Source organism: Vipera ursinii (genome assembly GCF_947247035.1).
Source record: "Vipera ursinii genome assembly, chromosome: 4".
Lineage (NCBI taxonomy): Eukaryota > Metazoa > Chordata > Lepidosauria > Squamata > Viperidae > Vipera > Vipera ursinii.
This window is the reverse complement of record NC_139514.1, coordinates 118,933,431-119,077,609: the sequence shown is the minus strand read 5'-3', so window position 1 is coordinate 119,077,609 and position 144,179 is coordinate 118,933,431. Positions and strand designations below refer to the sequence as shown.

General features: G+C 43.8%; 3 protein-coding genes across 4 annotated transcripts in view; 1 reads left to right on the top strand and 2 right to left on the bottom strand.

The window, feature by feature from the left end:
* Positions 1-22,547, bottom strand: part of UVSSA (UV stimulated scaffold protein A) — a 47,790-nt gene extending 25,243 nt beyond the window's left edge. The window contains exons 1-8 of the mRNA XM_083362324.1: positions 22,452-22,547; positions 21,086-21,185; positions 19,064-19,394; positions 17,148-17,268; positions 15,930-16,343; positions 15,144-15,253; positions 13,331-13,456; positions 954-1,053 (exon numbers count right to left, since the gene is read on the bottom strand). Of these exons, the coding sequence (XP_083218450.1) occupies positions 954-1,053; positions 13,331-13,456; positions 15,144-15,253; positions 15,930-16,343; positions 17,148-17,268; positions 19,064-19,394; positions 21,086-21,185; positions 22,452-22,470 (1,321 nt within the window). The 5' untranslated portion in view covers positions 22,471-22,547. The remainder of the gene's footprint in view (positions 1-953; positions 1,054-13,330; positions 13,457-15,143; positions 15,254-15,929; positions 16,344-17,147; positions 17,269-19,063; positions 19,395-21,085; positions 21,186-22,451) is intronic.
* Positions 22,548-24,849: 2,302 nt separating this feature from the next.
* On the bottom strand, positions 24,850-50,771 carry MAEA (macrophage erythroblast attacher, E3 ubiquitin ligase). Its single transcript, XM_083362345.1, has 9 exons — positions 50,578-50,771; positions 42,888-43,070; positions 40,393-40,596; positions 37,704-37,826; positions 35,798-35,874; positions 31,083-31,191; positions 29,153-29,286; positions 28,403-28,598; positions 24,850-26,305 (listed from the first exon to the last, which is right to left on the bottom strand). Exons 1-9 carry the CDS (start codon positions 50,644-50,646, stop codon positions 26,210-26,212), a joined length of 1,191 nt encoding a protein of 396 aa, XP_083218471.1. The 5' UTR covers positions 50,647-50,771; the 3' UTR covers positions 24,850-26,209.
* Positions 50,772-80,421: 29,650 nt separating this feature from the next.
* CTBP1 (C-terminal binding protein 1) lies at positions 80,422-137,669 on the top strand. 2 transcript variants are annotated; one of them, XM_083362340.1, is made up of 9 exons: positions 80,422-80,604; positions 108,803-108,957; positions 123,782-123,926; positions 124,852-125,058; positions 126,509-126,723; positions 130,790-130,920; positions 133,521-133,648; positions 135,591-135,708; positions 136,495-137,669. In XM_083362340.1, exons 1-9 carry the CDS (start codon positions 80,565-80,567, stop codon positions 136,676-136,678), a joined length of 1,323 nt encoding a protein of 440 aa, XP_083218466.1. In that variant the 5' UTR covers positions 80,422-80,564; the 3' UTR covers positions 136,679-137,669. The 2 variants fall into 2 exon arrangements, with proteins under 2 accessions (XP_083218466.1, XP_083218465.1); XM_083362339.1 differs by having other exon boundaries at positions 136,492-137,669.
* Positions 137,670-144,179: the final 6,510 nt, after the last annotated feature.

Below are 144,179 nucleotides of genomic sequence, written 5' to 3'. Positions count from 1 at the left end.
AGCACAATTCTCCTTTCTGCGTTTTCAAGGCAAAAGTCCAGGCAGTTAACACTGCTCAAGGAAGACCAGAGTCACTACAAACACAGGTAGCGCTCAACTTACAACAGTTCATTTAGGGACCATCCAAAGTTACAACAGCACCGTAAACAGTGACTTATGACCGTTTTTTCAGTTACGACCTTTGCAGCATTCCCAGGATCACGTGATCGAAACTCAGACGCCTGGCAACTGGCATGTACTTGTGACAGTTGCAGTGTCCCGGGTGTTATGATCCCCTTTTGCGACCTTCTGTCAATCAAAGTCCATGGGGAAGCCAGATTATCACTTAAGAACCATGTTACTAATTTAAGAACTGCAGTGAGTCCCTTAACAATTGTGGCAAGAAAGGTTGAAAAATGGAGCCGAACGGACTTAGCAAATGTTTCACTTAACAACAGAAATTTGCGGTGATAAGTCCAGGACTACCTGTAGTTTTATTAAATTTATCCACAGTATTGTATCTTCAAAGTAATTTTGAATTTGGGGTATGGTATCTAAGAACACCAGCCTTACCTTCTAACAAAGGAGCTTTCCTTCAACGCATCCTAGTTTTTCCTGCTGAGAAAAAGAGACATTTCTCTCTCTCTCTGGGAATCTCTGAATTATAGGCCAGCTGGCACTTTGAAATGGGTCTATCTATCTAAGTGTGGGTTGAAAATTGGACAGACAGAAGACGCTGAGATCTTTTAGAGCGGACAACCTCACACGAAGGCAACAACGCCTTAAAAAAAAATCTCTAGAATTGTTAGAGATAAAAGTATTTCCCGAGTTTGACCTGCCAACAATACTTGGTACGTTTGTCAAAGGAGGCCACGCTAAATACAGGGAAAAAATATTAATAATAATAACTCTCATTCTGCATCTGCAAGGATTCAGCAAGCAGGGGTGACGCCTTCACAGCTGGATAAACTCACCGTATTCTTCGCGAAGGTGGTCTGGGATCCGCGGCTCAAAGCCCTCCTTCTCGGGCACCTCCACAAACTCCTCTTCCTCTTCCTCCTCTTCACTTTTCATCTATGACAAAAGAGTTAAAAAAGATTTCAAGCCGACGTGGGGGGGGGAATAAAAACATCCTAGCTGTCCATTCTAGCAGAAGCTACCGATGTAACACTGGAGGTTTTTAAGAAGAGACTGGACAGCCACTTGTCTGAAATGGTGTAGTAGGGTTTCCTGCCTGAGTGGGGGTTGGACTAGATGACCTCCAAGGTCCCTTCCAACTTTATTGTTGTTGTTGTTATTGCTTGTATCTTGTGAGTCTATTGAAGGAGGATCTGTTGTCTCATTTCACTTCAGCTCCCATATTACAGGTGGTCCTCAATTTATTACAACAGTTCACTTAGCGATGGTTCCAACTTACAACGGCACTTCTCGCTATGCACATGTATACGTAACCCGAACTAGACTGTTGCTTCTGCGTGTCATATATCGAGAGTGAGAGGGACGGCACATAAATTTAAAAATAATGTTTGCTGTTAAAACCCTTTTTGCCAAGTGTGTCCAGACAAAGCGCGATAGTTCTTCCCTCACTCCAGTCTCACTAAGTGTTGTATCTTATGATTATGTATCTGATGATTATGATCACGATTTATCACTTGTTGCTTGTGTGTACACCAAGAGCTTGTGCATTGGAGACAAATCCCTTGTGTGTCCAATCATCTTGGCCAATAAAGAATATTCTATCTATTTTAAACTCTTAATTTTTGGAGGAAACGCAGCAAAACTTCTGCTTTTCTCTATGAGAAACAATACTGGATCCTGGAAGAACAAAAAAAACAAAACAAATTTTTATACGATGATGTTTTATGCAATTTCCGTGTGGCAGCCGTGTTAAAAAGAATTACAGCCAATATCCTATTTCCCCAGACCCTAATAATACCTTTGGACTCAAGAAATGCCTGAAATTACAAGAGGCTTACCGTAAATAGATAAAATAAATTGCACATCAAAAGTTAACTGATTCATAAATTTTATACTCATTATTGCTTTATGAACTACCAAATCTCTTAGCATAGTTACATTCTGGGGGGGGGGGAAGCTCTTCCAGGATAGGGGGGAAAAACGGCATATTTATAACAGCTAAAACTATACTGTCCCTTAACATACAGGTAGTCCTCGAATTATGATTATCGAGTCCAACATTTCTGTTGCTAAGGGAGAACATTTGTTAAGTGAGTTTTGCCCCATTTTGTGACCACAGTTGTTAAGTGAATCACTGCAATTGATAAAGTTAGTAACCTGGTTGTTAAGCGGACCCGGCTTCCCCCATTGAATCTGCTTGTCACAAAAGGGGATCACGTGATCCCAGGACACTGCGACCGTCATAAATACGAGTCAGTTGCCAAGCGTTCAAATTTTGATTCTGTGATCACAAGGATGCTGCAACGGTCGTAAGTGTGAAAAACGGTCAAAATCACTTTTTCAGTGGCATTTTAACTCAGCATGGTCATTAAATGAAGTGAAGGACTACCTATACATGCCTAGGAATTACCCTTTTTTCTAAAAAAAAAAGTCCATTTAACTTTTCTTTAAGAAGTCCAGTATCTGGACTCTGCACTTTTCAATCTGATCTTATGGAAACTCCCTTGCAAATTCTTTTAAGCAATGCAATGCGGCAGTGACTCCTTAGTTGGCAGGCTGTTTTTTTGTTTGTAAAGTGCACTTAAAACTTTCTCCCTCTCTCTCTCTCTTTTTTTTTTAAGAGAAAGCATATTGATTCTGTCACTTACGCTTCTATTTTCTAAAACGTTGAACCGAATCCAATAAGCCTTCAGCAGAAATTCACTGTTAGCTTGAAAAAGGTGGAGAGGCCTCTTTAACTTGGCAAACTGGAAGAAAGCAGTTCAACTTGCTTATGTACGGGCCTTTCTGTCATTGTCAGCCAAGGCCTATTTTCGACAGAGGAGGAAAAAAAAAACCAGGCTTTTGAATTTAATGCTAAAACACAAGGGTACCTTTTCCTTGCAAGAAGTGGCTGATGAGCTATATAAATCCTCAAATCTTTTCCTTCCTTTAAACTTTAAGCACGTGTTTGTGAACAGGGGAACTGATGGGAAATGTAACTTTTGGTTCTTAATCCTTATTTTTAGGATGCTAGATTTGCTAGGACTGGTGTAAGCTTGTGTTCCAGGGGAGGAAGATAAAAAAAATCAGAAGGAGTCTGGTGCCATCGTTGGCTTTGCACACACAGAGAAAGAAGGTGAAGTATCTCGAGGGCTTTTGAAGGCAAACTGAGCCAGAACTGGAAGGACTTATTAAAAAGTTCTCTGAACTCTAATACTGGAATTAGAACAGGAATGTTCTTTATTGGTCAAGCGTGATTGGACAAGCCAGGAATTTGTCACCGGTGCATAAGCTCTCAGTGTACATACAAATTACAAAGTGACAAGTCATAGATCATCATGAGGACCCAGATTGTTGGGGGCAATTAAGCTGACTTTGTAATAATGCCGCTTGGGGGGGGGCTGAAAGCCCTAATAAGCAGGCATATACATAGAATGAAGGCTATTGCTAAGCACATTTGATTTGTGCTTCTTAGATTGTAAGCCGCCCTGAGTCTTCGGAGAAGGGCGGGATATAAATGGGATTAAAATAAAAAAATAAATAAAAAATAAACCATCAGATACAATCATAAATCATTAGATACAAACAAGAAGTGATAAATCATAAGATAGGAAGAGGAAATAGGAAAAATGAGAAGACGAGAAAAGATGAGAAGGATAATAGCAATACATCCCTACTACATGGGTAAATATCTACTAAACATAAGACAGTGCTGTGAGAGTGAAATATTTAGCAGGACATCCCCGCTTCATCCAGAGCCCTGGAAGAAGAGATAATTTTTGTAGGACTTTACTCAGATCTCTATACTTCAGGCTGTAGTAAAATCCTATGTAACAGCAGCAAAAACGAGGCACCACCTAAGTTAGGACCTACAGCTTGAGCAGGGGGCTGGACTAGAAGACCTCCAAAGTTCCTTCCAGCTATTCTATTCTATTCTATTCTATTCTATTCTATTCTATTCTATTCTATTCTATTCTATTCTATTCTATTCTATTCTATTCTATTCTATTCTATTCTTCCACTCCACTCCTTCTATTCTATTCTATTCTATTCTATTCTATTCTATTCTATTCTGCATTCTATTCTATTCTATTCTGCATTCTATTCTATTCTATTCTGCATTCTATTCTATTCTATTCTATTCTGCATTCTATTCTATTCTATTCTATTCTATTCTATTCTATTCTATTCTATTCTATTCTATTCCATTCCATATTTTCTATTCTATTCTATTCTATTCTATTCTATTCTATTCTATTCCATTCCATATTTTCTATTCTATTCTATTCTATTCTATTCTATTCTATTCTATTCTATTCTATTCTATTCTATTCTATTCTATTCTATTCTATTCTATTCTATTCTATTTCTTATTTCTTATTTCTAATTCTATTCTATCCTATCCTATCCCATTCCATTCCATTCCATTCAGTACAACATATTTATTTATTTATTTATAATGAGACTTGTATGCCGCCCTATCTCCCGAAGGACTCAGGGCGGCTAACAACAATAAAATACAAATAAATACAAATATTAAAAAAGAATTAAATTGTGTCAAAGTCCCACTAACCAATAAAACATTTAAAATCATAATTAAAAACCCCATTATCATCAGTCCAGGTCGGCCTGTTGGAAAAGATATGTCTTAAGGTCACGGCGAAAGGACCGGAAGTCAGGAGCCATACGGAACTCCAAGGGAAGCTGATTCCACAGGGCAGGTGCCCCCACAGAGAAGGCCCTCCCCCTGGGGGTCGCCAGCCGACATTGTCTGGCCGACGGCACCCTGAGGAGGCCCTCCCTGTGCGAGCGCACCGGGCGATGGGAAAACGTTCCTGGCAGCAGACGGTCCTGCAAATATCCCGGGCCTAAGCCATGGAGGGCTTTATAGGTAAGAACCAGCACCTTGAATCTCAGGTATACGTCTATACCTACACACTTACATATAAATACATACAAATATTAATGACTGTCCCTCTTGAATACGTAGTGGAAAGAGGAAGCTTGAGAGTTCACGAAAACACTGTATGAATATGATTTAATATGAGGCTAAACTGGAAGAAAAGTTAAAATGGGAGTTTAAAAGTTTGCTGCAACTTCCCAGTTATGATTTTACGCAGACGCTAGAGAAGACGTAGGCTCACACAGATGCCTCTCCCGATTAATCCCCAGGAAGGGACGTGTAAGACAAAACTGTGGTGACAACATTCCTGCACACTTACAGTCAAAGAGGCACAAAGGTTTCCGCTGGAGAGAGCGGAATAATAAGATGCAAATTCACTCTGTTTAGGCACAACCCATGAAGTGCACATTTAGCCACTATAGAAAGCATTAATCATAGAAAACTGTAATATTTGTTATCAGTCCAACACTAATCAAAAGCCCAGCCTGTCACTGCCGCTGACCTGTGAAACGTCCCAATTATACCCTTTGGAAATGACAGGAGCACTTAACTTCTCGCGGAGCAAATGACGACAATCAATCACGTTTGAATAACAATGAGCCGCGGAGCTGAAAATTATTTTTTGTATAGGATCTAGCCAGGAATTTATGAAAGGTGAAAAGCCACCAAGGTTTTAGGGGCGATGATTGCTTTCAGCTAGTACAGTGCATATCAAACACTAAACAGAATTTATGGGTTTTAATTTCCCAAAAGGTGGATGTGGACTTGGTGCTACAATGCATAACATATAATGCCAGGTTTTAAATATGAGGGTCATTTTCATAAAATATTATGCTTATTGTCCGCACCCTTGAATTCGCCGAATAACTTCTTTATTAAGTTCTCATTTGCGGTTTAAAAAAAAGAGAAGAGGAGGAGAAAATTAACGCCTTAGCTTTAATCCCTCGGTTCCCAAATAAAGATATTGGCATTCACATTGTTTTAAGCAAGCTGACTTCCCCCTTTATTTGTCAAGATAATTGTCTATAAAATTAGTGGAGAGGAGACACCTTAAGGGCAAACCATCCGAACTGGATCATTCCTTCCTCCATCCTTTGCGTACTTTTCATTTAAAAACTGCTTATTGAAATAACACTCTTTTTTAGAGCCAGGAAAGCAGCAGAATTGTGTTAATTGGACTTGCAATGTTTGAGTCTCTCGTTTCTAGTTCAAAACATGCCTTGCACCCATGGAAAACTCTACTTCGGAGACTCTTGTGGAGGTAAGTGTGCACGGTGTGGTGGGATGGAGGGTTTGTCGTCACTGTGTGTTGGGGGGGAGAGCACGGGGCGGGAGGCTCCGCTAATGTCAATGTACACATGTTGTACTTTGACAATAAAGGTATTATTATTATTATTATTATTATTATTATTATTATTATTATTATTATTTATGAATGCACTCTCAATAATGGTAATAAGAAAATCATTTCAAGAGAATTTGGCAACTTGGTTTAAAAGAAACCATGTCTGTAAACTGACTCCAAATGGGGTCCATGCACGAACCCCAAAGTTTAAGTCTACATCTCTTCTCCTTTTTTTATATAATATGTTTTATTTATTTTTTTAACATGGTCACCTTAATATTTGGTAAAGTGTGTTGTGTGGGTTTAGATTTAAAAAACATTCGGAGCTTTACTTGATTTCCTCTTCTTCCCATAATGTTCTCTTTTATCAACCTTAAATTAATACAATTCTTATTGTTTTGATAGATAACAATCGAGTGTAATTTTTTTCCTAATATTTCTGCAAATAATAATCATATCAATATAATATTTCTTTTCTACCTAGTCATTCTGGTTGCCTCATCATAGATCCCATTTACGGTCCTTGTTTACATTTGTTTTTCCCACAATATTCAAGACATTCTTACTGCTTAAGATTTTCTCAAAGTTAATTACATTTAGATATTTGATTCTATTTTTTTCCTCTTGTAAACCATCCCATAACTTTTACCTTACCTAAGGAATAAATAAGACTAAAAAAGAGAAAAAAAAGAACAAGAGTAAAGAGGGATAAAAAGATAGCATACTACTGAAAGTCCATGTTTCTCCTAATACAAATTTATTTCCAAAAACTTTCCATTCTTTTTTACCTTAATTTCTTTCACCAACCACCACCTACCTATCATATATTCTATCATCTCTCCCTCACTCATCCCTCTATATCTATCTATCTATCTATCTATCTATCTATCTATCTATCTATCTATCTATCTATCTATCTATCTATCCATCTATCCATCTATCTATCTATCCATCCATCCATCCATCCATCCATCCATCCATCCATCCATCCATCCATCCACCGGAGAGAGAATGTTTTGGGGCCAGTCATTCCCTCTCAGCCCTAGGAAGGAGGCAATGGCAAGCCACGTCTGAAACCTTGCTAATAAAAATAAAGGAATTGCCAGGAGTCAGCAACGACTCAGAAGCGCCCACCCACAATTGCAGACCCATCAATAAGGGAAAACGGGAGAGGAAGCCAAAGCGATGAGTTCACTGACTCTGAATTTCTGAAAATAAAAGCCAGTTTGTGGCTTAGCATGTGGGCATCTTCTTCCCTCCCCTCAAGAAATCACTTCCACTCAGGCGTGAGCGTAAGTAGGGCCCGCCGAGTTGAGTTGTGGTCTTTTCCCGCTAATGTGAGGTAACCCTCTCATAAGGGAACTCTAAACTTCATTTGTCTTTCAGCAGGCTTGATGACTATGCATTTAAAAACCCATTCTCTCTCATACACTAAAAATTAAGCGTACTCAACTGTGGTGGCCATCACTGCACCTGCTATTTATATGCTAATATCCTCACCAGAAGATCTTGCAAATTATTCTAGCACACGCATTTACTCACACTGACTTTTTTCTCTCTCTTAGAGGGTTTTTGGCCAAGGAATTTGTTTGTGTGTGTCTGCATATGTGTCTGTCTGTCTGTCTGTCTGTCTGTCTGTCTGTCTGTCTATCTATCTATCTATCTATCTATCTATCTATCTATCAGAATGGAACTAACTGATATGGGTAACCGTAACATTTTGAATTTATATAAATAAATAAATAAATAAATAAATAAATAAATAAATAAAGAAAGAAAGAAAGAAAGAAAGAGAGAGAGAGAGAAAGAAAGAAAGAAAGAAAGAAAGAAAGAAAGAAGGAAGGAAGGAAGGAAGGAAGGAAGGAAGGAAGGAAGGAAGGAAGGAAGGGAGGGAATGGAATGGAATCAATTGATACGAGTAACTGGAACATTTTGAATTTATAGATAGATAGATAGATAGATAGATAGATAGATAGATAGATAGATAGATAAGACAGACAGACAGACAGACAGACAGACAGAGAACCAATTGATAGTAGTAACCGGAACATTTTGAATTTATATAAATATAGATAGATAGATAGATAGATAGATAGATAGACAGACAGACAGACAGACAGACAGACAGGGAACCAACTGACAGAAGTAACCGGAACATTTTGAACTTCGCCATGGTGTCAAATACAGTCAAATTACCTGGAAAGGAAGGGAAGAAAAAGCCACGGCCTGCAGGGGACCTTTAGCCCAGACTAAAAATCTTTTGAATCGACTTAACAATTAGAAAGGCGCAAGATTCTTCATTGCGAGGCAGATTTTTATAACTTTGTCAATTTCGGAACTTTTAAATCAAATGTGACGCCATCTAAATCAGTCACTAACCGGCGTCCCTTTATTCCTTTTCCAAAGCAGCAGATGATGGGACGGGCTCCCCGACCTGTTCAGCCAACGCATTTAATTGGATGAAGAGGGGAGGGAGGAACAGCTACGGTCGTTCTCCACTTACGACAGTTCATTTAGGGACCGTTTAAAGTTACAACGGCACTGAAAAAATGGACTTAGGACCAGGTTTCACACTTATGACCATTGCCACATGACCCAAATTCAGTTGCTTGGCCACTGGCTCACATTTATGACGGTCGCAGTGTGTCCCGGGGAGTCACGTGATCCCCTTTTGCGACCGTCCGACAAGCAAAGTCAACGAGGAAGCCAGATTCACTTAACAACCGTGTCTCACTTAACTGCAGAGACTCACTTAACAACCGGGGCAAGCAAAGCTGTAAAATGGGGGCGAAACTCGTCTAACAAAAACATTGGGCTCAACTGTGGTCGTAAGACGGGGAGCTATAGGACCTCCAAGGTCCCTTCCAGCTCCTATCCTATCCTATCCTATCCTATCCTATCCTATCCTATCCTATCCTATCCTATTCCATTCTATTCCATATTTTCTATTCTATTCTATTCTATTCTATTCTATTCTATTCTATTCTATTCTATTCTATTCTATTCTATTCTATTCTATTCCATTCCATTCCATTCCATTCCATTCCATTCCATCCCATCCCATCCCATTCCATTCCATTCCAATATTCTATTCTATTCTCTGTGGGTGCGCCTGACCTGTGGAACCGTTTACCGGTTGAGCTCCGGATGGCTCCCGACCTTCGCTCCTTCCGATGCGACCTAAAAACCTATTTGTTTGTACAAGCCGGCCTGGTCTGATGGGTTTTGTTTTAATTATTGTTTTAATGTAATTTATTTTCTGCATTTGGGCACTAGGGTTTAATTTGTTTTAATTTCTGTATTTTGGGTATTTTGATATTTATGTCCCTGTTCACCGCCCTGAGTCCTTCGGGAGAAGGGCGGTATACAAATCAAATAAATAAATAAATATTCTATTCTATTCTATTCTGGATTAAATAACTCTTAGGGAGAAGGGTAGTTGAGAAATGTGGAAAATAATGAATGAATGAACGAATGAACAAACGAATGGAATGGAATGAATTTCCCTCTGGTGAACTGTGACATCTGAACCTAGACAAAAAGTCTTGCACATTGTTCTCAGAAAATAAGAAGAGACACAAAGAGTGCCCATTTGCTTTTAAGGAACCAATCTGACTCTACGCTAGAATGTTCCTACTGGAACATTTCTACAAAAGGAGGGTTGATAACTCTGGAGTACTTATTAAGATTTTTTTTAGCTTTGAATTTAAAGTTTAAATACAAGGTTTGTCCAATGTAGCACATTGGTGTGACCTCACTGTTTGGAAAATGCATCTGGATCACGAGTCGAAAGAACTTTCTTGATGTACCAAAAGGACAAAGCCATTTGGGGATTTGCAACTCACTTTCTTTGCCAGGAAGAAAAGAAGGTGCATTTTTACCATGCGTTTGGCATTAGATTATTCTTGCAGTTAACGAATTCCATCCCATCCATCTTGCCACAAAAGATATGGTCCATGTTTCGAATCAATGGGATTCCTGTACAATTTATGATTACGTATAAGCAGCTTTGTGCAAGTCCTTCACTAAAATTAAAGTCCTTCATAACTACAGCCCAAGAAGCTGCTTTTCAGCCATTAATTCCAGCTACTAACTTAAGTGCACACATTATTAAAGTCAAGTAACACCATCTTCTCCAAATTGCCATCCAAAGACTGGCCAGCCCCAGCTCTGCTTCGCTTTCCGAATTCACTCAACCAGATGCTGCCCTCTAGCTGGTCAGAAATATTATTTTAGGCTAAATGTTTAATAGAAATGTAAAATGGTATTTAAAAAAACCTGGCTGAATGTTTAAATAAATAAAGATTATCTCTACCCCAATAGTAACGCAAGACAAAATGACTTATCTGAAACACCTGTATTTTGTACAGGCAGCCCTCCATTTATAACGGTTCATTTAGCGACAGTTTGAAGTTACAACGGCACGGAAAAAGGTGACTGATGACCGTTTTTCAGACTTGTGACCGTTGCAGCATCCTCAGCGTCACGTGATCAAAATTTGGATGCTCGGCAACTGGTTCGTATTTATGACGGTCGCAGTGTGCCCCGGGATCACGCGATCCCCCTTTTGCGACCTTCTGACACACGGAAAGTCAACGGGGAAGGCGGACCCGCTGAAGAACCATGTGACTAACTTAACAGCTGTAGTGATTCACTTAACAACATAGCAAGGAAGGTCGTAAAGTGGGGCAAAATCCACTTAACGACCACCTTGCTTAGCAACAGAAATTTTGGGCTCAACTGCATCACCCTAGGCTACTTGCTATATTTTATTTCAAGTGGATTTCACCGCCAAGTGAAAACTATCTCGCAACTCTTGCAGGACTGATGGGATGGCTTGCTTCCTTTTCTTCAGCGAACTGATTTTGAACAACAACAAAAAAGAATTTCCAGCTGAGGGTAACCTCTCCTTTCCCCCCCAAAATGTTCAGCTTTCAAGAAAAAAAACACAGGGGATCCAGCTTGGGGTGTTTTGTTTTTTTTCTTTCCATCTCAAATATTAGAATCTAAAACAAAAATATTCTCTAATGTTATCAAGTTACAGTCCAATGTTGCGTGGAGTCCTTGAAGTTAATTTCCACTGATCTCATATCATTCATATGTTATCATATGATACGGTACATGCAATTTTTTAAATCTTTATCTGCAAACTTGATGACTATAAAAACCAAATGACTTTCCCCCGTTTTGCTCACGATGCTCGTCAGTATTTTAAACTCTCAAATTGTTTCCTGGAAAACTCAGGAGAGATTTGATATTTTCAGTTTGCAGAACTACAGGCCTCCTTCATGTTATTGCTCGTCGTATAGTGAGTTTGCAATATTTAAAGAACAGCAAGGCTGATTTTGGTAATAGATCTTAATGAAAAACTTGTGTTTTTACCAAATGAGATGTACACATACCTAAAGAAAGGTTTAGGCAATAGCAAATTTAGAAATTGTCTAGAAAAGAGGGGTGTTTTTTTCCCCCATTTCAAGTACTGGTCATTTTAGGTTATCCCACTTACAAATATTTCGTAATGATGTCAGCAGAGAAATACCCAGTATAAAGAAAACAGCGCCCCCTAATGGCCACTGAAAAAAACACGCTCCTAGACAAATACGTTCCCTGAATTTAAAGATATTTCCCTGGGAAACATACAGTTTAATGGCCACTCGTTTAGTGACCGTTCAAAGTTATGTCTGGCTGAACAAGGGTGACTCATGACAGGTCCTCGTAGTTAATAGAATAACAGAATAACAGAGTTCAAAGGGACCTTGGAGGTCTTCTAGTCCAACCCCCTGCTCAAACCACGAGGCCCTTTGCTATAGTTTAGACACCATAGTTTAACGGTGTCGTGGAAGATGCTCTGTATACATTTAGGCTTTACCCTTACACAACCCTGGGAAGGAAGGTTGTGTGTCTCCGCTCACACACGCAGGGCAGACAAATGTCTGCGAACAAGGCTTCCATTTTAATCCAAGCTTCGTTGACTACTTCACACATCTTGTTCAAGAGCGGCCCACCGACAGCTTGGCAGGGGGTGTGAAATTGGAAACCCAAATGACTCCTCTTGTAGCCACTGAGCAAGGAAGTACATCCTTGGATTGCTTATAAACAAAAGTGGTTTTTTGGAATGTAATTTCTAACATGGAACATTAATAATCGGGAAAAGCCTTCACAGGTAGACAATTTTGCAAGCAACGAGCTAATTTTATGACACGTAAAAATACACCCGACATAGTTCGAAGGGTAAAATCTGCAAAAGGAAAACTGTCTTGTTTATTATGGTCAATGACCGGTCAACGTGACAAACAGGAAAAAAAAAGCACCAGACAACCCAAAGAGAACAAATAAAATATACAGTACATTAGCAAACGAGGGAAGGTGAGGACGTCATGAGCTATTAAAGATGTACCACCTGGTCTATAATCAGGTCAAGCTGTGGTAAATATTGCCATAAAACAGAAGAAAATGAAACGTGGCTTACAATGGGGAACGCATTTAAACATACTCATGCAACCAGAAAAAAATAAAGCTCTCTCTGAGTGTTACAAAGGCAACAAAGCTGGAGAATTGACAAACAGAGCAGTGTTGGTCAACCTCGATATATTTTAAGAGATGTGGACTTCAACTCCCAGAATTCCACAGCCAGCCAAGAATTAGCAAGGGGTCCTTGGAACTCTCTGAGCTCGTTTCTTGCAGACGTTTCATTACCCAAACTAGGTAACATCATCAGTGCTAGTAAGGAGTGTGGTTTGCAAACCCCTCTCCTTGCTAGCACTGATGATGTTACCTAGTTTGGTAATGAAACGTCTGCAATAAAACCACCAAACTCGGAGAGCACCAAGGACCCCTCATTTCAACCCTGAGCTGCGGATATTCTCCTTTATTGACAAGAATGAAATTAATTAACAAAATTAATAAACAGCCTAATAAGAAAATACAGTGACTTCAATTTCAGGAGACCCTAATATTCATTAGACATATCGGCTTTAACTCACCCATTTTTTCTTCTCTTTAAAATCAATGTTCATTTTGTTAGTCTTCTCCAGAGCAGCCTCCAATTTATTTTTAAGGTCAATGGCTTGTCTCAGCCGATCATCGCTTATCCCAGCCCTGGTGAATAACTACAAATTGCAAATTGGTTAGTTTATCTGAGATGACCTGCGCATTTCAGACACCGCCCAGAAAAAACAGTGGCGATTTGCAATACTTCACGACCAACGTCTCATCTGTTTTATTTCAAATTGACAATGAGGATGCAGGGAAAACTAAGGAGCTAAAATCTAAACCTGTTTCACAGGTTCTCCTCAACATATGGCCACAATGGAGCCCAAAACGTAGGTTGCTAAGTGAGACATTTGTTAAGTGAGTTTTGCCCCATTTTATGAACTTTCTTGCCACAACTGTTAACCGAATCACTGCAGTGGTTAAGTTGTAACACGGTTGTAAAGTGAATCTGGCTTCCCCATTGACTTTGCTTGCCAGGTTTCAAAAGGAGATCATGTGACCCCGGGACGCTGCAACCGTACATGCCAGTTGCCAAGCATCCGAATATGAATCACAATGCTGCAATGGTCGTAAGTGTGAAAAATGGTCGTAAGTCCCTTTTTTCAATGCTGTTGTAACTTCAAACGGTCACGAAGGGAACTGTCTTCAGTCGTGAACTACCTGTAAAAGCGTCCATCTACAAATAATGTAAGCTATAAACTATCCTAATATGTACCAGACTCATGCTACAAATAAAACAATATTTTTTTTCATTTTTCCCCCTTCCTAACTGCTTCCACATTCTAAAGGTGCAAGAAAGCCACCTCGCATACATCGTTGTGATCCACAAGGATGACTTGTTTGAAAATAAGAGAAAAATCGTAAGGAAATAATTGCGTGGATTTCATGGCTAGAAAAGGCTGTGAAAACAAACCTTATATGCGTTTCGGATTTTTAACAAGGCCTATTCCAAAAATGGTAGGGAAACGTTGAGTAGAAACCCATGAGAACAAAAGAGTAAAAAAAATATCAAATGCGTCATTTTCAAATCACCCCAAATCTCTCATGAAGAACAGTGAGTAAATTGTCTTCTGCTGCAGCAGAACCGGGATTACGCCCAACAGGCGGAAACTGCTGGGAAGCTGCTAGGTCAAACTTTAATAATTGCTCATCCTTGTTTGTTCAGTCCTGATTAAAAAAAAAGCTGCTTTAGAAAAAAGAGGACAGGTCTTTTAAACAGATTCCAGAAAGAATCTGGAGCAATGTTCAACTTGTGCTAAATTTTTCAGATTCAGATTCAATAAAAAAAAAGCTTTGGAAAATACCCTTGCTTGAAAGAATCCTGAAAACTGGGAAACAGAATGAGAGAAAAATGGCATTGGAAGGGGACCCTGGAGGTCTTCTAGTTCAACCCCCCTGTTCAAGCAGATGATCCTATACCATTTCAGACAAACGGTTGTCCAATCTCTTCTTAAAAACCTCTAGTGTTGGAGCACCCACAACTTCTGGAGGCAAGGAGTTCCGCTGCTTGATTGCTCTCACCGTTAGGAAATTCCTCCTTAGTTCCAGGTTGCTTCTCTCCTTGATGAGTTTCCCTCTGTTGCTTCTTCTCCTGCCTTCAGGGGCTTTGGAGAATAGCTTGACACCCCCTCTTCTTTGGGGAAGCCCCTCAAATTTTGGAAGGCTGCTATCATGTCACCTCTAGTCCTTCTCCTTATTATACTAGACCACAAAAGCTGTTTTGGTCCACAAGGTCTCAACAACACTAAAATTACAGAATGAAAGCAATCCAAGTTCATTCTTAACTTAACAAAAACTGCTTACCTGAATCCAAGACTGCACCAATGGCAAAAATTTATTTCTTATGAGCTTAAAACTATCCGAAAGGTTATTTATGATGGCTGCATTGTCTTCATTCTCGCAGAGTTTCACATCTAGCAGGAACAAAGGAAGTCAACCAATCAAATTTCTCTCTCTGGATACTTGTGTATTTCTCTCTCTCTGTATATACAGTATACATACATATAATGTGCATGTACTGTATACAGTATACACAATGTATACACAGACACAAAAACACAAGAGAGCATTGATAAATTCAATAAAAAATCAGCAACAGTAATAAAGTTGGAAGGGACCTTGGAGGTCATCTAGCCCAATCCCCTGCTCTTGCAGGTGACCTATATTATTTCTGATAGATGGCTGCCCATTTTTTTTAAAGGCCTTCAGTGTTGGGGCACTGACAGCTTCTGGTGGCAAGCTGTTCCACTGGTTAATTGTTCCCACTGTTAGGAACTTAATTCTAGGTTGCGTCTCTCCTTGGTTTCATTAATTTCCAAGAATAATGGTTCAACATTATTCTTGAAAATAATGATCCTGGTGGGGTGTTTGACCACCGGTTACTTGTGTGGGCTATTCTATTGTGGTGAAAACGGCAATATTCAATCCCATCCATGGAAAACACCCTTGCTAGAGAGAATCCTGAAAACCGGGGAACAGAATGAGAGGAAAAAAACGGAGTTGGAAGGGACCCTTGGAGGTCTTCTAGTCCAACCCCCTGTTCGAGCAACTTCCCCAAAACAACTTTGGGGTGAAATGGGCTCCAGGTACCTGAAGACAGTTCCAGACTGAGCGCATATTTGTAAGAGCCGAGTCCGTGGCTGCGAAGGAATAGGGCGGGATCATCGTCTCCCATCAGGCCAGGAGAAGTGGACCCAGGCCGGAAGGAATCTCCCGGGCCTTGGGCCTTCTCCGCTTCCCCGTCGGGGTCTCTGCGATCAGCTTCTGCCAGTGGAGAAATGGCAGGGAGGTCCTTGCTACAACAAGGCTGCTGGTCGTGATCCATGGAGGCTCCTGGCTGCTTTGCTACCGGCGCCGAGGAAGAGGTGGCCCCCGTCTCCGCTTCCCTTCTCCTCCAATCAGCGATTTCGGCGCCACTGAGGGTGAAGTCCAAAGGATCCGGAACCAGCAGCTGGAAACAGCTGTCCAGCTCCCTCAGCACAGACTGCATCTCCTCAGACGTATCTGTCGAGTAAATTCAGAATATTTGGGGCAGGCTGGCACTCAAGCCAGCTCGTCTCTTCAAAAGGATTAGTTCCCCGATGTAAACGCTGCAAGAAATCCGGTATGCAGCTCATCCTCCACTTACGACCGCAACGCAGCCCGACACTAAACGAGACATTCGTCAAGGGAGTTCTGCCCCACTTTTACGACCTGCTGGTAAGTTAGTAACACGGCCGCTAAGTGAATCCGGCTTCCCCCCACCTCCTTTGCTTCTAAGGTGGTCGTAAAAAGGGGACCACGTGATCCCGGGATACTGCAGTCTTCATAAATATGAGTCAGCTGCCGAGCGCCTGAATGTTGATCAGGTGACCCTGGGGCGCTGCGACAGCCACACGTGGGGAAAACGGTCCTAAGTCCCTTTTTCCAGTGCTTTTGTAACTTCAAACAGTCACTAAACCAGCTGTTGTAAATTGAGGACTGCCTATATTGGCAGAAGCTTAGAAAATTTTTACTTACTTACTTACTTAATCCCGTTTGTATCCCGCCCTTCTCCGAAGACTCAGGGCGGCTTACAATCTAAGCAGAAATCAACGTGCTTAGATCTTGATCCATTCTATGTTCTCACCCTTCCCTGTGATAATTCTACTCCACCCCTAGCTGTCTAACGCAGATCCTTACAGATTCCCGATCTACGAACAGGTCACCATTTACAGCAGCGGCCGTGTGGAAGCCCTCCTATGGACGACACCGATAAATAGGAGGGAAGAATGTGGTGGCGTCATCCAGAAATATAATGGGGAGAAATATGCTACCCCCATCTCTCACCTTTCATTTCCTTCTCTGCTTTTAGGGCTTTATCCTTGTAAATATTATCCAATCGTTTCTGCTTCTCTTCGTCTCGTTTTCTTTCTGCTAGAGTTCTGGCATGTACATCTTGAAAATCTACCTAAAAAGAGACAGGAGAAAATTAAGCCCCATATAATAGAACAGGCACATTCTAAGCAGGTTAAAAATTGGGGTTCAGTTCCATATTGGTTATTTATAAAATGTTAATATTGCCGGTGGATGGTCTTGGCTGAAGGGCAGCATTTTCTTGGTGCTGAACATCCGTCAGTAGAAGATTATTTTCCCATATTTTTTCAGCCTATCCCTCTCCCTTTGAGAGACCCCACGGAAGCCGTTCTCAGGAAGCTTGTAGAAGTTGCACAAAAATGGATAAATTCATCTAAACATATAAGGAACGGTTGCTGGAATTGGGAATGTCTAATTTAATGAAGAGAAGGAGGAGGGGGGACAGGATAGCAGCCTTCCAGTATCTCAGGGGCTGCCCCAAAGAAGAGGCAGTCAAGCTATTCTCCAAAGCATCAGAAGGCAGGACAAGAAGCAACGGATGGAAACTCATCAAGGAGAGAAGCAACCTAGAACTAAGGAGAAACTTCCTGACAGTGAGGACGATTAACCAGTGGAACAACCTGTCTCCAGAAGCTGTGAGTGCTCCAACACTGGAAGTCTTTAAGAAGAGACTGGCCAACCATTTATTATTATTATTATTATTATTATTATTATTATTATTATTATTATTATTATTATTATTATTATTATTATTCTCCAAAGCGCCTGAAGGCAGGAGAAGAAGCAACGGAGGGAAACTCATCAAGGAGAGAAGCAACCTGGAACTAAGGAGAAACTTCCTGACAGTTAGAACAATTAACCAGTGGAACAACCTGCCTCCAGAAGCAGTGAATGCTCCAACACTGGCAGTTTTTAAGAAGAGACTGGCCAGCCACTTGTCTGAAATGGTATAGGGTTTCCTGCCTGAGCAGGGGGTTGGACTAGATGACCTCCAAGGTCCCTTCCAACTTTACTACTACTATCAACAATTATTTATTTATTTAAATTGGCTGCACGACTCTAGTGGATTCTGGGTGGAGCACCAAACTAAAATATTATGATAGGAATATTTTCATCTTAATCTTTTAACCTTAATCTTTAATCTTACTAAAATATTTACCAATAGTCATAGGTGCCTTGGGTGCAATCCCCAAATAGCTGGAACACCACTTGAATATATATATATATATATATATATATATATATATATATATATATATATATATATATATATATATATATATATATATATATATATATATATATATACACACACACACACACACACACACACACATATACATATACATATACACATACATATACACATACACACATACACATATACACATACACATATATACATATAAACCTCAGAAAACAAATATATACATATATATGTACATATATATGTATGTATGTGAAGGTAAAGGTTCCCCTGCACATGCGTGCTAGTCGTTTCCGACTCTAGGGGCCGGTGCTCATCTCCGTTTCAAAGCCGAAGAGCCAGCGCTTGTCCGAGGACGTCTCCGTGGTCATGTGGCCGGCATGACTAGAGGCCAAAGGCACACGGAACGCTGTTACCTTCCCACCGGAGTGGTCCCTATTTTTCTACTTGCATTTTTACGTGCTTTCTCTAGTTTTTTTCATTTTGTTAAACATTAAGAATGTTATAAAAACCCTAACCCTATAAAAATATAAAGATGTGGGGACTTCAATTCCCAGAATTCCCCAGCCAGCACGGCTAGCTAGGGACTTCTGGGGGTTGAAGTCCCCACACGTATTAAAGCCGCCCAGGTTGAAAAACACCACCATGAGCTACCAAACCACGAAAACAAGTATTCGGATACCTTCTTGTTCTGTTTTAAGAAGTGGTATCCCAGAGAAAGTTTCTTGTAGGCTTCTCCGTATTTCTCCTGCCATTCTTGTACAGACTGAATGGCAGCTTTTTTCAGCTTCCGCGCTACCTCCGTTGGCGGAGGGAGAGGCCGATTGTAGTCCGTTTCCACCGTCAGCTCCAGGAGTTCCTGGAAGTTGGAGACAAGCAACGTTCGGAACAGATGCGAGCGAGTGAAGAGCTGGTCCACTATTTGGAAGGCGGAAAGGCGTATCTCGGCGTGTTCTTGGTTTAACTGGGACATCAGCAGGTGGTAAACGTGGTTTATGTGTTCATCAGAACGCCTGTGGAATGCCAACAGTGGGATAAGCAGGGTATGAAACGATACGGCCTGATTGGATAAGTACAATACAGGCAGTTGCCGACTTACGAACATTTATGTGGCCGAGAGAGAAATCTGTTAAATGAGTTTTGCCCCATTTGACGACTTTCCTTGCCACAGCTCTTAAGCAAATCGCTGCAGCTGTTAAAGTTAGTTAAGTTAGAATCTGGCTTCCCCACTGACTTTGTCAGAAGGATCGCAAAAGGGATCACTGCAACTGTCCTAAGTACATGTCAGTTTCCAAGCATCCGAATATAAATCACGTGACCGCGGGGAGGCTACAACGGTCATAAGTCTCTTTTCTCAGTGCTGTTGTAATTTCAGGTCACTAAATGGTCACTAAACGAGGGCTACCTGGATTGTGTGGCAACAGGACCGTCCCACAAGGTGTATCAAAAGCAAGTGGCCCACAGTGTATGTCATGTTCCTTTCTCTCTAACTCACTTTTCTAGCCTTTGGTAAAAATTGTCCCAGGTTCTAAAACACACCAAGTCTTCTTTCTCTTTTATCTTTATATTTTCTTAATTCGTTCTTCTTCTGTTGGTAAGTTTTTATTTTTCCAATATTGGGCAAATACAATTCTTGCTGCAGTTAGTACATGTAAAATTAAGTGTATACAATCTTTCTCACAGTTTCCTCCTAATATGCCTAACAGGAATACTTCTGGCTTGAAATCTATATGTTTTTTAGTCATTTTTTCCAACCATGTGTGTATTTTTTACCAAAATCTTTTAGCTCTAGGGCATGTCCACCAGATATGATAATAAGTACTCCGTAACATTGAATATATACTAGTAAGAAAGAGACTATTGAGCGATTAACTAACATATTATGACAATATAGAAGTTAACTCTTTCCACTGCAGCAACGTGGCCACTATCTTGATGTTTTTGACCACGGCTTGTGGACGCCTCTGTGTGCAAAAAAATTAATTCAAACGTTTTTATTCCAGAACATAACTCTTTCCCTCCATGCACTAATTAAAATCTTTCTATTTGTCAAAACCTTTAAGGCTGCCGCCTTTGGCACATATAATACAGTTCAAACTTCAGACTGAGCCAGCAATTCAATGCATGTGTTCTACAGTAACATCTCTCGGCCTCGACAACTTTTAAGCTGTGTGGACTTCAAGTCCCAGAATTCCCCAGCCAGAGTGCTAGCTGGGGAATTCTGGGACTCGAAGTCCGCCGTGTTTAAAGTTGCAGCATCTTCTCGGATTGTTTTGATGCCCATCTACCCCATTTTCTGATCTAAAATCTAACCAGACCTGATTGTGGTTAATTATTTGAGATCAATCAAGCCCACCCAACTGGGCTACCCACACCTAAGCCAAGCCTACTTAAGAGAGCTGCTCCCAAATCAACACACTTTGGATTTCCCCTGACCTTACATTTACAAACTGTGCAGCTCTATTTGCAAACCCTGTGTAAACAAGCCCAGCATAAATGATACATTTTAAAGCTCTTTTTGCAAGGGAAAACAAAAGATTTTCAATCACTAAATATTTTAGCGAAGGGACTACACACAGAGGGCTCCTCCTAGCACTGACGACGTTCCCTAGTTGGGTCATGCAACGTCTGCAAGGAAACCGCCAAGCCGAGAGAACACCAAGCACCCCACAGTTGAGCCACAAATATCCTCTCCCACGGCTACCTGCAGATGTTCTTCAGTGCTTTCATCTTCTTTGGATCCAGCTGTGGTTCCCCAGAGGTGGTCAAGTCTTCCACAAGCTGAGCCAGCTGCCGGTCCATCCCTGGGGGAGGGAGGGGGGGGGGGCGGCAAAACCATCAAGGCTTATATCGGGCAACGGAAAAAGACTGGAAGGGGGGGGGTTTCTTTTCTCCTCCCCACCCTCTCGAAAGCAGCCGGTGGGACTCAGCAGGCTTGAAGCAGCCTGGGAGGCAGAAGAGCAGAGAAAGAGAATCCCACTCAGACAAGCAAATAAGAAACAGGAGAAGAGAAGAAGCAACAGAATAACAGAGAAGGGTACCAGCGTTTCCCAACCTTAGGAACTTGAAGATGCGTGGACTTCAACTCCCAGAATTCCCCAGCCAGCATAGCTGGCTGGGGAATTCTGGGAGTTGAAGTCCACGCATCTTCAAGTTCCTAAGGTTGGGAAACGCTGGGCTAGACAATGTCGGCTTGCGACCCCCAGGGGAAGAGCCTTCTCTGTGGGAGCGCCAGTCCTATGGAATCGGCTCTCCCCTGAGCTTCGGATGGCCCAAAATCTCCGGTCCTTTCGCCGCGGCCTCAAAACACTCCTATTCCACCAGGCTGACCTGGACTGACAGGCGTTTTCATTATGTTCCCACTTTTTAATTTATTTTTCATTTTTCATTTTTCATATGTATTGCACCGAGGACTTTCATTTTAATTTTTATCTTCATTTCTGTACTTATTATATGTTCTTGTTGTTAGCCGCCCTGAGTCCTTCGGGGAGATAGGGCGGGATAGAAGTCCCATTAATAGATAAATAAAGATACATAAAGAAACAAACAGTGTCACAAAGCGAACGACCTTCTCCTTCGGGAGAAGGGCGGTATAGAAATATTAATAAATTAAATTAAATTAAACAACAGAGACACAGAACAACCCAGCAGCAGGCAGAAGAACAGAGAAGAAGAGTCACAAACGCAACAATAACGCAACAACAGAGCCATAGGAAAAAAAAAAAACCAGAGCCGAGGAACAAACGGAACAATTACCAGGCTAAGAAACAGAACTAAGGGAACCTCGGAGTTGGAAAAGGGACCCTGGAGGTCATCTAGTCCAACCCCCCCTCCCCATCCCCCCGCTCAACCAGGCAAACCCCGCCTCACGCCGGACACAGGCCTGTCGGGTCTCCTGCTCAAAACCTCCAGGGATGGAGACCCCCACCCCAAGAGGCGAGGCGGGGGGCTCCCCTCCCCCTCCCGGGGCGACCCCCGCCAGCCCAGGGGAGGGGGAGGGGAAGGGCTGGCCTCCCCGGCGCAGGGAAGCGGCCCCCCGGGCTGGGCCCGGCTCCCGTCCCGCCTCGCACCTGCGGCCGAGCTCTCCATGGCGGCGCCGGGACGATCCCCTCCCGGGCTGCCCGGCCGACGACTCGGAGGCGAGCGCGGCGCTTCCGCGGAGAAAGTGGCCGCCTCTGCGCAGGCGCGAGGAGGAGGAGGAGGAGCCCCGCCTCGGCGGCGTCGCGGAGCGTTGACCAATGGGAGGCCTGGGAAGAGAGGGGCGTGGCCAGGAGGGCTGGAGTGACGACATTCGCGGGTCTCTGCCCGGGCTTGCAGCTGCACGTCTGGATGCGACTGCGATGCGAGCCACGGGCAGGCCAGGTTCAATGTTTTCCTTCCCTCCCGCCTTCCTCCCGTTCCTCCGAGAGGCGCCGTCAATCTCTCAAAAGAGATGGAACAGCCCCAAGATCAAACCCGGGGAGAAGACAAAACATCTTGGTCACCCAAAGCACCAGAAGGCGGGAGGAGAAAACTAACCGAGGTGAGAAACCACCTGGAATTAAGGAGAAACTTCCTGACCGGGAGAACCAGTGGAACGGCTTGCCACCAGGAATTGTGGGCGCTCCATCACTGGAGATTTTCAAAAGTAGACCGGACAGCCGGCTATATGACATGTTAGCAGAAGCAGGAGTTGGACTAGAAGACCTCCGAGGTCCCTTTGAACTCTGTCATTCTGCATGAGGCTCCTGCCTTGAGCAAGGGTCGGACTAGAAGACCTCAAGAGGTCCCTTCCACCTGTCATTCTGTATGAGGCTCCTGCCTTGAGCAAGGGTCGGACTAAAAGACCTCAAGAGGTCCCTTCCACCTGTCATTCTGTATGAGGCTCCTGCCTTGAGCAAGGGTCGGACTAGAAGACCTCAAGAGGTCCCTTCCACCTGTCATTCTGCATGAGGCTCCTGCCTTGAGCAAGGGTCGGACTAGAAGACCTCAAGAGGTCCCTTCCACCTGTCAATTCTGTCTGAGGCTCCTGCCTTGAGCAAGGGTCGGACTAGAAGACCTCAAGAGGTCCCTTCCACCTGTCATTCTGCATGAGGCTCCTGCCTTGAGCAAGGGTCGGACTAGAAGACCTCAAGAGGTCCCTTCCACCTGTCAATTCTGTCTGAGGCTCCTGCCTGAGCAGGGGGTTGGACTAGATCTCCCGAGGTCCCTTCCAGCCCTGTGACCCTCCGTTCTTCTTAAGCAGGCGACTGCGGGAGCAGATTGCACCACCTCTTTCCTTTCGCTGTGCAACCGAAAAGCAGCGGCCTTTTGCATTTTGCTCCCTGGGCAGGGATGGAAGGAAGGAAGGAAGGAAGGAAAACTCAAGAGGGCCGTAAAGCAGCAAGGACGTGGGGGCGGTCTCGGCAACGGCCCAGCTGGAAATCAGACACAAAGGGACAATGGTGCAGCCCAAAGGCTTGCCAGCTGGAAGGCAAGCTGAGGAAAAAGAAAAAAAAATCACCCTTGCAGAACAGGCAGAATGTGCAAATATTTTCTCCCGATTGTCTTAAGAATAGCTGCTTTGAAAAAGAATAGACCGGTGACGGAGGCGCATTTTTAACTGTTGGGAGACCTCTGAATGTTAGCAATTGATAAAAAAAAATCCAGCTTGGGCGCTGAATTTAATTCTCTCTGCAATGTGTGCCGTTGGCACATGGTTTCTCCTTAAGTGGTGGAGACAACCAAGGAGATGGCCTTGAGGGGCTATCCAGCAGGGGTTATGGAAACAAGGGCAGGAATATTCCTTAAGCCCTGGAAAAAGTCAGGAAATTATTTGGACGAGGACTTGAGGTTCATTGGTTTTGTTTAAACACGATAAAGGGGGTTTATGCCCATAGCTACGTTGTTCTGCTTCTGCATCTAGTAGCACGCTTTTAAATAAGTGAAAATGGGCATTGTCTCATAGGAGACATCAAAACGGTTTCTGAAATATGTATTCTTCATCACACGTGCTCTATTTTTCAAGCACCACTCATCTATGATAGAACAGTAAATCAAATCTCTATATAAGATTTGGAGATTGAAGAGTCAGTTTGAAGATTAGTACATCGAACTCGGCGAAAACAGAATTTGAAAACTCACATGACTAAAGTCCTGATGATTAAATGTGTATAACACATCTTTTTCAGTTACAAAAAAGATGGGCCTCATATTAAACGCTTTCAAGGCTTTTTATCTCATCCAGTTGTTCACCTCAAGGTTGAAATACCTTGAGTATTAAATGTGTCTTATTATTTCTACTTTATGCACTCACAAAAATCTTTTAACACAATTAGCATTTTCTCTGAGAAAAAATTTAAAAGGGACGACTGCTTGTCAAAACCAGTTTTTTTGATAAAACTCCAGTAATCCACCTTTTTTACTGGGGAGAAAATACCGTATTAACCATTTGGGTTTTTAGAGCACATTAACACTCTTCTGTTTTAACTAATGAGCAGAAACGAGGGCTATGAGCAATGTCTTTATTAGCTAATCAACATCAACATGCAAAAATAAAGGCTAAATACAAAGTCTATCATATGGTTTTTGTCTCTACTACAATGGGGATGTCTGGAGGACCATAAGGATGTGATTGGTAGCAGTTAAAAATTGGACTACTAACCTCTTCGGCTGTGAATACCTTAAAATTACAGCATTCTCCTGCAAGGCATCTTCTTCAAAACTTCCCCAACACTTAAGGTTACCAGCTGACTTTCCCCCCCCCCCTCTCATGTGAATACATTCTCAAAGCAAGAAAATAAGGCAGTTAGCACTAAATGGTTTTTTGATAGTTGAATCCTATGCACGTAGTAACTAATAAACGCAAGGTCCTTAACACTATGATCAAATGGAAGAAGGACAGACAAAACGAGCAGCACATTGTGCCTGCAATGTTACCGGTTCTGTGTTTACGCAATTGTTTAAAAGTTTCTTAAAAGTTATCTAGGACATAGCTTCTCAACCGTGGGAACTTGAAGATAGGTGGACTTCAACTCCCAGAATTCCCCGGCCAGTTGACGTCCACCGATCTTCCAAGTTCCCGAAGTTGAGAAAACGCTGAATTGTAGGGATTTCAGAGACGGCAATAAACCCTCCTCTGTCTGTGTTAGCATCCATCAAGTATCAATTCCAAGGACTGGCCGTCTTTTAAAGGCAACGTGACGGATGATACCAAAGAAAAGTGTTTGCTAACACAGATGAAGTGTTTGCACACCTGGGCGGAGTGAGTGTGTTTCCGGGTGGTGTGGCTCACGGTGACAACCACATCAGAAGAGAACCCAGGACTGACACGCATCGGGGGAGCTGAAACCAGCCTTCTGGTGCCATCTCTTACAAATTTGCATATTTAATCCCGTCGAATCAGACAACATTTCATACATGGGTAAAAACGGGGGATACCCAAAGCTGAAATGAGATCTACAGTCAAAAAGGGGTGGGTGTGTTTTGTTGTTGTTGTTACGCAAAATGATCTGTTTTGAGTAAGCTGCTTCTGCTGGATGAATGTTTGAGAAAAAAAAATCCAATCGTGGTTACAAAATCCAAGCATTCAAAATTTGTTCCCTCCGAGTGCAACTTTTTTTTCCTTTTTTTTTTTAAACTTTAGTCACACTTCCTCACTTTCTCAGAGTAGCATCTTTCTGCTCACTGATCTTTGGTCGCAAGGGGGGGAAAAATGCCACCAAGAAATCCGAATTCCCACCACCCCACCCTTTCCCGGCCCTCCCGAGTCGCAGCTCTCTTTGCCGGACTCGAGATGTTTCCACAGGGCACGGCTAGAATAAACTGCGTCAAAATCCAGTGGCACTTCATTGCGCGTTGAGGAGGGGGTTTACATAATGTAGACCTTCTCGGCTTGGGAGAAGTTGAAGACCTCTTTCGTTCTCGGGCAAATTACTCGGTCATCCTGACGAACAGAAAGCAAGGACTGGGACAAAATACAGAGGAAGAAAAATAAGAGACGTCAAAGCAAAATGGCTCCAGAAGTTGTGGGTGCTTCATCACTTGGAGGGTTTTAAGAAGAGACTGGACAGACATTTGTCTGAAATGGTATAGGGTTTCCTGCCTGAGCAGGGGGTTGGTTGGATTAGAAGACCTCCAAATTCCCTTCCGAGTGTTATTCTTTTTTTCCCCTTCCTTCCTTCCTCCCTCCCTCCCTCCCTTCTCCAACACTGGAAGATTTTAAGAAGAGACTGGGCAGCCATTGGTCTGAAATGGTATAGGCCACAGGTCTGCAACCCGCGGCTCTGGAGCCGCATGCGGCTCTTTCAGCCGTCTCCTGCGGCTCCCAGTCCTCTGCCATGTGCAGTCAAAAAAAAAAAAGGGACTAAAAAAGTTCAACCAACCAATTCAAATATGCAGGGTAGGTGCATATCTCGCCTTGGCTCCTCTTCAGTCAAACCCTGTTCTGCGCATGCGCTTATGTACACACATGCGCACACATTTTTGCGGCTCCCAGTTTTTCCTTTTGTGAGGGAACCGGTTCCGAGTGGCTCTTTCACTGTTTCAGGTTGCTGACCCCTGGTACAGGGTTTCCTGCCTTAGCAGGGGGTTGGACTAGATACCTCCAAGGTCCCTTCAAACTTTATTAAAATGATCTTTGACTACTACAGATAACCCTTGACTTACCAGCACAACCGATCCCAAAATTTCTCTCGTTAACCCAGACATTTGGTTAACTGAGTTTTGCCCCATTTTACGACCTTTCTTGTCACAGTTGGTAAGTGAATCACTGCAGTTGCTAAGTTAGTAACACAGTTGTTAAGTGAATCCGGCTTCCCCCTTGGACTCTGCTTGTTAGCAGGTTGCAGAAGGGGGGTCACGTGACCCTCCGGGACTCTGAGACGGTCATAAATAGGAGCCGGATGCCAAGCGCCCAGATTCTGATCACGTGACCAGGGGGATGCTGCAATAGTCCTAAGTCCCTTTTTTCCGTGCCGTTGTAACTTCGGTCACTAAATGAACTGTTGTTATGGACACAGGTTCTTACATTTTATCAGTATTTTACAGAACATTGTATTAAAATGCCATGTTATGTATTCAAGATGAAGTGATTAATCTTTATATGTTACTCATATGTAAGGGTGTAGCCAGGGGCAGGCAACCTTGGCTCTTTTATGACTCGTGGACTTCAACTCCCAGAATTCCTGAGCCAGCCATGCTGAGGGGAAAGGGAGAGGCTTCCAAGCTGAGCCAGGCTGGCTCAGGAATTCTGGGAGTTGAAGTCCACGAGTCATAAAAGAGCCAAGGTTGCCTACCCCTGACCTAGGCCTAGGCCGCTTTATGACTGGTGGACTTCAACTCCCAGAATTCCTGAGCCAGCCATGCTGAGGGGAAAGGGAGAGGCTTCCAAGCTGAGCCAGGCTGGCTCAGGAATTCTGGGAGTTGAAGTCCACCAGTCATGAAGGGGCCATAGATTCCTCCATGTCGCATATAGTATGTTTAAATGTCTATTATGTATGTGTACACTTTGAGAGCAAGCAACTAAATTGCATGTTTAATGGGTGCCATCGTGCGCACAGTAAAAATGACAATAAATCTAATCTAATCTAATCTAATCTAATCTAATCTAATCTAATCTAATCTAATCTAATCTGTTTATTCGTTAGGTAAAGGTAAAGGTAAAGGTTCCCCCGCACATGTGTGCTAGTCATTTCCGACTCTAGGGGCCGGTGCTCATCTCCGTTTCAAAGCCGAAGAGCCAGCGCTTGTCCGAGGACGTCTCCGTGGTCATGTGGCCGGCATGACTAGACGCCAAAGGCGCACGGAACACTGTTACCTTCCCACCGGAGTGGTCCCTATTTTTCTACTTGCATTTTTACGTGCTTTCGAACTGCTAGGTTGGCAGAAGCTGGGACGGGTAACAGGTGCTCACTCTGCTACGCGGCACTCGGGATTCGACCCGCCAAACTGCCGACCTTCTGATCGACAAGCTCAGCGTCCTAACCCACTGAGCCACCGCGTCCCTGTTTATTCGTTAGTCTGGGCCAAATCCGAATCTGGATGGTCCTGAGGCGCCACTTACGTTGTATCCGTAGACGTATCCGTTGGGAAGCATCATGGGGGGATTATTTTCATTCATCACATCTCCTGAAATCTTGCAGACTAGCCGAGAGTTGGCACAGTGCGCCATGGGCAAAGGCTGGGCCAGCTTATTGAGGGATTTGCTACACACCGGGCAGTCGGGGTTTTTGGAACTGCCATCCTCTTTATAACACTGCCTGTTTAAAAACAAGTTAAAGAATAATAATAATAATAATAATAGGAAAAAATATTTAGAGCGGTAAGACAAACACGGTTGTCACAGATAACTCCAGGGTTAATATGAAATGATGCAGATATTCCCCCCCCCGCCCCCAATTTTGGCCTAAAAACAGCAACCCGTTGTGTATAATTTGCACAGTCCCCTGCTCCCCGAAGCAACTTAAAAAGCTGAGGTATCTTTGAGGCGCCTCGGTATTTGATAACTCGGCACGTATTATTCAGATTGGTTCTTTTTTACTAAGCGCAAAAAGAAGAGACGTTTGGAACTTTGTATTACAAGGAAACATAATCCCGGCGTTCATCTCCAAGCCTGCATTTTTCACATTCCAGTATATTTTTTGTGGCATGCAAAGCACGAAAGCCAGGCGCTTGGATGATGGTTTGAATTAAAGGCAGCTATTATCACTGCAGATTTGTCAAACAGCAGTTTAGGAAAGAGTCAGTCTGCTTTAAAAAAAAATAAAAGGCATTTTTTTTAAAAAAAGACCGAAGAATACACGTGGAAGGATACGGTGTTTTTATAGCAGAAAGCCCAGCCTGGAGGGTTATGGTAAAGACCGAGTTATTGCCCAGTTGATGCAATCTGTAGTTATCGTATCTAAACTGCTGGATCAGCATCCTCCACCGTGCGGGGTCCAGGAGATCCTGGGCAGAAGAAAATAAAAAAGCCAAAGGGAGAGTGAGCGCAGTTTCAGACTATTAAAATATAAAATTATGCACAGGGAGTCCTCGAGGTACGAACACAACTGAGGCCAAGATTTAGGCTGCTAAGGGAAACATTTGTTAAGTGAATTTTGACTCATTTTACGACTGCTCTTGCCACCGTTTTTAAGCAAGTCATTGCATCTGTTGAGGTAGTCAGACAATTGTCAAGCCAATCTGGCTTATCCACTGACTTTGCTTGTCAGGTGGTGGCAAAAGCAGATCACGTGACACACACACCCCGACACTGCCGCCGTCGTAAGTACGAGTTAGTTGCCAAGCATCTGGATTTTGATCATGTGACCACTGAAGGTCAAAAACGAGGGTCATGAGTCACTTGTTTTACTGCCGTTGTAACTTCGAATGGTCACTGAATGAATGGTCATTAAGTCGAGGACCGCCTGCACTGTATCCATCCACAAGACCAAATAAATAGAATACATTTCATTAAAATGTCGGCTCTATGCTCTTCTTACAAAACGCTTCCTTCCGCCCAGACCTTAAGAGAAACATGTGATTAATACCAGTTCAATACAGAAGCTATCTTCTGTTATTTATTTATTTTTATTTATTTATTTGCAGAATTTATCGGCCGCCCATCTTGCCACACGATAACTCTGGACAGCTTACAATGTTAAAACATCTATCAGTCAGAAAAGGGGCTACAATCTCCTATTTTATTTCATTGTTATTATTATTTTGTCTTGCAAAAGTAATCCAGAAGAATTTGGCCATCTGTACAGGCCAAACTAGTTCCCTGTATCCATTGGCTATTGAAAATTTGTCCCCCACCGCCTCTCCCCCATTTAAGACATTTCTTCCCAAATTCTTTATGCTAAAGGAGAAAGAAGGCGAGTCGCAGTGTTCTTGGCTCGGCCCCAACTTCCTAAGAAAATCAACATGATTTGAGGGGACCGATTTGTATGATCGGAAGGGATCCCACAGTCCCCGGGAAGGATTCTGCTTCCACTGACTGAAAGTGAAATTTCTGTAGCCAAACCAACTACTGCAGATCAAATCCGGCGACAGACAGGAGGGTGTTTGGGGGAAGCAAATGAACTACAGGCGCTCCTCAACTTAAAACAGTCCATTCACAGACAAGTTACAACTTTGAACTGTTCTTCCACACTTACAACCACTGCAGCATCCCTGGGGTCACGTGGTCAAAATTTGGATGTTTGGCAACTGACTCAGATTTACGACCGTGTACCGGGAGGTCACGTGATCCCCTTTTTGCGACCTTCTGACAAGCAAAGTTAACAAGCCGTTATTAACTTACCAACTGCGGCGCTTCACTTAGCAACTGCGTCAAGGAAGGTCGCAAAATGGGTCAAAACTCACTCAGCAAATGTTTCGCTTGGCAACAGAAATTCTGGATTTGATTGCGGTCGTAGGTGTCTAAAGACTGCCTGTGTCTAAACAGGGTACGGAGGCCCAAGATGGTTGCAGCTATTAACGCAGGTCTGAACACGCTTACGACTCTTCCCTTCATCACGTCCAAACCTTAAGAATCGTGATAATCAAACTTCTCAGCGGCCATTACGGAAAACAGATTTTCACAGAAAGGACCACACATACACACCCCAGATGATTAAAACGCTCGCCTCGCTTTGAATCACGGATGCCAGCCGGCCTTCCTGTGCCCTGTTCATCAACGCATCGCCAAATTGCCATAATGAAGCCGTATTAACCTGCCACTTCCCCCCGCCAAAAAAACCACCAAACGCAAAGCAGCCTACCTTGTAAGGAGAGATGTGAGTGTCGGAAGGAAAAGCTAGCATGCCCATCACCTGTCGCACTTCGTCCAGCTGGCTCCCCTCAGCCTGGCTGAAATGTTTCCGTGCGTGCCTGAAATTCAAGACATACAGGACACTTGCAGATGTTTCTGGTTTCTTTATTTGAGAATGGAAGCCTGCTGGCCCCTTAGGAATTCTGGGAGGAAATAGCCTTCCTGTTAATGAATCGATTTTAGTCTCCAGAACAAAACTGATCCTGTTCTTCACAGGAGACCTCCTCTTTCACGTTACAATATACCTCTTTTGTTTTTAACTTTGACTTCTATTGCTGCTTTTATCCTAATTTTGTACTGGGGCACAGTAGGCTGCTCAGAGTTAGTTGACTAGAGAACAGGGGTCCCCCAACCCCCCGGTCCGTGGACCAGTATCGGGCCGCGGCATGCCACCAACCGGTCCGCACAAACAAGCGAAGCCCCATCCGTGGGACGAAGGCGGCCCGCAAAACCAGGCACCCTCCAGGCCGTGGGAAAAACCGCTCTCTCCACGGAACCGGTCCCCGGTGCCCAAAAGGTTGGGGGCCTCTGATCTCTAACATCCTGTAAGTGTGCAAATAAGTAATGGCTCACGCACAGATTTGCACACGCCACCGTCTTCCCTAATCCCTTATGGGTTGCCATTAAGTTTGATAACCAGTGCCTGTAACATCAGAGTCCAACCGGATCAGGCCAAAACTCCATCTAACGTAGCAGAGAACGACAACCCCGTAGACGCATCCAGGAAGCTCACAGGCCTAAAGAGAAACAGCAGCTGAAAATCGAATCCTCCGTTAATATTTGCAACCCTGTTCAAAGCCATCTAAATTGATAGCTGCAACCACATCCGATGGCGCAATTCCAAGGGAAGAAATGTTTCCTTTTATCGATCTTTTGACTCTCTGCTGGCTTCCGCTGTTGCCACTGGGATTCGTCTTCCTTTACTGCTTCCTCTCTAAGCTAAGAAACGCCGGCGTTTATCAAGCCTCCTCAGTTTTTATGGGTTTTGCCTGATATATATATATATATATATATATATATATATATATATATATATATATATATATATATATATATACACACACACACACACACACACACATTTTCCCCCAGTGTGCACTATCAGTTTTGAGACAGAATGACGGTAACTACAGTATCCCACCGTAGATTTGTACCGTAGCGTTATTACGCTGGCAGTTCTATTTTCGGCTACTTCCCAAACCATTTCCGGCACGGCACGGGGCCTGGTTATTTGAGGGACTGACCGTCTCCAATAGTATCTGCCTCTATCGGGACCCTGGCAGCAGGACTTTTCTGTCGCAGCCTCTAGGATGAGGGTCCCCCTAAAATTCAAATGGCTCCCACTCTGATGGGGTTCCTAAGGGTCTCCAAAGACCCCACTCTTCATCCAGATCTTTGGAGAGAATAACTGATTCCCCTTCCTCCTCTCACTCTCTTTTTCCTTCTTTCTTTCCTTCTCTCTCTCTCTCTCTCTCTCTCCCCCCTCCATCCCTCTATTGCTGACTGGAAATTTTTTATTTTTATTTTAATTCCATTTATATCCCGCCCTTCTCCGAAAACTCAGGGCGGCTTACAAACTTAGCAGTAGCCTTCATTCTATGTATATGCCTGCTTATTAGGGCTTTCACACACACCCCAAGCGGCATTATTACAAAGTCAGCTTAATTGCCCCCAACAATCTGGGTCCTTTTTGCATAAAACAGAAAAATCCCTTTTTGCATAAAACAGAAAAAAAAATGAACTTTCGATTTGTGGTTCTGATGACGGGAAACCATTAGAAAATACAATCATTAGATAATAGGAAAAAGCTTTTTTTTTTTTTGGTAACCGCAGAGTAAAAGATAATTTTTGTCATTATACTGTGCTTGTATTTGCAGCAAAAAGAAAAATGCAAAAATGCAAAAAGAAAAGATAAAAAGAAATAGAAGAAGCTTCCAACTTGGAAGCCTCTTCTATTTCTTTTTATCTTTTCTTTTTGCATTTGTCTTTTTTTCCCTTTTTCTTTCTTTGTATTAAACTTCGTTTTTATCTTAGAACTTTTATACAAATGTACCGTATTTTCCGGCGTATAAGACGACCCGGCGTATAAGACGACCCCCCTACTTTTAAGAAGTTTTTCAAGGTTTTTTGTCTTATACGCCGGAAAATACTTACATGCCCTGCCCTCCCTGTCCGTCGCAGAGGAGGCGAAGGCCCGACTGGCCCCGCCGGCCCTCCCGCTGCTCCCGCCGGCCCCCGAGGCGCAGCGTTTCCCGGGCGGCAGGCAGCGCCGGAGGGCAGCCGCCACCCCGCCACGGCCGGCGCCCCTCCTGCTTCCCCCCCCCGAGGCTTTGAACTTCTCCCATTCGGCGCAGGGTGGGGCAGCTCCGCCCGCAGCCTCTTTTTCATTGCTAGATGATCATGTCTCCAGGACCTGCTCCCTTTGGAAAAAACATCTGCCAATCTCTGAAGTAAAGCAAGAATAGAGCAGATCTATTTGCAGGAATCTATCCATTTTCTCTAGGCCTTTTCTTGTGCCTCTCACACATGTTATTTTGGCCTTTTGTGATATTTCATTCTCACACCATTTCATGGTTGTACCATTGCTTTGTATTGTTTTGCTTTGCTATTTGTCTGTTTACAAGACTTTTATGACCCTGCAATTGTTACCAAGTCCATGAGATGTATACACAGTATCTTTATAAGCAGGATTAAAACCATGCTTTGCCAAGATCAATAACTATAACAACCAATCAGATCAGTTGTACTTAAATGCCAAGACATAATATAATAGATTTAGCACCACTACAAGAAGGAACAACGTCTGAACCTGATCATCAATACTGCCTGTTGGAACAGCCAGGTTTTAACCACTACAGAAGGAGTGCCTTGCAAATCTTGGGGAAAGTGATGACCAGAGTAGGGTGACTCCATGTTTCCTATGTAGAGAAAAGTAAGGTTTTACACTTAGGAAGGAAAAAAAATCAAATTGATAGGTACAGATTAGGTGAAACCTGGTTCAATAGCAGTAACTGTGAGAGGGATCTCGGGGTCCTAGTGGACAATCACTTAAATATGAGCCAGCCATGTGCTGCAGCTGCCCCAAAAGCCAATCCAATCTTAGGTTGCATTAACAGATGGATAGAATCAAGATCATGTGAAGTATTAGTACCACTTTATAAAGCCTTAGTAAGACTACACTTAGAATACTGCATTCAGTTTTGGGCACCATATTATAAAAAAGATGTAGAGACTCTGTTCCTCTTTTCTGCACTCTTTCCAAAGATGATTAGAGGCCTGGAAGCTCTGTCAGTGGAGGCTTTTAAGAAGAGACTGGATAACCACTTGTCTGTGATGGTATAGGGTCTCCGGGTTGTGCAGGAGGTTGGACTAGAAGATCTCCAAGGTCCCTTCCAACTTATTCTGTTATTAATAAGCTACTGTGTCTAATCCTAGATTAGGAGACAATAACAGAACAGCGGGGATAAGCCTGATTGGAACCGGAGGGAAGGGTCCTCCCTGCATCAGCCTGAAACAGCCCAGAAACTCCATTTTAATCCTACATACCAAATCTTACTATCTCTCTTCACTCCTGACATGGTGGAGTAATGTGTGACATTTTGAGGTGGCCATTGATACTATCAACTTAAGAGAAAGAGAGCACAGAAAGAATGTTGCCAGAACATATTTGGAACATAGTTAGAGGCAACTGGAGAAAGATATACTGTAAAGAATTATATTTAGCATCAAGGTTGAGTTACATTTCCTGAGGCTTATCTTGAAAAATAGGATAGGTATGAAGAACTAACTTCTTTAAAGAGCCTTTGAAACTTTATTTGTTTCAGATTGCTTTTACCTGAACTATTAGACTGAACTTTTGAGATAGTTTTACTAGCTAGTTTAATTATTGGATGTGTTTATTAAGAGTAAGGGTTTCTAATTGCCTTTTCTCCTCTTTGCAGCAACATCCAAGTGGATGTGTCAAAGTACACATGATTGTGGGTGTATGGTTGCAATAGAAGCTCCACCCATTTTCTCCAGGCATACCGAAGGGATAGGACTGCAGTTGTGACATTGATCTGCCATCTGCCCCTATGGATACCCATGTTCCTTTGCTAAACAACTTCAAAAAGTACTCCAAGTTTTAATAAGCCAATTTTTTTAAAAAAATACTGAGATTTTGCCTCAAGAGGGAAGAGCGAGCCGGCAGGGAAGTCCTGCGTGCGTGTGCGTTTGCAGGACTTCCCTGCCGGCTCCACGCTCTTCCCTCTTGAGGCAGCTGCTGCCTCAAGAGGGAAGAGCGTCGGACGGGAGCCGGCAGGGCAGTCCTGCACACGCGCGCACTCCCCAGCTGCTAAGGAGCAGCCAGGGAGTGTGCGCGTGCGCAGGACTGCCCTGCCGGCTCCCGCCAGACGCCACCCACTGATTTTCCGGCGTATAAGGCGACTGGGCGTATAAGACGACCCCCCAACTTTTGAGGTGATTTTCATGGGTTAAAAAGTCGTCTTATACGCCGGAAAATACGGTATATGGGAAATTCTCCTAAAGAAAATGTAACTACTTTTGGTAACAATTTTGAAACAGCAGACCTGTAATGTAGCATCTTTTAAAAATAATCTTCTCGTGCCCAATTCGGGCAGGTCTTTCCAGTCTGGCTTTCCTATGTGCATATAAGTTTCACTGTACCTGACAGCATCCAGTCTCTTGTTCTGTCGAATAAGTTCTATGAACTCCTGAATCCTTAGACTGAATTCCAGACAACTCTAAATTGAAAAGAAAACAAATCTTAAGACAGGCCATCGCAAGATTTAGACGCTCGATCTGCAATTTTATCTGTGTTTATTTGGGTAATTACCTCAAAAGCAATACAATATCTGAATATATTTAGAGCCAAATTCAAAATTAATGCCATGAAATTTATTTATGCAATTTGATGTTACTTCATAACTAAATGCTTTGTGGGCTTTTTTTTTTTAAAAAAAAACATATTTATATATCCACATTAAGTTTTCTTTTAAAACTTTATTACAAAAGAAACTTCTATTTGCACACATTTGTTCAACTGTTCTGTTCAGTTTCCAACTGAAATGTTACCTGTGTGTGTGTGTGTGCGCGCACACACACACACACACACACACACACACACACACACAAATACTGTTTATCACAGTATTGAAACAAATCCCGATTCACCTTTCAAGGAAGCCAAGAACGCCTGAAGACTAGGCGAAACTCAAAACAGTGAGACTGCGGGGATAAGGATTATCTGTAGGTGAGCTATTTTTTATTATTATTTTTTAAAGTAGCTTCAAATGACTAATTCCCTTAACACCGGTCACTTTTCAGCACTAAATAAGACCCCCAAATCCTCTCTGCCCAGATCCAGGTGGCCCTCCCTGGCTGACCGCTCTTTCAGTCATCAAAGTTGCGGTGGTGCTGAACGCACAACGCGATCCTGGGACTGAAATCTGGGCTCTTAGCACCTGGCTCACACTTAGGAGGCAGGTAGGAAATCAGCTATCCCATGCAGCTGTGTTACGTTCTCGTAAAGCAGGTTTGACCACTCCCAGGACTTGCCATTCGTGGGCTTGGGTGGTGGAGAGAGAGAGAGAGAGCTGTGAATCCCTCGGTCTGAATCTCAGCAGCCGGGGGAAAAAAGCCGCTCTCCGCTTCAGCCTCTTGCTCACCAAACTGGCCGGAGAAGAGACCGGCACCCCCGGAGCAAAGGAACAGGAAGGTTTTGGCACTCCGTTACAGGTTGTCCTCGACTTGCGATCAGAACGGAGCCAAAAAAATTTATGTCGCTAAGGGAGACGGCTGTTAAAATGACTTTTGCCCCATTTCACGACCTTCCTTGCCAAGGGAATCACTGCGGTTCTTGAGCTAGTCGCCCGGTTGTTAAAGTGAACTTGGCTTTTCCCCATCGACTTTGCAGGGCGGAAGGTCGCAAAAAGGGGATCACGTGACCCCGGGACGCTGAGACCGTCATAAAGATGAGTCAGCGGCCAAGCGTCTGAATTTTGATCACGTGAGCATGGGGGAAATGCTGCAACGGTCGCCAGTGTGAAAAACGGAGATAAGTCACTTTTTTCAGCGCCATTGTAACATTGAGCGGTCGCTAAGTGAACTGTTTTGTAAGTTGAGTATTCCCTGTATTATGCTGTTAACTTTCAGCTGAAGCATATTATTTTCTTCAACAGAAAACACGTTTCTTTACAAAATGATTACCCTACTATCCTATCCGACTAAAGGTTTTATGGTGAACCTGTTGTCCACCTTCCGCGCAGGCTTATACTACATCCCAGGCATTTTCAAAACAAGCTCACCTGTTCCATTTTTAAAAATGTTTATCTTCCTCTTCGCCGTGATAATTTAGTAAGCATAACCACGCCAATAGCTCCATCATAATAAAAGTTGGCTCACAGGCCCTCTGCTGGAGTATCTAATGTGTATCTCCCGTTTTCTCTCTTACATAAGGCCTCTAAAAGAAACATCTTGATGGGACACCTGTCGTGTCCCCTCCGTTCAGCCACATTCGCGCCTAAGACAGACAGAACCCACATTCCCCACCCCTCTTAAATTCCGCTTATACCTTCATTTTCCTGAGCCTAGATTTGTTGTCGTGGCACCAAGCTAAACAGGTCATCGTTTCTTGTCTTTCCAAGGATTCTTCTACTTCTTTGGCAGTTAGGAACATCTCAATGTTGACCAAGTCCTGGAAAAGCAGGAAAACACGATTATTATTCGCTTGAGAATCGCACCGCTTACACTGATGGGAAACACCCCGCGGGCTGCACCACCAAAGACTTTCGGAAGGGGGCGAGAGGAGAGCGGGAAAGGCCGGACTCTTCTCCAGAGCTTAGCAGGGCAGAGAAGCCATCCTGAATCGGACAGAAACGGTCAGACCAACGGAGGAGGGATGGGTCACCTCGCGAGTAAATGCCCCCATAGCTCCCAAGCCTCGACTTCGGGAAACTTCCCAGCTCCCCCTTCCCAAGAGGGCAGGCAATTAAGGGAAGCTCCAGTATCGAACGCCTCTGAAATCTTCAGCCATCACGAATCAGTTGGGCCCGGCCCTTGTAGACTTCTGGGATGGCTGCGGACTTCCCAACAGCGGAAATCCCTTTGCAAACGGAGAGGAGCGAGGGGACCCGCTCAGCCTGGGTCAGGCCCTGCATTGTAGGGCTCCCGCACAGGTAATCCCCGACTTAACAACGGTTTGCTTAGTGGCCGAAGTTAAAACACCACTGGAAAAAGTGACTTCACACTTACGACTGCTGCAACATCCCCGTGTGGTTCCCGTGATCAAAATTCAGACGTTTGGCAACTGGCTCATATTGACGTCCTGGGGTGTGTGTGTGTGTGTGTGTGTGAGAGAGAGAGAGAGACGTGATCCCCTTTTGCGACCTTCTGACGAGCAAAGTCAAGGGGTGAGCCAGGTTCGCTTAGCAACGGAACGGGGCTACCAATTTATCAAGCGCCGCGATTCACTTAGCAACGGTGGCAGGAAAGATGGTAAAGTGGGACCAAACTCACTTAGCGACATGTCTCGGTTAGCCACAGAAATTCGGGGCTCAATTTAAGTCGGGGACCACCTGCGTTGAATTTTATAAAGCCTGCTCATCTCCACAGTTGTGGGCTCAGCTGCCAACGGAAGACCCTGGGGGAAAAAAAAACCTTTGCCGACGGAGAGGACCGATGACGGGACCAGATCCTGCGCGGGCGGGGCGTGTCTCCTACGTAACTAAGGACAAAGAGCCACGAAGAGACGCCTGCAATTTGCAGCTGATTGCTTCCTGGCACGTCCCAACTGTCTTGGGTATAGACTGGCCGCTAACATATAATCCTGATATTCCCTGGGAGCAAGGAGCTAGTCCCTCTCCTTTCTGCAGTAACAACAGCGCTGCTTCCCGTTGTTATTCTCCTCTCTTTCCTTGTGTCTTCTCCATCTTGAATGTCTGGCCCTCCTTTGAAGGATGGAAAAGATGGTGCATCCCATGGCAGAAGAGGACAGAGAAGCTGGGGTGGGGGGCGTCCAAGTATGGTGATATGTCTAGGAGGTTCTGGGAACGTGGCGGACGGAGCAAGATTGTTAAGGGGGGGCATTACAAACAAACAAAAGAAGATTCCCAAGACCAGAGGAGAAAGGCAAGCTGAGAAAAAGACTCAGAGAAACTCTGGCTTAATTATAGAGTTATAAGCTGAATCAGAGAATTGTTGGAACGGGCTTTCACGATTTCTATTATAATGCCCTGTTATTGTAAAGATCTTTCCAGAAATCCGAGGGGGGTTCTTGTTTCCTGAAGCTGCGTTCCTTGAAAGTCTTGACAGATAAAAATTGAAAAGATATAGCTGTGATTTTTTTTATTATTATTCCTGTGTTCAATCAAGGAAAGAAAGGGCTCCTGTACTTTCTGATTCAGGCCATCCCTTTAGGAAGAAACCAAAGATAATTTCAGACTGCAGTCATTCTAGAGGGGTGGAGCCAAGATGCGTCTTTGCACAATCGCAACCGGCAAATGCACACAACCCACTTAAGAGATGGCATCCGGCTACGAGAAGTAAAATATTGCCTCTGCCTGCATTCCTTCAGCTCTGGCGATTAAGCCAAGATTATAAATTGCACATTAGAATTCCATTTGACTGAATAGTTTAAACATAACAGGAAATGAAGAGCTATTTTGTGACTGCCCAGAGTTAATTTGCCCAGGGCAAATGTTCTACTGCAAATGTTACTTGCTTATTACATTCGTACAGAACATGGGGAAAAAACAAACCCTTCAGTTCAACTTTAAAAAAACAACAACCCAACTATGACGTGTGAAAGGAAAAATCCTTTATTCCACATTCAGTCCGTGTGGAAGGGGGGATCTTCAAATAAATCCACTTTGTACCAGAATTCTTAAATCATCATTTTGAGCTGCGGGAAACGTTAGGACGAACCAATTAAGCAAGCTGAATCAACTAGTAAAATTCACTGCGCGGAGCAGAGTATGCCATTCTAAAGATAATACATAAATACACTGATTCCGGCCAAACTCAAACCAGGCCTCGTACGCAGGAAAACAAACTGCACAGAATGAATGTGAAAAAACTTGCTTAAAAGTTATCGGAGCGCCACAGGGTACAAAAAAACGAAAAAGGATTTCAAGATAGGCCGGCTGTCACTTCCTGCCACCCCACCCCAGGGTACTTCCCGTTCAGTCTAAAAACTTCCTTGAGCACAGCAAAACAACCGACAGTGATCCTTGCCACTTTCTGTCTCTGAAACGAGGACCAACCTCAATGCCGCTTTGCCTGGCTAACTTCACCGCGGTGTTGTAGTAGCCGCAGCGCAGGAGATGCTCCACCATCATGCGGTCCATCCGCTTCTTCTTCCACATGTTCGCAGCCGCCGGCTGGTCGCTGCTGTGTTCTTTAAGATGCTCGATTCTGCGTTTGCAAAGTTTCGCGCTCTCGTCTTCGGCCTGGATCGACTCTACAGCCTATTTTTTTTTGGGGGGGGGAGAGAGAAGAGAGTTATTCAATCCTAGCTTAACGTGGGACTTTCTATTCCAGACACAAAACAGTCAGTTAAGCTGGCAAAGTGAAGGGGGCAACGTGCATTTGTACACCTGGTGTCCCATATAAAGTCTATCAGAGAATCGAGAAATGGTATAGTTAAAGTAACACACGGTGATTCCCAACCTTAGCAATTTTCAGACGAACTAATCATGGGTGTCAAACTTGCCACGTCGCGTGACGCGTCGCGACATGTTGCAACAGAGTTGGAAGGGACCTCAGAGGTCTTCTAGTCCAACCCCCTGCTCAAGCAGGAAACCCTGTGCCATTTTGGACAAATGGCTGTCCAATCAGGGAGGGAGGGAGGGAGGGAGAGCAGAATAACAGAGTTAAAAGGGACCTCAGAGGTCTTCTAGTCCAACCCCCTGCTCAAGCAGGAAACCCTGTGCCATTATGGGTGAATGGTTGTTCAATCTGGGAGGGAGGGAGGGAGGGAAGGAAGGACGGAAGGTAGGAAGGAAGGAAGGAAGGTAGGAAGGAAGGAAGGAAGGAAGGAAGGAAGGAAGGAAGGAAGGAAGGAAGGAAGGAAGGAAAGAAGGAAGACAGAATAGGAGAATAACATAGTTGGGAGGGGTCCTTGGAGAATAAAATTCAGATCTCTCAGGTTTTTAAAGCTCCTTTGGAAATCTCATGGGTGGACTTCAACTCCCAGAATTCCCCAGCTAGCATGTGACAGTCACACAAAATTGAACAACATCCCAACCATTTCTAAGCGTAATTTTGTGAACATTTCTTTATGCATATGCTTGCAGCAATGAAGGCATAGGAAAAAGCAATTGCTATGCACCTGAAGTGCAAACCTTTCGTAGGGAAGCTAAGAATTCCAGCATAACACAGATTACGGGAGTAATCAATACCTTTCGACTAATCTCATTTGTTCTCTTGTTCCCTCAGTCCCAGAATACTCCCTGGGCCTCTGTGTAGGAGAAAAACAATTACACCTTTCCCAAACTCACAGAGTTTTACCGAAATCTGTTGTCTGTTGGATAATCCAGAAGAAATATGGCACATTCATGGGTTTTAATAGAACATTATGCCTTAAAACAAGCTGATGTCGGGTAAGGAACTATCTGACTGATGAAAGATACATATGAATCCATGCTTATTTTAGCCATTAAGTCATTAAAAAGTGCATTTTAATCTTCTAGAAAAGCAAAATAATCCTGTGATTTTGAATTATTTTTATTTTTATTTATTTTTATTACATTTATATCCTGCCCTTCTCCGAAGACTCAGGGCGGCTTACAATCTTAGCAGTAGAATTACCCTTGCTTCTGTCACTGGAATTTTTCAAAAGATTGGACAACCGTTTAAATGCCTAGGATGTAATAAGGTCTCCTGCCTTGGGCAGAGGGGTGGACTAGAAGACCTCCAAGGTCCCTTCCAGCCCCAGGATTCTATGATTTCTCTAGGAAATCCAAAATGGTTAACTTTCATTCTTCCTCTACGTGGCCTTTCCTAGGGATGGGATGTTGTTTAGATCCAAAGACAAAAGAAAAAAGTACTCTGTTTGCTGTGGCTAAAACCTTAAAGAAGACGCAGCTTTTCGTAGGCCCACACAGTAACTACACAATCCCAGGAAAACACAAGTTTGGGAGGGGGAGGGGGAGGAGCTGGCAGACATCACACTTCCTTAATCATTTGCTTAAAGCAGCAAGGAGGCTCTGCAAAGGCCCTGTTTTTCAGACTCAAGATGCATGATTAATGCCAGTTTGGATTCATCCCAGAGGAATGATGTCTAAAAGTTCCCCTAGCGTGGAAGATGGGCAAGCCCTGCAGCGGGAATTCTTTGGCTATTGTGCCAATAAAACACAATTTCTTAAAAATAAAGCAATTCTGAAGTTGCAGCACATAAATACCTTGAATTGCAAAGGGTGTCATCGCAGACAGATCTTGCAAGATCTTGCTTATTTTAAACACACTTTTAAGGTTTTTGTTTTTTTTAAAGAACCCAGAAACTCGGGGGATTTCGCAGGCCTGGGGACGACATGAAACCTCTGATCTCAAGCAAGAACCAGCACATTGCAGATGGCCTTTTTTACTACTGAAAAAGTAAACTCTTGACTCCAGTTAGCTGAAGGGGCTGGATTCCTTCACTGAGCAGTCACCCAAGATTACAGTAGACGATTCTCTTTGTCTTGAAAACTGAAAAACTCCCAGAACGGGGGAAGATCAAAAAACCCCAAACAATAAAAGGAGGCAGAGAAAACGTTACCTTTCGTTTCAAGACGCTGAGCTTTTCAACCACGCCGTCCAGGAGACTGACCACTGAATCCACAGCTGGACAGTTGCTCAGGGTCTTCTCCAGCTCTGCCACCACCATGGTTACGTGGCTCGTTTCTCGGTCAATATTTTTCTGGGCAGCCCGGAACCGTTTGTTCAATGTTTCATAAGGTACCTTCAAAGAAAAACCACCTTTGGTTGTTTATAGAAAATACTGTTTTGAGCCCGGTTGGTTATCTTTCACTGACAATTGCTTAGCATGGTCTCTCAAGACCTCATCGACTTATTTAAAGCATTCCCATGTACTGCTTTTCAGGAGAAAAACTGTAAGAGTTACCAAGTGGATTTGTAATTATGTTCACATTCACAGAGACTACAAATTTATGTTAGAAAGAGTAAGGATAATCGAGGCTTAGCACTGGCACCTAGCTATTCCAGTTATTATTGGAAATTGGCAGATAACAGAAAATGAGAAATCTAACAACAGCTTATCTATAGCCTCATTGGCTTAAAACACTCCTCAAAGTAACAATCCAGGTTTATGTCGCCAGGAAGTTGGGGGAATAAGAAGCAACAGTCCCCCCAGGTACTCACTGAATGTATGTTTTCTATAAACAGTATTTTTGAAGATAGAAGGAAAAAGTGACATGCTTTCCCACAAGACTGTGAACTGAAATGGAATATTCTTACCACCCATTTAATGAATGCCCTGGGCGGCGGCGGCGGTGGTGGTAGTACTAGTAATAACAACAACAATACCTCATTCACATACCAAAATACAATCAACTGACAACACCTGCTGGCAGATCCTCTCTCTCAAGATAAAAAAATAATCATGCATCAGAATTTTGGAGTTAATCTAAGCTGTCCTACCTTCGCATCACAATGGGATATTACATCAATATAGAGCAGGGATCTTCAAACATGGCCCTTTTATGACTTGTGGACTTCAACTCCCAGAATTCCTCAGCCAGGCAAACGTGGAATTCTGGGAGTTGAAGTCCACAAGTCATCAAAGGGCCAAGTTTGAAGACCCCCTGAGGTAGAGGCCTGCTTCGGACTTCTCCAACCGAAATACTATCGAGCAGCATCTTTCATTGGTAGTTTATAAACCAGAATCCACCTGGGTGGCCTCAGACTGATCTTCTCTCCATTTACACCCAACCAGAATATCCATTTTGAGGAACGAGGGCATCAGAGCTCACAGTATCTGCAGGGCCTGTTGTGGAGCAAGCCACGTGCCAGTATGGTCCACCCTGGCTATTATCAGTCCACTGAGCCAGCCCACAAATACAACTGTAGAATCCACAGAGGCGTGCCATCTGAAAACCTGCGACCCACGCGTGCAACTTCAGGTAAGCAGCCTGAAATTAGGACAACGAAGAAGATGTTATCTGCAGACAACGTATTAACGCTGAAGTTAATAGGATTGCCTCTTGCTGCTTGAAAAATGGATATTCAGAACGTTTTCCTGAAACAAGCGGGAGTTGGGTCAACGCTCGATCAATCTGGCCAACGAAAACAAATATGCAAAACATTTTTAAAAAGGATCACAGTAGCATTTTCGTATTAGGCAGATTGGAAATCAAAATCGAATTGGGAGAACACATCCCGAAAATCATACCCCTGCCCCTTGGCTAGCTATTTCTTCCCAGCAACTCCACATCAATGCTGAAATGCACAGGAGAGGGGTCCCCAGCGCCTGGTCCGTGGACCGGTACCGGACCGTGACCTGCCAGCAACAGGTCCACACAAAGAAGCAAAGCCCCCTCCGTGGGATGCAGGCACCACATACCCTCCGGTCCACGGAAAAACCTTTCTCCACGGAACTGGTCCCTGGTGCCCGAAAGGTTGGAGGCCTCTGGCGTAGGAGATAAAAACCAATTCTGACGAGGCTCCATGGATGAAAAAAAGCAAGCACATCATAGGAGCATCAAAGCACGCAAGAAACCATTAGGTAAATGCCAACGCCACCGTCAGGGGAGAAGTAGTGAGAAAGAAATTCAAATTAACCCCCATCCTGATCTTTGGGAGGGGGGCATTAAGAGAGGGCAGGAGGATACTTTGACAAACTTTCACAATTACGTTGTGATGCCCTCCAAGCACAGAGTGTTCCGGTTGTCTTTTGTCGTCTACTCCCTGACCTGAGCTACCTCCAAGCAACGGCCCAGGACAGGAGAACCAGCACAAAGCAGCCTGGAATCTCAGAAAGATCCCAGGATCAATTATATCAAAACTTACCAAAAGACCAAAAGGAAGCAACAGACCAGACTCCCCGAAAGAAGAAAAACAAATCTAAATGACAAAAGTTAATAACCTTTTTGGCAACTAAAGGCCACAACATCATCATCATTATTATTATTATTATTGCTGCCGGGCAAAGAGGCATTGCATACAGGACTGAGATTTCCCCATTTTGCCTGAATTTTGAGCAAGACGTGCTAGGATTATTTTAAAGCAACACCAGGATTTATGTATGGTACAGGCTTTGCACAATTCAAAATACTGATGATGTAATTGATATCTAGCCAGCATGGGGACATGCTATCAGCATGGCCTGATAGCTCTAATTGGGGTCCCAGTTTGTTTTTACTATTGTTTTTCACTATTGTTCAATCTGTATACCTACCTTACTCTGTACACCGCCCCGAGTCCCTCGGGAGAAGGGCGGTTTATAAAAACAAACAAATAAATAAATAAAATAATGGAACTCTTGGAAGACAAAAGTTACTCATTTCTACAATGAGGTAGTATTGAATTACAATCGAATGTAGAAAATATTCCAGAGCTGCCAGATTATCTCGTCCCACACAATAAATGACCCTTACTAATTGCCACCCACCCAATGGCGTTTTGAGGGGATTTTACTGAATATTTTGGTCCAATAGTACTGAGTAAAGGGGCAGATGGAAACCTATATGCAAACTTAAGGAGTTTAGGACTGATGTGATAAAATCCCATCACATTCTTAAATGTTTGATGGAATGGAAGCACAATTGCACTGAACTTTAGGTCATTATTTTCTGTTAAGCTTGATTAAAGGTCTAATTAGATCAGAAGACACAACGGAACTATTAAACACCTCTCACAAAATGTTTGTCAATTGGGCCAATGGATCCAGATATTATTGTTAACCAGTTTGTTTAGACACATTTACCTACATAAAATCAGATATATTACTTACTGGAGGTGAATAAAACCTAACCCTTATGTATATGTATCAGTGAAAAAGTCCCATGGTATCCATAAGCTTGCTTATAGCCAAATTAACTCTTGAGGTCAAAATAAGAATCTTGCTCCTAGTGTGTGTGTATGTATGTACACACACATACATACAAGATTTTTTTTAATAAATATTACTTTGATTTCGGCTAAATACAAATTGACAAGTTTCCAGAGATACCGGTAGCTTTCCATTACCTTTCTTTATAATAGCATCATACAGCACAACATTTGATTATCTTAACATACTTTGTACTGTCACTTAAAAGTGCCCTAAAGCATGTCGTCAAGCGACTGAAGGAACTTTAATCCGTGTCCTTTCCTATGCTCTTTATTCAGAGAAACCATTCAGTGTTTAGGGATGTTTCAAATGTTTGAGATTCCATCGCACAAATCACAAGAATTGTATTTCGCTGTCAGCTGCATTAAAACTGAAAGAGGGATAAGACTCTTATGTAACTTGTGTGATTTTTTTTAGCAAATCTATTTTAACCTGCTGATTTTCTACTGATACTAGATTTTTCTTTTTTACTGTAATATATTAACACTGGGAGCCATTTTGAGTGTTTTGGTTTTTTTTAGAAAATGAAGACTCAAACTGTAACAGCTACCAATAGTAATTCAGAAGTAAATCCCATGTTTCCTTTTTATATTATCTAATTTCTAGACAGTTCTTTTGTGCAGAATTCCTACAGTAATGTACAACAAAATCAAAATGTAAATATAGCTACTAGAAAGCCAACAAAATGTACGAGAACCACATTATGTATTCCTGGGGTTTCTGAGTACAGGAGGATGTTTACAAAATGACTGATTGCATGCCTAAATAAAGGTAGCCTAGAGAAAAGTTCATTTTGCATAAACAGGAATGTTACTATAATTAAGAAAAAACAAAGATATTTCGGTGGTTTGTTGTTTCCTGAATTTCATATTCTCATTCTAAAAGACCACAATAATTAGAAACAGGTAATTTCTGATTGTTAATATTATTTACACCCATCACAAATCATCTTAAGAAAAGTCTTAAATACACTTCAATTACCTGCATTCAGTATTCTGAAAATCAGTCACTGCTGGAGGCATGAATAATAATGATCCAAGATCTTTAAAAAATCTAACATTCGCTTCTATTCCAACTGTGTGGAGTAAACAGGCTATACACGATTGTTAAAAATGAAAGGGGAAGCATCTGCTTAAGTGGGGAGGGAGGAATCAGCTTGTTTAATTACTTGCTTACATGAATATAAGAAAAGGAGGAATTTCTTTGGCATATTTTACTTGATAACATTTATCCTTCCCAGCTCTATTATGAAACTGTCTGGTGGTTTGAGCTGTTTTTGTTTGGGGAGTAAGAAACTGGTCCTGCCTCTATAGGATTTGATTAGTTCAAAGTGATTCGTATTATTCCAAGAGGCAAATCAGCAGGAATTGACAAAAGTTCTCTCTCCCCCCCCCTGCCCACCAGACACTATTGCTGCCCAAACTCCACTTCCTTCCATATCCCACCCCTTTGCAGGGATGGGCTTCACTCAATCGGAAGGCTGGTAGGCCAGGGGTCTTCAAACCTGGCCCTTTTCTGACTTGTGGACTTCAACTCCCAGAATTCCTCAGCCAGGCACGCTGGCTGAGGAATTCGGGGAGTTGAAGTCCACAAGTCAGAAAAGGGCCACGTTTGAAGACCCCTGTTGTAGGCTTTCAACTCCATATGCTGAAAAGAAGACCAAACGCATCATCATCATCATCATCATCATCATCATCATCAGCTGATGCTATCATCATCCGGTCCTTTCTCCTATCCCTGCTTTTGGGCCTTTGTATTCCTAACAATTCCATTTTTAATCAACTGAAGCTCAACTCTTTGGAACCCTAAAGTTTGTATCTATTGTTGGTTGGCAGCAAATATACTTTTCTGGCTAAAGAGCAAGGGGAAAAAATGTTTTAGATACATACATCTTGAACATTAGTACTGTAGACCAGGGCTCCCCAACCTTGGCAACTTTAAGACCTGTGGACTTCAACTCCCAGAATTCTGGCTGTGCTGCCTGGGGAATTGTGGGAGTTGAAGTCCACAGGTCTTAAAGTTGCCAAGGTTGGGGACCCCAGCTGTAGGCGATTGCTGTGCAACTCCAGATAGTTTTAGATGACTTCGCCAGCTGCTAAATACATTTAAATCTGATGTATGGTTTTTAGGGAGGACCTCCAACTGTAAAATGTCCCTTGAGAGAGAGAGGGCCATCACAACCTATTAATTCTGCAGAACATGATCATTAAAATCAGCCTTTGGAGGTGAAGGCTATTGGAGCGCAGAAATTCCGTTACCATGTGACTTATCAGCTTCGGAAACCTGCACCAGGGATCCACCCTCAGCGGAGACACTAATGGTTTCCAGAGCAGTCATTTCAGAGTCTCAAGGCTCTTAACTGAGGAGTGATTCCCAGCTGAATTGGCACCTGGGATTGAGAGGACAGGTAGGCTGATAACAGGTCCCCTTCCCATAAAAACAGGAAGGAAAGGCCAAAAGGCTTTTCAGACGTGTCAATCTTGCTCTTGACCTGTAACTTCATCTGGTCTGAAAAATGACAGGGGCTGGCTGTATTCTGGAAAGCCACCCTGGAAGTTCTTAAGAAAACGCCCCACCCATGCTGGCCCTTCACCCAGGAGATGCCAGGGTTGGTTACACAGAGCGCTACTTTGCTGCCACACTGAAAATAGCGTGTCCAGTTTTGGTCACCACGATACGAGAAAAAAGAGGTTTGGAAAGCATGCGGAGAAGGGCTGGAGGCTACGCCGTAGGATGACTGGCTGAGGGAACGAGGTACGTCTTGCCCACGGGTGGGGGGGTGGACCTGGGCTCTTTTATGACTTGTGGACTTCAACTCCCAGAATTCCTGAATGGGAGTTGAGGTCCACAAGTCATAAAAGAGCCCCGGTTCCCCACCCCTGGGCTAGCCTATGGAAAAGAAAGACTAGGGGGGACAAGAGAGCAGTCTTCCGCTATTTGAGGGGCTGCCACGGAGAGGGGGGGCTTATTCTCCAAAGCACCAGAGGGCAGAACAAGGAGCAATGAAGACGTGTGTTAAAAGGAGATCTAACCTAGAAGTAAAGGGAAATTCTCTGACAGTTGATCGATGGAGCCGTTTGCTTCCGGAAGTTGTGGGTTTTCCAACACTGGAGGCTTTCCAGAAGAGACTGGGCAGCCATTTGCCCAGGATGGTGTAAGGGCTCCTGCTTCAGCAGGGGGCTGGACTAGAAGACCTCTGAAGCCCCTTCCAGCCCAAGGATTCTATGGTCTACGGTACGGCAGTTAAGGCACCAAGCTAAAGGGCCGAAGACTTGAGAGTTGTAGTCCCCCCTTCCGCAAGAAGCCAGGTCGGTGACCTTGGGCCAGTCGGAGACTCTCAACCCTGGGGAGGAGGCAATGGCAAGCCACTGTCCAGAAAACCTGGCCAAGAACCCTGCAGGGCCTAGTCCAGGCGGCCATCGGCGACTCAATGGGGTGTCATGGCACAGGGGAGTTTCTGGTCCCGCCTTAGCCCTGAAAGCCAGCTGGGCGACTTTGGGCCAATCGCTAGGCGGCTGGGAGTTCTAGTCCCGCCTCTGCCGTGCAAGCCAGCTGGGCAGCTTTGGACCAATCGCTAGGTGGCTGGGAGTTCTAGTCCCGCCTCTGCTGTGAAAGCCAGCTGGGCGGCTTTGGACCAATCGCTAGGTGGCTGGGAGTTCTAGTCCCACCTCTGCCATGACAGCCATCTAGACGACTGCAGGCCTCGGCCAATCGCCAGGTGGCTGGGAGTTCTAGTCCCGCCTCTGCCGTGAAAGCCAGCTGGGCAGCTTTGGACCAATCGCTAGGTGGCTGGGAGTTCTAGTCCCGCCTCTGCTGTGAAAGCCAGCTGGGCGACTGCAGGCCTCAGCCAATCGCCAGGCGGCTGGGAGTTCTAGTCCCGCCTATGCTGTGAAAGCCAGCTGGGCAGCTTTGGACCAATCACCAGGTGGCTGGGAGTTCTAGTCCCGCCTCTGCCGTGAAAGCCAGTTGGACGACTGTGGGCCTGGGCCAATCGCCAGGCGGCTGGGAGTCCCGCCTCTGCCGCGAAAGCCATCTGGGTGACTTTGGGCCAACCGCCAGGAGACGGTGAGTTCTAGTCCTGCCTTAGGCATGAAAGACGACTGGAGGCCTTTGGGCCGGCCCTTCTCCCTCAGCCTGGCCCACCTCACAGGGTTGTTGTTGTGGAGAAGGGACGCCCTACTCCTCTCCGCAGATGAGAGAGATGAAACCGGGGCGGGGCGAGGGGGCTGAGCGCCCAGGCCAGCCTTCTGAGGGGCGTCCTCCCCCTCGGGGGTCCGAGGCCGGGGTGGGGGGCGCAGCCTCGCCCTCCCTCCCTCCCTCCCTCCCCGCCAAGGGGGTCGAGGCGGCCCCTTCCGGGCTGCGGGGGGAGGCAGCAGCGGGGGCGGCGCCGGGCACCCACCTTGAGCGTGGGGTACTCCTGCACCTTCAGCGTCATGGAGAGCTGCGCCGCCGACTCCTGCACCGCCATCTTGGGCCGAGCGCCGCCGCCGCCGCCGCCGCCGCCGCGGCAACCGCGCCGCTTCCGGCCTCTCCCGGCAGCCCCCGCGGCCGTCGCGCGCCGCTTCCGCCTCCGAGCCGCTCGCCCCCGCCCTCCCCCCCCACGCCCGTCCGCGTCCTTCTGACAGGAGGCGCCTCACCCGCCCGGAGGTGGAGAAAGCCTCCGAACACCGCTACCCCCCCCGTTCTTTTCAAGCCCCGAGTGGTAGGCTCCGTTTGGGACCCACCAGCCAATGGGACGGCTCGTTGGAGGAGGACTGCCCGAGAAGCCGTTCCGAGCGCCGGCGTGATTGGACGAGAGGGACGGGCGGGGTTTTAAAGCCCCGGGGGGGCGGGGTGGAGGATGCTAACTTCGGACCGAACCACTGCACGAATGTGTGGGGGGGGCGCCCTCCTGTCGGCCAATCCGAGCTAGAGCATGGAGGGAGTGGGCGTGGCTTGGGAACAGATCGCAAGGCGGCTTTTTCAACTCTGCCAAAAGGGATCCTCGGCTTGCTCCGCCTAGATCCTTAGTCTGCATCTTGAGTTTATTGTATTTTAGTTTCCCTAGATCAGGGGTCTTCAAACTTGGCCCTTTTATGGCTTGTGGACTTCAACTCCCAGAATTCCTCAGCCAGCGTGTCTGGCTGAGGAATTCTGGGAGTTGAAGTCCACAAGCCATAAAAGGGCCAAGTTTGAAGACCCCTGCCCTAGATTCACACAACTGCCTTAACCTGCTTTGCGGGTTTCCCCCACCCCCCGCATTTCCCCCCCTGAATTCGCACAAAATTTTACTTACCAGGCAGTCCTCGACTCATGACCACAATGCAGCCAAAAATTTCTGTTGCAAAGGGAGACATTTTCTTTTGCCCCATTTAACGACCGTTGTTAAGTGAATCACAGCCGTTGTTAAGCTAGTCATCCCTTTGTTAAGTGAATCTGGCTTCCCCCATTGACTTTGCTTGTCAGAAGGTCGCAAAAGGGGATCACGGGACGCTGCGACCATCACAAGTACGAGCCAGTGGCCAAGCCTCCGAATTTTGATCACGCTGACCCTGGGGAGGCTGCAACGGTCGTAACTGAGCAATGATCATCGGTCCCATTTTTCAGTGCCGTCGTAACGTTGAACGGTCACTAAATGAGCTGTTGTAAGCCGAGGACCAGCTGTAGTCTGATACCTATCATGATGCCCTTAGTCTCAATAGGAATTTTGGCAGTCGTGTTTCACAGTTCTGGGTGTTGATCCCGTTAGCTGGGTTTTTCAGGATTTCAGCCTATTCCTGTGTTACCTTACCTTATGTGTGCGTGTGGGTGTGTACGTGGCCTCCATGTCGCTGCGGACTGCCAGCAACTGCCTGGACAAGTCCCTGCAGGGATGTTGGGGGTTTTTTGGAAACAATTTTTCAGAAGTGCTTTTGCCATTCCTTCCCCCCCAGGGCTGGCCCAGACACACCCAGCTGGCTGAAGACGGCTTAGAGCTCACGGTGCCCTAACCACTGCACCAAACTCTCTCACTACGCAGATCTACGCCTGGAAAAAAAAGATCTGATAGGATAGCTTTAAGCCAGTTCTCTTTAAAAGCCAGATGTGGGATGCTTTAAAACCTGAGGGCTGGGGGACTATGGTCCTTTTACCAGCTGGCTCAGGAATTCTGGGAGTTGAAGTTCACAGATGGTAAAAGGGCCATAGTCCCCGCCAGCCCAGCTTTACCTGAATTAAATGTCCCCAGGTGGAACTCCCATTCCAGGTACTTTCCTTCTGGTCTTCCAACCAAAACCCAGGTGTTGATTCTCCAAGGTGGCTCTTTGCCAGCCACCCTCTGCCAGCCATCTGCAAGCTGGCATTTTCAAATTAAACCACTGCACTGTAGCGTAAAGGGAGGAACTTAAGATCTTGGGGAATGTTAATACTTCAAACATTTTTAACAGGTCCTGGCATGTGGGCCTTGCTTCTCCTAGTATGCAAATAAATACCAATAAATAAAATGTTCCTAGTCTTTTATCATCATCCTTTTACCAATTAACTAATTACTACCATAGAAGAATCCTAGTAAATCTATATAATCGATGTAATCTAAATAACTTAGCTAGTTGTGTGTGAAAACTAATAAAATTCCATTCCTGGAAACCAGCACAATAGGTGGGGGGGGGGGGGAGAACGTCCCTTTGGTAAAGAATGAAACCTTTTAAGCTTGGCAAATAAAAACAGATTGGGTGGTAAAATTACAATTAGGAAAGACTACTCTATTTCCAGGAAATTTTCAGACTACAGTACATGATTAAAGCATCTCTGCCTGGTTAAATTTTCTAGATTTTTGAATAAACTTTGAAAAGTCACATTGAAAGACAACAACACCAGAGGGAGCTACAGGCCCCCAAAAGTCAGAATGGCTTTTTTCAAAAACAGACCATTTCTGCTTTCTTTACAAAATTGTCCCACTTTAGGCAGGGTGTTTTAAATAATAGCTTGTTGAAAAGCCATTCAGGAGTTTATAATTCATGCCGTGCCATTAATCATGATTAAAGAACCAGGATGGCTGAATATGCGTTAAGCCACAGCCAAGTAAATAGTATTATAGCTAGCACAGAACTGCCTTACTCCAAACTGTGATTTTTAATAGTTCAATTTTTAACCTGAGCAGGATTTCATTTATTTAATAATCCAGGGTTGTTGTTCTGGGAAAAGATAGACAAAGAGACCCCGCTAGATACTTTGCATCGAATTCCTGAATGAAATGCAAGCTGTAAGTCTAATACATATTAATTGTATTTTAGCCTGGTCACACCATCCATTACTATGTAGTATGATGTGGTGTTGTGTGTCAGTTTGTGTAGGAGAAGGAGGGACAGAGCCAGGGTTAAATGACTTTCATGGTGTCTGTTGATCTCATTTATTGATTAGAAAAAAAGAGGTGCAATTTAAATTATAAACTAACAATTGCAGAATCCAGCTACAGCTAATTTGAGGTCGGAATCTGCACAATTAAGGCCCTTTGCAGATAATTATTCTTCGTTCTCTTGCTCAGTAATCTGGAAACCTGTGTCCATAAACGGTTTGGTTGCATCCGTAGGTCAAGTATTTCACTGTCAATTGTCAGATAACTCAGCAACATTTCTGACTGCTTTTAGGAAGGAAAAGCTGCTGCATTTTACCTGTCCTCATTTTGTCAATTCAGAAGCATCCGTGGCGAACAACCGTTGAGTATTTCAAGCCGGAACACAGAGGCAGATTTGCAATACTTTTGCTATGTTTAGAAATGAAACAATCACGGAGTAAATTAGTTCCCATGGTAACCCATTTGTTTCCTCAATTTGGCCAGGCCCTGAATAGAGAGAAGCGTAATGGGAATTATGAGAATTTTAATTATGTTGCTCAATATGGGTTAACATCTAGCATTCCCGGGTTGGTAAAAAATATATTAATCGCTTTCGGAGAGCTTCTGCTATAAATATGCTAAACAAGATATCGCGTTATTGATTTCTCCATAAAAGCGGGGCCATAAATATTTAATGAACATCAAGAAGACGTCCTGCCAGGCGTGTCAACTTTTATTTTCTTGACATTTTCACGGAATGTGTTAACTCCTCATTCTCAATACGGTGTGCTATTCAATCTTTGACTGGGAAGATTTGGTAATTATGCAAGGCACGGAAGGCTATGCAAAGTTTTATATCCAAATCTATTTTATTCTTTATACTGTTTCCATCTTTCCTTAAAATTCTAAGAGAATCCACAATGGTCTGAGAATCAGTGTCTCCACTAGATAATTGACAGTCAAGCTGAAACTAAGCGAACCCACTAAAATTAGCAAACTTCCTCAAACCCGCCAAATAAGTTACCCAGTTACCCAGACCCAATCCACATATCCAAGGATAAGGTCTGCAAAACACAAACAGGGTTAATTACATTAGGTCTCCCAGAGGAACTGCATGTCCACAAGAATAAACATACCTACACACACACACACACACACACACACACACACACACACACACACACGAATCAGCACGTAGATACTTCAAGCTCCCCATAAACATCTGCTGCTGTACCCCATTTATTTGCAGCCTGCCCCTAAAGGCAAAACTGTTTGGCTTTTAGGAACAAATATTTCTTCTTTCCTCATAGCTGCCTGGATCTCATTTTTATTTATTCTTGTGCAGCCCCGGCTCCAACTGGAATCCCAAATTATTCTTCTGACAAGGCCAAGTTTACCAATTAGACAAGGAAACACAAAATCAAAAGTCATAAAATGATCGGCAAGTTTTTTTAAAAAAAAACCTTTCCTTGTGTTCACTAGCATAGAAAAACAATTTTGCAACACACAATTTTATTCAGGAAAAACACTGCTGACACTGGAGCATGTATGTGATTCATTGGGGGGGGGAACGAAAAACATGAAATCTAGACAGAATTTATGATTCCCTGGATTGAAAACCTTACAAATTACTTAGGATTTGTTGCATTTTGTGAATGTGTCAGGAGGCAATAAAATTAACATAAAACGGTTGGAGGCTGGCTCCTGACAAACAGGCAGGAACAATCCTAAGCTGCTTTGACGTTCTAACATTTGACTCTAGATAAATACACAAGTAGGGCTCAACTTAGGCCAAAATTGGAACCAGGATTTCCACTGATAACCTTTTTTTTTGCCAACAGTTGACCCCAGGACAGTGCAACTGTCGTAAGTACAAGTCAGTTGCCAAATGTTGTCCAAATTTTGATCATGTGACCATGGGGATGCCGAAAAGGTCGTAATTATGAGGACTATGCCTTTTTTTTCTGTGCAGTTATAACCTCGGAACAGTTGCTAAACCAAGTCGTAAACCTACAACTAAAAGTTGCAAGGCATCATTTAGAAAAAATACATTAGAATTTTAGCTGTTTATTATTTGATGCCTCAAGTGATCTATTTTTCTTCAGTTTCTGATTGCATTTTCTTTCCTGATTTTTCAGATATTTTGAAGTACTTCTCATTCAGATCTGAGTCCCACCCCCGTTTAATTCTGAGGGGGCTACTTGGCCAAATTTATAATTTCAGCCTCATTCTCCTCCTATCCATTAGATGGTGCTGGTATATCATATAACTCAAAAGTTGGTTTTTAAGTTCCCCCTAAATTAAAAAAGGCAATTTGAACCTTTAAACAACTTACAGTTGATGCCTTCGTGTTCTTTGTAACATCTGACCCCTGCTCTTATTTTCCAGATTTTCTTAAATAGCTTACTACTAGTTATTTGAGCAATAGACACAAACTTTGCTGCTCTTCATCTTCAGGAATAATTCACTCCAAACTCCTTACAAATCAAAAGCAAACATTCAGAAATACTGATGAAATACTCCATTTTAAACTATAGCGAGCTTCAAACTAAAAGTAAACACTCAGAGTTAAAATGAAGAATCCTGCAGTGAAAAATTCTGGAAACACAGATAAACGCCCCAAATTTGATTTGATCAGTTTTGGCATGGTTTGACTCTGAAATGACTCTGGGGTAGCTCACAATAAAGTGAAATGGAAGGAACGTTATATGTAGCACAACACAAAATAAATAAGCAAGATGGAAAGCTGGCCCATTGTCACAAAATACACCCCACAAGGCCCTTTAACCACCCTGGCTTGGAACGAAAGCCAAGCAACCATAGAAGAGAATATTCCCAGCTCAGGGTTGAACAGTGGGGTCCTTGGGGCTCTCCGAGCTGGGTGATTTCCTTGCAGACGTTTCATGACCCAACTAGGGAACATCTTCAGTGCTAGAGAGGAGTGGGGTTTGTGGAGGAGGAGGAGGAGGAGGAGGAGGAGGAGGAGGAGGAGGAGGAGGAGGAGGAGGAGGAGAATTGTAGGGTCCTTGGTGCTCTCTAACTGTTTTGTTACAGACGTTTTATGACCCAACTAGGGAAGACCGTCAGAGCTACAAAGCTTTGCTAGACCAAACCCCACTCCCTTCTAGCACTGTTGATGTTACCTAGCTGGGTTATGAAACGTCTGCTAGAAAACAACCCAGCTCAGAGAGCACCAAGGACCCGCCCCCCCCACAAGACCAGCCAAGTCTTTAGGGCCTTCTAGAACGTCATAATTCCTCTTTTGGTGATCGCTTTCTTTTTGAGCAAGGCCACTTAGTGGTTTGAGCACACCCAGCTGAACTTTTCATACAGGAGAGGTGAACGGGAAGGGATATGAGGATGGTTGGTGTTATGTATTGGGCTTGTGGTGTTACACCACGTGCATTGCTGGAGGAGCTAACGGCTCTCCAGCAACCCAGACAGGTCGTCTCCGGTCCTGCAATTGGTCAGCCCCAGGCGGCAAGCATGGGTTCAAACCTATTGGCTGCCGCTTAGGGGCTAGACTATATACTGTGGCTGGTTGCGGCCCAAGCTTCAGTACAGTTCCAGCAAGAATGAAAGTGTGAGTTATTTTGTACTCAGCCTCGTGTCATCATTCCTGCCCTCCAGAGCCCACGACTGAACAGTTGGTTGCAATCCAGACTCTTTCTGGGACTGGAGAGAGATGGATGTCCTTCTCGTGGCTTACTGACACGCTGGTTGTCCTTGAAACCTCAGTGTCTTATTTAAGACATTAAGGACCTTCTGACTTTCCCCACTCCGTCATTCCTGGGTGCACGTCAACAACTACAAGCCGAAACAAGCAACCTCTCTTCCCCCTCGGAAGTTTTTTGTTTTAATGTCTGCAGTAATTTGAGGTTTTTCTGTCTTCTCCAGCAGCTCGTTAGCAAGCAAGCGATATCCTCACAGTTCCTGCAAATGTCCAGCTCAAACGTGTTCCAGCCGATGGGGATAATTTTCTTTCTCTTTCACCAAAGTTTCCGGCCCACTTTGAATCAATTTTCAGACGCAAACGCAGAGCTGAGATCCCTCGATCATCATGTGTTGGGTTTGCAAAACAATGAACAAGATGGGAGAGGGATTGTGGCTAGAGGTACGCAACAAGATATTATTGTGGGTGCTTTGGGAAGGAGGAGGAGGAGGGTAAGAATAAAGTCAAGCTACAGGTAGTCCTTGACTTATAACGGTTCAGTTAGTGACCATTTGAAGTTACAACAGCATTGAAAAAAGGGACTGACGACTGTTTTTCACACTTATGACCGTTGCCGCATCCCCACGGTCACTTGTGAAGTGAATCACTGCAGTTGTTCAGTTAGTAACACGGTTGTTAAGGGAATCTGGCTTCCCCCCTTGACTTTGCTTGTCAGCAGGTCGCAAAAGGGGATCACGTGATCCCGGGACACTGTGGCCATCTTAAGTACGAGTCGTTTGCCAAGCGTCTGAATTTTCATCACGTGACCCTGGGGATGCCGCAACGGTTGTAAGTGTGGTGAACAGTCGTAAGTCCCATTTTGCAGTGCTCTTATAACTTTGAACAATCGCTAAATGAACTGTTGTAAGTCGAGGACTGCCTGCATATATTTAGGGGTATGTGCAGGCCTGTGTTCTGTCCCAGCCTAGGTGAGTCCTGGTTATCCTCACAAGGAGAAGCCCCTCTTCCAAGAAACAGGCAGGAACCGCAAGAAAAAACCAACTCCTTTTATTCTCACAAGCCTGAGTCAACGTCCAAGGCAAAACAAACACAGTTCACAGAAACTCCATCCTCAACACGAACGGCCGCCTTTAGCAACCAGCACCTCCCACACCTTCCCTTTTATCATTCAGCCCAGGCGTGGCTTCCTAATGCCTTCTCCTTCACCTTTGGAGCCGCCCCATTGCATCCCTCTGTCCTGCTCGCTTCTCTTCCCGGCGCTTTCGTGCATCCTGGATTTCTCCCAGCTGTTCTTCATCACTGTCCAACTCAGACTCCCAGCACAGCTGTGTCTCAGCCTGAGCATGAGTAGAGGGGCCAGGCTCCTCCTCCGACTAAGTCTTGGAGCTCCTGAGAGCCTTCCTCTGACTCTGATGTCACTCCAGGCCCCTCCTCCTCCTCTGATTCCTCAGACTCAGCTGCTGGATCCACTGGCTGGCCAGGAATCACAAGAGCCTGCCCTTAAGCTTTCCCTCAGCTGAGCTCTATCTTTAAAAATCCGCTGAGTAGCCAATAAAGTCATTAAATGGATTATCCTCCTAAGGAATATCCTGGCGCTTCTTAATAGGTATTTGTGGATAAGTCCAAGCGATCCTTATGTACTATAAGGGGCACGTCGGACTCCATCCCCAAGGTGGAGTCTGCGGAGGTTGCAGGGACCATGGGTGGTCATCTGGGGGGGGGGGGCTCTGAGCCGGTTGGACCTGGGCGAGTGGAGCAGGTCCTTGCAGCTGCTTTAGTTTGTTCAGGTGTGCTTTAGATCGGTGTCCCTCCTCGCTTGCATGGGGGGGGCGTCTGGGGGTGGTCAATCCCGTTTCAGAGAGGGAGGAATTCCCACGGGGTCTTCAGCTAATAACAGGTGTGCCCCCTCCTCAAGGGGCCGTGGCTTGACCCAGCTCTCCGGGACACTTTTATCTGGCTTGCAAACTTCTCCTTTTAGATACACCTCGGCGTACGGCCTCAACGGAGCCCAAAGTTTATGTTGCTAAGGGCAACATTTGTGAAGTGAGTTTTCCCCACACAGACACACTTTACGACCTTTCTTGCCACAGTGAATTATGCGAATCGCTGCGGCTGATCATTTAATTACTTTGTCCTCTGGACAAACAAAAAGCAAGGGGTGGAACAAAATTACGGAATGAAGAGAGGTCCGAAGCTAAAATGATCTTGTATTGTCCCACTGCAGGTCGTCCTCGATTTACGATCACAACGGAGCCCCAAATTTCAGTTGCTAAGTGAGACTTTTTAAATGAGTTTTGCCCCATTTTACGACCTTCCTTGCCTCAGCTGTTAAGTGAACCACTGCAGTTGTAAAGTTAGTGACACGGTTGTTAAGCAAATCTGGCTTGACTTTGCTTGGCAGAAGGTCGCAAACGGGGATCATGTGACACCCTCCCCCGGGACACGGCAACCATCCTAAGTATGAGTCAGTTGCCAAGCATCTGAATGTTGATCATGTGACCCAAATGGGGGTGCTACGACGGTTGTAAGCGAAAAACTGTCATAAGTCCCATTTTTCAGTGCCATTGTAACTTTGAACGGTGACTAAATGACCTGTTGTAAATTGACGACTGCCTGTAATGAAAAAGACTTGGGTAAGGATCAGTTGATCATCTTACTTTATTGTGGAATACTAAATGCTGGTAAACACAATGAAATTCAGTAAAACCCTGGCTGGTATCAACGTAGACAAGAAATAAATGGAATTATAACTTATGGGAATCCTTATCTCTTTTTTGCTGCTGTTACCTAGGATTTTGCTACAGCCTGAAGTATACAGGATCAGAGATCTGAGTAAAGTCCTACAAAAATTATCTCTTCTTCCACGGCTCTGATGAAGCAGAGACCCTCTGCTATTTCCTACAGCACCATCTTACGCCTAGTAGATATTTACCCATGTAGTAGGGCTGTGTTGCTATTATCCTTCTCGTCCTCCCATCTTTCCTTCTTCCTTCTCCTATTGGTATCTTATGATTTACCATGTTGTTTGTACCTTATGATCTATGACCTATCACCTTTTTGTTCGTATGTACACTTAAGAGCTTCTGCATTGGAGACAAATTCCTTGTGTGTCCAAACTCACTTGGCCAGTAAAGAATATTCCAAAGTTCCAGTAAGAGTTAATCAATGCAGGTGTCCTTATGGTTCCTATAGTAAAATAACACACAGGACAAGCGTGTTATTCCATATTCCTATTTTTGCATAGGCAGACATGGGTTCCTCAAATACCTGCCCTGTAATAGGGCTGAAGCAAAATATTATAGCTGGCACAGAAAAATGTTTTATTTAAATACGGTATCCTCTTTCTCGCTGGCTTCTGCTTTTATCTTTTCTAGCAATCTTCACTTTTAACTTAATGCAAAGCATTTTTATCTCTTGAGTAAGGGATTACCTCTAATGAGCACTTTGGTAAGAGTACAGAACATTAGCTTTATTAAAGGAGTGACTTCACCTCAAACAGCATTAATAGCAGAAGGCAGGATCTTGCTAAGCATGTCCAAGTTACTACTTGGATGAAAGACCATGAAAAAATCCCAAGGTTATGTACACAAGAGTGGAAAATGGCCATCAGGTCTTGGAAGAAGTCAACAGTCAACAGTGCCCCAGAGAAGAATATGTCCTTGGGGTCATCAGAAGTCTAGTCAAATCAAAGGGGACTTTTCCTTCAGTCATTCATGATGGAAAATAGTTACAAGAATACTATAATATTTTGGTGGTCGCCAAGATATTAAAAAGATGTTGTGCAAAGAAGAGCAACAAAGATGATGAGGGCACTGGAGGCTAAAACATACGAAGAACGGTTGCGGGAATTGGGATTATCTAGTCCAGTGAAAAGAAGGACCAGCGGTGACGTGATAGCAGTCTTCTGATATCTCAGGGGCTGCCACAAAGAAGAGGGAGCCAAGCTCTTCTCCAAAGCACCTGAAGGCAGGACAAGAAGCAACGGATGGAAACTAGTCAAGGAGAGAAGCAACCTAGAACTAAGGAGAAACTTCCTGACAGTTAGAACAACTAACCAGTGGAACAACCTGCCTCCAGAGGTGGTGAATGCTCCAACACTGGAAGTTTTTAAGAAGAGACTGGCCAGACATTTGTCCGAAATGGTATAGGGTTTCCTGCCTGAGCAGGGGGTTGGACTAGAAGACCTCCAAGTTCCCTTCCAACTCTGCTATTCTGTTATAATAGGGTACCTGGTTATGATCCCTTATTTAAGATCACCCTTGCTTTTAGCTCTAGCTTTTTTGCTTCAATTGTCTTCTGCTTTCCCCCTCACAGCTCCTTCAAGGGAAAAAAGATCACCTTCTTAGGAGCCATGTCCCAGTGGATTCATCAGACCTTGGAAACTTTGCAATGCAACTTTATGGTTGCCAAATTTTTATTTATTTGAAGACATTTCCTGATACAGACCCCCACAGTTGTACTGATGAACATTTTTATATGGAGGCAACAAAAATAGAAGAACATTGTCCCAACAAGTTTGGGCAGTATCTTCACTGAACTGAGGAGAATATATCTAAGGAGAGAGAAATGGGATATGTTTCTGTTCTTCTCCTTGTCCCCTGGGTTCCGTAATCTCCCAGGATCTGAAATGGACACCTAACATTAGAACTATCATTAAAAAGGCACAACAAAGAATGTACTTCTAGCATCAACTCAGAAAGCTCAGATTGCCCAAGGATCCATGATTTATGATCTATGACTTATCACGTTGTTTGCACGTACACAGAGCTTATGCACTGGAAACAAATTCCTTGTGTGTCCAATCATATTTGTCCAATAAAGAATTCTCTTCTCTTCTCTTCTCTTCTCTTCTCTCCTCTCTTCTTTTCTTCTTTCTCTTTCTCTTTTCTATTCTATTCTATTCTATTCTATTCTATTCTATTCTATTCTATTCTATTCTATTCTATTCTATTCTATTCTAATTCTAATTCTAATTCTAATTCTAATTCTAATTCTAATTCTAATGTTCATCAACCCAAATGAAAGCATGTCACATCCTTGTTTCTGCAGAAGCCAATTCTGGATGACCACGGATGGCAGGGATGAAGTTCACGAAGTAGGAAGTGCGTGGGGGCATTAGGAAAACGTTCAAAACACTGTGAAAAAGTCCTGGGAATGGGTCTCCAGAGAGCAGTGTCTCTCAACCTTACTGGCTGGGGAATTCTGGGAGTTAAATTCCTCCCAGCTTCAAGCCACAAAGTTTGAGAAGCAGCTCCATAGGTCTTGACATCTTTCTGTTGCTCAGAAAAAGTGGGTCTGGGTCAAGGTAGGAAGAGCAGCAAATTTTTGGCAAGAATTTCTTTGGAGCTAGAGGGTCTTTGCTACGACAAACAAGACCTGTTATACTATAGCTTCTGCCTTTGGTGATCCCTGTTTTGCCCCAGGTGCAGGCACATTGCAACCCATGTGTGCCATCTGCTTCTCACTGGCACTTGGGTGGAAGTGTGTAAAATTCCACGGAGATTAGACAGGATATAAATGATTGACATTAACTGATTTGGGGATGAGGGTAGGAGGAGTACAAATTCATACCCTGTTACTGTATTTAATTGCCAGTTTCTCTGGAGGAATGTCTAATTATAGGCTGGGGGAAAAAATGGCTGGTCTCTCTGTATGCTCAAACACTTTTTTGCATTTACTCAGAAGTTGAGCGTAGACTTGTCTTTCTTCTCCATCTGTTTTTGCCTGGACTAATGATTGTGACAGAAGCCTTTAAAAGGGGTTCAGCCACAAAAGAGGTGTCCAATTTAGAGGTGCCTGAGGTTTGAACATTAAGTACGTAGAATAGAATCAGCGTTGGAAGGGACCTTGGAGGTCATCTAGTCCAGCCCCTTGCTCAAGCAGGAGACTTCATCCCATTTCAGACAAGTGGCGGTCCAGTCTCTTCTTAAAAACCTCCAGTGATGAAGCACCCACAACATCTGGACACTAAACAGCCATGGCAAAAAAAAGGCTGTAAAATCAAGACGTGACCCACTTAAGAACCGCCTCGCTTAGCAACGGAAATTCTGGTCCCCCCTGTGGCTGCCAAGGACTGCCTGTGTGCGTGCCTCTCCTCTTAAGCCTAGCTGGGTGAGAAGAAGTACTGCTGATACTTAGGCTATGATTCGGGAGGTTCAATTCTGCCTATGACAGGGGTCTCCAAACTTGGCAACTTTTAAGACTTGTGGACTTCAACTCCCAGAATTCCTCAGCCAGCCCTGAGGAATTCTGGGAGTTGAAGTCCACAAGTCTTAAAGTTGCCAAGTTTGAAGACCCTTGGCCTATGGCAGGGGTAGGCAACTTTGGCTCTTTTATATGACTCGTGGACTTCAACTCCCAGAATTCCTGAGCCAGCCACACTGAGGGGAAAGGGAAAGGTTTCTAAGCTGAGGCATGCTGGCTCAGGAATTCTGGGAGTTGAAGTCCACGAGTCATAAAAGAGCCAAGGTGGCCTACCCCTGGCCTACGGTGATCAAGTTGCACCTCCAGAAGTTAGAGGATTTATTTTATTTTTCCTGAGAGGCTCACAATGTTCCTTTCTGGTTCTCTTTGCACCTGGGGCAGTCCTCGATTTACAACAATTCATTTAGTGACCGACACTGAAAAAAGTGAATTATGTCCATTTTTCACACTTACAACCGTTGCAGCATCCCCATGCTCACGTGATCAAAATTCAGACGCTTGGCAACTGGTTTATATAGGCAGTCCTTGGTTTATGACCACGGGTAGGCCCAACGTTTCTCTTGCTTAGTGAGACATTCATTAAGCGAGCCTTGCCCTATTTTAAGACCTTTCTCAGTGAATTGCTGTTCTTAAATTAGTCACCCAGTCGTTAAGTGAATCTGGATTTCCCCGTTGACCTTGCTTGTCAGAAGGTCGCAAAAGGGGATCACGTGACCCACCGGGACGTTGCGACTGTCATAAATATGAGTCAGTTGCCAAACATCTGAATTTTGATCAAATGACCCTGCAATGGTCATAAGTGTGAAAAATGGTCGTAAGTCATTTTTTTCAGCGCCCCTGTAGCTTCAGTCACTAAATGAACCATCATAAATGGAGGTACATAAATAGCTGTACTTACAACAATCCTGGGGTCACATGACCCTCTTTTGTGTGACCTTCCAACAAGCAATGCCAACGGGGGAAGCCAGATTCACTTAACAACCGTGTCACTAACTTAAGGGCTGCAGTGATTCACTGAACAACGGTGGCGAGAAAAGTCTTAACACAGGGCAAAACTCACTTAACAAATGTCTCACTTAGCAACAGGAATTTTGGACCCAGTTGCGGCGCCAAGCCGTGAATCCCTGCAGTGGCTCACTTAACAGGAAAAAATGGGGCAACGCTCACTTAACCAATGTCTTGCTTAGCGACAGAGACCTTGTTGCTCTGTTGAGGTCGTAAAGTCGAGGACTACCTGTAGTTTAGAACCCCCTTAAAAGCAGAGCATATGTGCCGCTGCAGTTGCGTCTGTGTGAAACCCACAAAGGCCACACCGGAGTGAGGATGGGGAGCTATCGCTTCCTAAGGATAACAATATATGTCACCCGGCCTTGTCAAAAGCCTATGAATATTCAATGAGGATTTTAATGTATTGTAATCAAGCCAGCCATTTCCGTGGAGAAATATTAAACACGTTGTCACCGCCTTACTTTAAATGCATTGTTTTGCCCATGAAGTGACCTTAGGTAATTTTGAAGAGTCTCTCTCTCTCTTCTACGCTTAGTTTTCACCAAATAAATCCTGATGGAGACCACCGTCTATCCACAAAGAGTGGGGTGGGTTTCTAATTAAATCAGGTTTCAAGCCCTGGATTTGAGTTTTGAATGAACATTGAAAGAAAAATGTTAAGTAAGAGGACGGCAGCTAGACTCTCAAATAGCAGCTCAAAATGCACTTTTTTTGTTTAATTTTTTTTGTAGAATGTTAATTTGTTTTCTTTTAGAAGCAATACAATTATTCCTGTTGCACCAATCAAATTACTTCTGTTTCCATAACATGCATACGGGCAGAAGATTTTCTTCATCGTTTTTCTAACAAGGGTTTTTTTTAAAAAAAAAATCCCTCAGTTCTCAATGAGGAGAGCAGATTTTAATGATCGGTGAAATGCATTTTGCACCGATAGTTTGGCAATTTTGCCTCTAGCCCTGGAGACCAGTTATTTTTAAATTTTTCATGAGCTTGCTGAGAGCCTCGTGTTATTTGGTGCTATTTAAGTATGCTTAATTGTACGAGGCTCTCTGAAAACACACCTATTAATAACACGTTCTGGCAGCTTCAGAGAATGGTTTATAACTTGAAAAACAGTAATGTTGTAATTATTAAAGAGTATTTATTGACTCTATGTGGTACGTACAAAGAGTAATCTTTCCGACTCTCCCTTCAAAGGCTTCCATTTTCCATTTTGCCGCGGAAGTACACATACGGACAGATTTGGAAAAATGCTGGGCAAGGCGGCCTTATCGTGTGTAAGAGTGATCTGCGCCGAGGAAGTCCGGCAGATAAGAGGGCTGGACGCCTAGGCTGAACTCAGCTTCCTCCTTCCCACCACGGCCTCCTCAAGGGATTGGAAACTACTACGATGTGTTCCACAGGTCTGAAGTAGCTCAGCTGTGCAAGCCTATCCGGAGGAGGAGGAGGAGGAGGAGGAGGAAGAGAGGAGGAGGAAGAGAAGTAAGAAGAAGAGGAGGGGGAGGAGGAAGAGGAAGAAGGAAGAGGAGCAGGAGGAAGAAGCATTAGAGGAGGAGGAGGAGGAGGAGGAGGAGGAGGAGGAAGAAGAAGAAGAAGAAGAAGAAGAAGAAGAAGAAGAAGAAGAAGAAGAAGAAGAAGAAGAAGGAAGGAAGAGGAGGAGGAGGAGGAGGAGGAGGAGGAAGAGAAGTAAGAAGAAGAGGAGGGGAAGGAGGAAGAGGAAGAAGGAAGAGGAGCAGGAGGAAGAAGCATTAGAGGAGGAGGAGGAGGAGGAGGAAGAAGAAGAAGAAGAAGAAGAAGAAGAAGAAGAAGAAGAAGAAAAAGAAGAAGAAGAAGAAGGAAGGAAGAGGAGGAGGAGGAGGAGGAGGAGGAGGAGGAGGAGGAAGAGAAGTAAGAAGAAGAGGAGGGGAAGGAGGAAGAGGAAGAAGGAAGAGGAGCAGGAGGAAGAAGCATTAGAGGAGGAGGAGGAAGAAGAAGAAGAAGAAGAAGAAGAAGAAGAAGAAGAAGAAGAAGGAAGAAGGAGGAGGAGGAGGAGGAGAAGAAGAAGAAGAAGAAGAAGAAAGAAGAAGAAAGAAGAAAGAAGAAGAAGAAAGTAGTAGTAGTAGTAGTAGTAGTAGTAGTAGTAGTTTAGTTCACTTATTCACTGCAGTGGATGTTTAGGTTTTCCCATTCTGCTGCCTCTTACAGTGAGGAGGAGTTTCTTCCCTTCGCCTCCTCCATCCCAGTCAGCCTACAGGGCCCAGATAACGCTCAGAGTTCCTGGCCGGGGTTGATTCCAACTGAGATATTAGCAAGCTTTTTGAGCTGTACATTATTTCTACAAAAAATCCCTAATAGGGAGAAATGCATCTATTTTAGGAACATAATGCTACAATGAGATTAAATTTGATCTACTGTTGGAGCTTCTAAAGGATCTAGTTTGCTCGGATTTCCCTTCATCGTGCTTTTTGAGCAACAGTCAGAACTGGTAAATATAAAATTTATGTGCATATGTAAGTAGGTGCAGCTGTGCCAGACGGGTGGGAAAATTTCCAGATAGGAATATTATATTCTTAAAACAGCTGAGGGAGTATTACTCATCATCTGTGAATAATTAAACCACTACCTTTTAACTAATTAGACAAACAGATTTTTCATTGTATTTAATAGAGAACAAAGTCTGCAATTCTTGGGTTGTTTTGAGTGCGACTGTAAAAATTAGAAATAAACATGCCAGTTTGGAAAATACGCTTGTCTGCTCTTTTCCTGCTTTAAATTTTAAGAGATAATTGCTCACACCGCGTAACTAAGGGTGTTTTTTAATGTAAAAATGAACTTTTTTATATTAAGCATTTTTATAGCAATGTACATATAATATAAAATGATCTCTTTTATATTAAGCTTTTTTATAGCGACACTTTGAAATACAGGTAGCCCTCGGCGTACGACCACAACAGAGCCCAAAATTTCTCTTGTTAAGTGAGACATTTGTTTAGCGAGTTTTGCCTCATTTTATGAACTTTCCTGCCCTGGTTGTTAAGTGAATCACTGCAGCTGATATGTTAATAATCCGGTTGTTAAGTGAATCCGGCTTCCCCATTGATTTTGCTTGTCCAAAGGTCGCAAAAGGGGATCGCGTGACACACACACCCCGGGACACTGCGACTGTCATAAATACGAGTCAGTTGCCAAGCTTCTGAATTTTGAGCAGGTGACCACGGGGATGCTGCAACAGTCCTTAAGTGTGAAAAACTATCAAAAGTTACTTTTTTCAGTGCCACTGTAACTATGAACGGTCAAAAAATGAACTGTTGTAACTTGAGGATTGCCCGTATAATATTAAACCCAGATCATATTTTGGCATCATGTTCAAAGGTAAACTTTTGATTTCCACCACAGTCCCTCACCCAAAGGTATCCAGGGGGGATGTGGAAAAACAAAATGGCGGGCACATCTGCAGGCACACGCTTCCAGGTTTTTACGTGTGTCATTTGTGTGGTAAATGTCAAAACAGGGTAGGAATTCAATCTCAAGATTTCAGCTGCCATCTTGGCATTTTGTAACACACACACCCCCAGCCAGGTTTGCCCAGAGATTCCCACATTCTACCCTTGTTTTTGCAAGGGAATAAATTTAGGCCAGATTAATCGAGATATATATTAGCATAACTTGAGCGTGCAAGGAAGTATTTAGGAAGTATGTAGCAGTGTTCTAATATTTGGGGGGCTGCCACAAAGAAGAGGGAGACAAGCTATTCTCCAGAGCGCCCGAAGGCAGGACAAGAAGCGACGGATGGAAACTAACCAAGGAGAGAAGCAACCTGGAACTAAGGAGAAACTTCCTGACAGTTAGAACAATTAACCAGTGAAACAACCTGCCTCCAGAAGCTGTGAATGCTCCAATGCTGGAGGCTTTTAAGAAGAGACTGGACAGCCACTTGTCTGAAATGGTGTAGGGTTTCCTGCCTGAGCAAGGGGTTGGGCTAGATGACCTCCAAGGTCTCTTCCAAATAATAATAATAATAATAATAATAATAATAATAATAATAATAATAATAATAATAATAGTTGTTGTTGTTGTTGTTAGCTGCGAAGTCGTGTCCGACCCATCGTGACCCCATGGACAACGTTCCTCCAGGCCTTCCTGTCCTCGACCATCTTCTGGAGTCCATTTAGGCTCACGCCTCCTGCTTCAGTGACTCCATCCAGCCACCTCATTCTCTGTCGTCCCCTTCTTCTCGCCCTCAATCTTTCCCAGCATTAGGCTCTTCTCCAGAGTGAGTCCTTCCTTCTCCTTAGGTAGCCAGAGGATTTGAGTTTCCACTTCAGGATCTGGCCTTCTAAAGAGCAGTCAGGGTTGATCTCCTCTAGGACTGACCGGTTTGATCGCCTTGCAGTCCAATGGACTCGCAGGAGTCTTCTCCAGCACCAGAGTTCAAAGGCTTCAATTCTTTGGCGCTCAGCCTTTCTTATGGTCCAGCTTTCACTGCCATACATTGCAACTGGGAAGACCATGGCCTTGACTATATGGATTTTTGTTGACAGGGTGATGTCTCTGCTTTTTAGAGTGCTGTCTAGATTTGCCATGGCTTTCCTCCCAAGGAGCAAGCGTCTTTTAATTTCTTGGCTGCAGTCCCCATCTGCAGTGATCTTGGAGCCCAGGAAAATAAAATCTGTCACTACCTCCATTTCTTCCCCATCTATTTGCCAGGAAATAATTAATAATAATAATAATAATAATAATAATAATAATAATAATAATAATAATAACAACAACAACAACAACAACAACAACAATAATTAGTAGTAGTAGTAGTAGAAGTAGTAGTAGTAGTAGTAGTAGTAGGGAATATTAGCAAACAAACTCTAAGGGGAACTTCTCACCATGTTTACTATGCAACCCAAAAAGGAAACCCCACTGTATGAATCACTCACCTTGTGAAAAAATTATCAATACTTAAATGACTAAAACTTAAAACTACAATATTTTGTCTGGAAGGTATGCAAATAAGGATGCTAGGCAAGAGTTGAGATGTCACGAAATATTTTTCCCAAGGAAAGAGATTAGAAGCAAAACTAGATTTCTCGTATTGTTTACTGTGATTTTAAAATATTCCAACGTGCAAACAGAGCAAGGAAATTCCTCCGCAAGTAAAACTGAGGACTTCTTATTTTATTGATTACAGACTGCATACGGGCAGTCCTCGACTTACAATGGTTCATTTAGTGACGGTTCAAAGTTGCAACGGCAATGACAAAAGTAACATATGACTTTTTTCACACTTACAACCACTGCAGGAGCTCCAGGGTCACCTGATAAAAAATTCAGAGGCTTGGCAACTGGCGTGTACTTATGACAGTTTTCAGTGTCCCAGGGTCACTTGATCCTCTTGATCCTCTTTTGCGACCTTCTGACAAGCAAAGTCAATGGGGAAGCCATGTTCCCTTAACAACCCCTGTTGCCAATTTAACAACTGTGGCAAAAAAAGTCATAAAATGGGGCAAAACTCACTTAAGAAATGTTTCGCTTAGCAACAGAAATTTTGGGTTCAGTCTTGTCGTAAGTTGAGGACTGCCTGCATATGGCTTGAGGAAGGAACAGCAATTTGTGTTTAGATGTCAGGCTGGTTTTTATCTCATTGGAAAAGGATGTCTCAATAACTTACTACTGAATTCGTGCATGTTTTGGAAAACCACTGACTGCCAGTTTCTCACGAGAAACTATGATGTGCCAAAGTTATTGCGAGACAGATCTCACTTGGCAATAAAATCCATATTCCCCATAAAAATACATCAATCATACTCTAAAACACCTACTTGCTTAGAACAGTGTTTCTCAATTTCAACAACTTTTAAGATGTGCGGATTTCAACTTGCCGACTGGACAATTCTGGGAGTTAAAAGTCAGACATCTTAAAGGTGTTGAGGTTGAAGAACACAATTCCTAGATACAATTTGGAATATATAAAAATTATTTGTAGGTACCTTCAGTTTTTTACATAGGTATCCTTTGGAATAAACACCTTTTGCAGGACAGAAGAGCGATTGGTATCAAATGCCCAAAGGAAACAGACCGAGATGCCAAAGAAATGCTTTAAAATAGAGATGGGACACTCCTAAACATTTGCGTGTGCCGGCCAAATGATTCATTTTGTCCCTAAAATTTTTGTAGCTACCAACTTGGACGTCCCAGGTCACTGTTTGCTTTGGCAGGGCAGGAACTGCAGTGTCAAAGCAATGATGTTTTTTTTTTATCACTAACATCCTAGAATCAACCTGATGTCTCCTAAAATTAGGAAGATTTATTATTTCTTGTTGTTGTTGTTATTAAACCGAGGGAATCCCAAGCTGCTTTCTCCATCTTCCAACAATTACAGCACAGAATGTGCCCTTCATTTATTAATGTTCAAATTTTCTATTTCTGATGTGTTAACCATTTAAAGGAGTTTTAACGAAGGAGGATGGGCGAGTTATGTTCACACCTTTGAATTTGGTGTCCTGAGAATTCTGTGAGCAGACAAGAAAACAAGTTGACGGGTCATCGAATCAACTGATCTTGAATTCTTACTCAAGGGACAACTGAGTTGGCTCAAATCACCCTGTCTCAGATACATCAGGGGAGGAGGCTGCGATGGTGGGAAAGGTGGAAAGAGAGAGAAGTGGACGAGGAATGGACTTGGTGGATGGACTTGGTCACAGTGGCAACCAGTGAACTTTGGGGAAACTTGAAAGGGCCGGTTAGATCCATGTGGTGCTAGGAATGAGAAATGATTTGATGGCATATAATCAATCAATAACTACCTACATTATTATCATGGTTGTCCCAAAGGTGCTTTTTCAGGAGGCAACTGGACTTCCTTGTTTTCTTTGAAGATGTTTCACTTCTCCTCCAAGAAGCTTCTTCAGTTCAAGGAAAACAGAAAAGCCCAGTTGCCTCTTGAAAAAGCACCTTTTTGACAACCATGATATTAATTTAGGTAGTGATTGACTGATTGTATGCCATCAATTCATTTCTGACCCCTAGCAGAAAAGCACCTTTGGGATACCTAAATTATCTTGATTTTATGGGAAAGCGTGACGTAAAGCGAACAGTGACTATTGGTGCAACTAATCCTAAAACTCTTTATGCTAAAATACCGACCAGAATGCCTCTGCAAATATCAGGAGCAAGATGATCTTATTTGGGTTCAGATCTTAAGCAGAATCAGCCCTTACTAATGATTGAATTAGAGACCTCACCATTTCAAGTCTGTCGGTTTGACTAAATTATTCAAAAACAAAACAAAACACACACCAACCTCGTTGGAAAAAGATGATAGCAAACTTAATTCCATAAAGCGAGGTGGCCAAGAAAACTGTCAAGCCCAGGTAGGTGATAGTAAATGCAACACAGAAGAATTTCTTGATGCGGAGCTGGCGCAGCGGCCCACCTCTTCCTTCCCTTCCCATTCAGGATGCTTGGCTCCTTTCAGGATCAACTCTGGAGGACAGAGAAGAGAAAATGAGGCTGCAAGACAGCTGCAGCTTCCTACCCCGGAGGAAGTCAGCCCATTTATCCTGAGGACCTTAGATGGAGACTTCCCCTGCCTCCAGGCGGTGCTTCGGATTGTGAGTGTGCTTGCTGCATCCACTTGGGAAGCAGGGAAGGAGGAGGCCAGGGTTATGCAGAGGAAAGGAACACCTGAGCCAGGTATGAGCCATCAATGTTTTGGGAGAGCAATGGGGAAAAGAAATGTTGTAGAATTCTAAGGCTGGAAGGGACCTTAGAGGTCTTCCAGCCCAACCCTCCGCTTAAGGCAGAAAACCTTAAAGTTATTCCAGTCAAATGGTTGTCCAGTCAGTTCTCGAAAGAAGTTGCCTTTTGATGCGTTTTATGTGAATGGGTAGCAAACTACAACTTGCCTACCCTTAATGTTCCCAGCCAACAGTCTTAAGTCTCCTGCCTTGAGCAGGGGCTTGGACTGGAAGACCTCTGAGGTCCCTTCCAGGCCTAGGATTCTACAACAAAGTGGGACATATTTTTGTGGAATTATATCGTTCTACCAAACTTGGTGATTTTGTCACTGTTTGAGAGTTTGGTGTGGTCTGGAAGGATTTGCACTCTTGTCTCAAAGGGGTGACATTTGGGTGTGAGAATTTGCCCCTAAAAGGCACCAAAACTTGTGAAATATTCTTCCTACTTGGGAGTCACACACACACACCGCTTCAGTTCCAACAGGTTCGGAAGCTAATCCTCCATCAATGTGGTGTACAGCAACAGTGGCTGATGGGAAGCCAGCATTCAGACGTAGGTTGCTTATATCATCCCCTGTGTGAGATTACAATAAATCTCCCTAAAAACCATTCTCTGCTCTTGCATTGTTTCACTACTGCCATAATTTGGGTGGGGCTTTTTGTTTTTTGCCAATTTCTTTCCTTCCAAACTGCAACCCTATCTTTAAAGGGCTTAATCATCATCCTGGCTTAGCAAACTTTCTCTATTTTTTTCCCCAGAGGTCTTGAGATGTAATATTGCAAACGGAGCAGTACTGTGGATGGAAATAGAGAAACGATAGTGTTCTGAGGGTGGGGTGGGAGGTACGCAACGTTTCCAGGTGCAAAGGTGTGGCACACAAAAGCCCTAGCTTCCAGGGGCCCTTGTTGTTCTGACCCTCAAAAACAAACACCACTTTTTCAACTATTTTAGCAGCTAAGAACCATCTTGACAGCAGGAATGCAAATTTCTCACCTTGTATTTAGGGAGCCCCAATCAAGTTGAATCCGCCTCCCATTGAGACGCATGGATTTAAAGTGGATTTACCTGCCCGCCTGACTCAGTTTGTGAGTCATCAGCACCATCAGCCGTGTGGCTCTAGAGATGCTTCTGTACCTCCTTAAAAACGAAGGTTGAGGCTAATTGAGGAGGGAAAGAACCTCTAAATTGAAGGCTGGGATTTTCGTAGTTGAAAGGTCTCCTTCTGACACATTTGTGGACTGCTAGACCCAAACTCCATTTACGGTATATGCAGATAGGGATTCTTGCATCCCGATGGGATGGGATATAGTATAGAATGTAGAATAGAATAGAATACATGGAATGGAATATAGAATAGAATAAGAATAAGAATAAGAATAAGAGAATAAGAATAAGAATAAGAATAAGTAGAATAGAATAGAATAGAATAGAATAGAATAGAATAGAATAGAATAGAATAGAATAGAATAGAGAAAATAGGGAATGGAATAGAATAGAATAGAATAGAATAGAATAGAATAGAATAGAATAGAATAGAATAGAATAGAATAGAATAGAATAGAAAATATGGAATGTAGAATAGAATAGAATATAGATTAGAATGCAGAATAGGAATGGAAAAGAAAAGAAAAGAAAAAAGAAATAGAATTCTTTATTGGCCAAGTGTGATTGGACACACAAGGAATTTGTCTCCGGCGCAGAAGCTTTCACTGTGCAGGCGAAGAACAAAGTAATGTAATCCTAAGATGCCAATGGGAGAAGGGAGCAGAGAAGATGGAGGACAATCGTAAGGGGCAGAGAGGCACCTCCTCCTGGGCGGCCTAAGGAATACAACTCCAGGGCTACAAACGGAGTCTGAGGATGGAAACCCTCGCCTGTGGCTAGAAGAGGCGTCTCCTCCTGGTGGGGACCACATGATAATTCAAGGCTGGGCTGAACACCATCATTTGTTTTCAGCTGGGCTTCCTGACTGAAATCCTGTGCTATTTGGCGCTCTTCCTGTATTTGGGCCATGTTAAATATATTTAATTTTTGGCATGTGCATGAAAAACTGTTTTTTTTAATGAATTGCAAGTATCTCTTGGTTGCAAATAACTGTTCTTTAATCATAATTACATTTGCATAGTAAACTGTAAAGAGCCAGTTTGGTCTAGTGCAGGGGCAGGCAACCTTGGCTCTTTTATAGGACTCGTGGACTTCAACTCCCAGAATTCCTGAGCCAGCCACGCTGAGAGGAAAGGGAGAGGTTTCCAAGCTGAGCCATGGGTGACTCAGGAATTCTGGGAGTTGAAGTCCACGAGTCATAAAAGAGCCAAGGTTGCCTACCCCTGGCCTAGGCCGCTTTATGACTCGTGGACTTGAACTCCCAGAATTCCTGAGCCAGCCATGCTGAGGGGAAAGGGAGAGGCTTCCAAGCTGAGCCAGGTTGGCTCAGGAATTCTGGGAGTTGAAGTCCACCAGTCATAAAAGTGCTAAGGTTGCCTACCCCTGGTCTAGTGGTTAAGGCACGAGTCTAGAAAGCAGAGACCATGAGTTCAAGTCCTGCCTTAGCCATGAAAGCCGACTGGGTGACTTTGGGCCAATCACCAGGAGACGGGGAGTTCTAATCCCGCCTTAGCCATAAAAGCCAGCTTGGGCCAGACACTCTTTCAGCCCAGCTCACCTCACAGGCTCGTTGTTTGGGGGAAAATAGGAGGAGAAACGGGCATTTTGCGTCCTTGAGTTATTTTTAAAAATAATAAAGGCAGGATACAAACTGAGTAAACAGTGCCTGACTCCCAGTGAATCTGGGTAGATTGTTGCTATGGGCCGTCCTCGACTTACAACTGCTCGTTTAACAATCACTCAAGGTTACAGGGGACTTGCACGATGGCTATTGCGCTTGGCCGCATGTTTTGCAATTGCCCGATTCCGGTGGCCACTTTCTCAGGCACCCTCCTCCTCTGAGGGCAAAGCCCGTTCACCTTCTCCAAATGCTTATCCCATCTTGGTGATGGAAGAGAAGAATAACCAAGTGGAAAAGGATCTCGGGGGTCTTCTAGCCCACCCCCTGCTCAAACTGGAGAAATCCTGGCTTTTTTTCAGCAGGGAACGGAATAAGATGCTGGGGTTGAATATAACACCGGTCCCCTCGAACGGCTAGCTTTTGAGAGAATGCAAGTGAGAAATAAAACGCCTGAGAACTTGGACCAGACCCTCTTTAAGCCTTCAGGCCCACGGTGAGTTTCAGTGGGGGAGAAAGAACTTGGCTGAAATCCACCTTACGCCATTCGATGCCACTCGAGCTTCATTTGACATGGCCCAGAATTCCCCACTCCCAGCCAGCTTTCGGAAAGGTCTCTGAATTTTATTTTATTTTTTTAAAGGCTGAACCCTAACCCTTAGGGCAGCGTTTCCCAACCTTAGGAACTTGAAGATGCGTGGGAGTTCTGGGAGTTGAAGTCCACGCATCTTCAAGTTCCTAAGGTTGGGAAACACTGCCTTAGGGACAAGGGATCTTCAAACTTGGCCCTTTGATGACTTGTGGACTCCGACTCCCAGAATTCCTCAGCCAGGCACGCCTGGGATGTGCCTGGCTGAGGAATTCTGGGAGTTTTAGTCCACAAGTCATCAAAGGGCCAAGTTTGAAGACCTCCTGCTTTAGGATTAGCGTTGCTATTGTTATTATATTATTGTTGGTATTATTATTATTATTATTATTGTTGTTGTTGTTGTTATTATTATTTAATTTAATTTATTAATATTTCTATACCGCCCTTCTCCCGAAAGACTCAGGGCGGTGTACAGGGCAAGAATAAAACATAAAATTACAAAAATTAAAAAGTTATTAAATACATGCCCACAAAAAACAATAAATACATTAATAAAACCCCCAATAAAATGATAATAAAAACCCCAGCAATCCCACCCTCAGGCCAGGCCGGCTTGTTCGAACAGGTATGTTTTCAGATCGCGGCGAAAGGAGCGAAGATCCAGAGTTTTAGAGTTTTAGTCCACAAGTCATCAAAGGGCCAAGTTTGAAGACCTCCTGCTTTAGGATTAGCGTTGCTATTGTTATTATATTATTGTTGGTATTATTATTATTATTATTATTGTTGTTGTTGTTGTTATTATTATTTAATTTAATTTATTAATATTTCTATACCGCCCTTCTCCCGAAAGACTCAGGGCGGTGTACAGGGCAAGAATAAAACATAAAATTACAAAAATTAAAAAGTTATTAAATACATGCCCACAAAAAACAATAAATACATTAATAAAACCCCCAATAAAATGATAATAAAAACCCCAGCAATCCCACCCTCAGGCCAGGCCGGCTTGTTCGAACAGGTATGTTTTCAGATCGCGGCGAAAGGAGCGAAGATCCAGAGTTTTAGAGTTTTAGTCCACAAGTCATCAAAGGGCCAAGTTTGAAGACCTCCTGCTTTAGGATTAGCGTTGCTATTGTTATTATATTATTGTTGGTTGTATTATTATTATTATTATTATTATTATTATTATTATTATTATTATTCCAACAGCTGGAGGACAACCATGTATTACTTTATGCCCTTACCTCTATCCATCAGCAACTGAAAATTGTGGGGGGGGGGCATCGCCTGAAGGGGAGGAATCAGCGACCCCCTTTTGGTCGGTGGGCTCGACTGAGGGGGGCCAGGGCTTTTGTTTGCTTGTTGGGGCGCGGGTTTTTGCTGTGTTTTTGCGTGTTTTCCCATGCAAACAACCCGAAAGGTCTCAACTGAATTGCAAGGAGGGAGGGGGGGGAGGAGGCAGGGGGGGAGGCCAGCCCCCCCCCCGTGGTCAGCTTTTCCCGAGGGCGAGTTGCCAAAAAATCATCTCCGTTTCTTCTTCCTTCTCGTGCCACCGTGCAGTTGCCACCGCCGGATAAGGGGAGGAGAGCCAGAAACGCGTTCCCACGTTCGCGCAAGGAAGGACCCGGCCTGCTTCCGTCCGCCGGGCATGTCTTGGCTGCGCGGCCCGTGGCTCCAGCTGCAGGCAGGTGAGGCAGCCGCCCCGTGAAGCGCACGGCCATTACACGAGTGGAGGGCCTTCTCCCGCCCCCTTCCCCACGTACGGCCGCCTGGGTGTACTGCAGGATGCGAGTCAGCTGACCCGGCCGGGCAGCCGCCTGCGCGCAATCCTTGGTTTGACGTCTCCCTCCGGAGCGTTTTCTCCCGGATGGGAGAGCTCAAACTCAACGACAGGGTTAGGGCAGCGTTTTCCAACCTTAGGAACTTGAAGATGCGTGGACTTCAACTCCCAGAATTCCCCAGCCAGCTATGCTGGCTGGGGAATTCTGGGAGTTGAAGTCCACGCATCTTCAAGTTCCTAAAGGGGGTGTGTGGAAAGGAGGAAAAATGAAGAAAGCGCCTCTATGTGGAGTTTGCAAGGAGAGTTTCGAAATGGAGGCTCCCTTCGCTGACGCCGCTTCCCCAACCCCATGCAGAAGAAGGCGGGGGTGGGGGGGTTACTTTTATTTTCCTGCTGTATGTGGGGGGAAAGTCTTCGGCGTTGCACGGGATTTGAACCCGGTGGGGATTTGCAACCGGGGGGAATCTTTGCGGGAAGCCAGCGGTGGGCAGGCGGACAAGAAGCAGCCCGCTCTTCAAGGCTGGGGTCCTCGAAAGGAAATAGTCCCAAAGGTGCTTTTTTTCAGGAGGCAACTGGACTTTTTCTTTGAAGGTGTTTCGCTTCTCATCCTAAAAGCTTCTTCGGCTCTGACTGCATGGTGGGGAATGGGAGGATTTATCCTCCTTATAGTGCGTCTAGTCAAGGCTATGGTCTTCCCAGTTGCAATGTATGGCAGTGAAAGCTGGACCATAAGAAAGGCCGAGCGCCAAAGAATGGAGGCCTTTGAACTCTGGTGCTGGAGAAGACTCCTGCGAGTCCCTTGGACTGCAAGGCGATCAAACCGGTCAGTCCTAGAGGAGATCAACCCTGACTGCTCTTTAGAAGGCCAGATCCTGAAGCTAAAACTCAAATCCTTTGGCCACCTAATGAGAAGGAAGGACTCACTGGAGAAGAGCCTCATGCTGGGAAAGGTTGAGGGCAAGAGAAGAAGGGGACGACAGAGAAGGAGGTGACTGGATGGAGTCACTGAAGCAGTAGGTGTGAGCTTAAATGGACTCCAGAAGATGGTGGAGGACAGGAAGGCCTGGAGGAACGTGGTCCATAGGGTCACGATGGGTCGGACACGACTTCGCAACTAACAACAACAACATACTCCTTGCAGACCGCTGGTCATTTGCATCCTTTGAGAGGGTCGCTGAGGCCACCTGGAGGTTTACCTGTGTCCTTGGGCTCACCTGAGTCATTGAGAAGGGGGAGCTGCGCTTCGTGCAGGAATAGCAATCCTTCCCTTCCCCACCATCCAGCGCAGAGCTGAAGAAGCTTCTTGGGTGAGAAGGGAAATGTCTTCAAAGAAAAACAAGAAAGCCCAGTTACCTCTCGGAAAAAGCAGCTTTGGGACAACCGGGACCTGGATGAGGGAGAATCTCCATAGAATATTTGCTGATCTGCTCTGGGCTGGGGTGCCCCAAAGCAGCTGCCTGCAAACCAGCACATGTGTGCCTTGAGTCATCTTTCCCAGGCACTTTGGTCCTGTTGTATAACTGGACCATCTGCCGTTCCCTAATAGGCTGACACCCTGATTAATTTCCTTGCAAATGATCCAGAGGAGGAAAAGGATTTGGACCCTTTGACTGGATGGCCTCAACATCCTTCTTCAGTCTGATATTATTCCCCACCCCCGCAGCAAGATGAATCAATATCCTTATCTAAAACTGAGGGTCCTCTATCAGATTTTTTTTTCTTTTGGCCCTTAAAATCTCTAACTGGACAAGCTGATTTTTTTTTTTAAAAAAAGGAACAGTTTGACGAAGAAAGTCCCACTTTGTAAGTTTTTTTAAAGAAAAAAAAACCCTGACGGTCTCTTCAAAATTGATCTGGGCTTTTAGCGATTTCATGGATGTAATTTTCACATATATTTTTTTTTTGGGGGGGTGTTCAATTTCCAAGTTGCTGACCAGGGCCTTCTCCGGAGATGCTTTTCAATTCTTCAGTCTGGCTGGTCAGCCTGGATTTGCTGTGGTCATTCCACAGCTAGTGATTAAAGTACCAGGCTGGAAACTAGGAGAGTGTGAGTTCTAGTTCTGCCACATCCATAAAGCCCGGCTGGGTGACTTTGAGCCAATTCCTCTCTCAGCCCAGAGCATCAGGCTGGGGTGACAAGACCATCGGTCAATTCCTGTTGCAATCAAGGGATCAACACTTGTTTTATTACAAATAAATAGGTGCAGACTGCACGGAAGGAAAAAAAATCGAAATTATGACTTGGACCCAATGCAGGTTACTTCCCAGCCCATACTAGGCCAGCCCACCAACCAAGCGTGCCACCCGATCACACCAAGTGTAAGATGATAGTGGTAAATTGCAAAGTTTGTTCTTACCTCTTCATAAGTGAATTAACTCAAGCAAGAAAAGATGCTGTCCCTTAAACCAGTGTTTCCCAATCTTAGGAACTTGAAGATGCGTGGACTTCAACTCCCAGAATTCCCCAGCCAGCAGAGCTGGCTGGGGAATTCTGGGAGTTGAAGTCCACGCATCTTCAAGTTCCTAAGGTTGGGAAACGCTGCCTTAAACAACCTTAGCAACTTTTAAGACGTGTGGACTTCAACTCCCAGAATGCCCCAGCGGCATAGCTCAAGGTGACTGCCTCAAAAGTCAGCCAGGGCCTGGCTGAGGAATTCTGGGAGTTGAAGTCCACAAGTCATCAAAGGGCCAAGTCACCCAACCGCTTTTCAGGCCCAAGGCAGGGCTGGAGCTCCGGGGGTCTCCTGCGGACCGGGCCCCCAAGACTACCCCGTCTGCCCGACTTCTTCTGCTCCTTCTCCCGCCCTCCCCGAAGCCCGGGCGCCTCCTCAGCCTGCCTCCCTCCTTCCTTCCTTCCTTCCTTCCCTCTGACGGTCCCGACTCGTGTTCGCAGATCCCAACGTGCCGCCGGCCAGCGGATCGGCGAGGGACGCCAGCAAGAGCGGCGGCGGCGGCCAGCCCGGCTGCCCGCTCCGAGCGACGCACCCGGCCGCAGCGGGCCCGGCTCGGCCGGCCAGCGGAGGACGGAAGAGGCGGCCGAGCAGCAGCAGCAGCGGCGTCGTCGTCGTGGCGGGGCCGGAGGAGCCTCAGCAGTGGCCGCCGCTGGTGGCCTTCGCCCGGCCGGAGGCTCCCGCGGGTAGGTGCCGCCTCCTTCCCCGCCCGCCCGCCCGCCCGCTCGCCTTTCTGCGCCGCCGCCTGGCAGCAACCGGGAGATCGAGGCCGCCTCCGTCCCGGGCTGGGCCGCGCCTGCCCCTCCCTCCCTCCCTCCCTCCTGCCTGCCTCCCTCCTGCCTGGCTGGGCGCAGCGTCGGTCGGTGGGTCGGTGGGTCGGGCGGGCGGCGGGGGGACCGTCGGGGCGCCGCCATCTGCTTCGCCTCCTCGCGCCCGGCAGCCGCCCGGAGCCCGCTTCAATGGGCAGCTCCCACCTGCTCAACAAGGCCTTGCCGCTGGGTAAGCCAGACGCCCCGTCCGCCCGCCCGGCTGGCTACATGGTGGCGAGGCGGCCGAGACATTGTAGCCAGCGCGCCCGCCGCCGCCGCCGCCGCCGCCTCTTTGTGCGGCCCGGGCGGGGGCTGCTCGGCCCGACGGGCCGGGGGCTTCTCCCCGCCGCGCCGCCCGCGCTTCCTGCCGCGCCGCCGGGCCGGGCAGGCCGCGGGGCCTCTTGCCCGGGGAAGGAAGGGAAGGGAAGGGCCGCCGCCTCCTCCTGCTCCTCCTCCTCCTGCTCCTCCTGGGCCCGGGCTGGCAGCCAGGGGCGGCCGGCCTCTCCCGCCAGCGGAGGCCGAGGACTGGGGGGGTCTTTCCGCGGGAGGGGGGGCGCTGCAGGCCTCCCTCTCCTCCCCTTGCCCGGGCCTGGAGGGGGAGGAGAGCCCCCCCCGGATCCCCCAGGTGGAGACCCCCCACCCGCTTGGGGCTCCCAGGCCCCCCAGCCGCGCCTGGCGGGGGGGGGTCCCTCGCGGAGGATCCGGCCTCGGGGTGGGCCGGGGGGGGTTGGGGTGGGGGGAAAAGTTCGCCCGGCCCGGGTCTTTGGGCCGCGGCTTATGGGCCTGGGAGTGGGGCAGGGGGGGCCGGGCTTGGCTGGCGGGAGGGTCCCTGTCCGAAATCCGGGACGCGGGGGGGGGGGGAGGGAAAAAGAGCCTCGGAGGGCTGCCCCGCTTAACGACCGGGCCGAACTGTCAATCCCGGGCGGAGGTGATCCAGGGAAAGTTTCCTTTCAAAAAAGAAAAAAAAAGGGAGGGGAGGGGGCTTTGGGGGGCTTTGGGGGTCCCCGAGGGTGGGAACGGCGTCCCAACCTCCTTTGGTGGCGGGGGTGGGGGGTGTTTATGGGAATTAATGCAGGGGAGGCAGATGGGGCCGAGCCTGGTGAATTTGCTGGCTTTCCCCAGGGCTACAAAGGAGGAGAGCCCATTTGCGCTCAGCCCCCCCCCATCATCGTTTTTTAAATTTTATTTTCGGGGGGTGGGCGCGCTTTGCAAAAACAACAAAAACAGGAAAAAATAATAATAATAATAATAAGCAGGCCGCTTCTGCCGTTTCCTGAGGCTCCTTCTTTGAAAGGCAGATTATTCTAGCCTTTTTCCCAGCATCATCGCGGCTCTTTCTGCTTAGAGCAGCGTTTCCCAACCTTAGGAACTTGAAGATGCGTGGACTTCAACTCCCAGAATTCCCCAGCCAGCTATGCTGGCTGGGGAATTCTGGGAGTTGAAGTCCACGCATCTTCAAGTTCCTAAGGTTGGGAAACGCTGGCTTAGAGGCGACTTTCGTTTTTTTTAAATAAGAATGACAGGGCTAAGAACTGCAGGCAAATTGTATGGCATCCCTGGTAAAAAAAATCCTAATACGCCAAAACGAAAACAAAACAAAAATCAGTCCGATTAAGTCTTAGGAGGACTTCGGTTCTGGAAGTTTTCCCCTACGATTATTTGGAAGACTGTTATTTATTTCATCAGCTCCTGTAGCTGCCTCTTTCACGTCAAGGGCTCCCGTCTTTCTTGCACCTATTCTGATATCTCGATATCTCGTTTGACTTGCTTAACCTTGGAGAACTTGATTATTAAGTAGCGTTTGAGGGAGGTTTGTGACCTGTGTGATCTAAAATTGCTGAATAGACACCCTTAAAACATTGCAAATGTTATTAAGTTTCAATTGTTAGTATATTCAGATTGCTAAAAAGGCCTCCAGAATTTCTGAAATTATTAGCAAAGAATTCCATAGATGCCTTCATTTATTGTAATGGGAGAAATACGTAAAACAGCAGTGGTAATACGGTTTTAAATTATAGTTGCGGTTTGCTGGTATTTTAAACCCTACAAGTTTCCCCTCCCCCCCAAAAATAATTGTTTTTATTTTAGATTATTACATTTGTGTACAAAATGCACATCCCTTTCCAGTGTCCCAGCCAGCACTAGGAATTCTGGAAGTTGTAGTCCATACATCTTAAAGCTGAGAAATAGTTAGGCAGAACAAAAAATACGACGGGAAACCAGGTTTCATTTTGGCGTCTTGTTTAATGAAGCAAACAATGTAGTGTGCTTTATTTTGTGATTAAGATCAGTTCTTTCCATCTGCTGCAAAAAAACAACAACCTTGTTGTGTAAAATGTATGGATATCTCCAGTCTTGCCAGGTGATATTTTCAATTATAGTGGGGATTTTTTTGTATGTGTGTGTGTGCGCGCGTGCGTGTTGCGTCTCTTTCAGGTGACAGGAAATACCCCGATGATAATGAATGAAGAGGGTGGAGAATATTGGAATAATTGTTCTAACCAAATAGTGGATTGAAAGAGGTTTCTTCCCAGTAGTTGTTTGTTGAATTAATTGTGGTTGGGGAAAATTCATAGCACAATGTTTGGTATCTCTACTTAGTCAAGGCCTTTGTGGTTTCCTTCCAAGAAGGCATTAAAGTTGCACTTTGAATCTAGCCCAGAAATGCTTTTTGTTCGTGGAGGGAAATTCAGAGTCTGTGCTGGTATTTTCCCCTCTCCGGCAACACCCGGATTTTAGAAACTCAAGTAGAATTTCTAAAACAAAAACCTTGGGAGAAAGTGAGCAATTCTTGGGGCCAAATTTAGGCAAGACCACAGTGGGTAAGCGAGACAGTTGTGAAGTGAATTTTGCCCCATTTTATGACCTTCCTTGCCACAGCTGTTAAGTGAATCACTGTGCAGTTGTTAAATTAGCTACATGATAGTTAAGGGAATCTGGCCTCCCCATTGACTCTGCTTGTCAGAAGGTCGCAAAAGGGGATCACGCTGCAATGGTCGTAAATATGAGTAAGTTGCCAAACATCTGAATTTTGATCGCGTGACCCATGGGAGATGCTGCAACGATCCTAAGGGTGAAAAACGGTCCTAAGTCACCTTTTTCCAGTGCTGTTGTAACTTTGAACGGTCATTAAATGAATTGTCGTAACTAGAGGACTAACCTGTGAATTAAACCCTAGGCTTCTGAGATACGGTAATTGTGTTTGCATGACATTTTTTACAGCAGGTGCTGAAAAACCCGAGAGGAGGCTAACAGTTATTTTATGACTGTTGCTTTACAGCTGCCGATTCTGAACCCCTTGGAGTTTTCTGTGGTGCTTTTGGACTGCAAAATTGTGCAGCCCTTGGCAGGGAAAAGAGCTCTGCAGTCAAACCTCTTCAGGTTTTGCCAGGATTGATTTAATGGCATTGTAGTAAAGGCTTATATATATAAATAGAATACAGAATAGAATGGAATGGAATGGAATAGAATAGAATGCAGAATGGAATGGAATAGAATGCAGAATAGAATAGAATAAAATGTAGAATAGAATAGAATTTAGAATAGAGTAGAATAGAATGCAGAATAAAATAATATAGAATAGAATGTAGAATAGAATAGAATAGAATAGAATAGAATAGAATAGAATAGAATAGAATAGAATAGAATGTGGAATGGAGTGGAATGGAATGGAATAGAATAGAATAGAACTGGAAGGGACCTTGGAGGTCTTCTAGTCCAACCCCCTGCTCAGGTAGGAAACCCTAAACCATTTCATACATACATACATACATACATGTATGCATACGTATATATGTATATATGTATGTGTATGTGTACATGTATATGTATGTATATATGTATAGTTGTGATCATTTAATCCAGGGGTCCCCAACCCCTGGTCCATGGACCGGTACCGGGCCGCGCCATGCCAGCAACCGGTCCGCACGAGCAAGCGAATCCCCATCCTTGGGATGCAGGCAGCACACAAAACCACGCACTCTCCAGTCCGCGGAAAAACCTCTCTCCACAGAACCGGTCCCTGGTGCCCAAAAGGTTGGGGGCCTCTGGCGTAGGGTGAGGAGGAGAAGAGTGGAGGAAATGTGTCTCGCCATAACATTGATACTCAGAGTTGTGGAATCAACTTGACGGAGGACAGAGAAAATGTCCGTGAAGATTCTCTGTCCTCCAGGTCAGGGTTGTCCCTCCCCCCCCCCCCCCGAGGCAACCTGACTTTTTTGCATTTTTTTTCTTGAAGATGTTTACCGAGCCTCCAAATTTTGATCGTGTGACCCACAGGGATGCTGCGATGGTCGCAAGTGTGAAAAAACGGTCCTAAGTCAGTTCTTCCGTTCGAATGGTCACTGAACTGTTGCAAGTGACGAACTTCCTGGGCGGGCTCTCCTAGTGTTCTTCAAAGTAAAACGGAAATTCTCTTTATTCAGTTCTTGGGGCTGCCGCGTGAAGATTGAAAACCCACCGCTATTTTTTTCCCCATCCAGCTGAGAAGCCAAGGTGGCCCAGGGCAGCAGTAGCAACTTGTGTCAGACACGTCGTCGTGACTCATGTCTCGCGTGACTTTTGTGGGTCCGTATCCGAGCTGTGGTTTGGCTAGAAACAATAGAACAGGAAGGCGTCTGTCATTTGTCTTTACGGAGGATCGGGGTTGGACCTGCAGTGCGAGAACCCTGAAATGAGGTTTTTTTACCCAGCTTCAAACATTTCCTGCCTGCTTGCAGTCTGAGGTGTAGGAGGCCAACTTCTCCACCATCCCAGTTACTGATAGTCCTTGACGTACAACACTTCATTTAGTGACCATTCAAAGTTACAACGGCGAGTTATGACCGCTTTTGCCACTGGCGACCCTTGCAGCATCCACCGTGGTCACAACGTCAAAATTCAGACTCTTGCCAACTGACTCGTATTTATGATGGTCGCTGTGTCCTGGGGTCACGCGATCCCTTTTTGCAAGCAAAGTCCATGGAGAAGCCAGATTCACTTAACAACCGGGTCACTAAATGAACAGCTGCAGTGATTCACTTCACAGCTGTGGGAGGCAACATGGGGCAAACTTCACTTAAATGTCTCGCTTAGCAACTGAAATTTGAGGTTCAATTTTGAGATCTTTCTTACAGCTTGATGCCTCAACAGTTAATGAATGCTTGGGTTATTTTCAAACCAATAACAACAAATAATAGATGAGTCATGCCTGCTTTCTTTATTTTGTCCTCTTACAAAGCATTTTTCAGAGATTTGAGTGTCATTATTCATACACACACACACACACACACACACACACATATATATACACATACACACACACATATACATAGACATGTTGTTGTTAGCTGCGAAGTCGTGTCCGACTCATCGCGACCCTATGGACAACGTTCCTCCAGGCCTTCCTGTCTTCCACCATCTTCTGGACATACATAGACATACATATATTCATTCACAAGTACTTAATATTTTATCAGCAACATATTGTCTGGGTTTCCAACATTTAACTTACTAACACATGTTAAATTCCTTTCTCTACCTCGTTTTTCTAACCATTGATAAAAGGTATCCCGTGTTCTAAAATATACTGAATCTTCTTTGTTTTTCATGTGGCGTTATTCTTACTGAGGCCTTTTTCCTATGCATTGGCTGGTATTAATGTCAGAATAACTTTGATTCTTTAGGCAGTGAGCCCCGAGTGACTGGACTTTTTAAGGAATTAACTGTCTCCTAAGGTGAATAGGAACGGACCGTACACTTGGTTTACACGTGAATTAAGCTTTAATGGACTTTGTTTGGTTCAGTATATTAAATGAACCTAGTCATTGTAATTTATAAACCAGAATTTATGGCTGTGTATGTTGATCCTGGTCAATTCCTGCTTATGTAATAAACCACAGCGGAACACGCCATAGGTCAGCAATATGTGTGAACCCTACAGACACTGTTTAGTTTCCAATAGTGCAAATTGTTTGGTTAAGTCCAGTTACTTCTGGGATAAAAGCAGTGTCAATGTGGGCTACTATACACAAGCTATCAAAATCCAGAGCGTCATTAGGTGACATCACACCGAAATAGACGACACAAAAATCCACAATTCTTCTGGATTCTTTCACCCTGTATATAGTAGTCCTAACCATGATTAGCATAATAATAATAATAATAATAATAATAATAATAATAATAATAATAACAACAACAACAACAACAACAATAATATAGTTGGAAGGGACCTTGGAGGTCATCTAGTCCAACCCCCTGCTCAGGAAGGAAACCCTATACCATTTTAGACAAGTAGCTGTCCAGTTTCTTCTCAAAAACTTCCAGTGTTGGAGCATTCACCGCTTCTGGAGGCAGGTTGTTCCACTGGTTAATCGTTCCGACTGTCAGGAAGTTTCTCCTTAGTTCCAGGTCACTTCTCTCCTTGATTATTTTCCATCCATATTTTTGTATTTGCTTGAGAATGTGGTCTTTATGTGCACAGAGATGTTTTCTGTACTCGTTTGATAGTATGGAACTGTCCTTGAACCGATCCTTTTGAATTTGAGGAACAGACCGTTTTTTTGGTATGCAATTCTTTTCTCATTCTTCTGCATCTTCTCATCCAAAGCAGAGCTCATAACCTTTAAAATATACGGTGATAAGTACAACTTACCTGTGTTATTCAGAGACTACTTTTAACCACATGAGTTACTGTACTCCTTGACTTTTCAGATCAGACCATGCTCCATAACTTTTATCAAGTCTTACATTCTTGGCTTGTTGGACAGGGCTGTGGAAATGATGAACAGACTTATGTCATTTCCTATCCAGACTGGTGGGAAAAGTTGCAAAATATTTCTTTTAAGAATTGTGAGTTGAGCATCTTGAATGCTGTTATAGCCCTGGGGATGGTTGGAGTTATTCAGTTATTTTTTAAAATGAATACAGTACTTTATCATAAACTGCTTTGAACCTTGAAAATACAGCCTGTGAATGTTTTTGCATAAGGCCCAGGAACCCTGATAATCTCACTTGGGTTTATCAACAGTTTATATTTACCCATCAGAGAATTATTTGGAAAAATGTTTCCAAGTTTGCATTGCATGAAAAGGACATTTACCCTTATGGAAAGCAGAACGTTGCAACTAGAGCAAAATTACGGATCCCCCCTTATATTTTTAGTAATTGCTTATATGCATGTTTCATTGATCAAGGGGAGGGATTTAAATCATAGAACATAGAATAATACAGTTGGAAGGGACCCTGGAGGTCTTCTACCCGCTGCTCAAGCAGCAGACCCTGTTCCATTCCAGACAAATGACTGTCCTGTCTCTTCTTGAAAGCCTCCAGTGATGGAGCACCCACAACTTCTGAAGTCTAGCAGTGTCTGGTTAATTGCTCTCACCATTAGGAAACTCCTCCTTAGTTCTAGGTTGCTTCTCTCCTTGACTAGTTTGCATCCATTTGTTTTTTGTCTTGCGCTTTGGTGCTTTGGAAAACAGCCTCACCCCCTTTGTCTTTGTAGGAGCCCCTCAAATATTGGAAGGCTGCTATCATCTCTCCCCTAGTCCTCCTTTTCGTTAGACTAGACCAGGGGTAGGCAACCTTGCCTCTTTTACGACTCGTGGACTTCAACTCCCAGAATTCCTGAGCCAGCAGGGGGGAAACTTTGGCCCCTTTATGACTGGTGGACTTCAACTCCCAGAATTTCTGAGCCAGCATGGCTCAGCTTGGAAACCTCTCCCTTTCCCCTCAGCACGGCTGGCTCAGGAATTCTGGGAGTTGAAGTCCACCAGTCATGAAGGGGCCATAGTTCCCCCACGCTGGCTCAGGAATTCTGGGAGTTGAAGTCCACGAGTCACAAAAGAGCCAAGGTTGCCTAGCCCTGGACTAGACATACCGAATTATTGTAACAGTTCTTCGTAGGTTTTAGCCTACACACACACACACACACACACACACACACCAACCTCAATCTATATCTGGTCTTTAGCTGCCCTGTCCTTTCAAGACAAACATCATTGGTTGTGTGGTAGACGCAGGTGTTTTGGAAGATGGGGGCTTGTTAAACCCAAGCATTATCTCTGCTTGCTGTTGAAGTTTGATGTTTGGTTCAGGAGTCCCCGTTAGCTTTCTGTTGACAGGGGCAGCAATTGTTACCTCTTTATGTGTGGCCATCTGTAGCGTTCCCATCCATGGACCCTTCATTATTTGTTGGGCACATGGCCAAGTGGCCTACTTAAACGCCCAGAGAAAATGGGCATAAGCAGCTATCTGAGCATATGCATCCTCGTTCCTATTCCATTACTGCTTTGCAGCAGCGCTCTTTAACCGATGAGACTTCAAAACCCATCTTCCTCAGCCAGTACAAGCAAAACCCATACTGCCTCGAGACTGAGGTCTAGCCCAACTGAAGAAGACCCGATTGGCATACTCTTATTCCGGTTGAGCATCTTCTTCCAATTTATTCTGTGCTGGAACTGAAATCTTTGGTTACCTTGAAGTCCTTGCTAGGGTATTCTAGCACCATAAACTAAAGCAATTCAGGTGAAACGTCCAGTGCAGTCCTTGGCTCACAAAAGTTCATTTAATGACCGTTCAAAGATGCGATGGCACTGGGGGAAAACAAAATGACTCGGGACCCTTTTTCACACAACCCTTGCAGCATCCCCGTGGTCATGTGATCCAAATTTGGATGCCTGGCAACTGACGTGTACTTGCGACAGTTTCCTGGGGTCACGTGACCCCTTTTTGAGCTCTTCTGACTAGCAAAGTCCAAACCTGGAAGCCACATTGTGCTTAACAGATCTGAACAACTGCAGTGATCCACTTTAACAGCTGTGGTCAAAGAAAGGACGTAAAATGGGGCAAAAGTCACCGAAACCTTTGCCCTGCTTAGCGTCAGAAACGTGGGGCTCCATTGCGGTCGTACGTGGAGGACCACCTGTATTTGGAATGAGGGGACCAATCTGAAAATGAGGCCAAGCGCCAGCTGTGGCCAGGAGGAATCTGATGAACGGAATAGAATCACAGAGTTGGAAGGGGCCCTGGAGGTCATCTAGTCCAACCCTCCCCCACTTTGCTCAGGCGGGAAACCCTGTACCCATTTCAGACAATTCTTCTTAACAACGTCCAGTGTTGGTGATGAGAAACGAAGGAATTGTTAGCTGCTCAGAACAGGCACCTTTCCTAGGCTTCTAACTTTGAGGTTTGGCCGCTCTTAGTACCTCCGGTTCCCCAAGGCAGGGAGACTCCGCCATTACTAGTGGCGAAGAACTTTCCAGAAGACCTCCTCCTTCGTGAGGTTCTCACCCCGGGCCACGGCCCTCCGGTCCTCCGTGTCACGGGGGCCACAAATTCATCTCCGTCTCCAGAGCCAAGATGGCTCCCGTTGTCCCATCCCCTCACGGGACTCCGGCGTGCTTTCTTCTCCCTGACCGGAGGGCTCTCTGTTCCCAAGAGATTAAAGTAAATGTATTTTTAGAGCAATTTTGTTTTTTTAAAAAACATGTTTTGTTCTCAGCATTTCCTGTACCACTCTCAATCTTTTTTTTTCCTCAGCAAAACCACTTGGCTAAATTTAGACTGTTACCTTCAGGGCTGCAGTGTTTCCTTCCCCTTTGCATGAGGCAGAGACAAAACACAAGCCAGCACCAGAAGATGAAGCCTAAAAGCATATATATATATATATATATATATATATATATATATATGTATGTATGTATGTATGTATGTATGTATGTATGTATATGTATATGTATATGTATATATGTATGTATATATGTATATATATTTGTTTACATATATTTTATATAGATTTTATATCTATATAATATATATCTATATTATATCTATATATCTATATATAATTTATATAATTTATATATCTATATCTATATTATAATATTTTATATATTATATAATGTATATATTATGTTTATATATTATATATATAATTTTATAATTATATATATGTATATTATATTTATGCATATACATATACATATACATACATACATACATACATACATACATATATATATATATATATATATATATATATATATATATATATATATAAAAACCTGTCTTGAAATTTATAGCCCATCTGAGCCCCCCTCCCCACCACTCCATGGGGCTCCTGGATGAATTATGTAATCCGTGTATGGAGCCTTCAGGGGTGTAACTGGAGAACCATCACAGAAATAAGAGTCCCCGACTTACAACATTTCATTTAATGACCGTTCAAAGTCTCAACGGCGCTGAGAAAAGAGACTTAATGACTCTTTTTCACACTCATGAAAGTGGCAGCTTCCCCGTGGGTCAGGTGATCAAAATTCAGAGGCTTGTCAACTGACTCGCAGTGAAGATGGTCGCAGCGTGTCCCAGGATCACGAGATCCCCTTTTGCGATCTTCAGACCAAGCAAAGTCAACCGAGGGAAGCCAGCTTCCACTTAACAGCCCGTGTTCCTAACTTAACAATGGACGGTGATCCACTTAACAACGGTGGCCAGAAAGATTGTAAAATGGGGGCAAAACCTACTTAACAACCATCTCACTTAACAACCGAAATGCCGGGCTCAGTTGCCACAAGTCGAGGATTACCTAGAGTCGGTCGGTTTCAGCGTTGTTTAATGCTTGCCTTCTGGGAGATTGTTCTAAAAAGCAAACAGTACAGTGGCATTTTTTACTTCCTGTTCGGCTCATTGAATCCTGTTCGGTTCCGACCGAGTGGTGGGGAACGGAAGGATTTCAAGTCAGAACTGAAGAAGCTTCCTAGGTGAGAAGTGAAAGGTCTTCCGGGGGGGAAAAAAACCCCCAAGAAAGTCCAGTTGCCTCTTGAAAAACTGGATATCTCAGCCATGACTGAGATATCTCCGTAGACAATTCACTAACGGAACGGGCATAAGTCAAGGACTTCCTGTACCGGCCTGCTTCTATACGTGATGCTTGGCTTACGACATTTAGTGACTGTTCAAAGTTAACAGCATTGAAAAAAGTGACTTTTGACTGTTTTTCACCCTTAAGATCGTTGCAACATTCCCCCCCCGGTCATGTGATCAAAATTCAGGTGCTTGGTAGCTGACTCCTATTTACGACAGTTGTGCTGGAGTTCATGTGATCCCCTTTTGTGACCTTCTGGCAAGCAAAGTCCACGGGGTAAGGCAGACTCACTTCTCAGCTTGGGCACCGGAGACAAATTCTTGGGTGTCCAACCACACTTGGCCAATAAAGAACTTCTCTTCTTTTCTCTTCTCTTCTCTTCTCTCCTCTCCTCTCCTCTCCTCCCCTCCCCTCCCCTCCCCCCCTCCCCTCCCCTCCCCTCCCCTCCTCTCCTCTCCTCTCCTCTCCTCTCCTCTCCTCTTCTCCTCTTCTCCTCTATTCCATATTCCATATTCTATTCCATTCCATATTCTATCCTACCCTGCCCTACCCTACCCTACCCTACCCTACCATATTCCATTCCATATTCTGTTTCATTCCATATTTTATTTATTCCATATTCTGTTCTGTTCTGTTCTATATTCTATTCCTTTCCATATTCTGTTTATTCCATATTCTATCCTACCCTACCCTACCTTACCCTACCCTACCGTATTCCATTCCATATTCTGTTCCATTCCATATTTTATTTATTCCATATTCTGTTCTATCCCATCCCATCCCATCCCATGTTCTATTCCATTCCATTCCACTCCATTCTGTTCCGTGGCTCATAAGTTGAGGACTACCTGCCTGTCATTGGATCAAGACAACCCACCCTGACATTCATCTTAGGGCTTTTATTTTTTTTTCGAGCTGCGAATAGAAGCTGCCCCTCCTGGCAGGCTGGGCTCGGCCGAGGACCAACTGCGAGTGCCTTTTCAGAAACAGGAGAGAAATTCTAGCAGACCAAGGGTGGTGGAACCACCCTGGATCTTGGCTGTGAAATGATTGAGGAATAAGTGTTCCTGACTGCAGAGGAGCAGAGCTGGGCTAGCCTCTGTCGGCAGAAAACCTGGAGGCTGCTGTTGCACCTTTTTGCAACCAACCAATTTTTATTAAAAGACACAAGTTTTTGTAAATTGCAGATCAATTCCAGATGCGTAGACACGATGCATATCCAGAGAGGTGAGCTGCTTTGTGTCTGGGGCTCCAAATAAAATCCCTAAATCAGAAGAGGCGCTCCCGGACTTTTTCCTGATCTCCTTTATTCCCGATCCTGTCTCCCAAGTTGCTAACACCTATGTCAGGGAATTGTCTATGGAGATTCTCAGCCCTCCAGATCCTGATTGTCCCAAAGGTGCTTTCCCCCCCCCCCCAAAGGGCAACTGGACTTCTTTTTTTTCTTTGAAGGGGTTTCGGTGGCCTCGTGAAAAAGCATCTTTAGAGACCTATTTCAGGGAGCTGCACAAACGCACACAGCCGCAGACATAAATCTCTTTCCCTAAATGGAAGGGTGGCCTCAAGGACTTCCTGGTGATCTGCCACCACCCTGCGGTCTTTGTCCTTCATTCGAGACTCCTTCAGTGGGGGGCTCAGGCCCGCTCATCCTGTTTTTACCCTCATTTATACATATCAATTTGCTTTTTTTCTTTCTTTCTTTCTTCGCCAGTGAGATTCCTGGTTAGCAGCTCCCCCCCCCCCCCGCTTCAAATGCTTGTCTCTTCTAGTCCATGCAACCTTTAAAGCTGATACAGGCAGGCATTGGGTTCTCTTATAAGCCACAGCCATATCGAAGAAAATAACCTTTTTGTCTGAGGAAGAACAGGCTGTGTTTTAAACTTAACTGTGCAGATAAAGAGGCCGTGCACAAATTCCAGAGGAAGAGCCGCACAATGGCTCCTTTGTGCCGTTTCTGTAGGAAATCATTAATTAGGTAGGAGGTAGGCTTGGAAGTGGAATTGCTAATTTTCTTAACTCACCTTTGCAAATAACGTTCCTAATCAGGCAGAGTTCGCCAGAGCCTCTTGCAAAGATTTTTCCAGCTCCTTTTCCTTTCAGTTCGGCTGTTTATCTGAGTTGACTAAAGGTGAAGCGGTTTAATAATCTTTCCGTGAACTCTTGAGGTCTTTGATCAGCTGCTGAGTCGGAGAGTGTGTTGGCTTCAGTTGTGTATTTGAGTCTCCGGTGCTTTTTATCTGCCAGGTTGCAACCCTGGATAAATGCTTTCTTTGTTTAAGCTCTTGCTTTGAAGCAGAATGGGGTAGATCAGGGGTCTTCAAACTTGGCCCTTTTATGACTTGTGGACTTCAACTCCCAGAATTCCTCAGCCAGCTTTGCTGGCTGAGGAATTCTGGGAGTTGAAGTCCACAAGTCATAAAAGGGCCAAGTTTGAAGACCCCTGGGGTAGATGGAGAACATTTGGCTGTCCAGTTCAGCCGATTTCTCCCTTCCCTTCTTTGTGACAGACTCGGGAGAGTTTGCGGCAGGCAAGACTTTGGGTCAGAACTGATTCTCTTGCTTATTTCTTCCATCAAGGCAGCAAAAACGATTGACCAGGCCTGCAAGTATTGCGAAGATATTTCAGCCGATCTTCGGAAGTTGTCCTTTGCACTTCCTTGTGAATGATAGAGTTGTCTCCTACATTTTGTGGAGAAACAACGCCACTTTTACTGAAGCCAGAATGGGAGGCATGATGTCCTCAGTGAATAAACATGGTCCAGCAAGATGTTCGGAGCGGGGGGGGGGGGCTATGAAGAACGGTTGCAGGAAATGGGTATGTCTGGTTCAGGGCTCTTTTATGACTCATGGACTTCAACTCCCAGAATTCCTGAGCCAGCACGGCTCAGCTTGGAAACCTCTCCCTTTCCCCTCAGCGTGGCTGGCTCAGGAATTCTGGGAGTTGAAGTCCACGAGGCATAAAAGAGCCAAGGTGGCCGACCCCTGCTCTAGTTTAATGAAAAGAAGGACTAGGAGAGACATGATAGCAGCCTTCTAATATTTGAGGGGCTGCCAGAAAAAAGAGGGAGTCAAGCTATTCTCCAAAGCACCTGAAGGGAAGATAAGAAGCAATGGTTGGAAACTCATCAAGGAGAGAAGCAAGTAGAACTGAGGAGAAATTTCCTGACAATAAGAACAATTAATAAGTGGAATGGCTTGCCTACAGAGGTTGTGGGTGCTCCATCACTGGAGGTTTTTAAAGAAGAAACTGGGTGGCCATTTGCCCAGAATGATGTAGGATTTCCTGCTTGAGCTTGGGGTTGGACTAGAAGACCTCCAAGGTCCCTTCCAACTCTGTTATTCTGAATAGCGTGCCTCCGGAAGTTGTGGGTGATCCATCACTGGAGGTTTTTAAGAAGAGATTGGACAACCCGTTGTCTGAAATGGTATAGGGCTTCTTGGCTGAGCAGGGGGTTGGACTAGAAGACCTCCAAGGTCCCTTCCAACTCTGTTATTCTGAATAGCGTGCCTCCGGAAGTTGTGGGTGATCCATCACTGGAGGTTTTTAAGAAGAGATTGGACAACCCGTTGTCTGAAATGGTATAGGGCTTCTTGGCTGAGCAAGGGGTTGGACTAGAAGACCTTCAAGGTACCTTCCAACTGTCTTTTGTGCAACTTGCAGAGGTGGAAATTGCATCTAGAGATGAATGTCCATTCTGAATGTAGAGAGTATCCCAATGGTCAAAAGTCTGTGAAGCCACTAGTGCAAATGTCTGTCACTCTGCGTGGTGAAATGGATCCCTGTGCAGATTTGGTTACTTGGTTATTGTGTGTGTGGGGGTGTCTTGTCTTTCTTCTTTAAAAGGCATGGCTTGTATTGGGTAATCATGCCTAGCATTGGGCTCCAAGAAGAGTCGGGGGGGGGGGAAACTACATTTCACCCATCATACCTCATTTTAATAATTAAAAGAAAGATAAATGGATTTAGCTGGTTTTATCCTTCGTTATGTGTAGGATCACTTGTCCGTTCTCAGATTCAAATTTCAAAATGCCCAGCTTTATCTTTCTGTTTCTGAGTGGGATGCTTATCTTTTAATGACTTTTTGCGATCTTGTACTTATTCCCATTGAGATAATTTCTTTTGTATTTGTTATTTATTGTCTTCCAGTTCTTCCCAGATTCTACGAACTGCCACTGGTCCCAGGAGGGGTGAGGGAGGAGGGGGGGAGAGAGAGGGAGATCAAATTAATTTTTGGCCGAGTTAATTTTTGGCGACGTCCAAGATTTCTCTTTTCAAGGGCTGCTTCCCCCAAAATTCCTAAGCTAAAGTTTTGTAAACCACGTTACAGTCCCATTTTAATCTAATATGCTGGTCTCTTCTAACCCACCCAATGCCTTTCGTACCGGGTTGAGTGATCATTCTATTTCCCTTTTTCCTTCCTACCCACCCAGCTAGTTCTGAAGAGAACGTAGAACGCGCTGCTGAAAGGAATTACAGACATTTGACAAATAAGACATTATCCTTTGCGACGTCGAATGCCGTGTGACCCTAACCGTATGGTTCCCGTCATTTGAAATACTAATTGCAGAATGCCAGGTTTTCTTCCATGCATGAATAAAAGGACGTATATTGATGGCTTTAGTACCAGGAATTTCTCCATCAACCGGGGGGGGGGGTGCGGCGGTGGCGCAACCCATCGGAAAGCTGATTGACTCTTGTTGAAAGTAGCAACATGACAATCTGTTTGTTGAACTTGAGCTGCTCTGAATGCTTCTGGTATGGTAGGATTAGAAACAGATTAGCCTCAATCATCGGCAGGCAGAAAACTGTCCATATCAGGCTGGTTAGCTAATTGTGTAAATGTTAGGCTTAAGTGCTGTTTCCTTTCAACCATGTGAAAACAAAGAAAATTTACCTTTACACATCCTCGACCACAGTTAAGCTCAAAACTTTCTCTTGCCAAGCAAGACATTTTGTTAAGGGAACGTTGCCCCATTTACGACCTTCCTTGCTCCGGTTGTTAAGCGAATCACTCAGGTGTTAAGTTAGCAGTCCGGTTGTTAAATGCATCTGGCTTCTCCCCTTGGCTTTGCCGGTCAGGAAAACTGATCACACAACCCGGGGACGTAGGCAGCCGTCATAAATACGAGTCAGTGGCCAAGCGTCCGGATTTGATCACGTGAGCCTGGGGATGCTGCAGTGGTCGTAAGTGTGGGAAAACAATCCTAAATCACTTTTTCCAGTGCTGTTGTGACTTCAAACGGTCAGGAACAAACTATTGTAAATTGAGAACGATTTATAGTTTAATCTGTCACTCAGATTTGGATTTTGTTGGACGAGAGAGGATGCAAATATCTTTATTTTTTTTTTTAAAAAAAGGAGGTTTGTTAGTTTCGCCAAGAGGTTTAGATGTGAAGTAAGAGCTCAGGGTAAATCGGTGGCACGTTGCAACTCATGAATAACACGTTGGGATGGGTGACCAGCAAATATGCAAATGCCAATCTATTTATTTCAAGCACTGCAAATCGGGAGAGCCAACCGCAGCTGATTTTTTTAAAGAAAGAGACTCCTAGAGTTTTGCTAAGCTAAGGCTAGTCATCGCATAGCTTATAAGAAAATCCAAATTCACCTCTTGCTGCAAAATATTTTACTCGAGGGGCCATATTCGATTTTTGGAGCTGATGCAGTGTGATAGCAGAGCATAATTTTGATGCAGTAACTAGAGAATAGTAAAGGCATCCGGTTGTTGTGAGGTTGTGTAACATTCCTGCAATAGGCCCTTCGCCCAGGATGCCATAAGCAGCTCCCAGGTGACCTCCAAGGATTCTGATTAAAAGACCAATTAAAAAAAATGGAGCCTGGGAGCTGGAACCAGAAAAAGCCCAAATCCTAAATACAGTGAAAATTCAGTGGCCTGTACAGGGAATGTGAAGTCATTAATGTGCTATTTATTTATTTTTTACAGGAAGCTTATATTTCACACGATAAAATTATTTGGTTTAAAATTGACATGTTTATAAGAAGGTAGATACTGTGTTTAGGATGCATATTTTAAGACAGGCATTGCTGAGAGTTTGGAAGAAGTATAGACATAAGTTAAGCAGCAAGATACCATTGTGGGCAATCCCAAAACACGCAATAGAAAATATACATGCTGGTTTCAAACATGATGAGACTACTTACAAGGAAATTTTAAGTTTGGAAAGGAATATTTGGTGCTTGAAATCATATAGTTTCTTGCGAGAAGAGAAGGTTGTTCAGACTTGGTTTCAATATATTCAGTTACAGGCCAGGTGGAAAGAAGACCAAAAAAATGGATTTGCAACGACTGCTGAAAATTTGATAAAGCAAATTAGAAATCAAGGACCAGCACATATTAAACGGATATATCTTGCATTGATAGAGATCGATTCAGAAACAGAGCTTGTTAAGGATTGTATGATAAAATGGGCCCAAAACATTCAGGAAGTTATTACAATGGACACGTGGGAAAAGATCTGGGTGAGGAATGTAAAATTCACTCAAGCTCAAAGTCTAAGAGAGAACTTTTACAAAATGTTTTATAGATGGCATCTAGATCCTAAAAAGCTTGCAAGTATGTATCCGAATTATCAGCCTAAATGTTGGAGGTGTGGTGATGAAGAGGCAACATATTTTCACATATGGTGGACATGTAAAAAGGTCAAGGCTTTTTGGATAAAAGTCTGGTGGAATATGCAGAAGATTTTTAAACGGAGGATAAAGTTTTGTCCGCAATTTTTTTTGTTGGGAATAATTGTTGACGCTACAGTTGTGGACTCTAAGTTGATGTTGAATTTAGTTACGGCAGCAAGACTTTTGATAGGTCAATATTGGAAGAAAGAGGAACTGCCGACTATACAAGAGTGGATTTTAAAGGTTTCCGACTTGGCAGAGATGGCGAAGATTTCGGCCTATTTGAAAGATTACTCGCAAGAACATTATATTATGGAATGGAGAAAATGGATTGAGTTTATCCAGAATAAGTATAGGGTCAAGAAGTTTTATCTAGCATTTGAATAAGTCTTCTTTCGTTTTCTTTTTTCTTTTTTTATTTTGTCTTCTATATATATTTAATAATGCTAAGTTTTGTTTGATCCTATATAAGTTAGAGAGTGATGGATTTTAGAATTTATAGTTGTTAGTATATGGTTGTTTATGATTGCTTTTTTATATATATATACCTTGTATTTAGCTCTGGGAAGTCCGGGGGGGGGGGAGGGGGGTTGGGGGGAGGGGGGGGGGAGGAGGGAGGGGGGGGGAAGGGGGGAGGTAGGGAGGGGAGGAGGGAGGGGGAAGGGGGTTTTTTAAAGGAAAACTGTATTTTTAAAACTTTTCAATAAAAAAAAAAATTGACATGTTTATCAGTTTATCACGCTTCAACTTACAGCAGTTCGTTTAGTGACCAGTGGCACTTAAACAAAGCGACTTAGGACCGTTTTTCACACATAGGATCGTCGCAGCACCCTCCTTGGTCACCTGATGAAAATTCACGTGCCTGGCAACTGACTTGTACTTATGACTGTTGCAGCGTCCCGGGCTCACATGATCCCCTTTTGCGAACTTTGGACAAGCAAAAGTCAACGAGGAAGCCAGATTCACTTAGCAACCATGTTTGTAACTGCAGTGATTCCCTTAACATCGGTGGCAAGAAAGGTCATAAAATGGGGCAAAATTCACTTGACAAATGTTTCACTTAGCAGAAGAAATTTTGGGCTCAATTGTGGCCGTAAAGCGAGGACTTCCTGTAGTATTAGAGCAAGTGGAATTAATGCTTTTATTCAACACGTCTATTCACATTGTTTTGGTTCAAGCACATCTGGGCATCTTAATGCCTTCTCTGTTTGAAGATGCCTGATTTTCATATTGTTATGGCCAATTTTGTTTTTTTTATAAGATTTTATTAATTTTTTCTTACATACAATAATTTTTCAACTAATGTGCTGTCTGGATTTGAAAATGCTAATGCATATTTAATTCCTAATCCTTCATTCTTTCCTTTAGCCATTGATAAAATAAGTCCCAAGTTTGATAATGTTCTGTTTCTTTTTTTTCTTTCAATCTCAATCTGTCCATCTCTGCACATTCCAGTATTTTTTTAATTATTTCTTCATCTGGTGGTATTCCTTCATTTTTCCAATATTGCGCAAATATTGTTCTTGCTGCTGTTATGACGTGTAAAATCAAATCCAGGCTTTGTTTGTTAATCTTTTCTGGCATTATAGCTAATAAGAAAAGTTCAGGTTTAAAGTCTACATGTTCTCCCAACATCTTTTCTAACCAAGTATGGTTCTTTTCCCAATAATTTTTTGTTTTATGACATGTCCAACAAACATGAGAATACATGCCTGAGTTATGTTTACATTTCCAACATCTTTCTGACATGTTTTTAAACATTTTTGCTAATTTTGCTGGTGGCAAGTGTGTTATGGCCAATTTTGATGAAAACCTGAGAAAAATGGATTCTTAGGTGGGTTTCGGAAGACGCTTTTCAAAACGGCTTGCTTTCTCTTTTGAGAATGTAAACCTTTGATGCAGAACTTAAGCTTGGATTTCCCCAAACAATCTGTTTGTTTTTCTAAGTAAGGTTGAGTCAGACCTTTCCTTGGACACACAGAAACTTGCTCTACTCTCATTTAAACCCAAAGGAGATTGACAGTTGCATCTTAAGGAAATGACCCTTCAGTGGGTACAGTTTGTAAAGCATCACCTCTCACTGCATACCTCATTCTGCCAAATTAAACAAGGCACACAGTGAAGTATTCGGAGTTCTGTTGAATACACTTCTTTTGTGTTGCCCATGCGGGAGATTTTGTGTCGCCCCTGCTCCGAGTTTTCCTGATGGGAGAGAAACTGAGGCCTGCAAGCTCTGAACTGGCCTTGTTTGAAAGGAGGGACAGACAAATTGTGACAAGATAGCTTGGGTGGTATAGAACATATACATCATATCTATTTCAAATATTGTGTGATGTCTTTTTGGAATATAGATGTGAATGGTGCATATGTGTTGCAAATATTGTGTAATACCTTTTTGGAACACAGATGCTAGCGGTGCAGAGTATGTTCAGGTTTGATCACTACAGATTTAGTTATTATATAGTGTTTGGTTTGCTTATGTTCATTAGGAAAAATGGCCTGAACTTTAAAATTTAATTCTTTTTCCACTGCATCTCTCTTCAGTAATCTTTCTCCCCCCCTCCCCTTCTTGCCTTTTCCTTCTTTATATCCACTGAAATGGTTTTAAATTGCATGATAATCTTTTGGGCTAGCCCAAACTGAGGTGGGGAAAAACTTGGTTGAAAATACAAGTTTCCTTACTGACTGCGCCATGTGAGTGTCCCCGGTTTATGACCTGTTTTGTGGCAGCTGTAAAACGAATACATTGTTCGCTATGGGGACAGTTTTGGAATTGCTGTTCAGGTTTTTTTGTTGGTCTGTATACATTTATTTCTTCCGATGAGTTTCATAAACTTTTTATTTCCTGGATGCTTCTAGCCTGGTGGAAAATAAATTTCTGCCATCACCTCTTCTTTTCTCTGACTTTAGGAGGAGCCTTCCATAACCCTAACCCACCAATCGATTTTGCAGATCAGAATTGATCTGTGCTTCTTAGGGCTTATAAATGCTGCACTGCACCAACATCAACTCGTTTTTTTAGGGGTTTTAATGTATATATTACCTTCTCAGTCGGTTAAAGCAATAAAATCTTGCCCTAATTGCCAGAATTAAAGTCTTAGCAGGGTATCCCTCAACTCAGCGGTAGAAAATATAATTTCTCTCTGCAGTTACGTTTGGGAGTTTCTGAAATTATGGAGCGCTACCTCCAGTGTCTCTGGAAATGATTAAATTAGCTAGACGAGAAGCAAGGCGCTCAAGAGCGTCTAGCGTTGCAAGCTAACTCACAGGCAGAGTATAGTTAGCAGTTACAGGGCAGGTGGGAGCTGCAGGCTTACAAAATGTTGAGTCCAGAATTTCTGTTGCTAAGTGAAACATTTGTTAAGTGAATTTTGCCCCGTTTTACAACATTTCTTGCCATTGTTGTTAAGTGAATCTCTGCAGTTGTTCAGTTAGTAGCTTCCCCACTGATTTTGCTTGTCAGAAGGTCACACTGCAACTGTCACAAGTACATGCCAGTTTCCAAGTGTTTGAATTTTGATCACGTGAGTGGGAAGGGGCTGCAACGGTCGTGTGAAAAACGGTCGTAAGTCCGTTTTTTCAGTGCCGTAACTTCAGACGGTCACTAAATGAACTGTTGTAAGTCAAGGACTACCTGTAGTTACTACTTTGTAAAACACAGTCTTAAAACCTTCTTAGTATGAGAATCACCTTTCAATTTTAATCGCAGAAAAAACTTGATGCTGCCTGCAAATTTGAATGTGTTCAGGTGGCATTTGGTAAATAGAGATAAAGTGCAATATTCCCCCCCCCCCCCGTCCCAATTAGTATGCTTTAAATAAAACAATAAAATAAAACCATACTAACTAGCCACACTGTGCTGTTGCTGTACTGGAAACATTTCCTGCCACAAATAGCACTTCTAGCCAAGGGGGATATGAATCAGAGTGAAAGATTTACTCAGTAGAAAACCTCTAGAAGTGAATATCTCAGGAAGAAATAGATGCTTCTCTTTCCAATGAGATAAATCATCTCTAAGAAGAGTTTCGAATAGGTAATTCAGAATTAAAAACAAGTTTTTTTAAAAAAAATGTTCAAAAAATACAATTGAAGTTGCTTTTCGTAGCTCTGTGTTTGGTCCCCACTGATGCCCTTATATCAGATGATGCTGTTCAGCTGGTGTGGAATAGCCTATGTTAAAATTAAAACAGTTTTCCTGTATTGAAACTGATTTTATATATATATGTGTGTGTGTGTGTGTGTGTGTGTGTGTGTGTGTGTGTATGTATGTATATGTATATACAGTATGTATATGTATATAGGGACGTGGTGGCTCAGTGGCTTAGGATGCTGAGCTTGTCGATCAGAAGGTCGGCAGTTTGGCAGGTCAAATCCCAAGTGCCGCGTAACAGAGAGTGCCTGTTACTCGTCCCAGCTTCTGCCAACCTAGCAGTTCGGAAGCACGTAAAAATGCAAGTAGAAAAATAGGGACCACTCCGGTGGGAAGGTAACAGCGTTCCGTGCGCCTTTGGCATCTAGTCATGCCGGCCACATGACCAAGTTAGAACAATTAGTGCAACAATGTGGATGCTCCATCACTGGAGGTTTTTAAGAAGAGACTGGACAGTCACCTGTCTGAGATGGTATAGGTTCTCCTGCTCGAGCAGGGGGCTGGACTAGAAGACCTCCAAGGTCCCTTCCAGCTCTGTCTCTGTCTCTGTCGGTCTGTCTGTCTCTCGATCTGTGTGTGTGTGTTTGTGCGTGTGTGTGTGTTTTTAAAAGATGACAATTTACTACAGACTCCTAAACTGTTCTTGCAATTATATGTTGTATTATGAAGAATCACGTTGTGTGAAGGATGCTGTAATTTTGTTTCCGAACTGGAGATTTAGCTTGAGAAGTCTGATTTCTTTGCTTTCCCATTTGGTAGATTAGCGGAAGATAAATACCCTTTTTCGACCGATGGTTTGCAATGCTGTGACTAATCAGGGGAATTGGATATATACCCTCTTTTAATCTTTCTGTTGAACTTGAGGGTTTATATACACCTATCACAGTAATCAGTTAAGGGGACTGAAAAGTTATCTTGCACGTTGACATCAGTGTAGGTAATACATGTCATTTCACAGTTAAAATTGACAGCTGTTTTATTGCTGGCTAGCAGATGTTAATATTTGATTCTATTTTGGCTTAGATAATCTCTATAAAAAGGGCTTTTGAGAGCATTCATCAATCTTAATTTCTTGATCCGTGGGTTTAAAACAATTTGCCGAACCGTTTCCTGTTCCAGATGGATGAAAGCTGGCAGAATCTTCAAATTGTGACGAGGCAAGAGATAGCTTTCACTTTAGCATCTGAATTGAACATTTAATAGTAAAAAATAGTTTGAAAAATACCTGGGGGTGGACAGAGAGTTGCCCAGATTAGTAGTCTTTTATCCAGGCAGGGAATGTGATCCAGAATAAACGACGGAGACAGCGCTATCTTCTACCTTCAAGGCTTGTCTGCAGAATAAAGGTTTTTAGCTATGTAGAATTGTTTGATGAATAATTAAAAATACATTTGGAAAACATTAAGGGCATAAACTATCAATGCTATCAATGCTGCGCATTCAAAGTTAAGGTTTCTCAGCAGATCTAACAAGACAGCTGTAGTTTTTTTCTTTTAAAGGTCATATGACATATTTCACGGTCATATTTCAAGATTTATGATGAATGTGTTTTCATGTTGTATATGATCATGATGATCACTATTACTTGTATGTACACCGAGAGCTTATGCACCGGAGACAAATTCCTTGGCCAATAAAGAATTCCTATTCTATTCTATTCTATTCTATTCTATTCTATTCTATTCTATTCTATTCTATTCTATTCTATTCTATTCTATTCTATTCATTCCTATTCCTATTCCATATTTTCTATTCTATTCTATTCTATTCTATTCTATTCTATTCTATTCTATTCTATTCTATTCTATTCTATTCTATTCTATTCTATTCTATTCTATCGCATCCCATCCCATCCCATCCCATATTTTCTATCCTATCCTATCCTATCCTATCCTATCCTATCCTATCCTATCCTATCCTATCCTATCCTATCCTATCCTATCCTCTCCAATCCTATCCTATCATGTTCTCTATTTATTCTATTCCTATTCTGTTCCTATTCTATTCTATATTCTATTCTCTATTTATTCTGTTCTATTCCTATTCTATTCTAGTATCATTACTCTTATTCTATTCTGTTCTGTTCTGTTCTGTTCCATTCCATATTTCCTTTCCTATCCTATCCTATCCTATCCTATCCTATCCTATCCTATCCTATCCTATCCTATCCTATCCTATCCTATCCTATCCTATCCTATCCTATACTATACTATCATGTTCTCTATTTATTCTATTCCTATTCTGTTCCTATTCTATTCTATATTATGTTCTCTATTTATTCTGTTCTATTCCTATTCTATTCTAGCCTCAGGAATTCTGGGAGTTGAAGTCCACGAGTCATAAAAGAGCCAAGGTGGCCTCGCCCTGGTCTATTCTTTGCACAACAGCCTGCAGGGCTGGTTTTTAAGCAAGACTTAAGAGAGTTGCAGAGTTTTTGTTCCAGCATTTTGTAACTCTCCCAGAGCCACAGATAAGTGTTAATTTATTCCTAGGCATCAGGGACAAAATGGTGACATATTTGATATATCAGTATTTATTATCTACCTTCAAGATCTATTGAAGCCAGTAGGGCCTTAATGGAAGATGACAAGACTGCATTTGACAAGGCTCAGTAACAACTTAACAGATTTGAATTTCCCGTGTTTAGCGTTTTGTTTTTTTCAACCCTTAATGTTGCTTTCTGTATTTTTGTGGGTTTTATTATTAAACAAAAACAAACAAAACACACTTGTCCAAAAACAGAGGCTGCAGTGAATAAGAAGTTTAAAAAGTTTGGTTTGGGATTTTCAAAGTTAAAGCCATGAAAACAGAGGATCAAATGACAGGTTGCCTTCCGGGGACAGAAGACTGTAATTAGCTGAAAAGTGGAATTAAGGACCCTGAAACTAAAATCCACTAAAATTAAGAAATATCAGATTGGTGGGATTTCCTGGAATTGCAACTCTTTTTTAACCAAGCTTTTGCTACAGTCAAATGCTTGTCAAAATTTGCATTAATGTAATTTGCAGTTGTAGCTAGAACAGAATAGAATAACGGAGTTGGAAGGGACCTTGCAGATCATCTAGTCCAACCCCCCCCCCCCGTCAACAGGACATATTTATCTCGAGTCTTACATACCGCTTGGTTGAAAATAAAAACAGGTTTTTAATCAGAGGAACATCTTTGAGGGCAGTGCTAAACTGAAAAAAATGACCGTTTTTCACACTTATAACTGTTGGAGCAGAGTCATGTGATCCGAGGTCCCTTCCAGTCCTAGGATTTTATGATCCGGATCTTACGTTTCTTCGGCTTTTGTTGTTCCTGCCTGGGCTTGAACCCCTTTAAAATAATTAGCAATTAGTACACCCCGTCTGTCACTTGGATTTTCTTAGCTTGGCCTGGGGCTGCCCAGTTAACTACCTTTCTTTCTTTCTTTCTTTCTTTCTTTCTTTCTTTCTTTCTTTCTTTCTTTCTTTCTTTCTTTCTTTCTTTCTTTCTTTCCTTCCTTCCTTCCTTCCTTCCTTCCTTCCTTCCTTCTTTCTTTCTTTCTTTCTTTCTTTCTTTCTTTCTTTCTTTCTTTCTTTCCTTCTTTCCTTCTTTCCTTCTTTCCTTCTTTCCTTGTTTCCTTCTTTCTTTCCACAGAGCTATTCCTTCAGCGCTGCTGCTGAAACAGAGATGTTCAGAATTCAGACGTTGCGCTGCCTTAGTGTGTGTTGCATAATATCTGTGTTCATATTGCTGGCGTTCTTTCACAGGAGGGACCAAATGGGTCAAGATGGCAGCTGTGGAAATGAGGACCGAAGCTGACAAATATTGGAGGGCTAGGAGGCCTTGGGTTGAAATGCCACGGTTGCCATCTTGCCTGGTTTAACCCGCCATTCCTAACACAAGTTGTCAGGCTGCGTAGGTTTTGAAGACAACTTGGGAGAGAGATCTGATCCTAACGTCTTTGGACAGAGCACCTCTTTGCTGCTCATTCAAGCAGCTCCACAAAAGTCCCAACTGCCTCCAGAGGACTTGCTTTTTTGTTAAAGCAGCCACATCTTTTCTCAGCTTTATGTGCAAGCTTGAGAAAAGGCAGGTGGCTTAAATGGAACGTGGGGAGGAATTGGACTTGGCCCTTCACCTGAGAGGTGGGCTCAACCCTGACACCCTTGAGCAGTGTTAGACCAAAATACAGGTAGTCCTCAATTTACGGCCGCAGTTGAGCCCAAAATTTCTGTCGCTAAGTGAGACAGTTTTGCTCCATTTTACGACTTGTTTTGCACATTTGTTAAGCGAATCACTGTAGCTGCTAAATTAGTCAAACTAATAATATAATAAGTTGGAAGGGACCTTGGAGGTCTTCTAGTCCAACCCCCTTCTCAAGCAGGAAACCATGGATGGAATACCATTTCAGACAAATGGTTGTCTAATCTTTTCTTAAAAACCTCCAGGGTTGGAGCACCCACAATTTCTGGAGGCAGGTTGTTCCACTGGTTAATTGTTCTGACTGTCAGGAAGTTTCTCCTTAGTTCCAGGTTGCTTCTCTCCTTGACTAGTTTCCATCCGTTGCTTCTTGTCCTGCCTTCGGGCGCTTTGGAGAATAGATTGACTCCCTCCTCTTTGGGGCAGCCCCTGAGATATTGGAAGACGGCTATCATGTCCTCCCTCGTCCTTCTCTTCGTTAAACTAGACATCCCCAATTCCAGCAACTGTTCCTTATATGTTTTAGCCTCCAGTCCCCCGATCATCTTTGTTCCTCTTCTCTGTTGTTAAATGAACTCTTGTAAGTCGAGGACTGAGCAGATGGGACTGTGGCCCTCTCCTGCGGAGATGCCTGACCGGCAGTTGGCTGGTTTTCATTTGAAGTGTCGGCTTTGATTCGGTGGCTTTTGTGGGGGCGTCTTTGAGCAGCCTCGGGGCCCCTCCCGGTCCCAGAATCCGGCAACGGAGAACAACCCGCCAGGTAGGAAACGGCTACGGGGAAAATCTTCGCTTCTTCGTTCCTGCAGGATCTGTACAGGCAGTCCATACAACAGTCTGTTTAGTGACCAAGTTACTAGCTTATCAGCCGCAGTAATCCACTGAACAACTGTGTCAAGGAAGGTCGTAAAACGGGGCAAAACTGACTTAACAAATGTCTCGCTTAACAACAGAGATTTTGGGCTCCGTTGCAGTCGTATATTGAGGACTACCTGCCTTTTCTTCCCTGTAGTGGAGTAACTTGCTAAATGGTTGCTTCCCACGTGGTGGCTGCGTTTGTGTATGTGAGGCATTGGAAGCACAGGGCAGGTTGCGGGCACCCTGGTCACGCGACCGTGTTACGGGTAAGTCCTCAACTTGCGATCACAGTTGAGCCCCAAAGTTTCATTTGCCAAGCGAGTCAGTTGTTAAGTGAATTTGGGGGCTAAATTTCCCTTAAAGCCGTGTCATTTTGCAACAGAAATGGCAACACAGTTGGGCTCAAGGCTGTCGTAAGTCGAGGACTATACCTGTACTACGATAACTGGGCCTGATTATAAACAGATCAGGTGGCTGAAAAGAACGAGGACCCGGCTGAGGATTTTGTTCTCAAAATTCAGATTTCATGCCCGACTCGTTGGTATGTCAGATACGCACAAACACGAGCATCTTCTTTTCCAACATTCGAGCTTGGTGGGATGCAGGGCAGTTGCCAGAAAGTGCCTTTTGTCACTTTTGTTGCAATTGTGGGTGTTGGTGCAGGTAAGTAAGGCTCCCCAGTTGTGATTCTATTGAAAACTCTCGTTGTGGTGCTGCCACCTCTTCTGTCTGCAGGCACACAAGATGTTGTAAATGGCTTTCTCATCAGAACAGGGAGGGAGACCCCCCCCCCCCAGAAATCCTTACGTGGAGTTTTTGTAAAGCCTTCGGTTTCTGTCGTCTGGATGGGAAAATTCCGGTTGTCTTTATTCGCGACCAGGATGGCATAAATCCATCAAATGGTTGAATTTAGGACTTCCCTTATCATTCCGATTTTGTTCTCCCGTATATTGGTCCCATTCTCCAGTTGAACTGAATGTAAATAATAAGTAAAAATAAATCTATAAAAAGAAAGCGTACAGAGAAGGGGAACAAAGATGATTGGGGGACTGGAGGTTAAAACATTTGAAAAATGGTTGCAGGAATTGGGTAGGTCTAGTTTAATGAAGAGAAGGGCGAGCGGGGACATGATAGCAGCCTTCCAGTATCTCAGGGGCTGCCCCAAAGAAGAGTGAGTCAAGCTATTCTCCAGAGCGCCTGAAGGCAGGACGAGAAGCAACGGATGGAAACTCGTCAAGAAAAGAAGCAGCCAGAAACTAAGGGGGAACTTCCTGACAATTGGAACAATCAACCAGCGGAACAACCTGCCTCCAGAAGTTGTAGGTGCTCCATCACTGGAGGCTTTCAATGAATACATTTTACAGAATGTATTTATGGATTTTTCAAACAAGTTGGTTCAAGTCAAAGAGCTAGATTAGGCTACTTCAATGTTTCTCAAACTCGGCAACTTTAAGATGGGTGGATTTCAACTCCCAGTCATTTGTCTTAAATCAGGGGTCTTCAAGCTTGGCCCTTTTATGACTTGTGGACTTCAACTCCCAGAATTCCGTGCCTGGCTGAGGAATTCTGGGAGTTGAAGTCCACAAGTCATAAAAGGGCCAAGTTTGAAGACCCCTGTCTTAAATGGTGTAGGGTCTCCTGCTTGAGCACGGGGTTGGACTAGAAGACCTCCAAGGTCCCTTCCAACTCTGTTATTCTGTTAAAATGTCTTTCCTTTTGTTTCTTTTAAACCTCAGGCATTCGACCTCCGATCATGAACGGCCCCATGCACCCACGTCCCCTCGTTGCACTGCTTGATGGCCGGGACTGCACGGTGGAAATGCCAATCCTGAAGGACGTGGCCACCGTGGCGTTTTGTGATGCTCAGTCCACCCAGGAGATTCACGAAAAGGTAAATCTGGAAATGGCAAATGTCTGTGAACCTGGGGGCAAGGGATTTGTTTTTACTAACCTGAGGATTCGGTTTTTCTGACACCGAGGAGGCTCTGAAACAAAACACAAGGATTGTGTGATTTGCCGTGCCGGAATAGAAGGCAGGGGTCTACTCCAGAGTAATTTGGTTCCTTATAAACTTCCACTATCTGCTCTGGGAAAACAGACTGTTTTGAGGATGGCTATCATCTTCCCTGGATAATGAGTTTGTTCTGTCTGGGAAAAATAATCCCTAATTATAAATTGTAATTTGGAAGTGTCCTTTGTGTGACAGAGTATTTTTGACTATTCCAGCTCGTTTGGGCTGTAGAGTAGTCCTTGTTTAGTGACAGTTCAAAGTCGCAGTGGTGCTGAAAAGAGTGACTTATGACCATTTGTCACACTTACGACTGTTGCAGCATCCCCCACAGGTCACGTGATCAAAATTCAGAGGCTCAGCAACTGGCATGGACGTACGACGGTTGCAGCATCCTGGGGTCACGTGGTCCCCTTTTGCGACCTTGTGACAAGCAAACTCAATGAGGGGGGAGCCAGATTCCCTTAACGACCGGGTTACCCACTTAACAACTTCAGTGATTCCCTTAACCGATGTAGCACTAAGGGTCGTAAAACGGGGCAAAACTGACTTAACAGCTGTCGCGCTTCGCTAGGTCAATTTTGGGCTTCATTGAGGACTAAACTGCAACCGAAGAAGCCCAGTCGGTCAACAGAAATTGGAATCTTAGCTGGTTTCATAGCAGTGAGCAAAAAGCTTCAGAAAAGAGGTTTAATAAATGCGGATCTTCAACGTTGGGCCTTCCCAATATTGCCTCTATATCACTTATGCTCACTTTTTCCTTTCTCTTCCACTTCGTCGTGTCCGATTCTCAGAAAGTGCCTGGACAACTCGCCACACTTTTTTTTAGCTGGGTTTTCCAGAAGTGGTGTGTCACGGCCTCCTTCCCAGTTAATAATTTATGGGATATTAACCGAGGCAGCTCTTGTAGAAATTACTCAGGCAGTACAATGCACTTGCGTGATATAATGCAGCTACCAGCAGCAGCCTGTAAATTATCTTTGCTAACAAAGCGAGATGTCCATCAGATTTGAAAAAGGGTTGTGATGGATTGTCCTTGTGTAGGTGTGTGTGTCTGGTAAATATGTTTTTTGAAGCCAGGAGCTTGTGGAATACATTTTACAGAACCTATTTATGGATTTTTCAAAGGAGTCGGTTCAAGTCAAAGAGCTAGATGAGGCTACTTCAGTGTTTCTCAAAGTCGACAACTTTAAGATGGGTGGACTTCAACTCCCAGAATCCCCCCAGCCAGCTATGCTGGGATTCTGGGAGTTGGAAGCCCACCCATCTTAAAGTTGTCAAAATTGGGAAACATTGGGACTATTCATTTGCAGATCCTTCCCCAGGCTGACAACAGCTACTGCGAAGTCTCCTAAGAAACACGCATTTTCCTTCCACAGAAATTAATATCATTTTTGTAAACTGTTCGTAGCTGACCTTTTTGGAGAAATGTCAAGCTTATTTCCCCTAACAAATAGAAGTGTGCTTCTGAGGAGTCGGAAGTATTTTGTAGCACCACTTTAATTGAGACTCCCTCTCGTCAAAAGCTGTTAAGATATTTTCAGTCTGAATCAAAGGTCACTCGAGTTCATCTGTGATATTTTGAAGGTCTCATTTTTGTTCAAAAGAGTATCCCACTCCAGCTTTGTTGTGGTGGGTACGATAGGAAGTGTTCACCTCTCTCATCTTGTTTGGATTGAGGCATATTCAGGCAAATTCTGTTCCCAGGTTTCGATCAGTCCCTGTAGAAAAATGATAACTTAAGATCATTTCAAGAGCTGTGCCAATCTCATTGGCAGTCCAAATTTTGAGCTGTATGTTGAGAAAAATCGAGACAAACAAGCTGTCTTGCCCCCAGAGGTTGTGGCTGCTCCATCACTGGAGGCTTTCAAGAGGAGATTGGACAGCCGTTTGTCTGAAATGCTATAGGGTCTCCTGCCTGAGCAGGGGGTTGGACTAGAAGACCTCCAAGGTCCCTTCCAACTCTTACTCTACGATTCTATTCTCCAAAGCACCTGAGGGCATGTGGCCAAGTCAGTGGGGAAGCTGGATTCCACTTAAGAACGGTGGCAAGAAAAGTCGTAAAATGGGGCAAAACTCACTTAACTAATGTCTCACCTAGCAACATAACTTTGGGTCTCAATTGTCATAAGTCGAGGCCTGCCTGCCTGTCCATCCATCCATCCATCCATCTCAATCTCTGTATATATAACAATCATTTGTCTGTCTGTCTGTCTGTCTATCTATCTATCTATCTATCTATCTATCTATCTATCTATCTATCCACCCACCCACTTACCTACCAATCTCTGTCTATTAATCATCTATCTATCTATCTATGTATCTATCTATCTATCTATCTATCTATCTATCTATCTATCTATCTATCTATCTATCTATCATTTATCTGTCTGTCTATATTTATGTCTATATATCTATATATATATATCAATCATCTATATATCATCTATATATATATATCATCTGTCATCTATATATGTATCATCTCCATCATCTATATGTATATATCATCTATATATATAATCTATCAATCATCTATATATTTATAAATATGTATCATCTATATATCTCTATCATCTCTATCTCTATCATCTATATATTTATATCTCTATCATCAATCATGTATGTATGTGTGTATCTACACACACGAACCTAAAATTTTGCATTTTGTCAGAAACACGGTGGGTCCTCTTCCACCACAATATTTTAAAGCTTGATATGGAAATTTACTTTCTTTTTTGGCAAGCTGCAACGGGTTTGCTGCCGAAAGTAGATTTTTTTTTAAAGGCAGTTCAGTTTCTGCCTTATGAAATGGGAACATTAGCAAAAGAAGCGCAGGAGTCGCTTCCCGTGAGCAAATTCCCACCCTGGGAAGCCCAGAGGAACAGTCCTTCCCTGCTGGTCGCTGGCATTTATATCCATCCCCAAAGCCAATCCAAATGCACTGCAGCACCCAGAACAAAGGACTCTCGGTGAGTCACGCGTACAACGTTGCTCAGCAAAACACAACTTTTCTCGTTACGCTGCAGGAAGAGGAGAACAGCAGAAAACGGTCCAACCAGCCAATTCAGACAGGCCTTCGCAACACAATGGCACTGTGAAGTGCCTCAACAGTGCACAAGGGCGTGAACAAGAGCACACATGCACACCTAAGGTCAACAGTCAGACGGGTGGGATGCTTTGCATTTTTAAATGCATTCTAAATTCTCTGCGGACAGAAAGATATGTGACAAGGCCAGCATAATGGCAAAGCCCCCTGCCCAAAATAAGCAGGCCAAGCAGCCCATTACTCTCTTCTCTCTTTCAAATGCATCGTTGTAGTTGGAAATGAGAACAGTCCGTGTTCAGACAGCCAAAAAAGCCGACAAAGGCTGTCGTCATGGAAGGTTTCTAGAAATTGTGCAGGGGCTGCTCCTGATTTAATGGACCCTTTGGGCAGAAGTGGGGAGGGGGTCCGTTAAAAGAGAATGTCTGTTAAACGCAAATGGGATTTGACTCTTGTGTATCCTTACTTCTTTTATGCCAAAAATAGGAAATGATATTTTGCACAAGGATATTCTATGCAAGCTGTAAAGGAGCAAATGTGCGAACGCTGGATGGCTTGCTAAGCATAAGGATGCTTGTCACGAGGATGCTTTTTCAAGAGGCCACTGCACTTTCTGGTTTTTCCTTTGAAGACGTTTCGCTTCCCAGCCAAGAAGCTTCCTCAGCTTTCACTGGATGGTGCAGAGTGGAAGGATTTATACTCCTTGCAGACAGCTGGTCATTTGCCTTCTTTTAGAGGGTCGTTGAGGCCACTTGGAGGTTTGTCTGTGTCCTGAGGGTCACCCGAGTCATTGAGAAGTGGCAGCTGTGCTTTATGCAGAAGCGCAAATCCTTCCATCCTCCACCGTCCTGTCAGAGCTGAGGAAGCTTCTTGGATGAGAAGCGAAACACCTTCAAAATACCTCCAAGCAACTCTAGTAGGCTCCTGAAAAAAGCACCTGTGGGCCAGCTATGGCCTGGATGACTGAGAAGCTCTGTAGACATAAATAAGCTCACACATAATTATGAGTGCTTTTGCACAGGAACATGTAATGTATTCCTTTCCCCCTTTCCTGGACTGGGAGGTCCTTCATGTGGTCACTCATGGCTTGGTCACCTCACCTCTTCAAGGTCTTGCAGAAAAGCAACAGGATGGTGGTGGGGCAATCTTATTTTCGGGGAATGATTTTCCAAAGGAAGAGAGACACCACGGAGAAGGCCCGTTTCCTAGATCTTATTTGATGTATTTCTCATATAGTTTGGACCCGCAGCGTGTCCTACCTTGAGAAGGGAGCTCTAAATTGCTTAAACAAGCAAATAAATATTATGTCCAGGTAGAACTTCTCCTAAGAGGCTTGCATAACATACACAGAGAGACACAGCGCCACAACTAGTTAACCTTCTAGGAGAGGGGTAGGCAACCTTGGCTCTTTTATGACTCGTGGACTTCAACTCCCAGAATTCTGGCTCGGGAATTCTGGGAGTTGAAGTCCACGAGTCATAAAAGAGCCAAGGTTGCCCCTACCCCGGTGAATCTAGGATAATCTGGCGACAACATAATGAGCGGGACCCAAAGCTGCTTTTTCACAAGGCAACTGGACTTTGTTTTTCCTTGGAGACACTTCGCTTCTCATCCAAGAAGCTTCTTCAAAACGCCTTCAAGGAAAAACAAAAGACCGTCTGCCTTTTGACAAAACACCTTTGGGGCAACCTGGATGGCTGAGACTCTTCATAGACATAACGAGTAGGAGAACAATGGATGTCTTTTCTAAAACCGCCAGCTGTTTTGTTCTCAAGCTCTACCTGCAGATCACCCCAACCAGCTAAAATTAATAGCAGAAGAGGCTCCCCTGGTCCTCTTTCTCTTCTGCTTTCCCAGACAGGAACATTCAAGAAAAGAAAGACCCCTTCGCCTCAAAGGACGGGCCAGATGTGAGGTTGCTACACAGAGCAGCCAGAAGCGAAACATCTGTTCTGTTTAGAAGATGAAGCATTCTGCAGGACTGATAATAATAACGTTTGATCTTAGCCAACAGGCCAAGAAGCAAACCGAGAATCAGTCAGAACAGCTGCTTAGAGCCGGGCCATTTTAGATAAATATAACAGAATAACAAGAGTCCGAAGCGATCTTTGGAGGTCTTCTAGTCCAACCCCCTGCTTTATTTTATTTTATTTTATTTTTTATTTTAATCCCATTTATATCCCGCCCTTCTCCGAAGACTCAGGGCGGCTTACAGTCTAAGCGCAAATCTAATGTGCTTAGGCAGGAAACCCTGTATCATTTTGAGTTTTGCTCTCTTCATTCTCAAGACATCAGCGCATGGGGTCCTTGCCTTGATTGTCGATAATTTCCTAAATAAATGGATGTCGATTTCTACTTTGGAAATGTAAACTATGGCTTAGTTTGTTACTGGTTGCTTAGCATTTTCAGAGAACAATCAGTGGAGTTATAAAAGAATGTCAGATGACCATATTAATTTCACACACAGAAATGTAGATATATATCTTTGTGTACTGTATGGCCTTACTCAACTTTATTAAGTTTCAAAGAGAGAGAATACAAAATAACAAAAGGGAAAATTTAGAGAAAAGGGAATCAAAAAGAAGAAAAAAGTTAAAAAGATGTCAAAAAAAAGATTTTCTAAAGCACAGATACATGTATATAGTAGAAATAGCCTCTTACTCTGAATTAAAATCACAAAAAAGCCACATAAAATATTAGACAAAGTAGCATTAAAATTATGTAACAAAATGACCTCATATGTAAGTTTAACCCTAAACATTAATAAATATAATAGCATGAGAATTATATAACAAAATGACCTCTTACTTTAAACTTAAACATTAAAAAATGCAATATACATACTTAATAGCAAAAATGAAAATACTCAGTATTTTTATAAGAATGGATCTAATCAACCAATCCTAAAACATTTTAAATCTTTCTCAAGCAAAAAGTCCAGGTGGTTTCCAAAGTAATAAATTCAATATACTACAGTGTATATTATTTTACGTAAATATGCTTTGAAAAGAAAATAATTAGGTGACTGCACCTGTTCATTAAACTAAATAGATCAAAAGTGAATAAGTGGGCTTTAGAATAATAATAGTACACTAAGCAAACAGTTTAATGATCCTGCAAACTGTGTGTATAAAGTAGACTCATTGCTCTATTTGTGAGAAAACCATTATGTCAAAACTTCCATTAATAGAAGAGGTTTAAAAAGCTTTTCTTTCTTCTCTGTCTTTCTGGAGCGATGTATTAGAATTCTTCCTTGTTTCGCTTTCTGCATATGCAACAGTAAAACTGTCAAATTTATCTCATCTCCTGCCTTTTATTTAAACAACGACACAAGGGCTTTCCTTAGCACTGTTATTTTTTCCTAGTCTCTACTGTAATAAGCCACAAAGTTTAGAGGGAAGGTGGGGTTTTTTTTAAATTTTAAAAGTTTGCCTCAAATTTCTCGCATTTTTAACAAAGACACTGTATTTTATAGCTTTGCCCTTAACAAGGAGATTGTGTTGCAAGGGATACTGTATTTTCCGGCGTATAAGACGACTGGGCGTATAAGACGACCCCCTACATTTCCTGTTAAATTATAGGGTTTGGGCTATACTCGCCGTATAAGACTACCCCTCTTCCAACACACACCAAATAAAAATTAAAAAACATCAGATTTGATTTTAATATGGTAATTTTAATTCAAATGCTTATGACATGCAGGTGCTTAGTAGGAAAACTGTCACTTATAAACATAAGGCTGTTTGTCATCAAACATGTAAACATAAAACAGTGCAAGTGGATTAAACTATAATAATAATAATAATAATAATAATAATAATAATAATAATAATAATAATAATAATAATAATAGTAATAGTAATAATAAGTTGGAGGGGACCTTGGAGGTCATCTAGTCCAACCCCCTGCTAAGGCAGGAAACCCTATACCATTTCAGACAAATGGCTGTCCAGTCTTTTCTTAAAAACTTCCAGTGTTGGAGCATTCACCACTTCTGGAGGCAGGTTGTTCCACTGGTTAATTGTTCTAACTGTCAGGAAGTTTCTCCTTAGTTCTAGGTTGCTTCTCTCCTTGACTAGTTTCCATCCGTTGCTTCTTGTCCTGCTTTCAGGTGCTTTGGAGAATAGCTTGGCTCCCTCTTCTTTGTGGCAGCCCCTGAGATATTGGAACACTGCTATCCTGTCACCCCTCACCCTTCTCTTCGTTAAACTACACATACCCAATTCCAGCAACCATTCCCTATTTTCCTAATTCACTTTTTCACTTTTCCTAATTCACTCTAAAGCTTTCCCTGCGCAGAGCCTTAAGTAACACCAGCTGCCTGCAATTAGTGCAGGTTCACATCCCACCAGGCTCAAGGTTGACTCAGCCTTCCATCCTTCCGAGGTAGGTAAAATGAGGACCCAGATTGTTGGGGGCAATAGGCTGACTTTGTAATAATGCTGCTGGGGGGTGGGGTGAAAGCCCTAATAAACAGGCATATACACAGAATGAAGGCTATTGCTAAGCACATTTATTTGTGCTTTAAATTGTAAGCCACCCTGAGTCTTTGGAGAAGGGCAGGATATAAATGGGATTTTTTTAAAAAAAGACCAAATGGGAGATCCGCTCCAGGTTTTTCAGCCAGCCCGCCCAGTTCCTGAGTCAAATGTGTCCTTAGAGCTAAGCTGCTGCTCTGACTGCTGCGTTCCCCACCTGCCTTTCAAGTTGGGATATACTACAGCTGCTCTTCAACTTTAGAAGGAAAGACGCCCAGACCCCAGCCTGTAAAAAATCACAGACTGCAGCTTCTTCTCCAATTGGTCCCACTTTCCCTGCGCAGAATAAATGGGAGATCCGCTCCAGGTTTTCCAGCCAGCCCTGTCCCTAAATTTTCAGCACCCGGCGTATAAGACGACCCCTGACTTTTGAGAAGATTTTCATGGGTTAAAAAGTAGTCTTATACGCCGGAAAATACGGTACTTGATTTGGTGAATACAGGCAGAGAGGAGGGAAGGGTAATTTTAATTCACACATGAAAAGGACAGTATATGTTAGAAGATTGTCATTTGATGTCCTCAGGATCGTCGGAGGAAGGGATGCGAAGCTTGGCGATAGTTGCATGTTGTGCTTCAGCGAACGTAAACTCTGGAAGAGCAAGGATGAGTTTGGGAGGGGAATTGAGCCCTATGCCGAAGGAGTGCAATTTCTCGGGGGAAGGCGATTCGTTTAAACGACGTGAACGGATGGCTGGAAATGAGATGAGGGTGTAGAAAATGGAATCAGGACACTTGGAGAGAATGAGAACGTTGATTGTATCGGCTTAGGAAATCTGCCCTGAATATCTGTTTCAAGCAAAGATCAGCTCGTAGTTGCAGATAGAAAAGGAGACCACCAAGAATCTTAACTGATTTGTTTATGAGAGATATAATTAGTGAAGGATGCAAAGTCAGGAGAGGTTTTGGATGTGGGATAAGCTATATTTTAGCAGTCCCAAAGGTGCTTTTTCAAGAGGCGACTGGCTTTTCCTTGCATTTCCTTGAAGATGTTTCCCTTCTCATCCAAGTCGCTTTTTTCAATTCTGACCGAAGAGCTGAACTGTTTGTCAGAAGTGAAGAAGCTTCTTGGATGAGAAGCAAAACATCCTCAAGGGAAAAAAACAAGGAAGTCCAGTTGCGTCTTGAAAAAGCACCTTTGGGACAGCCGTGGATGACTGAGAATCTCCATAATGTATTTTGGCAGTATCAAAAATAGTCTTTGGGCGGGGGGGGGGGAGAAAGAGACATGGGAGAAGAACAGAAAGAAACTAGACTGAAAGTAAAATAATAGCAAGGAGGGAAAATGCGAATCTTATTCAGAAAAAGTACTTGAAGATATATTAATCATCCCCTGAATGAATGGAAAAGGGGTGTAGAAGCTGAAGTGAAAATAATTGTGTTAGACTTCCAGTGAAGAGTTGTTAATGAAGAAAAGGACGAATATGCATGGTGGAACAAAGGCACAAAAGGCTGTAGATAAAAAATGCATGTCAGTGAAGCTTGCTGCAAAAATTTAAAAAAAAAAATTAAAAGGAAGTTTTTTGTGGAGTATACGTAGAAAAAAAGATAATTGCAAAGAACGGTTAGGATTAAAAGAAGCAAAAGGGAGTGCAGGGTGATTTTGAGGGGAATAAATGGCTTTATAAAGGGTGAGAACTTTGAGGATGGAATGGAATTAAAAAATTAAAAATGATATGATATGACCTGGGGTTAAACTGAAGTGAATATATTAAAGGTTTGCGTTGAAATGATATCAAAGTGTCAAAGAAAAGAATGAAAAGAAAAGTTATAAATATTCTGCCCAAGAAAAGCATGGGGATGAAAAGAATTCATCAATTCTGTGAGAACGGTGAAAAATAAAAAGGCAGGAGGTGTTGATTGTGTAACTAGCAAAATATTAAAAATCTAAATGTGTTCTGTGGAGTGGGTGTGCAATATATTTATGGATGATGAATACATAAGGAACGTTTGATATTGGAAGTGTGTTGGTCAGGGGTATGAATACATGAATACTTTTATGGGGAAATGAGGTGGTGCAGATTGAAAACCCAAATTAACATCTGTGAATAAGAAATATGAACTTGGTTGTCTGATTATATGATGCAAAAAAAGAGCATTTTGGGATCTGAAAAATAATGTGGCAAAAACCAAGGATGTATTGTATGTGTTACGGAGAATCCATTTAGGAGGCAAACCAATGTTTGTGAAATTTACATAGCCCTGGTAGCTTAATGAAGTATTCAACCAGTGTTTTTTTGCTAACTTGGAATCCGAGGGCTGGAAGGGACTTTGGAGGTGTTTGGTCCAACCGCCTACGTGAGCAGAAGTCCTTATACCATCTTGGACAAATAGTTGTCCAGTCTTCTTTTGAACTCCTCCAGCAACAGAGCACCCACAACTCCAGGTGGCAAGCTGTTCCATTGATCAATCGTTCTTACTGTCAGGAAATGTCTCCTTAATTCCAGATTGGATCTCTCTTTAAAGAGTTTCCACCCATTGCTTCTTCTCCTACCTTCTGGTTCTCTGGAGAATAAAATCAACCACCTATTTCTTGGGACTCCCTTCAAATATTGGAAGACAGCTGTCACGTCCGCCCTAATCCTCCTCTCCATTAGGCTAGCCCAGGGGTCTTCAAACATGGCCCTTTTATGACTTGTAGACTTCAATGCCCAGAATTCCTCAGCCAGGCACGCCGGCTGAGGAATTCTGGGAGTTAAAGTCCACAAGTCATAAAAGGGCCACGTTTGAAGACCCCTGGGCTAGATGCACCTAGCTTCCTCAGCCATTCATTTATCTCCAGACCCTTGATCATCTTTGTTGCTCTTCTCTGTACTCTTTCTAGAGTCTTAACAACTTTTTTGTATCGTGGTGGCCAAAACTGGATGCAACATTCCAAGCGTGGTCTTACCAAGGCCTTATAAAGTGGTATTAACGCTTGCTGTCTAGCAATTTTGAGATACCAGGGCGCAAATAGATTTAAAGCAGCGTTAGAAACTTATGAGATATTTCGTATGTATTTTCCAGTCAGAATCCATGTACGCGCGTTAAGCCTTATGCTATAAAAAGACTTGCTAACATTATTGTAATTACTGAAAGAATGTTATATGTAGTAAGTAAGGAATACCACCAACAGTATAAATTATACAACAAGTTAAAATATGAACTCTGAAACCCAAATTCTATATATAAAAGATTGTTGTCTACAACAGGGATGATTTTCAGTTAAAATCAAATTCTCTGTCAGGTTTACGTTTTTTTTTAAAGACATGGAGCCATACCGCCCCAATTTAGTTAGCTTTTTCTTCACAAGGATGAGTCACAGGCCTTACAATTCTTTGCAGCTGTTGACATATATAATGCCAGTTCAATATATTTGGAAGGGATCTAAGGCTTGGTAAATTTTAATAATAATAAAAATATCTTAAAGGGGTATTGCCCTGGGATTGTAATTTACAAAATTATTCCATTTTCCAATATTTTGGGCTTTACTTCATTCATGTTGCCACCACGTATGAAATAAAATCCGACCGGCTTCTTATATTTCCAAGAAGTTTAAGAAAAAGTGTTTCATTTTCGCAGTATAAGACTACAGTAAATATGCTGAGGATAAAACATCTTATACCAATTTTCTCTGAATATGACATTCAAAGTAAATGTCATCCCCTTTTTCCACTGAAATTCCCAGTGTGCATCTCGGTATATTTATATTCTCCGTTTGTTTAATCATGCAATCTGCGACTTGTTCAGATTCTTAGTCATACTTCACTAACGTTTATCAGCCATGCCGAACAAATGATCAGTATTACAAGATTTTCAGATTCAGTCAATCTTCTCCATGTCCTGCGTTGTCTCTGTAATTCTTTTTATAGTCACACTGCTTATTTGAAGACAGAGAAAGCAGCTGAATCTAGAAAAGCACCATAAGGTGAATAGATAGTGGGTCGACTTGATAGATAGGTAGGTAGGTAGGCAGGCAGACAGACAGACAGGTAAATAGGTAGGTAGACAGACATAGGTGGTAGGTAGGTAAGTAGGCAGATAGATAGATAGATAGATAGATAGATAGATAGATAGATAGATAGATAGATAGATAGGTAGATAGATAGATAGGTAGGTAGGTAGGTAGGTAGACACAGACAGACAGACTTATTCTGAGTTCTATGTTCTAGATGATAGAGAGATACAGATATAGATAGATGGTAGACAAACTTATTTTGAGTTCTGTGTTCTAGAGATGATAGAGAGATAGAAGATAGATAGATAGATAGATAGATAGATAGGCAGGCAGGGAGGTAGACAGACAGTCATAGGTGGTAGGTAGGTAGGCAGGCAGATAGATAGGTAATAGACAGACTTATTCTGAGTTCTATAGAGAGAGAGAAATATAGATAGAGAGAAGATAAAGAGATAGATAGACAAGACAGATATAGAAAGAGAGAGAGAGAGAGAGATGTATAGATGGATGGAAGATGGATGGATGGCATGCACGAGAGAGAAATACTATTATGTGTTCCATGTTCTAGGTAGATGAGAGATTAGATAGATGAGAGAGAGAGAGATGATAGATGATAGCAATAGCACTTGGACTAAACACGCTTCATAGTGTTTAAAGTCCTCTCTAAGCGGTTTATGGAGTCAGCCTCTGGCCCCCAACAATCGGGGTCTTCATTTTACTGACCTCGGAAGGACAGAAGGCTGAGTCAACCTTGAGCCAGTCAGGATCGAACTCTTGGCAGTGGGCAGAGTTAGCCTGCAATACCGCATTCTCACCACTGCGCCACCACAGATCATCTATCATCTATGGTAGGTAGACAGACAGACATAGAAAGAGAGAGAGATGTACAGATGGATGGATGGATGGCATGCACGAGAGAGAAATACTATTATGTGTTCTATGTTCTAGGTCAGGGGTAGGCAACCTCGGCTCTTTTATGGCTCATGGGACTTCAACTCCCAGAATTCCTGAGTCAGCTCAGGAATTCTGGGAGTTGAAGTCCCATGAGCCATAAAAGAGCCGAGGTTGCCTATTCCTGTTCTAGGTAGATAGATGATAGATTAGATAGAGGATGGATGGATGGATGGATGGATGGATGGATAGATAGATAGATAGATAGATAGATAGATAGATAGATGATAGATAGATTTTCACATCAGTGTCATTTTTCTATGCAACATAATATTTTTATTAAATATAGATGGGAAGGTTTATAATTACTTGTAGACCTGTTATGTAAGGGTGGTGGGGAGAGTATACCAGATATTTCAGATATATTTTTCAACATTCAACCAGGGTGGACATTTTATGTTTAATGTTAATGTTATATTTGTCATTTGTTATTTTTTGCAAACACCTTTTTTATTACTATTCTTTGGTTCCTCTGTCTCTAGTGGATGTTTGGGTTTTTTTTCTTCTGTTGTTTTCTTCTTTTTCCTTTATTCTGTATCTTAACTCTGGAGATAAATTAAAAAAAACATTGATTAAAAAAGGACTACATGAAAAGAGGAGAAACGTTGATGTGTAGGAATGCTGATAGATCGTGGGAAGTGTGTGGAATATTGCAAGGGACAAAGGTTTGGCTGGACAAAGTTCCCAGTCCCAATTACATGACTAGCTGTATTTCTTTTCTTTAATGTCATGTCTTTAATTTATTTTGCCTGCCTTCCATCTTCTTCTTCTTCTTCTTCTTCTTCTTCTTCTTCTTCTTCTTCTTCTTCTTCTTCTTCTTCTTCTTCTTCTTCTTCTTCTTCTTCTTCTCCTTCTCCTTCTCCTCCTCCTCCTCCTCCTCCTCCTCCTCCTCCTCCTCCTCCTCCTCCTCTTTTTGTAAAATTACTTGCGCCAAACTAGAGTAACATGATGGATGTGAGTGTATGTTTGTAGGCAGGCAGAGAACAACGTTCATGAAGTGAATTCATAAAATTCATAACTTTATCTTACATGTTACATCAGAGTCTTAGCAGAAAATTACAAGAATCTTGCATCACAGGCTTCAACCGGTCTTTTGTGATGAACACCACCAGCCTTGTAGCTCTGTGCAGATAAATCCACCACATTGAACATTTGTGAGATTTTGCCATCTAAAACAACCTGCAGGAAAATAAGCTTAATTAATATCTGCATACCATTTTTTTCTGCCATCTACTCAGAATGTGTTGCCTCATCCTATTTGCAGTCCATGAGCGGGATAGATTTTGGTGGTCCTTAACTGTACCCACTGGAGAAGAGCCTAATGCTAGGAAAGATTGAGGGCAATAGAAGAAGGGGACGACAGAGAATGAGGTGGCTGGATGGAGTCACTGAAGCAGGAGGCATGAGCCTAAATGGACTCCAGAAGATGGCAGAGGACAGGAAGGCCTGGAGGAACGTAGTCCGTGGGGTCACGATGGGTCGGACACGACTTTGCAACTAACAACAACAACTGTACCCAAGTTGAAACGTCTCCATTTTTTTGGCCTCATCGAAGGGCAGAATTACGGGTCTAGAATCTGTTAGACTTTATCGTAATAACCTTGGAGGAAAGTTAACAGAATTGCAGTGACTAGAAACAGGATAAAGCAAGATAAAGACTAGAAGTGGAGACAGAAAAGATTGTGCCAATATAGTTTTCTCTCAAATTCATGGATGGATGGATGGATGGATGGATGGATGGATGGATGGATGGCAAATGATGTGGATAAAGACATGATGGATGGATAGATGGATGAATGGATAGATGGATGGATGGGTTGATAGGTGACAAATGACATGGATAGATAAAGATGGATGGATGGATAGATGGATGGCGATGTGGATAGATAAAGACATGGATGGATGGATGATGAATGATGTGGATAGCTAGAGATGGATGGATATTTGGATAAATGGATGGATGGATGATGTGGATGGGTGGATGGATGGATGGATGGATGTGGATAAAGACATGATGGATGGATGATGTAGATAAATAAAGACATAATGGATGGGTGGATGGATGGATGGATGGCATGGGTGAAGACATGGGTGGATGGATGGATAGATGGAAAGATAGATGACAGGGATAGATAAAGACATGGAGGGAGGGTGGGCCTGTGTTTCAGCTCATCAGCAAGGAAACCGTACTACTGGATCATTGTTTATTCTTTCCTTGTACCTCTTTTTGTTCTGTAGGTCCTGAATGAAGCTGTGGGTGCCCTGATGTATCACACCATCACTTTAACCCGTGAGGACTTGGAGAAATTTAAAGCACTTCGAATAATTGTTCGAATTGGGAGCGGTTTTGATAACATTGATATCAAATCTGCTGGCGACCTAGGTATTATAGCCATTCGTGTCTTTGAAAGCACTAACCTTTAGCCAAGTTGGGGTGCTAAAGTAGCAAGACCAACCTTGCCAGAGTTCAACCTGGGTGGCCCTCCTTACTTGCAGGGGTTCATTCTGGCTTGCATGGGTGATGGAATCGCAAGTGTGAAGGGATGGGGGGGGGGTTGGTTGGTTCCAAGGTTCCAGACACAATCTTCTGAAGATCAGTGGGTGAGCATGGCTGATGAAAAAAGGGATCTGGCAGGATCACTAGAATGAAAGCCCAGCTTGTACTTTTAAAGTCATATTGCAACCGGATGCTTATTGCACTACAAGCATACAGCCACTTCCCAGAGAATACGCCTCGTTTAATTTGGGTGATATTTACCGATATCTAAATGCAACACTGATGACTTGCAGCAATTTTAATCCTATACTCTCTGTGCTTTGCTGGTTATTATCTGTTTTTAGCATACCAGAAATCTTATGTTTCTAATAGAATAGCAAAACGTTTTCCATGCAACAATCCTTGACTTAGAGCCATTCATTTAGCAACTGTTCAAAGTTATAATGGCACGGGGGAAAAACTGACTTACAACCCTTAGGACTTATTATTATTACAGTCATTTGGTCAAAATTCAGGTGCTTGGCAAACTCTTAACCACAATTGCAGGGTCCTGGGATCACCTGGTCACCATTTGCAACCTCCCCAGCCAACTTCCAACCCGCAAAGTCAAGGAGGGAATTAGGACTCACTTAACGGTCTCACTTAGCAACAAAAAATTTTAAACCAATTTTTTGGTCATAAGCTAAGGACTGCCTGCAGGTCACTTGGGTCGAACTAACTCTTTCCAATGGCAGCTCGAGATGGCTTGATTGTCCTACCCTGAAACCATCTCAGCTCTTCCTTCCTCTGCTTCCTTCCTTCCTCGCTCCAGGGATCGCCGTTTGCAACGTCCCGGCGGCGTCAGTAGAAGAGACGGCCGATTCGACGATGTGCCACATCTTGAACCTCTACAGACGAACCACCTGGCTGCACCAGGCTTTGCGAGAAGGCACCAGAGTGCAGAGCGTGGAGCAGATTCGGGAAGTTGCTTCTGGAGCAGCCCGAATCAGAGGAGAGACGCTGGGCATTATTGGGTTAGGTGGGTCAAAATGTCTTGGAACAACCAAGGATGCTTTTGTTGTTCAGTTGCTAAGTCGTGCCCGACTCTTTGCGACCCCATAGACCTCAGCATGCCAGACCCCTTTTGTCATGCAGTCTCTTCTGGAGTTTACCCAATTTCACGTTCATTGTGTTGATGACACCATCTAGCCATCTCCTCCTCCGCCCTCCTCCTTCTCCTTTGGCCTTCCATCTTTCCCAACATTGGGGTCTTCTCCACTGAGTCCTCTCTCTTCATTTGGTGGCTGAAGTATTTGAGCTTCAGCTTCGGTCTCTGTCCTTCCAAAGGATGGTCAGGGTTGGTTTCCTTCAGTGTGGACCGATTGGACCTCCTTGCAGTCCAGGGGACTCTGAAGAGTTTTCTCCAGCACCACAATTTGAAAGTCTCCATTCTTCGGCGCTCAGCCTTCCTTCTGGTCCAGCTCTCTCAGCCATACATGGTTGTTGTTCAGTTGCTGGGTCATGTTTGACTCTAGACAACCCCATGGACCACAGCATGCCAGGCCTCCCCTCAAACACCGCGGTCTTCTGGAGTTTGCCCAATTTCATGTTCATTGTGTTGATGACACCATCTAACCATCTCCTCCTCCGCCATCCTCCTCCTTTGGCCTTCCATCTTTCCCAACATCTGGCTCTTCTCCAACATGTTCTCTCTTCCTATCTGCTGGCCAAAGTATTTGAGCTTCAGCTTCGGCCTCTGTCCTTTCAAGGGATGGTCAGGGTGGGTTTCCTTCAAGGTTGACTGATTTGATCAGCGGGCTGGAGTATTCTGAGAATTGAAGTCCACCCATCCTAAGGTTGTCCAGGTTGAGACACATCACTCTAAATAGCCATAGCACTTATATCCCGCTTCAGCCCCCTCTTAGCAGTTTATACAGTCAGCCTCTTGCTCCTAGCAATTGCAAGGATGGAAGGCTGAGTCAACCTTGAGCCAGTCAGGATCGAACTCCTGGCAGTGGGCAAAGTTAGTTTGCAATGCTGCATTCTGACCACTGCGCCACCCCGTACAATTTAGCACCCCATACAATTCAGATTATATAATAATAGCAACAACAACAATACTGGAATTGGAAGGGACCTTGGAGGTCTTCTAGTCCAACCCCCTGCTCAGTCAGGAAACCCTATACCCGTGGTGGCGAACCTATGGCACGCCCACCCAATTGGCCACACCCATCCAATGGGCCCACCCACCCAATGGGCCACACCCACCCACCCAGTGGGCCACACCCACCCAATGGGCTACGCCGCTCGGCACCCGACAATACATAAGTGAGTTTTAGGTTGCAGTTTGGGCACATGGTCTCTAAAAGGTTCGCCATCATTGCCCTATACCTTTTCAGACCAATGGTTGTCCAGTCTCTTCTTGAAAATTATTTCCGAAAGGGGAGAGTAACGTTCCGTTCATGCTCTGAAAACCTCCTTCCTTGCAGGACGAGTGGGCCAAGCCGTCGCGCTGCGTGCCAGAGCCTTCGGCTTCAACGTCATTTTCTACGACCCGTATCTCTCGGACGGCATTGAGCGGGCCCTTGGCCTCCAGCGGGTGAGCACCCTGCAAGACCTGTTGTTTCATAGTGATTGCGTCACCCTGCACTGCAGCCTCAACGAGCACAATCATCACCTGATTAACGACTTCACCATTAAACAGGTAAGGATCTGTCCAAGTGGACCGTGATGATCGTGACTCTTTACATCGCGGTCTTGAGCGCCCGGGAGATGTTAACCCGTAGCCCTGCTGGTAGGAGCCTCGGCGAAGCAGGGTGGTCTTGCTACTCTGCCCCCTCTATTGAAGCTGCGTGACCAATAAAGGGGAATATTTGTAGCTGAGGGTTAAAATGAGGGATCCTGGGCGCTCTCTGGGCTTGGTGGTTTGCTTGCAGACCTTTCATTACCAAACTAGGTAACCTCATCAGTGCTAGAAGGGCATTGAGGTGAGGAGGAGGAGGAGAAGAAGAACAGGATCCTTGATGCTCACTAAGCTTTTCTTGAAGACGTTTCGTTACCCAACTAAGTAACGTCATCAGTGCTACAAGGGAGTGGGGTCTGCTCTCTATTTATACATGGAGACTAGGATTCCCTACTAGCATTGATGACATTACCTAGTTTGGGTAATGAAACGTCTGCAAGAAAACCACCATGCAGCTGTATTATTGTGGTCTGCACGAGCAGGTGGAAGCATTCTACTGTGCAAATACGCCACATTCCTGCTCACCTCAGTGTCCCCCCTGCAGCGGACTTGTCAGCAGGTGAGTTTTGGGGAAATGATACCCCTCAACACCATTACCTCTGGCGTATTGATCTTTGTTGACTTGTGTAGTTCAAAGTCAAGGCTTAAACCACCTCAGAAAGTATTTGGTTGTGGTGAGGGACTGGCGCCCCCTAGTGTTCCAAGGGAATAATTAGGAGTCTCTTGTTTTATTCTCCACAAGTCACTTTCTGTATAATTTTATACAGAAAAAGACTAGTGGAGAAGAATAAAACGAGAAGCTTCAGCAATGACTGGAATCTTTTAATTTCCCTAGAATATTTTGTACAGCTGATCCTCACTCAACGACCTCTTGTTCAGTGACTGGAGTTACGACAGGGGCTGAATGAGGAGACTTACAACTGGTCCTTGAAGAAGATAATGATAATGATAGTAGTAGTAGTAGTAGTAGTAGTAGTAGTAGTAGTAGTAGTAATAGAGTTGGAAGGTACCTTGGAGGTCATCTAGTCCAACCCCCTGCTCAGGCAGGAAGCCCTATACCATTTCAGACAAATGGCTGTGCAGTCTCTTCTTAAAAACTTCCAGCGTTGGAGCATTCAAAGCTTCTGGAGGCAGGTTGTTCCTGGTTAAAGTTACCACCTTGCAGTGGTGTGATTCATGCACCCAGCAATGGTCTCGCAGTTACAACCGCCACAGCATCCTGTGTTCCCATTTGTGACCTCCGCTGCTGTCTTCCCACACAAACTCACTGGGGAAGCCGGCGAGAAGTTGCAAATGGTGATCACACTTAAGAACGTCATAGGCTTCACCTAGCAGCCACTGATGTAAGTTGCCATGGTTACGTGTCACTGCGCTTTGTGACTGTGTTGGTTAGCGACAGTTGCTGGTCCCAAAACCGTTGTCAAGTGAGGACTAGCTGCAATCATCCATTGGTAGGAATGGACCTTGCTGGTGTTTTTTTTTTTTAAATCCCTACCTGCAGAGTAAAACTAAAGATCTTGCAGAGTTTTGCTACACAGAGGTTACTCTGAATTTGCTTATCAAACTGCACCATTAACAAAAGGGTCTGATGGTTCGGGATGTTTTAGCCAAAAATTTTAAGGATCTGCTGCTTCTGTCTGCCTTGCCCTCCACACCATCCTGAGTGTAATTTGCCTTCTTTCCTCCAGGAACGAAGACAAAGTTTTGCAGCCTTTGGTGGCTCTAATTCCCCCTTTTGAGACAGGTTGCAGAAACCCCCTCTCTTTGAACCCTACTGGTTTTAAAATTAGATTCTGAACCCCTGGGGTACATTGCCCTTCTCAAAAGCTCCGGTAAAGCTGCTCGGTGCCTGTGGAATAGGAAACAAATAAATCTCAGTGAATTTTAATCGGCTGCCTTGTTGCTACAGGATTTATATATATCTTAATCTTTTTTTATTATTGTCATAATAGCTAGAGACATGGAAATGGGAGATTGTGAAGACAGAATAGATAAAAATTTACACATCAAAGCAGGCAGATTCAGATCGGGCTTCTATTTCTTTCTGAATATTTTTGGGAGCCCTGCTCCTCTGATCCGACGCTCTTATTTCCTGAACCTTGAATTATATGAGTCTGAACAAGCATCCAGTCTCGACTTTGAAAGTCTAGCCACTTGCAGAATGAGATTAACATAATTTACAAGGGAAATTCATGATGTGTTTCGAAATGGGTATTATATTATACAGAGAATTAAAGATAAAAGGATACCGTTTATTGCACGCAGATAAAAGCTTACACGGTTCTTGCTGAAATAGGTTTGGTTATAAAATAAGCATGTTAATGAAAGTTACTTTAGTCAGAAATCTTCACTGAATGAATGTCAAACATATAGGTGTTCTCTATTGCTTTTCTGTTGGCAGTTTTGTGTAATGCTGTACAAGAGCTCAAAATGCTTTTTATTGGCCTGATTGACACGTTAAAACTAAGAGAAAAATGCAGCTTTGCATCGTTAGGTGTTAAAAACACACATTAAAAACCATGGCTTTGTTTTTGCTCATGATTCTACCTTATTAATGGAAAAGAGGACAAGGATCCTAGTTAAGGTGCTGAATAGGTCACGAGAAACCATCTTTGGTTATTTTTGCTGGAAGACTGAACTGATCTATCACCACTGCTCTTCCTAATAAGCCAGGATATTAAAAGGGTTGGACCATTGTTTAAATGACATAGTTTTTCCCATTTGTTCAGCTTTTCTCAACATGAGTTGTCTCTTTTCTTCAGAGAACGTAGGATAGCAGGATGACATGACAGCAGTCTTCCAACACTTTAGGGCAGGGGTCTTCAAACTTGGCCCTTTTATGACTTGTGGACTTCAATTTCCAGAATTCCTCAGCCAGGTACGCGTGCCTGGCTGAGGAATTCTGGGAGTTGAAGTCCACAAGTCATAAAAGGGCCAAGTTTGAAGATCCCTGCTTTAGGGGCTGTCACAGAGAAGAGGTGGGTCAGTCTGTTTTCCAAAGCACCTAATGAAGGCAGGCAAGAAGCAACAGACGGCAACTCATGAAGGAGAGAAGCAACCTAGAACTAAGGAGAAACTTCCTGACAGTGAGAACAATTAACCAGTGGAACAACCTGCCTCCAGAAGTTGTGGGTGCCACATCACTGGAGGTTTTCAAAGACAGACTAAGACAGTGATGGCAAGCCTTTTAGAGACCGAGTGCCCAAACTGCAAACCAAAACCCACTTATGTATCGTTGGGTGCTGAGTGGGCATGGCCCATTGGGTGGGTGTGGCCCATTGGGTGGGCGTGGCTGCTGTGGTAACAGCAGATTGGGTGGGACTAAAAAGTTCAATCAATTCCAACTTTGTGAGATTTTTTTTCCCCTGCAAGAAGTTGAAATTGATTGAACCTTTTTTTTTTGTACATGGCGGTGGAGGCCTAAAGCGAAAATGTTTTATAAAACCCAGCTGAAGGCTTAGGACTGGGGTGACGGCCTGCGTGCCCACAGAGAGGGCTTTGCGTGCAACCAGTGGCACCCGTGCCATAGGTTCGCCACCATGGGACTAAGACAACCATTTGACCATGTTTAATTTGCAAATAAAAGCTTAGCAGCAACTGTGTTACTGGCCATTTTCTTTTATTCTGTTGCGGTCTTCTTCCTGTTGCTGTATCTTGCGCTTATTTGCTCTAGCCGGCTTTGACTGGGCCCAAATTAAAAATGGGCAGAAAAGCCTTTACAAGAGTGGGGCAGTGGAAGTATGCTGGGCCCATAACCTGTTGAAAATTTTGTATACAGCCTTAAAGAACAAACAGTGCACAGTCCACATGTGCTTTCCTGCTGCCTTGCCACAGTTAAGCAGAAAAGCACATGGGGACAGTGCACAGTTTCTTCTGTTTCTTCTGTATATACAGAATTTCTAACAGACCGGGATGGTATATAGGATCTCCTGCTTGAGCAGTGGGTTGGACTAGAAGATCTCCAAGGCACTTTCTAACCCAAATATTCACTGACTTGCACGGTGCTTCATCTTTTCACACTCTACAGATGCGACAAGGGGCGTTCCTGGTGAACACAGCTCGTGGAGGATTGGTGGATGAAAAGGCCCTCGCACAAGCACTGAAGGAAGGCAGAATACGGGGAGCAGCCTTAGATGTCCACGAATCGGAACCGTTCAGGTGATTGCCCTTCCCATTCTTTAAAAAAAAAGAGCTTGGAGACCGTTGAAATAATAGCACCATCTCTGCTTTGTGAGAATGCTTAGGATTTATATGCAGAGCAGACTTGATTTGGAAATCAGTGTCCCAAATACATGGTTTAACAGCATTTGCGTTGTTTGGATCAAAGCCTAATGGGAAAAGGGTCCTTAACCATCTCTAACATCTCCTGAGACTAAGCCCGTCTCTAAACATATTGTTAATACACATTGGGACTACAAGGATCTCTCTTCAGCTGAATGTCTCTGGAGATTCTCCTCATCCAGGTCCTGGTTGTCCCAAAGATGCTTTTTCACGAGGCAACTGGACTTTCCTTGTTTTTCTTTGAAGATGCTTCAAAGAAACGTCTTCAAAGAAAAACAGAACATCTTCAAAGAAAAACAAGAAACTCCAGTTGGTTCGTGAAAGAGCACCTTTGAGGCTATTCAACTGAATAGCTTCAAGGATCAAAAATTCGAAAATACACAGGCTAGGGCAGGGGTAGGCAACCTTGGCTCTTTTTATGACTCGTGGACTTCAACTCCCAGAATTCCTGAGTCAGCATGGCCAGTTCAGGAATTCTGGGAGTTGAAGTCCAGAAGTCATTAAAGAGCCAAGATTGCCCACCCCTGAGCTAGGAGAATCTGGGAGATGACCTTGAAAATGGACTCTTCACGGAATAAAATATGCAGACTAGGAAGTCAAAAACAAACAAACAGAGTTATCTTAATTCCCTTTCATCGTTCTGGGATTCTGTAGGGAAAAAATTAGGACTGGCTCTTTTGTTAAATGAAGCCTGGCATTTACAGATCTTTTAAAATCAGGCTAAAGGTTTAAATCTTTTTTCTTTTTTTGAGAAAAGGAGTTGTCTTCCAGTCAAGCTTGACTCCCAGTAACTGTATGGACTTGTCTAGGCAATCCTCTTGACAATATTACATAAAAGGTTGCCCATTGTGTGTGTGTACAGGATGTTTTTTTTTTCCTAGTTTAGCCTCTAGCTTTGGGATTCCTGATTATTTCCCTAAGTGCATGTAGAGACCAAACTTGTAGAACGATTTGAAATCAGCCAAATCTACTTAGGAAGAATCACGTTAAAAAGACACGCTTGGGCTGAACCACACACCTCTTGCGTTGCAATAAAGTTAGCCTACCGGAGTGGTTATTGATTTTTAAAAAAATCATGTTTCCACCTTGACCTCCTTATAGTATGTTCACTGCAGGTCCTCCACTTACAACAGTTCATTTAGTGAGCGTTCAGAGTTCCAATGACAACTTATGGCCGTTTTTCTCACACTTACGACTGTAGCAGCATCTCCCTGGTCACATGATCAAACTTCAGATGCTTGGCAACTGACTCATGTTTATGTTGGGTTGCTGTGTCCCGGGGGTGGGGCGGTCACGCGATCCCCTTTTGCAACCTTCTGACAAGCAAGGTCAAGGGGTGGAAGCCAGATTCACTTAACAACGGTGTGGCTAACTTAACAGCCGCAGGGATTCACTTAACAACTGTGGTGAGGAAGGTTGTAAAATGAGGCAAAACTCACTTAACAAACGTCTCGCTTAGCAACATAAATTCTAGCCTCCATTGTGGTCGTAAGGTGAGGACTGCCTGTATTTATAGCCCTCATTTTTAATATTTTCATCCCACCACATGGGATATTGGTTGCCATAACTCCTTAGCCCAGGGGTAGGCCACCTTGGCTCTTTTAGGACTCGTGGACTTCAACTCCCAGAATTCCTGAGCCAGCCGTGCTGAGGGGGAAGGGAGAGGTTTCCAAGCTGCGCCATGCTGGCTGAGGAATTCTGGGAGTTGAAGTCTGCGAGTCATGAAGGGGCCAAAGTTCCCCCATGCTGGCTCAGGGTTTCTGGGAGTTGAAGTCCAGGAGTCATAAAAGGGCCCAGGTTCCCCACCCCTGCCTTAGCCCATATGGGAAATGATGTCCAGTGCATCTAAATCAGCCATCTTGGAGATACGTCAGGCAGTCCTCAGTGCTGACAATGCCACAGGTGGTCCTCAACTTATAACCATTTGTTTAGTGACCAAAGTTACAAAAGCCCTGAGTAAAGTGACTTACAGCTAGCTGCTGCCCTTGTGATTGTCGCGGCATCCCTGAGGTCACGTGATCAAAACTCAGGGCAGTTGGCAACTGGCATGTACTTACGACGGTTGCAGTGTTCCCCCCGGGTCACGTGATCACCAGGGTCTCCCAGCTGGCTTCTGAGCAGCAAAGACAGTGAGGGAAGCTGTATTCGCTTAGTGGCCACGCAGGTCACTTGACAGGCGCAGTGGTTCACTCAGCCACCACGGCCAAAAAGCTTGTATAAAATCGGGCGCCCTGCTTAGCGACCGGTCTCGATGATGGTCGTGCTGTTTTGTCGGCCAATACGGAAGCCGGACCATCCAGGCTGAGTTTTGAACCGGCGGCCACCAAGCAGCGCTTGAGCTTAGGTGAGATGGTTTTCAGAAGAGAAGCCCGGAGGGAGAGATTTTATTTCAGGAGATATTATTATTATTATTGTTATTATTAGTATTAGTATTAGTATTAGTATTAATCTAATACCTCAGCATTTGCTTCCTTCAGTTTTAGCCAGGGGCCCTTGAAGGACGCCCCAAATCTCATCTGCACACCCCACGCGGCCTGGTACAGCGAACAAGCCTCGATAGAGATGCGAGAGGAGGCAGCGAGGGAGATCCGGAGAGCCATCACAGGTGGGCAACCACGTTCTTCCAACGTCCGTGGAGACTCTCCGTCCGGCGGGTCACGGTTCTCCCAAAGGCGCTTTTTCAAGAGGCAACTGGACCATCTTGGTTTGTTTTTTTCCCTTGAAGACGTTTCGCTTCTCATCCAAGAAGCTTCTTCGGTTCTACTGAACGGTGGAGAATGGAAGGATTTGTATTCCTTGCAGTCCTCTGGTCATTTGCACTCTCTCTGAGAGTCGTTGAGGCCACTTGGGACACTTGGAGGTTTATCTGTTTAGCTGTCCAAGTGGCCTCAACGACTCTCGGAGGGAACACTAAAGACCAGAGGACTGGAAGGAACATCAGTCCTTCCATTCTCCGCCCTTCATTCAGAACTGAAGAAGCTTCTTGGATGGGAAGTGAAAGGTCTTAGCGGAAAACAAAGGAAGTCCAGTTGCTTCTTGAGAAAAAAAAGCACCTTTGCGACATGTTCTTTTAAGGTTCTTCCTTGGCCTAATGTCCTAACGGGGTTTTTCTGTCTTCAGCAATACCAAACAAACCTAGGTTAACTAAAGAACCACACTTTACTAATGGTAACATTTAGAGTCAATACAGAGAGAAATAACCTCTCTCAAGTTTTTTTTTAATTTTTATGTCGCCCATCCATCACATCACTTGTTCTTAGAAAATTAGAGGGGAACTTGGTGTCCTGAGAACTTGAACAAGTTTTTGTGTCAACGGTTCCTTTGTCCAAAAGTTTGAGTCAGGCAGGGGTCATCCGGATAGCCATCCCAAAGCAACACTTTTTCAAATCCCATCAAGATTCTGGACATTATCTAAAACTAACCTTCCTGGAGGGACACGGTGGCTGAGTGGGTTAGGAGGCTGAGCTTGTCGATCAGAAGGTCGGCAGTTTGGCGGGTCGAATCCCGAGTGCCGCGTAACAGAGTGAGCGCCTGTTACTCGTCCCAGCTTCTGCCAACCTAGCAGTTCAGAAGCATGTAAAAATGCAAGTAGAAAAATAGGGACCACTCCGGTGGGAAGGTAACAGCGTTCCGTGCGCCTTTGGTGTCTAGTCATGCCGGCCACATGACCACGGAGACGTCCTCGGACGTCTTTACCTTTAACCTTCATGGAGTAGGTCCTGCATGAACATTGTGAAGACCTCGTAAGAACAACGCCGAGCATGCCAGGGGAATAAGACAATGTCTTTCTTTAATAATTGCCCTTCCTGTCATAATTGGACAGACATTTTTGGAGCTTCTGGCTGTGGACCTCTGCAGAAGGATGAAGGGTAGTCGTCTGGCAGAATTTTTCTCACTGGGGTATGAGAAGACCTCTGTTACACCCTGCTGGCCACAGAGGTCATAAAGGGCCAGGTCAGTACAGATCCAGGGATTCCTTCAGCCAACAGACCAGCGTTTCTCCACCTTGGCAACTTTAAGACATGTGGACTTCAACTCCCAGAATTCATGAGTGGCTGGGGAATTCTGGAAGCTGAAGTCCACGTGTTGGTTGCCAAGGTTGAGAAACGCCCCTCTGCATTCCTCTGGTGAGTGAGGACAACAATGTCAACCTTGAAGCTCTCACAGCTCATTTCCTTAGATTGAAAGACTGGGAAGAAACTTCATCAAGGTTCAACCAAGGTGAGGACCAGAAACATGGACCATAGGAAACAACAGTGACTATATAGAGAGGATCTACCATCTACCCTCCTTGGGTTGCTCCGTTGATCCCTTGCTTTTGCTGCTATGACCAGCGGAGGGGTGAAAAGAATAGAATAGAGTAACAGAGTTGGAAGGGACCTGGGAGGTCTTCTAGTCTAACCCCCTGCTCAGGCAGGAAACCCTAGACCATTTCAGACAAATGGTTGTGCAGTCTCTTTTTAAAGACTTCCAGTGTTGGAGCATTCACAACTTCTGGAGGCAGGTGGTTCCCCTGGTTAATTGTTCTAAATTGTTCTCTTCCCCAGGTCGTATTCCGGACAGCCTGAAAAACTGTGTCAACAAAGAACATTTGACCACAGCTACTCACTGGGCAAGCATGGACCCAGGAGTTGTTCACCCGGAGCTTAATGGCGCTACGTACAGGTAGGATAGCTTCCATTCCATTGCCATCACCTCCCATGCAGCCCCAAATGGGAAACCTCCATTCTCTTCTTTGGGATGTTCTCCCGCGTCACAAAGACCTTCGATGTCCAGGCAGCAGACAAGCAGGTGATAACAGTAGAGGAGGATATTCATAGCTCAGGGTTGAACTGTGGGGTCCCTGTGGCGCTCTGAGCTTGGCTGTTTTCTTCCAGACGTTTCATTACCACACTAGGGAACGTTATCAGTGCTAGCTGGTTGAAGTTTGTCTACAGATGGAGATTCCTCCTGTTTGTGTGCTGAGTGAAGTGTTTGAAATCCAAACATGGCACCAGTGGAAGAGAATACTTGTAGCTCAGAGTTGAATTGTGGGGTCCTTGCTGCTTGGTTGTTTTCTTCCAGATGTTTCATTGCCAAACTTGGCAACTTCGTCATGATGTTCCCTAGTTTGGTAATGAAATGTCTGCAAGAAAACAAATCAAGCTCAGAGAGCACCAAGGACCGTACAGTCCTCCTCCTCCTCCTCCTCCTCCTCCTCCTCCTCCTCCTCCTCCTCCTCCTCCTCCTCCTCCTCCTCCTCCTCCTCTCCTTCCCTTCTAGCACTGATGACACTGTATTACGTAGTTGGGTAAGGAAACGCCTGCAAGAAAACAAACCAAGATCGAAGGGCACCCAGGACCCCACAGGGGATACAGTCTCAGCATCTGGACTTCCTCAGAAGCGTTTCAGCTCCGCGACGGCCACGATTCCCCGGGCATAACGGCCCTCCCTCTCCTCCTCTTTTAGCAGGTATCCTCCTGGCGTTGTGAGTGTGGCTCCCCCCGGACTCCCCACCGCCGTGGAAGGGATTGTCCCCAACGCCATGCCCTTATCGCACGGGCTGCCTCCGGTGGCCCATCCCCCCCACGCCCCTTCTCCGGGCCAGACGGTGAAGCCGGAAGCAGATAGAGACCACGTCAGTGACCAATTGTAGCCTACGAGAAGACCATTCCCAGCATAGATGGTTGCCACTTTGGTCAAGGACGTGGTCAAACATTCGGACAGAACCACAACGCGCACCCGGAGTCAGGCCACTCATCTTTTTAATGAACTGGTCCAAGATGCAGTACCGTAACGAGGAGCGGTGGGAGAGATGATGGAACGAAGATTTGAAAACTTTATTCCTCCATATAAAATGTAGTTTGTCCCTGTCCAGTGAACTGAATCACAGTTTTTTGTATTGCTGTGGGTTCTTTGTTAAGCCAGAGAAGTTAGTAGTTAATTATATCATGAATGTACTTGTCTGTGTACAGTTTTTAGAACATTAACCGAGGTTTGTTTGCTCTGTTGTCAACAGCAAAAACAAAAAACGCAAAGAAAGGCATTCGACAAACCACTTTCAAAAGTTGAAAACTTTTTTTTTTGTTTTTATATGTTTTAAAAAAAAATGCCCCAAAATTGAGGCAGTTGATGAAACTTCTCAGGATAATGACTCCAACCCACCTGTTTTTCTTCTTCTTTCTTTCTTTCTATGCCATACAGTGCATTGTTTTTTCTACCTTGTCTTATTATTATTATTATTATTATTATTTTTCTAGAATAATTTAATAAAATGCAAAACACTTTTCTCCTGATTTTGGCATAAATTCCCCACATTTCAGAATGAGGACGTTTGAAAGAGATTTTTGAGGTGCAAATAAAGTTTTTGTATAAACAAGGGTCCTGCTTTTTTTTTGTCACCAGTTAAAGTATATATTATTGCTGGGGTGCAGAGAGAGAAAGAGAGAGAGAGAAAGAGAGAGAGAGAAGAGAGATTGACTGAGAAAGACGCACTAGAGCTGCAGAAAACTAGAAAAAATTTCATTGCCTACATGGACTCCTTCCCAGTAATGTAGTAGGCTAGCAATATTTTGCGTTAAATCATGTTTGTGACTGTATCCATTTGTATGAATTATTTTAAAGAAATAAAAATTCCAAACAAACCACACGGGACTCTCTTCATTTCTTTTTCTTTCTTTCTTTCTTTTTTTTTTTTGACGTCATTCGACTCTGGATTTATTTCATAGGGGCGCTTCATTTTGGCGTGGCTGTCTTAGAAATTAAACGGTACAAAACCCAGTTTTTTTGTCTCTAACACAGGCTGGAAAGAATCTGTGTTCTTGCCAACTTCTAACGGAGCAAAATGGAAAGAGATTGGGAACATTGCCAGTGGGAATTGCTTTCTAATGAACAATAATGTCAGTAAAAATTTTAGTTTAAACGAATGAAGCAAATAAGAATTTTAGTCTTCGTTTTCCTATATATGCATGTACGCCTGCTGGTTGAAAATAATATTATTTGAAGCATAAGCCAGATTTCCTTACGGAGTTTTCCACCAAATTCCTCCCAACAAAAAGATTTCTTTCTTTCTTTCTTTCTTTCTTTCTTTCTTTCTTTCTTTCTTTCTTTCTTTCTTTCTTTCTTTCTTTTTCTTAAACTCTACTCAGTTTATATTGACATGTCCCAAGTGAAGATTAAATCCATGCAGGATTCTTGGCACGTTTGCTTCTTTCAACAGCTGGAGGTCCTCAAGTTGCCTTTCTGTGGGACAGGTACATAGTCCTCAAGATTGTCCTAACGTCGTCACCAACAATCACCACCTCAGCTCTTTATAACTTCTGTCTCCTCCCTCAACAATTCTTCCTTCCAATGTCCTTCAAAATTGTCCCTCAGCCGAGTCCCGCAGTTGCCACTCCATTGCGTTTGATTTCCCTCCAAACCAACTCAAGCGGAAGGTTCTGGAATTAATCCATTTCTTGAGCTGCCGCCCAGCCAGTTATTAAAGCCACTAAAAGATTGATTCTCTTTAGCCATAATGCTCAGGACCTCTTTATATTGGCTGAAATTTTAATCTTCTGGAATTTTATAGAAGGGTAAGTATAAAACCCTTTCAACCGGCACATGGTGAATTCTCTGGTATGGCGCTTGGATCCATCACTGTATCGTAACTATGGGTTGCAATTCTCTGGGAGCAAACTTGAGAATTTTGATTTAGAGATGTGGTGGTTTCACGAAGAGACAAAAGCTGGCCACGCTTTTGTTCTCCACGGGACAACTTCACAATGGGCTTTTGACATTTCCCCCCCATAAGTGGTGTCTTAATAATGAAGCTGGATGGGAGGTTAGCAGTGTCCACACTGTCTAACTTAGTAAAAGCCTGAATCTTGAGGACACTTCTATGAGACTCCAGAGCATGGCCAAAGTGTTAACTTAGAACATAGCACTGGAGGGGACCTTGGAGGTCTTCTACCCCAACCCCCTTCCCAGGGCAGGAGTCCTTGACCATCCCAATCAAATTGCTGTCCAGTCTTTTTTCTTGAAGATCTCCAATGATGGAGCACCCACACTCTGGGAGGCAAACGTCACTGATAGCAGTTTCCATCAAGCAGAAGGTCCTGCAAAGCCAGAATAAGTGTAGAAGAGAGTGTCAATCAAATTCTAGTATGGCTTGATTCTAATTTTGAGTTGGCCATTATGCCATATCTTCCTTATGCTTCTGTATTAAGGCACGACATACCAGTCACAGTTATTATATTGCTAGGTGCAGAGTAGAGTAGAATTAGAATTAGAATTAGAATTAGAATAGAATAGAATAGAATAGAATAGAATAGAATAGAATAGAATAGAATAGAATAGAATAGAATAGAATAGAATAGAATAGAATAAGAAAATTAGAATAGAATAGAATAGAATAGAATAGAATAGAATAGAATAGAATAGAATAGAATAGAATATATGGTATGGAATGGAATAGAACAGAACAGAACAGAATAGAAAATATGGAATGGAATAGAATAGAATGTAGAGTAGAATAGAATAGAAAAGAAAAGAATTAGAATAGAATAGAATGCAGAATACAATAGAATAGAATGCAGAATAAAATAGAATAGAATATAGAGTAGAATAGAATGGAGAATGGAATAGAATGCAGACTAGAATAGAATGTTGATTAGAATAGATTCTAGAATAGAAAAGAGGAGTTGGAAGGAACCATGGAGGTCATCTAGTCCAACCCCCTGCTCAGGCAGAAAGCCCTATAGTATTTCAGACAAATGGCTGTCCAGTCTCTTAAAAACTTCCAGTGTTGGAGCACTCACAACTTCTGGAGGCAGGTTGTCCCTCTGATTAATTGTCCCCACTGTCAGGAAGTTTCTCCTTAGTTCCAGGTTGCTTCTCTCCTTGGTTAGTTTCCATCCGTTGCTTCTTGTCCTGCCCTCGGGCGCTTTGGAGAATTGCTTGATTTCCCGCCGCCTGTTCTTTGGGGCATCCCTGCAGACATTGGAACACTGCTATCATGTCACCCCTAGTCCTTCTTTCCATGAAACTAGACAAATATTGTAGTGATGCCTTGTTTCTAGACTGAGGTGGGATCTGGGGCTGCAGAAGGCAAAATCTGTCTTTAAAAGCATATTTCAAAGATCAGCATTTGCATATCAGGAAACTGAGATGTTCATAAGAAGAGTAATTCCCCCCCTGCAGTGTTTCTCAACCATGGAAACTTTATGAAGAGTGGACTTCCATTTCCCAGAATTCCCCCGCCAGAAATTCTGGCAGGGGAATTCTGGGAGTTGAAGTCCACCCATCTTAGAGTTGCCCAGGTTGAGAAACATTGTCTTAGAGCATAAGATTCACTACTCGCTAGTCTTAATATCTTATTTTCCCATACGCCCAAAAACAATTTTTCCATTAGGGTAGAATAATTCACTGCAAGCTACTTTTCCATGTTTGTCCTAATTATCTATTTCTGGAAAAGATCTTGTCATTTTATTTGAAATGTGTGATAACTCTTCCCTTTGTAACTGTCATTTTATGACCTCATTTTTTTCCACATTTACCACGGAGATAACGTTAGAGAAAGACTTGCTCCAATTTGTGCTGTCACACTAAGTTGCTAATCAAGGGATTTGCAAAATTAGGATTTTTCAGCAGTGTGCAAACCTTTTTTTTTTAAAGCTGCATTAAAAAGACCTATGGATAGTGAAAGTAATGTGGGAAATTATAGGGTGTAAGCATAACGTAGGAGTTTCCTCCTGGGAGTACCAGCAGACAGGTAAGAATTCACACCTAGTGCAATAATATTTAACCCAAACAGCGTGCAAAAAGATAAAATCTACTATGGAAAGCCTTATTATCTCTCATCTCAGTTCTGAGAGTTGAGAATGAGTGGAGTCAATTAATTCGCAACATCTTCCTTCCTTCCTTCCTTCCTTCCCTTCCTTCCCTTCCTTCCTTCCTTCCTTCCTTCCTCCCTCCTTCCTTCCTTCCTTCCTTCTCCTTCCTTCCTTCTTTCCTACTCCTTCCTTCCTTCTCCTTCCTTCCTTCTTTCCTACTCCTTCCTTCCTTCTTCCTTCCTTTTCCTTCCTTCCTTCCTTCCTTCCTTTTCCTTCCTTCCTTCCCTTCCTTCCTTCCCTTCCTTCCTTCCTTCCTTCCTTCCTTCCTTTCCTTCCTTCCTTCCTTCCTTCCTTCCTTCCTCCCTCCCTCCCTCCCTCCCTCCCTCCTTCCTTCCTTCCTTCCTTCTCCTTCCTTCCTTCTTTCCTACTCCTTCCTTCCTTCTCCTTCCTTCCTTCTTTCCTACTCCTTTCTTCCTTCTTCTTCCTTCCTTTTCCTTCCTTCCTTCCTTCCTTCCTTCCTTCCTTCCTTCCTTCCTTCCTTCCTTCCTTTCTTTCTTCCTTCCTTCCTTCCTTCCTTCTTCTTTCCTACTCCTTCTTTCTTTCCTTCCTTCCTTCCTTCCTTCCTTCCTTCCTTCCTTCCTTCCTTCCTTCCTTCCTTCTCCCCTCCCCCTCCCCCCTCCCTTTTCTTCCCAGTATTTCTAGTATGCGATATCCCCCACAGAACAGCCATCCCAGGACGTCCCCCAGGGTTGGTTTCCTGTGATTTCTTCCTGCAAAGGACCTTGGTCAACACGTCCACTTCAGGTTTTCCCGGAACTCTCTCCGTCTTGCTCTCCTCTCTCTGTTATTTGTGGAGTGAAAAGTGCAGCCGGGAGTGGCCAGCCTCTCAATATGATTTGCGTCTGGCGAGCTCACTCCGGGGACTCTCAGGCCATCAGCCTCGACTGGAGAAATAATTGCAGGATGAATCTTACTTGGGAACCTTCCTGGAGCAAAGTGTGCCAGACAGACTTTCATGCTTCGCCCTGACGATGCCTCCCCCCTCGGATAGGATTAGAAAAACAGCCCAGCGGGGTAACCGTTAGATTGCATTGGCTTCTTAACGTAGTTCAACAGATCTGAAGGACAAAAGCTTTTCCTAAACATTTCGTTTATCTAAAAATTCACAATGAAGTTGTCACACAATCTGCAAATCCGACAGAGAACATAGAATCACGGGGTTGGAAGGGACCTTGGAGGTCATCTAGTCCAACCCCCTGCTCAAGCAGAAGACCATTACAGAATCGTAGAATAACAGAGTGGGAAGGGACCTTGGAGGTCCTCTAGTCCAACCCCCTGCTCAAGCAGGAGACCCTATACATTCCAGACAAATGGCTCTTTGATCGCTTCTTTAAAACCTCCAGTGTTGGAGCACCCACAATTTCTGGTGGCAGGCTGTTCCACTGGTTAATTGTTCTCACTGTCAGGAAGTTTCTCCTTAGTTCCGGGTTGCTTCTCTCCTTGATTAGTTTCCATCCGTTGCTTCTTGTTCTGTCTTCTGGTGCTTTGGGAAATAAATTGACCCCCTCATCTTTGTAGCAACCCCTCAAGTATTGGAAGACTGCTATCATGTCCCCCCTCGTCTTTCTTTTCTCTAGACTAGACATATTCCAGCAACTGTCCTTCATACGTTTTAGCCTCCAGACCCCTGAGGATCTCAGCATCTTTTTTGTATCGTGGTGACCAAAACTGCCCTTAGTACGTCAAGTGTGGCCTGGTTAGTGCAGTGTCAAGCAGGACAACCACTTCCCATGATCTTGAAACCATCCCTCTGTTGATGCAGACCGTGTCAGCTTAATTAGACGACTTCCAACTTTTCACTGAATTTACAAATCCAGGGTTTTGCCTGAACCTTCTCCAAAATCATTCCCAACGGACAACTTCAAGTAGGCTGTAATAGAAGGCCGTGGCGACAGTTGGAAGGTGTTGTCCAGGATGTCAGAAGTCCCCAAAACATGGCTTGGTCTTCCCACCCCACCCCACCCCACCCCAGCTTTCATTTGCAGGAATTCCTTCCACTTAACTACAGACTTCTGATGTTACCAAACACTGTGGGAAAACATTAAACGGCGTTCATTCCTATGGCAATAAAGTCCATTGTAGAAGAGATTGAAGACGTTCCTTCCCCAATTGGGGGGGTGGGGGGGAAATCAACCAACAATTGAAAACTTTGCAACAACTTTATTCCGAAAAAGAGTTATCTGACAAGATTTGTGACAGATGTACAGTGACCCCTACGCTGCAAGTTTTTCGTTCCTCTATTCAGTTCTAGAAATGTGTTTCATGTCCTAAAAAAATATAGTGAACAGAAGACCTGTCATGTTACCAAACTTTCTTTTTTATTAAAAAAAACAAAACCCCATGATGTTAAAGCAGAATTATTTGCACCTAAATGCAATATACAGAGCCCTCTCCTTGCACAATTGGCTTTATCAAAGCATGCTGGCTAATGTACAGTTTAAATATCAGCAAGCTAGCAATGTAATTAGAAGTACAATACATTAGAATAATTTTTATAAAATGATAATGTAACCACTATCTTGGTGGAGTCAACAAATGCAAATAATGCTTTTTTATATATTCTGGTTTCTCTTCAGATCATAATAAAAAAAAAATTAGGCTCAACACCAAATCAGCATAATAGATGCTGGGTCCCCCATTGACTCTGCATGTCAGAAGGTCGCAAAAGGGGATCACGGGAGTCCGGAACACTCTGCGACCGTCATAAATATGAGTCATTTGCTAACGTGTCCAAATTTTAATCACGTGACCCATGGGCATGCTGCAGCGGTCATAAGTGTGAAGAACGGTTACAAGTCACTTTCTTGAGTGCTGTAACTTTGAATGGTCACTGAACGAATGGTTACAAAGTGAGGATTATCTGCACTCAATCCTTACTTTGTGATCTAAAGCAAGGAAGATGAAAAGCTTGTCTTCCCAAGCAGTTTTTGCCTCGTTGACTTCTGCTCAGCTTACTCTTCTGAATTTAAATAAAATCCAGATATAGGCCATCTTTTGCAAAGATGTTTTTTTTTGCTCTTGAATCCCTTCCAGAGAAACTTTTTCTTGCTTTTTTCCAGCTAAATTAGATTACAGCTCTAACCATCCCTAGGCATCATGGTCAAGAAGGAATAAATTAGGGTCTGGCAATCTTGGCAAATTGTAGAAGACGTCCTATTCTTGCAAACAATAATTTCTGATTTTTTAAACATGACCTAAGCCAGAAATGATATTTATCGGTAAATATCTCCCAAGTCCCACCCGTTTTCCTCACTGAATTGAAGCAAATTCTTTACCGTTCAGTTG

What these genes read in the sequence shown, in the direction of transcription:
- CTBP1 (XM_083362339.1), top strand. Translation starts at nt 80,565, where the DNA reads ATGGGCAGCTCCCACCTGCTCAACAAGGCCTTGCCGCTGG. An exon ending in CAAATCTGCTGGCGACCTAG is followed by an intron (nt 123,927 to 124,851) that starts GTATTATAGCCA and finishes TCCTCGCTCCAG; the next exon opens with GGATCGCCGTTTGCAACGTC. An exon ending in ACGACTTCACCATTAAACAG is followed by an intron (nt 126,724 to 130,789) that starts GTAAGGATCTGT and finishes CACACTCTACAG; the next exon opens with ATGCGACAAGGGGCGTTCCT.
- MAEA (XM_083362345.1), bottom strand. Translation starts at nt 50,646, where the DNA reads ATGGCGGTGCAGGAGTCGGCGGCGCAGCTCTCCATGACGCTGAAGGTG. An exon ending in TCAGCGTCTTGAAACGAAAG is followed by an intron (nt 40,597 to 42,887) that starts GTAACGTTTTCT and finishes AAAAAAAAATAG; the next exon opens with GCTGTAGAGTCGATCCAGGC. An exon ending in CTCACATCTCTCCTTACAAG is followed by an intron (nt 29,287 to 31,082) that starts GTAGGCTGCTTT and finishes TCTTCTGCCCAG; the next exon opens with GATCTCCTGGACCCCGCACG.